At 47.3% G+C, this 122,981-nt stretch overlaps 1 protein-coding gene across 1 annotated transcript; it reads left to right on the top strand.

Annotated features, from left to right (window-relative positions):
• The first annotated feature begins 2,661 nt into the window (after nt 1-2,661).
• Nucleotides 2,662-96,487, top strand: LOC116968242 (collagen and calcium-binding EGF domain-containing protein 1-like). The gene is made up of 11 exons (XM_033014924.1): nt 2,662-2,824; nt 3,894-3,974; nt 51,782-51,834; nt 65,585-65,719; nt 66,898-67,035; nt 70,354-70,460; nt 77,961-78,075; nt 89,529-89,677; nt 91,179-91,214; nt 92,646-92,681; nt 95,838-96,487. Exons 1-11 carry the CDS (start codon nt 2,730-2,732, stop codon nt 96,027-96,029), a joined length of 1,137 nt encoding a protein of 378 aa, XP_032870815.1. The 5' UTR covers nt 2,662-2,729; the 3' UTR covers nt 96,030-96,487.
• Nucleotides 96,488-122,981: the final 26,494 nt, after the last annotated feature.

The following is a 122,981-nucleotide window of genomic DNA, read 5'->3' as shown; positions in this document are numbered from 1 at the left end:
TTTCTGGTTTGGCTCTGGCTTATTTTATGGAACGCAATAAACCCCCCCCCCCGGAGCAATGAGAGAGACGAGACAGATCTGCCTTTGGTTGAAACCATGTGCAAGCAGCCACTGAGAAACCTGCAGCAACAGAACAAGTGCAGACTCAGAAGGAACAGATAACCCCGGCATTCCCTCACTCTCTCTACCCCTCCCCCACCCAAGTCGCACTAGCTTCTCGTTTTCACTCAACAAACAGCTAACAATTAAAGATAGACACAAAATGCTGGAGTAACTCAGCGGGCTAATCTTTTGTGTCTATCTTCGATTTAAACCAGCATCTGTGTCTGAAGAAGGGTTTCGGCCCGAAACGTTGCCTATTTCCTTCGCTCCATAGATGCTGCTGCACCCGCTGAGTTTCCCCAGCATTTTTGTCTACCTTCTGTACTTCTTTCCTACACAAACAGCTAACAATGGCCCGTTTCCTCTATCATCGTTACTTTATTTGCATATCTATCATTCATTGTTCTTTATCTCTCTACATCACCGTCTATATCTCTCGTTTCCCTTTTCCCTAACCAGTCTGAAGAAGGGTCTCGACCCGAAACGTCACCCATTCCTTCTCACCAGAGATGCTGCCTGTCACGCTGAGTCGCTCCAGCTTTTTGCCTTCAGCTAGAACGGAGACGAGGAAACACTTTTTCTCACAGAGAGTGGTGAGTCTGTGGAATTCTCTGCCTCTCAGAGGGCGGTGGAGGACGGTTCTCTGGATGCTTTCAAGAGAGAGCTAGATAGGGCTCTTAAAATTGGCGGAGTCAGGGGATATGGGGAGAAGGCAGGAACGGGGTACTGATTGGGGATGATCAGCCATGATCACATTAAATGGTGGTGCTGGCTTGAAGGGCCGAATAGCTCCTATTGTCTATTGTGCCTATCTTCAGTTTAAACCAGCATCTGCAGTTCCTTCCTACACACATGTAGCATTTACAGTGTGCTTGACAATGGCAAACATATCGTGAAATTTGCAAGCAGCGGAATAAAGTAATTCAAAGTAATTTAACTCAGACGGTAGTTAAAAAGGAAATAAATTAAGAGAGAATCACATTGAGAGTAATTTAATGAGAATTACGTCAAGAGAATCTATAAACTGTGGACTCTCCAGCTCCATGTAAAGAAAAACTCACAGTGTAAAACTGCCTGCATAACATGTGCATATATGTTTTGTTGAAAATATTTTAAAATAAGAATATTATTATGCTTTATATGGAACTCTCACGACCATAGGTCTCCTATGATCGTGAGAGGTCACTCGCGGCATGTCGCCAGGGGGTCGCCTGTATGGTCTTGAGAGGTCTCCTATGGTCCTGAGAGGTCTCCAAAGAGTCGTAGCGTCTTTCTGGTCGTCGCTGAATTTTCAACATGTTGAACATTTTTGGAGACCTATCACGGGTGCCGGCAGTCGCCTGTAAAGGTCACGTGAGTGGGACAGGCCCTTTCGAGTAGGATGTGGGGGGATGGGAGGAGGGGGGTGGATAGGGTACGCTGGTCGGTGTGTGGTGGAAGGGAAGGGATGGGAAGGGGGGAAACTGCTGGGATTGTGTTGGAAGAGTAGTGGGGTGGTAGGGGTCCGCTGGCGGGGATGTGGTGGAATGTGAGGGGGGGGGGGGGGGTGGAAGATAAGTGCTTGGAGGAGTTTGAAGGAGTGTTGTGGTGAGGGGGAGGGGGTATTTTGGAGGAGCTACGCTGGTCCGAGCTTGCTGGATGTTCTGGTTGGTGCGAGGAACATTCAAGATAGACACAAAAAGCTGGAGAAACTCCGCGGGTCAGGGAGAAAGGGAATGGGTGATGTTTTGGGTCGAGACACTTGTCAATTCCAAGGCTCGACAACAACTGTCCCCTGAGGTGGGAGGAGGGAGTGAGGAAAAGAGAGAGGGAGAGGGAGAGAGGGAGGGAGAGGGAGAGAGGAGGGAGAGGGAGAGGGAGAGAGGAGGGAGAGGGGGAGAGAGAGAGGGAGAGGGAGAGTGGAGGGAGAGAGGGTGAGAGAAAGAGAGGGAGAGAGGGAGGAAGAGAGAGGGAGTGAAGGAGAGAAGGAGAGAGGGAGGGTGAGAGAAAGAGGGAGAGAGGCAGGGGGAGAGAGAGGGAGATAGGGAGGGAGAGAGAGAGGGAGGGAGAGAAGGAGAGAGGGAAGGAGAAGAGAGAGAAGAGAAGGAGAGAGGAGAGGAGAGGAGGAGAAGAGAGAGGAGAGGGAGAGGGAGAGAGGAGAGAGGAGGAAGAGGGGGAGAGAGAGAGGAGAGAGGAGAGGGAGGGAGAGAGATGGAGAGAGAGGGAGAGAGGGAGAGAGGGAGGGAGAGAGAGGGAGAGAAGGAGGAAGGAGAAGGAGGAGCGGGAGTGAGAAGAGGGAGGGAGAGAAGAGGGAGAGAGAAACGAGAGAGGGAGGAGAAGGAGAGGAGAGAGAGAGAGAGGAGCTATTGGAGAGGAGAAGGAAGAGAGGAGGATGGGATGACAGAAGGAAGGGAAGAAGGACAGCTAAGTAAGGGCCCGCAGGCCCCGATGGAATCCGCGCTGACACAGCAGTTACACTGACTGAGTAAACACATCGCTGAATTACCACTACCCTACCATCCCTCCCTCCCCTCCTCCCTCCCTCCCTCCCTCCCTCCCTCCCTCCCTCCCTCCCCCTCCGTCTCCCACTCCCTCCCTCCCCAGCCGAAGCAACCCAAGAGGAAATCAGAAATTTCACAACCGGAGACATGACTCGCAGGAACGCGGTGGCGATGGTGTTCGCGTTAACCCTGGTGTCATCCGTTCGCTTGCCTTCGTGTGTGGTGGGGGCAGAGGCGGAGAGGTAAGGGTTAAACGTTATCCCCCCACGACCACTGTTTGTAGTCGGTGCAAGGGGACACACACACACTCACACACACTCACATACGCGCGGCTCTTTAAACTGGGCGCCGCTTGGAGCGCGTAAAAGACCTTGACATACACACACTCACACACACACACACACACACACACACACACACACACACACACACACACACACACACACACACACACTCACACACACTCACACACACACACTCACTCACTCACTCACTCACTCACTCACTCACTCACTCCCCGACCCTTCCCGTTGCTCTGCAACCCGGCTGCTCCCCAACCCATTCCCCCAGTTCAACGGGCGGGTCACTTTACAGCGCGGATCACTTTTACTCCAAGATTTCTCTCCCAAATCGTGTCAAAGACGAGGATGTTACTGGGAAGGGAAAGCTCCCAAAACCATGTGGGGAAAAAAATCTGCGCCGATTTAACGAATTGCTCATCCACTGTTTTTTTTGCATAGGTAGACAAAAATGCTGGAGAAACTCAGCGGGACAGGCAGCATCTCTGGAGAGAAGGAATGGGCGACGTTTCAGGTCACTCGTTCCTTCTCTCCAGAGATACCCCAGTTTGAGGATAAGGGGGAAGTCTTTTAGGACCGAGATGAGAATTTTTTGTTTCACACAGAGAGTGGTGAATCTGTGGAATTCTCTGCCACAGAGGGGAGATTAAGAGGGATATTTAAGAGGGTTAGATGTGGCCCTTGTGGCTAAAGGGATCAGGGGGTATGGAGAGAAGGCAGGTACAGGATACTGAGTTGGATGATCAGCCATGATCATATTGAATGGCGGTGCAGGCTCGAAGGGCCGAATGGCCTACTCCTGCACCTATTGTCTATGTTTCTATGTTTCTATGCTGCCTGTCCTGCTGAGTTACTTCAGCTTTTTGTGGGTTTATTTTATCCTAGTTTAGTAGTCAGTCGCTTCGCCAGAATATCCGGCCACGCCACACATGGACTTGCGTGCGAGTGTATAGTGTTATTTTTTGGTTGACAGTCAATATGTGTCTTAAAGGCTTCACGTTGTTTCAATCAGGGAAGCTTGTTCCGAGAACCACGTCGCCACGCTGAAATATCCCTGTATCAAGGCATCCGGGGAGACCTCCACGTGTTTAAGGTAAGGGTGGTCTTGGCGTTAAGAATGAGTTTCCCCAGCGGGGTTAAGGTGGGGGAGAAACCGAAGATAGACACTGAATATTGGGGTAACTCAGCGGGACAGGCAGCATCTCTGGAGAGAAGGAATGGTTGACGTTTCGGATCGAGACCCTTCTTCAGACCCGACCCCAAAACAGGCTTTTACACAGAGTAAAGGGAAACCAAGAACCAGGGTCTGAAGAAGAGTCTCGACCCGAAACGTCACCAATTCCTTCTCTCCAGAGATGGCGCCTGTCCCTCTGAGTTCCTCCAGCTTTTTTGTGTCTATCTACCGTGAGATTTTGATGACCAATTTGTGAGTTAATATTATCAAAGACTCGACAGCTGACTTTCCCAGTCAACTTCACGATAATGCCACGAGGTCCCCTTCATTGAAGTGAAGATGAAGTCAAGTCTGAAGACGTCTCAACCCAAAACGTCACCCACTCCTTCTCTCCAGCGAAGCTGCCTGACCTGCTGAGTTACTCCAGCATTTTGTGCCTATCTTCGGGTTTAAACCAGCATCTGCACAGTTCCTTGCTACATTTTCGGATTAGGAAGAGGTTGCCTCCAAGAAGATTCACCAGCATTCTTGAAAGGATATTAGATAAAGCGAGTTCTTGAGATGGAAACATTTGAAAGGCCATAGAGATAATTGGGCATCACCTTCGAACAAAGACCAAGGTAACGATGGGTCGAGCCACTTCTCTCTGAGATATTTCCATTCTGAATGATGCTTCAAACCAAAGTACATAGGGTCAATGAGTCACAGAGTGTTACAGCATGGAAACAGGCCCTTCGGCCCAACGTGCCCACACCGGCCAGCATTCCCAGCTACACTATTCCCACCTGCATGCGTTTGGTCCATATCCCTACAAACCTGTCCTATCCATGAACCTGTTTCTTAAACGTTGGGATAGTCCCAGCCTCAATTACCTCCTCTGGCAGAATGTTCCATACACCCACCACCCTTTGTGTGAAGAAGTTACCCCTCAGATTCCTATTAGATCTTTTCTCCTTCACCTTAAGCCTATGTCCTCTGGTCCTCGATTCCCCTGCTCTGGGCAAGAGACTCTGTGCATCTACCCGATCTATTCCTCTCATGATTTTAGACACCTCAATAAGACGTAGACATTTCAAGTATGTAGACATTTCTTCTCGCACAGGGTAGAGAACCTCTGGAATTCTTAGCTCCAGAGGATTATGGAAGTTGGTTGATTGGAAGTATTTATATTGGCGGTAGATACATTTTGAACGATTGGAGAATTGGAGTCTCATAGAACTGACCTCAAAGTGGAATTGGGTCTTGGGGAGATCACCACGATCATATAGAATGGCGGGTTTGGCTTGAGGGGCCGAGTGGCCCACTCCTGCTCCTATAATTCTTGTGTAGGAAGGAACTGCAGATGCTAGATTACACCGAAGATAAACACAAAATGCTGGAGTAACTCAGCGGGGCAGGCAGCATCTCTGGAGAGAAGGAGTGAGTGACATTTCGGGTCGAGACCTTTCTTCAGAGTTCTTCTGATGCGAATATCATTAGGATAATTATTACTGATCTGAACAAACGGATTTCTGTCAGCACAGTAGTTGGACGGTCTGTTGCTGAGAGTTTGTGAAACCAATTTCCTCCACATTGAAACATCTGAATTCTCTAGACATTTCTATCCTGATGATTCCAGACCTTGCATATTGTAAGGATTGTTGCAAACATGCTGGAAGTATTAAATAGTCTTTTAAACAGGTGACTTGGAAACTGAGAGATAGTATTTTTAGAAAGAAGATGCAGAAAAAAGTCACATGTATATGGCTAGAAAGAATAATATGACATTTAAAAATATCAGTATAACAGGATGTACTGTTAGTAAGGAGATGAGGAGGGACTTCTGTAGACAGAAGGTTGTGAATCTGTGGAATTCATTGCCACAGACGGCAGTGGAGGCCAAGTTATTGGGTATTTTTAAAGTGGAGATTGACAGGTTTTTGATTCGTACGGGTGTCAAAGGTTACGGGGAGAAGGCAGGAGAATGGAGTTGAGAGGGGAAGTTAGATCAGCCATGATTGAATGGCGGAGTAGACTCAATGGGCCGAATGGCCTAATTCTGCTCCTATGTCGTATGAACCCAATATGAACTTGTGTGAACTTGTCCACACGCAAGATTAGAAGTTGTATAGCCACTTCTCGGCATCTGCATACAATGGTGTCTGTCTTGTCGCTTCTTGTGCGTGGTGGTGGAAAGACTGGTGGAAACAGGGGCTGCAACGTGAACGCTCTTTTCTCAACCCCAGCTTCAAAGTGAAAGGGGCAATGTTTAAAGGAACAAGTTTTTTTACACAGAGGGTGGTGAGTGTCTGGAATGTGCTGCCAGAGGTGGTGGTGGTGGCAGATACAGTATGACAGTGGCATTTAATAGACTTTTGCACAGACTCATAGAAACATAGAAAATAGGTGCAGGAGGAGGCCATTCGGTCCTTCGAGCCAGCACCGCCATTCACTGTGATCATGGCTGATCGTCCCCTTATCAATAACCCGTGCCTGCCTTCTCCCCATATCCCTTGACTCCACTTGCCCCTAGAGCTCTATCTAACTCTCTCTTAAATCCATCCAGTGATTTGGCCTCCACTGCCCTCTGTGGCAGGGAATTCCATAAATTCACTACTCTCTGGGTGAAAACTTTTTTTTCACCTCAGTCTTAAATGACCTCCCCTTTATTCTAAGACTGTGGCCCCTGGTTCTGGACTCGCCCAACATTGAGAACATTTTTCCACAAATTCACAACTCTCTGGGTCAAATCTTTTTTTTTTTCTTCTCGTGATTAGCAGTGAATGGAGGGAAATCGACTATGTACAGGTAGATAAGAGTTGGTCTTGGCATCGTGTTCAGCAGAGACTTTGTGGGCCGAAGGGCCTCTGCCTGTGCTGTACTGTGGCATTCTAGAGTGCAGTATCCAGCATGAAATCAGCTCTGATGCTGGAACTTTAGGAGTCAACAGTATACTCTGGGTGCTGGGTGTGGGCTGTTGAGGACATGTGCTTCTAATTTCTAAGTCAATGCCGAAGACATCATTAACAGTAAGAATGCTTGCAACAGGCTCTCAAGCCAATAGAAGTAACATTTACCAAGAATATCAAAAGACCACATCTGACTGGAAGCATGTAATGCATCTCATTCCGTGACTAATCACTGCAGCTCAGAAGAATGAGCTCAGAAGAGTGAGGCTTTCAGGGCTATGATCGCTATTAACAGGGAAGATGTCGTGAGACACTCTTCCTTCTGGCTGTGGAGACCAGGATTAGAGGCCATTGTGTCAGAATACAGGTTAACCGAGGCTGGCGATAAAGAGGCAATTCTTTCTGTGTAGGAAGGAACTGCAGATGCTGGTTTACAACAAAGATAGACACAGAATGCTGGAGTAACTCAGCGGGACAGGCAGCAGCATCTCTGGATAGAAGGAATGGGCGGTGATTCTTTATGTAAGGAATGTTGACCTTTGAGATTTTTCACCTCGACAACTTGGATGCCCAGTCACTGAGTACACTCACTGGGATTGGATTATTATCAAATTCCAAGAAACATAGAAACATAGAAATTAGGTGCAGGAGTAGGCCATTCGGCCCTTCGAGCCTGCACCGCCATTCAATATGATCATGGCTGATCATCCAACTCAGTATCCCGTACCTGCCTTCTCTCCATACCCTCTGATCCCCTTAGCCACAAGGGCCACATCTAACTCCCTCTTAAATATAGCCAATGAACTGGCCTCGACTACCCTCTGTGGCAGAGAGTTCCAGAGATTCACCACTCTCTGTGTGAAAAAAGTTCTTCTCATCTCGGTTTTAAAGGATTTCCCCCTTATCCTTAAGCTGTGACCCCTTGTCCTGGACTTCCCCAACATTGGGAGCAATCTTCCTGCATCTAGCCTGTCCAACCCCTTAAGAATTTTGTAAGTTTCTATAAGATCCCCTCTCAATCTCCTAAATTCTAGAGAGTATAAACCAAGTCTATCCAGTCTTTCTTCATAAGACAGTCCTGACATCCCAGGAATCAGTCTGGTGAACCTTCTCTGCACTCCCTCTATGGCAATAATGTCCTTCCTCAGATTTGGAGACCAAAACTGTACGCAATACTCCAGGTGTGGTCTCACCAAGACCCTGTACAACTGCAGTAGAACCTCCCTGCTCCTATACTCAAATCCTTTTGCTATGAAAGCTAACATACCATTCGCTTTCTTCACTGCCTGCTGCACCTGCATGCCTACTTTCAATGACTGGTGTACCATGACACCCAGGTCTCGCTGCATCTCCCCTTTTCCTAGTCGGCCACCATTTAGATAATAGAAAAGAACTCAGAGGATATGGAGATAAGGGTGGAAGAATGGATGAGATGCATTGCATGAGTGAACAGAGGTTTAATTCAAAGGGTCACAAGGATTACTCCTGCTTTTATTTGTTCAAGGTGGATATTTAGATTTTTATGGAGTCATGCCAGAGAATGATGCTGAGGTCAAGGATCAACCTCGGTCTATTGAACGAGAGAGTGGGCTTGTGAGGCCTAATGGTCTACCCTTCTGAAGAAGGGACCTGACCCAAACCATCACCGATCCATAGTCACCAGGGATGCTGCCTGACTCACTGAGTTACTCCAGCACATTATGTCTTTTTTTGTTGTTAACCAGCACCTGCAGTTCCTTGTTTCCACAATTTGTTCGTATGTTCTTCTTCTTGCAACCAACCACTTGCCCAATCTCAATGTTCAATTTGCAGTCATAATCAGTCTGAAATCTGATTATACTGGAACTGATTCTAATGGGATTAATGTACATGGGTGGTCGTCTATCAGCATAGGCCAAGAAGGGGGGAAATGACCCGTTTCTGAACTGCATCTCTCTTTGACAGGCTTCACAGGCCTAGAGGGATATGGGCCAAATGCAGGCAAGTGGGACTAGCATAGATGGGTCATATTGGGCGGTGTGGACAAGGGCCGAAGGGCCTGTTTCCATGCTGCATGACCACATGACTATAACTGGAGGAGTAACTAACTGTTGCTTTATCCACTTCTATACATTTCCACCTTTTGTTTGCATATAGGAGCGAACAAAGAAAGTGTGCTTCACTATTTTGCAAGACATGTCTGAGGCATCCCCCTTCACAAATTTATTTTGTTGATGAAATCAGAGCAATCACGACTTCATCTGCTATGATGCTGAAGATAGATATAGCCTGAAACAGCTTTGCAATAGAAGTCTTAACGGTGGCACAGCGGTAGAGTCACTGCCTTGCAGCACTTACAGCGCCAGAGACCCGGGTTCAATCCCGACTACAGGTGCTGTCTGTACGGAGTTTGTACCTTCTCCCCGTGACCATGTGGGTTTTCTCCGAGATCTTCAGTTTCCTCCCACACTCCAAAGACATACAGGTTTGTAGGTTAATTTGGTATAAATGTAAATTGTCCCTAGGGTGTGTAAGATAATAATAGACAATATTCAATAGACAATGGGTGCAGGAGGAGGCCATTCTGCCCTTCGAGCCAGCACCGCCATTCAATGTGATCATGGCTGATCATCCCCAATCAGTACCCCGTTCCTGCCTTCTCCCCCATATCCCCTGACTCTGCTATTTTTAAGAGCCCTATCTAGCTCTCTCTTGAAAGCATCCAGAGAACCTGCCTCCACCGCCCTCTGAGGCAGAGAATTCCACAGACTCACCACTCTCTGTGAGGAAAAGTGTTTCCTCATCTCCGTTCTAAATGGCTTACTCCTTAAGCCCCTGTCCCACTTAGGAAACCTGAACGGAAACCTCTGGAGACTTTGCGTCCCACCCAAGGTTTCCGTGCGGTTCCCGGAGGTTGCAGGTGGTAGCAGGTAGTGGAAGCAGGTAGGGAGACTGACAAAAACCTCCGGGAACCTCCGGGAACTGCACGGAAACCTTGGGTGGGGTGCAAAGTCTCCAGAGGTTTCAGTTCAGGTTTCCTAAGTGGGACAGGGGCATAATTCTTAAACTGTGGCCCCCGGTTCTGGACTCCCCCAACATCGGGAGCAGGATAGTGTCAATGTGCGGGGATCGGTGGTCGATGCGGACTTGGCGGGGTGAAGGGCTTGTAAATGTGCTGTATCTCTGAACTAAACTAAACTAAACTTAACAATCCACCTCACTGAAGCTCCGGTGAGAATCTCACAGAGCAGAGTTTCATGAGAATTTCAAAGGAATATCTTTAAGCTTTGAGGAAATCCTTGTAACAATGCCGAACGGTGTCACATAATCATCAGATCAAAGAACTAAAGTCCAACGGCACTGGAGCGCAAGGAAATCGCTTTGAATGTAATTCACTCTTTTATATACGATTAAATCCAAACAAATAAGTCGTGGGGAATTTAAGTTATTAAGGGAGTTGGGATGGAGAATCATAAACACCTCAGCTTTTGTGACATATGATATCTTGAAATATTTCTTAAGTGATTTACTGCCCTTTAATTCACTTCTACATGTTCATTGTACTCCACGGAATATAGTGTCTGTCATTCTTCTTTCTAACATAGACGGTGGATATTGGTAATGGGCTCGTTTGAGCCTGTTCTTTTATATATTGGCGGTATGCTTGAGTAGTAGATGCAGTCTGATTAGTTTCAAGATTCAAGATTCAAGAGAGTTTATTGTCATGTGTCCCTGATAGGACAATGAAATTCTTGCTTTGCTTCAGCACAACAGGACATAGTAGGCATTGACTACAAAACAGATCAGTGTGTCCATATACCATTATATAAATATATACACACATGAATAAACAAACTGATAAAGTGAAAATAACAGATAATGGGCTATTAATGCTCAGAGATTTGTCCGAGTCAGGTTTAATAGCCTGATGGCTGTGGGGAAGTAGCTATTCCTGAACCTGGACGTTGCAGTCTTCAGGCTCCTGTACCTACCTGAAGGTAGCGGGGAGTGTGTGGCCAGGATGGTGTGGGTCCTTGATGTTACTGCCAGCCTTTTTGAGGCAGCGACTGCGATAGATAGTTTGAGTGCATTGGGATAATTTGGGGTACAGCCTACCATTGTAGAGAACTAGCAAAACAGCGTTACTGACAAATTAATAACAAATTATATCTGTTTAAGGCTGAGTTTAACAAAGCAACTAAGTTGTTTTGCTAAACTCAGCCTTAAACAGATATAATCCAGGGAATTCCACTCTTGAAGGTGAATGTTGGTGAATCTGTGGAATTCATTGACACAGACGGCAGTGGAGGCCACGTCATTGGGTATTTTAAAGCAGAGATCGATAGGGGCTTGATTAAGGGTGTCAAAGAGAAGAATGGGGTTGAGAGGGAAAAATAGATCAGCCGTGATCGAATGGCGGAGTAGACTGAACGGGCCGAATGGCCTAATTCTGCTCCGATGTCTTATGGACTCTTATTACGAACCTATCTGACGAAACCTTAAATCCCTAACCAAGACTATGAGCTAAGCATGGAACCTATTGGAAAATGTCCTCACGTTGTGCTTGTATTGAGATCCAAGCTTGTTGGTTGCACTTCACAAGTCGGGTTCGGGGCCTGAATTGGAAGCTGTCTCCCATCCCCTGTCCGACGGCTTACAGAACGAGAATGCACAGAGTCTTTTTCTCAGGGTCAGGGAATCAAGAAACCAGAAGGCGCAGGTTGAAGGTGAGAGGGGATTAAGAACCTGAGGGGAACACATTCAGTGGTGGGTGGATGGAACAGGCTGCCAGAGGAGATAGACACAAAAAGCTAGAGTAAAGAGCCTGTCCCACTCACGCGACCTTGGCTCGCAAATCACGCGACCTCGTGGTCGCTTGAGGCGTACGGGCGCTGTATGGCCGTGCGGGGCCGGTCCCACTTAGAAGCGCGGAGTTGTACGGGGCTGGTCCCGACATCACGCGGGGCTCCAAAATTCTTGCAGTGACCGAAATCTTCACACGCCAACGGCCTGTCGGCACGCAGGCGCATTGCGGTCGTACGCAGCGTCTTGACGTCGTATGCAGTGTCTTGACAGCGTATGCCTAGCGCGTGGCGTTGCGTGATGACGTCACTGCCCGGCGTGGCTTTGCGTGATGACATCACTGCCCGACGCCGTGCGACGCCCAAATTCAGTCGGCCCGCCTCCTGCCCAGCTGATTGGTAAGCGTGACGTAAATGACGTCTAGCGCGAACTTCGCGTGAACTCCACTTCCGGTTGGTCGCGCCAAACGCACGCAATCGCACGCAAGTGGGACAGGCCCTTAACTCAGCGGGCCAGGCCAGAGGCGATAGTTGAGACAGGTACAATGACAACATTTAAAATTTATTTGTACAGGTACATGGAAAGGAAAAAGATTTAGAGATATCGGCCAAACGTGGGCAAATGGGATTAGTTTAGATGGGGCATCATGGCCAATCATTTCTGATACCTCAAACATTAATATTTCGTTCTACTCAGTAACTAAAACTGCACAATGATTAAACCGAAGGAAAATTATTTAATGCTGAATAATTGGTTATAAATCATAAAACGCTGCCTCGAATCGTCCGATTGGATTAACTTTGCGTGCAACTGTGATTGTGATGCTTGGTCCTTGTCAACGCTGCTAAAGCCAACAGCTGATGAAAACAGAACCAGACACACTATAAAATTATCAGTGAAGAATGTTAACATAAATAACCTTCATGTTCTATTTAATATCCAGTTCTGCTGAAAGCTTGGCTGCATTATAACAGTAAATGCATTTCTAAAAATACTTCACTGATTCCAGAATAGTTTTGGACAACTTACACCACCAGATATATCCAAGTTTATTTCTTGGTTTGATTTGCCTGTGAGGGATGGGATAATAACATTGTTAATGAAATGTGTAGGAAGGAACTGCAGATGCTGGTTTACACTGAAGATAGACAGAAAGTGCTGGAGTAACTCAACGGGACAGGCAGCATCTCGGGAGAGAATTAATGGGTGACGTTTCGGGTCGAGATCCTTCATCAGACTACATCAGTTACGTCCCGAAACGTTGCCTATTTCCTTCGCTCCATAGATGCTGCTGCACCCGCTGAGTTACTCCAGCACTTTAGTCTTCCTTCGATTTTCCAGCACCTGCAGTTCCTTCTTCAACACTTCTTCAGACTGTGACTGGCAGGCTGTGAAGAATCCCCCAATCAGTCATCAGATACTGTAGATGCAAGAAGGTTCTGCTGAACTAAAGGGGAGTAGCTGGAAGAACCTAACAGGTCAGGCAGCATCTGCGGAGGGAAATGGACAGTCTAGATAGATGAAGGGAATAGGAAGGGACTGCAGATGCTGGTTTAAACCGAAGATAGACACAAAAAGCCCGGAGTATCTCAGCGGGTCAGGCAGCACCTCTGGAGAAACGTCACTTAGTGCGTTACGGTGGCAATGCAGTAGAGTTGCTGCCTTACAGCGCTTGCAGCACTGGAGACCCGGGTTCGATCCTGACCAAGGGTGCTGTCTGTACAGACATGTTCTCCCCGTAACCGCTTACGTTTTCTCCAAGGTCTTCAGTTTCCTCCCGCACTCCAAAGATGTACAGGTTTGTAGGCTAATTGGCTTGGCATGAATGCAAAATTGCCCCTAGTGTGTGTGCAGGATAGTGTTAATGTGTGGGGATCGCTGGTCGGTGCGGACTCGGTGGGCCGGAGGGCCTGTTTCTGCACTGTATCTCTCCACTAAACTAAACTAAACTATTCCCTTTCTCCAGAGATGCTGCCTGGCCCGCTGAGTTACCCCAGCATTTTGTGTCTATCTTCGGTGCAAACCAGCATCTGCAGTTCCTTCCTACACATTATATTAACAATGTTACCCAATTAAAAAATTTAAATTACCAATTAAAAATGTCGACCCTCCATTTCCCCCAACAGATGCTGCCTGACCTGCTGAGTTGCTTTAGCTGCTCTTGTTGTTTTTGCTACGGATGCCAACATCTGCGATCTCTTGTATCCCCAAGGCTCTGTTGGCCTTGGTCGTGAGACAAGAATTCAGAACCCAATGGTTCAATCAGTGTTTTTTTATTGTCACATATGCACTGCCGAGCGAAATTCTTCTTTGCATAACTCACACCTGCACAGTCACCATATTATGTAGGAAAGAGCAGCAGACGCTGGTTTACACAAAAGGTTCAAAGGTTATTTTATTGATCACATACACCTAGGTGTAGTGAAATGCTTCTTGCCGTGCAGCACATAAAGAAAGAATACAGACATAACAGCAATAAAGACATTTAAACATAAAAACATCCCCCCACAATGGTTCCCATTATGAGGGAAGGCACAGAGTCCAGTCCCCATCCCATGTCCACCCATAGTCGGGCCTATTGAGGCCTCCACAGTTGCCTTTAAGGAGGCCCGATGTTCCAGGCCGTTCTCGCCGGATGATTGTACTCCGGCGTCGGGAGAATCCTCTCGGCGGCTTGGGAAACCTGGAACGGCCGCTTCCCTTACCGGAGACCGCGGCTTCCGAAGCCAACAAGGCCGCGCCGGTTGGAGTTCCACCACTGGCGATCTCATCGAGAGATCCCAGGCTCCCGATGTTTAAGTTCAGCGCCGCCACCCGCAGCTGGCCGCTCCTCAGACCCGCAGCTCCGCGATGTTTATCTCGGCGGTCCCAGCATACCGGAGCTCCAGCGCGGCGACCCGGGCAAGGCATCGCCCGCTCCGCTCCACGATAGCGCTCCAGCGCTGTGCCGCCACCGAAGCCGAGGTTCTGGGCGGTCCCCGACAGGAAACACCGCTCCAGGCCCGCTGGTAGGCCGCGAGGACGGGCCGAAACTGCAGCCCGGAGAAAAGCTGCCTCTCCGACCAGGTTTACACCCCAGCGGTATGAATATCCACTTCTCTAACTTCAAGTAACCCTTGCTTTCCCTCTCTCTCTCTCCACTAGTTTAGTTTAGTTTAGAGATACAGCACAAAAAACAGGCTCTTCGGCCCACCGAGTCCGCTCCGACCAGCGATCCCCGCACACTAACACTACCCTGCACACACACACACACAAACTAGGGGCAATTTACAATTATATCAAGGCAATTTGCCTACAAACCTGCACGTCTTTGGAATGTGGGGAGGAAACCGAAGATCTCGGAGAAAACCCACATGGGTCACGGGGAGAACGTACAAACTCCACACAGACAGCACCTGTAATCCGGGTGGAACCTGGGTCTCTGGCGCTGTAAGGCAGCAAGTCTACATCTGCACTAATGTTAAAACATAACTTGGACTGAGAGATAGCAATGCATTTCAGAATATATTCTATTTGCTTGCAGAATATGAAGGGTGCTGGCGAATTCAATATTTACTGTTGGGGACTCATTGCACACACCGGGTCAGTGGGGGAATAGCCTGAAAATAGTCAGCGACTCCTGAAATTACATGGCCTGGGATTTCACTGGCAAAGAGACACACTGGCCACAGCCTTGAAAGACACCTCCATACTCAGCCATGATCATATTGAATGGCTCGAAGGGTTGAATGGCCTACTCTTGCACCTATTGTCTATTGTCTATGAGCAATAAGGTTGCCAAACCAGGCCGTGACGCAACAAGTCTATAAACTCTCCACTGTTTACTGTTTGGTATGTCGATGAATACTCTCCCGAATCTCCTGCGGAGATTCGGGAGAGTATTCAACGACATACCAAATCTTCGAGGAAGTAGAGGCTTGGATGGGCCCCAACCGATCACCTCAATACCAAACCCTAGATGTCAAGCTGTATATCCCTCATGTCTGCATGAAACATAGAAAATAGGTGCAGGAGTAGGCCATTCGGCCCTTCGAGCCTGCACCGCCATTCAATATGATCATGGCTGACCATCCAGCTCAGTATCCTGTACCTGCCTTCCCTCCATACCCCCAGATCCCTTTAGCCACAAGGGCCACATCTAACTCCCTCTTAAATATAGCCAATGAACTGGCCTCAACCTCCACAGATTCTCAACTCTCTGGGTGAAATAGTTTTTCCACATCTCAGTCCTAAATGGCCCAACTCTTATTCTTAAACTGTGACCCCCTGGTTCTGGACTCCCCAAACACCAGGAACATTTTTCTGCATCTAGCCTGTCCAATCCTTTAAGAATTTTAAATGTTTCTGTAAGATCCCCTCACATCTAAATTCCAGTGAATATAAGCCCAGTCGACCCATTCTTTCATCATATGTCAGTCCCGCCATCCCGGGAATTAACCTGGGAGGTTTTTCAAAGGGAGAAGGCAGAGAGGGGTGGGAGGGATGTGAAAACATGGGTGGGTCATTTAAAATTGTGATCCTGCAGAACTGAGTTCGATCCTGACTACAGGTGCTGTCTGTACGGATTTTGTACATTCTCCCTGGGTTTTGTCAGGGTTCCTCCCACACTCCAGAGGCGTACAGGTTAATTGGCTTTGGTAGAAATTGTAATGGTTGTGTGTGGGATAGTGCTAGTGTGCAGGGTCAGCATGGACTCGATGGGCTGAAGGGCCTGTTTCAGCGCTGTATTTCTAAAGTAAAGTCTAAAATACTAGGGAGTTCTTAGTATGAAAAATGTGATTACTCTTCATTACAACACTTGGAAGTAATCAGTGCAGGAAGTGGGAGTTAACAGACATGATCGCATGTGTAGGAAGGATGGTTTAAACCAAAGATAGACACAAAATGCTGGAGTAACATTGGATCTTAGGTCCTGCTGAGGCAGATCAGTCTGAGGGAAGAATGAAAAAACTCCTTGATTTGATTCCTTCATTTGGGAGTTTGCAAAGCAAATGTGAAGAATATTATCATTCAGAAAGTAGGTTTAACCTGGAGAAAATTCATGGCGTCAGGAGGCCACATTGGGGACCATCAGACCAATTTTTGAAGCTAGTCTGAAGTCGGGTCTCGACCCGAAGCGTCGCCCATTCCTTCTCTCCAGAGATGCTGCCTGTCCCGCTGAGTTACTCCAGCATTTTGTGTCTATCTTCGGTTTAAACCAACATCTTGCAGTTCCTTCCTGGACAGGCCAATTAGTGAGGCAGATTCAAGGAGGTCAATTATTCAAGAGGGGATTAGGGAAGAGGATTAAGATTCTGGGAATGAATGCGAGACATGATGACAACTCGAGATTGGAGGTGGTGCCTTTTTCCACCACTCACTACATAATGGTGACTGCAAGTAGTCCCAGACTGTCCCACTCCACTCTGTAAATGTGACAGGGCACCTCTGGTCATGGTTCACCCTTGTCAGCCTTAAAGCACATTTTGTATTCTTGGCTTGGAGTCAGTGAGTCGTAAATTCAAACAATAATCCAGCGTTTGAGTGCGGATAAATTGTTAAACTGAGGTCACTGCACTGATGAGACAGATCATGAGCAAGACTCGAAATTGTGATTTGAAGGGAATTCCTCAATCAACATCACCACAACACTCATAGTTCGCGTGGGCAGCTTACACCCCAGCGGTATGAATATCGACTTCTCTAACTTCAAGTAACCCTTGCTCTCCCTCTCCATCCCTCCCCCTTCCCAGTTCTCTGACCAGTCTGACTGTCCCCTTAATTAAATCTTATGTCTGTATGCTTCATTGTCACCTTCTCCAAGTTAACAAAGAGCTATTCGACATTTTACTTGATCATCATCCCCTTTGATGTCTTGTTCTCACACCTTACACTTCCTTGTCTCTGTGTCTCCCTCTCTCTTGACTCTCAGTCAGACCACGTAGATTTTCTCCGAGATCTTCGGTTTCCTCCCACACTCCAACGACATACGGGTATGTAGGTTTAAGAAGGAACTGCAGATGGTGGAAAATCGACGGTAGACAAAAATGCTGGAGAAACTCAGCGGGTGAGGCAGCATCTATGGAGCGAAGGAAATGGGCAACGTTTCGGGGCAAAACCCTTCTTCAGGTTAATTGGCTTGGTATTAATGTAAAATTGTCCCTAGTGTGTGTGTAGTAGTAAACACTGCCCAGTTCATCATCGGCTCTGACCTCCCCACCATCGAGGAGATCTATCGCAGTCGCTGCCTCAAAAAGGCTGGCAGCATCATCAAGGACCCACACCTTCCTGGCCACACACTCATCTCCCCGCTACCTTCAGGTAGAAGATACAGGAGCCTGAAATCTGCAACATCCAGGTTCAGGAATAGCTACTTCCCCACAGCCATCAGGCTATTAAACTCAACTCAAACAAAACTCTGAACATTAATAGCCCTTTATCTGTTTATTTCCACTTTATCTGTTTTATTTATTCATGTGTGTATATATTTATACAATGGTATATGGACACACTGATCTGTTCTGTATTCATGCCTACTATGTTCTGTTGTGCTGAAGCAAAGCAAGAGTTTCATTGTCCTATCTGGGACGCATGACAATATACTCTCTTGAATCTTAGAAATATAGAAATTAGGTGCAGGAGTAGGCCATTCGGCCCTTCGAGCCTGCACCGCCATTCAATATGATCATGGCTGATCATCCAACTCAGTATCCCGTACCTGCCTTCTCTCCATACCCTCTGATCCCCTTAGCCACAAGGGCCACATCTAACTCCCTCTTAAATATAGCCAATGAACTGGCCTCGACTACCCTCTGTGGCAGAGAGTTCCAGAGATTCACCACTCTCTGTGTGAAAAAAGTTATTCTCATCTCGGTTTTAAAGGATTTCCCCCTAAACCTTAAGCTGTGACCCCTTGTCCTGGACTTCCCCAACATCGGGAGCAATCTTCCTGCATCTAGCCTGTCCAACCCCTTAAGAATGTTGTAAGTTTCTATAAGATCCCCTCTCAATCTCCTAAATTCTAGAGAGTATAAACCAAGTCTATCCAGTCTTTCTTCATAAGACAGTCCTGACATCCCAGGAATCAGTCTGGTGAACCTTCTCTGCACTCCCTCTATGGCAATAATGTCCTTCCTCAGATTTGGAGACCAAAACTGTACGCAATACTCCAGGTGTGGTCTCACCAAGACCCTGTACAACTGCAGTAGAACCTCCCTGCTCCTATACTCAAATCCTTTTGCTATGAAAGCTAACATACCATTCGCTTTCTTCACTGCCTGCTGCACCTGCATGCCCACTTTCAATGACTGGTGTACCATGACACCCAGGTCTCGCTGCATCTCCCCTTTTCCTAGTCGGCCACCATTTAGATATTGGAATTTCCGCGCTGTATCTCTAAACTATACTGAATTAAAATTCATGGAGGAACAGAGGTAGACAGAGTGCATGAGCAAGGACTTGTGAAATGAGATCTAGATGCAAATAGTGATTGCTCTTCATCACTTAGAGGTAATTGTACCAGACGGAACGGTGACAGGTACAATTGCATCTTGAATCTTTTAGTTCTTTAGAGTCGAGATACTGCATGAAAACAGGCCCTTCAGCTCACCGAGTCCACACCGACCATAGATCTCCTGTTCACACTAGTCCAGTGTTGTCCCACTTTCTCATCCACTCCCTACACGCGAGGGGAAATTTACAGAGGACAATTAACCCGCAAACCCGCACGTCTTTGGGATGCCGTAGGAAACCAGGGCACCTGGAGGAAACCCTCGTGGTCGCAGGGAGGACGTGCAAACTCCACAGCGACAGCGCCGGAGGCCAGGATCGAACCTGGGTCTCTGGTGCTGTGAGGCAGCGGATCTACCAGCTGCGCCACCTTGCTACCCTTGCTGGGACAATGTAAAGACGACATTAACATACGAGACCGAGCAAACTGAGCGGGGAATAGGAAAGTACTGTTTAATATTGACGCCAATGTTCGACGGAACGGCATGGGGGCGGAAATCTACTGCTCGGGAATTATGTGGAATTTTTAACATTACACAGATGTCCAAAATGTTGAAATTTTCTGTATCTGATGGAACAAACTTTCAAGGGAAAATACACTATGAACATTTCCTTGGAATAACAATGTGAAATGACCTTGTTCATCTGTAATAGATCATGTTATTTGCCATCTGCGCCGTAATCGGAACCATTGCTTATGGATCTCTCTCAATAGAAAAACTCTGCACAATCTGTTCGGTGTAATCATTGAGATATATAACAGATTTTATTTTGATGTTGTATGACTTTTGCATTGTATGCATCAACTTTGGGATAACATAGGCAAGGGTAGAGAAAGATGCAGAACCAATACCTTTTTTTTTTTGCACTGTTATTGTAGTTATTAATGTATTGAATATTTCTTGTTTATTATATATTATCTCTATGTATTGTGTCTACGGCCCTGCTATGGTGCTTTTAGTTTAGCTTAGAGATCCAGCGATGAAACTGGCCCTTTGGCCCACCGAGTCCGCACCGACCAGCGATCCCTGCACACTAACATTATCTGCACACGCTAGAGGCAAAAGTGCTGGAGAAACTCAGCGGGTGCGGCAGCATCTATGGAGCGAAGGAAATAGGCAACGTTTCGGGACGAAACCCTTCTTCAGACATGTTGCATGTACACAAATGGGTAAAAGGTTGAGAGTTAAGCGGTAAATTAAATAGCAAGGCGTGGTAGGATGAGTAGTTTAGTTTAGTTTAGTTTAGAGATACATTTTGTTTAGAGACATAGGCCCTTCGGCCCATCGAGTCCATACTGGCCAGCGAGCCCCACACACTAACGCTATCACTAACACACTAAATTCTTAAGGGGTTGGACAGGCTAGATGCAGGAAGATTGTTCCCGATGTTGGGGAAGTCCAGAACTAGGGGTCACAGTTTAAGGATAAGGGGGAAATCTTTTAGGACCGAGATGTGAAAAACATTTTTCACACAGAGAGTGGTGAATCTCTGGAATTCTCTGCCACAGAGGGTAGTTGAGGCCACAGTTCATTGGCTGGATTTAAGAGGGAGTTAGATGTGGCCCTTGTGGCTAATGGGGATCAGGGGGTATGGAGAGAAGGCAGGGATGGGATACTGAGTTGGATGATCAGCCATGATCATATTGCTCGAAGGGCTGAATGGCCTACTCCTGCACCTATTTTCTATGTTTCTATGGTTCTATCCTACACTTGTAGGATAATACAATTGTGCCATGTTAATTAACCTACAAACCAGGATGTTTTTGGAGTGTGGGAGGAAACCAGAGATCCCGGAGAAAACTCACGAACAGGTCACGAGGAGAACGAACAAACTCCGTACAGACAGCGCCTGTGGTCAGGATCGAACCTGGGTCGACTGGCGCTTTAAGGCAGCAACTCTACCGTGCCGCCCTTAGTGAATCTAGCCTCATACGCTGTAAGATTCATTGATATGATTCTATGAAGCTATAAAGACAAACGAGGAAATAAGTGATCGAGTGCTGGTTAAAATAGCGCAGGACTCATAAATGCCACTGGATAACTGTTGAATCTTCGGTTCATTTACGAGCTAATCATCCGTGGGATTTAAGAGGTATGGTAGCATTGTGATGGTTTTATTGTGTGATTGTTAGCATCATCGCCAGACAGAGACCCAGGCGATGAATACAGAAACAAGCATTCAACTCCAAGTCCAGCAAGTCTGGGGAATTCAATGAATCTGGAGTTAAAACATTTCCATCAGTAATGGCAACCAAATTAGCACAGTCATAAAAAAGCCAGACCGGTTCGCTGATGTCCTTCCTGCAGGGAAATCTACCGGTGTGGGAAGGAACTGCAGACGCTGGTTTAAACCGAAGATAGACACAAAATGCTGGAGTAACTCGTTCAAGAAGGAACTGCAGATGCTGGATAATCGAAGGAAGACAAAAATGCTGGAGGAACTCAGCGGGTGCGGCAGCATCTATGGAGCGAAGGAAATAGGCAACATTTCGGGTCGAAACCCTTAAGGGTTTCGACCCGAAATGTTTACTATTTCCTTCAGGGTTTCAACCCGAAATATTGCCTATTTCCTTCGCTCCATAGATGCTGCCGCACCCACTGAGTTTCTCCAGCACTTTTATCTATGCTGGAGTAACTCAACGGGACAGGCAGCAGGTTTGTTCAAAAGGGAACTGCAGATGCTGGAATATCGAAGGTACACAAAATTCCTGGGGAAACTCAGCGGGTGCAGCAGCATCTATGGAGCGAAGGAAATAGGCGATGTTTCGGGCCGAAACCCTTCTTCAGACTGAACCCTTCTTCCACTGCAGTAACTCAGTGGGACGGGCAGCATCTCTGGAGAGAAGGAATGGGTGACGTTTTAGTTCGAGACCCTTCTTCTGACTGACACGAAAAGTCACCCATTCCTTCTCTCCAGAGATGCTGCCTGTCCCACTGAGTTACTGCAGTGGAATTCATTGCCTCAGAAGGCTGTGGAGGCCAGGGCAGTGGATTTTTTTTTGAGGCTGAGATTGATAGATTCTTGATTAGTACGGGTGTCTGGGGTTATGGGGAGAAGGCAGGAGAATGTGGTTGAGAGGGAAAGATAGGTCAACCATGATTGAATGGCGGAGTATTCAACTGATGGGCCGAATGGCCTAATTCTACTCCAGAACGTACAAAGTTATGACTCGGTGGGCAAAAGGGCCTGTTTCCATGCTGTTTCTTTGTACAGCCCTGCCAACCATGAAGGCATGGTCTATTGACACCTCTGGAGCAGCCAATAATACTGCAGAAAAAGATAGATACAAAGAGCTGGAGTAACTAATCATGCCCCTGTCCCACTTAGGAAACCTGAACGGAAACCTCTGGAGACTTTGCGCCCCACCCAAGGTTTCCGTGCGGTTCCCGGAGGTTGCAGGTGGTTGCCGGAGGTTGCAGGTGGTGGAAGCAGGTAGGGAGACTGACAAAAACCTCCGGGAACCGCACGGAAACCTTGGGTGGGGGCGCAAAGTCTCCAGAGGTTTCCGCTCAGGTTTCCTAAGTGGGACAGGGGCATTAGCGGGACTGGCAGCATCTCTGGAAAGAAGGAATGGGTGACGTTTCGGGAAGAGCACACTGTTGTTGCTCAGGGCCTGGTTTCCCAATCAGATTACAGGCAAACAAAAGCATCCAGACCAATAATGATTCCCACTGAATGATGACTGGTGTTTTTATGCGTTTGACAATGTAATTTCTTTGGAAAATGATGTTACAGGCCTAATCAGTCCCCGAGACTTAAAAGCATTAACAGAGGATTGTAGCCGTTATCTGATTGTCACGACACAGAGTGCTTCAGGGTGGTCGAGAATAGGACGCTCACAGGCTCGATGATCTGCCTGATAGATCAGATGACAGCAGCGGAGATGTGCTGAAACACAATGATACAATCAAATGTTCCAAGTAGCAGCTGGGTGACTGAACAGCGTAGAGGAGACTGGGGTTAAAATTTAGAAGGAGCATAGAGCGGGGAAGATCTCATTTTTACTTTTAACTCTGCGGGACAGGCGGCATCTCTGGAGAGAAGGAACGGGTGACGTTTAGGGTCGAGACCCTTCTTCAGACTGAGAGTCAGGGGAGCCTTGCAAGGTAAAGCCAGTAGAGAGCAAACAAAGATAGGCCGAGGGTCCCTGATGAGGTAGATGGTTCAGGACTGCTCTCTGGTTGTGGTAGGATGGTTTAGTTGACTGGGAAGAAACTGCCCTTGAATCTGGAGGTGTGTGTTTTCTCTCCCCCTCTCCCCCCCTCCCCTCTCCCTCTCCCTCCTCTCCTCCTCTCCCTCTCGCCCCCCTCCCTCTCCTTCTCCTCCTCCTCTCCCTCTCCCTCTCCCACCTCATCTCCTCTCCCTCTCGCTCTCCCTCTCCCTCTCCCTCTCCCTCTCCCTCTCCCTCTCCCTCTCTCTCTCCCTCTCCCTCTCCCTCTCCCTCTCCCTCTCCCCTCTCCCTCTCCCTCTCCCTCCCTCTCCCTCTCCCTCTCCCTCTCCCTCTCCCTCTCCCTCTCCCTCTCCCTCTCCCTCTCCCTCTCCCTCTCCCTCTCCCTCTCCCTCTCCCTCTCCCTCTCCCTCAACCTCTCCCACTCTCCCTCTCCACCTCACTCTCTCTCACCTTCTCCCTCTCCCTCTCCCTCTCCCTCTCCCTCTCCCTCAACAACCTCTTCAATAAAATCTAGCAGTAGGAAGAACCTTTATCTAAAAGTGAATCTTGAGGGACCAGGGGTTCTAATGCTCTGCAAATGTCCCACACTTTAAATAGGATGAAAAATGTAAGGAAACAACCTTTCCATGTTAGTTTTTGCTTATTGAATCGTTGCATGCTTGTTTAAATATAATATTTGAAAAGTATTATTTTTAACTACATCTGGGACCATGTATCTTAGCTGACTGGGACATTCTTTGTGAGTTCCCAATGGGATTTTTGTTCACTCATTCTCTGCACAGCCACATTTCTGTGGCCACCCAGGCAAAGAGGATGCAAGGACATTGACTCGTAGAGATTTGAGGACTCTTTCGGGGGTCATCTTGCCTTGCTCTTAACAAGAGGTGGGGTGACCCGGCACTGAGCTATAGGCAGAGGTTGAGCAGGTGAGGTCTCTATTCCCCAGAGCACAGGAGGATGAGGGGTGATCTTATAGAGGTGTACAAATCCCTGAGAGGAATAGATCGGGTAGACGCACAAAATCTATTGCCCAGAGTAGGTGAATCGAGAACCAAAGAACATAGGCTTAAAGTGAGGGGGGGGGGGAAGATTGAGGGGGTAACATTTTTACACAAAAGGCGGTGGGGTTATGGAACAAGCTGCCGGAGGAGATAGTTGAGGCAGGGACCATTGGAAACTTTTTGACATGTACATGGATGGGACAAGTTTAGATGGATATGGGTCAAACACAAACAGGTGGGACTAGTGTAGGTTTAGAGTGAAGGGGGAATGATTTAATAGGAACTTGAGGGGTAACCTTTTTACACAAAGCGTGGTGGGTGTATGGAACGAGCTGCCGGAGGAGGGGACTATCGCAAGGTTTAAGAACGTTGATGACAGCAATGAGGAGGTATGAAATCATGGATAGGTTTGAAAGAAGGGTCAAAATCTTACCGTTGATATGATACTTTACCTTGAGGTGGCGGCAGTTTAGGGAATGAAGGATGGGCTATATTTTTCTACTGTAAGTATCTCCCACTAACTCTTGCGACTTGGAAATGACTTCAGGAGCTGAAGCACTAAAATCTGCAAGGCAACAGGGGAGCCATTACTGAACGCCAGCACTGATTTGTTCAATAATAATTCTGAATGTTTATATTCTCATGTGCATAATTAAAGTGTAACCCTGTCGATTGGAATAAATCAGAAATTTAGGTTGTCATCTCTGCTGAATTAGCTTCTGTCTTGCCATACGTTGATAAAATGACTTTACTATAAGAGTCGTGCGTGAATGATTGGATTTTTAATGGACAGGATTTGTTTCAGTAATCGGAATTACTTTCTCAACTCTAGTGAGTGCACGAGGCTACTCTGTTCAACTTCCTGTGGGAAAACCAACTAATGCTCGACACTTCTGAAAAAAAAACCACAAGCTACCCACTGGCAACAAACTCCCTTGCTGGATTTAGAGTTAGATCCACTGTAGCTCTTAGGGCTAAAGGAATCACGGGATAAAGGGCAAATGTAGGAACATAGAAACATAGAAACAAAGAAAATAGGTGCAGGAGGCCATTCGGCCGGCACCGCCATTCATTGTGGTCATGGCTGATCGTCCCCAATCAATAACCCGTGCCTGCCTTCTCCCCATATCCCTTGATTCCACTAGCCCCTAGAGCTCTATCTAACTCTCTCTTAAACCCATCCAGTGATTTGGCCTCCGCTGCCCTCTGTGGCAGGGAATTCCACAAATTCACAACTCTCTGGGTGAAAAAGTTTTTTCTCACCTCAGTCTTAAATGGCCTCCCCTTTACTCTAAGAACGGGGTACTGATTTTATTGATACCACATCAGTCTGAAGAAGGGTTTCGGCTCGAAACATTGCCTATTTCCTTCGCTCCATAGATGCTGCCTCACCCGCTGAGTTTCTCCAGCACTTTTGTCTACCTACTGATTTTAGATGATCAGCCATGATCATATTGAATGGCGGTGCTGGCTCGAAGGGCCGAATGGCCTACTCCTGCACCTATTTTTCTATGTTTCTATGATTAATTCTGACATCTACTTTACATATATACGTGCCCAGATGGGCAGTATGGAGGTGTTAGCATGTTGTAAGCAAATGGATCCAAAGTGCTGGAGTAACTCAGCAGGTTAGGCAGCATCTGTGGAGAACGTGGATAGATGACGTTGTGGGTCCTGACCCGTCTTCAGACTGATTGTCGTGGGGGAGGAGGGTGAGGGAGAAAGAAGAAAGTTTGAGGTGAGAGGCAAGACAAGGCGTGGCAGATATAGAGATATAGAGATACAGCGCGGAAACAGGCCCTTCGGTCCACCGAGTCCGTGCCGACCAGCGTTCCCGTTCACTAGCACTATACAACACACGAGGGCCTATTTACATCTTTCGAGTGTGGAAGAAAACCGGAGCACCCGGGGAAAACCCGTGCAGTCACGGGGAGAACGTACTAAACTCCGTACAGGCGGCACCGGTAATCAGGATCGACCCTGCCTCTCTGGTGCTGTGAGGCAGCAACTCTACCGCTGCGCCACCGTGCCACTCTGATGGTTGGAACAAAGTACAGAGATAAGAGCAGAAGGCGAGAGACAGGTGTGAATAGTTGCAGCCAGAGGGAGGCTTCACAACTTGCAACTCTTCAAAGGTAGACACCAAATGTTGGAGTAACTCAGCGGGACAGGCAGCATCTCCGGATGGAAGGAATAGGTGATGTTTCGCATCGAGACCCTTCTTCAGACTGAAGATCAGGGCAGGGCAGACTTGAAGATAGACACAAGAGCTAGAGTCAAACTCAGCGGGACAGGCAAAGTCAGGGGAGAGGGAGACACAGAGATCATGTCTCACACCTTATGTTTTTATCTCTGGCCTTTGTCCCAACCATTGTGTCTCTGAGTGCCGTGGAAAAGTTGCAAAATATTGGCCCTTGGTTTCAATTCGCATTGAGTTGCAATTTTAACCCCGACCAGCAACTTTTACCAGCTTTGTAACTCTGCTTTCCCTGAATTCAGCAAATTAGGTCTCTTGTTACAGGAAGGAACTGCAGATGCTGGTTTATACCAAAGATTGACGCAAAATGCTGGAGTAACTCAGCTGGGTCAGGGGGCGGCATCTCTGGGGAAAAGGAATGGGTGACGTTTCGGGTTGAGACCCTTCAGAACTCTTGTTTTTCTTGTTTTCTCTTGTTAATGGCAAAGGCAGTGATTCATCTCTGTCTTTACTTTGTGTACTAGTCATGTCTCTACTATTTATTTCATTCCCCTTACATGTTTTTCCTATACATGCTCAATTTTTGTAAGGTGTCCTTGAGACTCTTGAAAGGCGCCCATAAATAAAATGTATTATTATTATTATATCTCCACATCCTTCTACTCATTTATCCGATGGTTTTAACAAATGTGTTGGTGTGGTTAGCAATTTGTGAATTCTGCATAAATTCACTGGAAATGAAAACCCCTTCTAATGGAAAACATGTGGGTGTGGCCTCACAAGAGGTCAGACGGACTTATTTTTTTTAGGAGAAGTAGCTGTTAACTAAAATCATAAATATATAATGGTCGTAATTGTTAAATCCTATAAAGGCATCAGGAGAAATGACGGAAGTCGATGCAAGGAACTGCAGATGAAATGTGTAAGAAGGAACTGCAGATGCTGGTTTAAACCGAAGATAGACAGACAAAGCTGGAGTAACTCAGCGGGACAGGCAGCATCTCTGGAGAGAAGGAATGGGTGACGTTTCGGGTCGAGACCATTGTCTAGGTCTGGGTGTGTCCGCTGCAAGCCAGTTTCTTGTAATGGCCTTTCTGCCAGCGGTGAGTAGGTAGTATGCACACCACACACAAGTCACTGGATGGATTTAAGAGAGAGTTAGATAGAGCTCTAGGGGCTAGTGGAGTCAAGGGATATGGGGAGAAGGCAGGCACGGGTTATTGATAGGGGATGATCAGCCATGATCACAATGAATGGCGGTGCTGACTTGAAGGACCGAATGGCCTCCTCCTGCACCTATTTTCTATGTTTCTATGAATCACTCTATGACTCGAAGTGATAGGAGCAGAATTAGGCCGTTCGGCCCATCAAGTCTACTCCGCCATTCAATCATGGCTGATCTATCTCTCCCTCCTCACGCCATTCTCCTGCCTTCTCCCTATAACCCCTGACACCCGCACTAATCAAGGCTCTCTCAATCTCTGCATTAGGAATATCCATTGACTTGGCCTCCACAGCCTTCTGCGGCAATGAATTCCACAGATTCACCGCCCTCTGACTGGATCGAAACCGGGTCTCCGGCGATGTGAGGCAGCAAAGCTACGGAGCAGGAAGCATGTTTATTCTCTCCAGTTATCCTGGCGTAACTGTCAGCCAAGACTCTCACCCGGGTGGGGGGGTGGGGGGGGGGGGGGGGGGGGGGGGGGGTTGGCAACCCTTAGTGAAGGAATTGCTTTAACAGATTAACTGTTAGTGCAAATATTTACAGATGATACAACTCTCCTGGAGTGGGGCCAAGATTGGGCTTGTATAATTGCAACACCAGCACTCTGATTGGTCTCAACAGAGAATAATGAAAGCCAAACCTATCGTCGGTCTATCTGCAGGCAGGCACGGACGATTTTACACTGAATTCAAAAGGTCGGTGGAGGGCGCGTGGTTTGGACTGGGACCCGTGTCCTCTGTGGGGAACCTGGCAAAGCCGGAGATACAGAGGCCCCTGGGTTTGGTCAACAAATCAGCACATTCCACTCCAACTGGAGAAAGAATTTCGAGGGAGAATTCCACTGCCAAGAATCCGTGGGAATGGATCTCGGACAGCGCTCCGGTTTCTCCCACTGTATTGGCTACTTCCTAGTAGGTGTCTCCCACTCACCAATCTGCAGCCTGCAATTCCTTTGCCTTTCAGCTCATTATTCTGGATTGAGGAGCTGATGATATCATTTGACGATGATGGTGATGATGAAGTTCTCTTCCTAGTAGACAATAGACAATAGACAATAGGTGCAGGAGTAACTCAATAGGTCAAGCAACATCTCTGGAGAATATGGATAGGCGACGTTTCGGGTGGGGACCCTTCTGAACTATAAATGTGGAGCTTTTTCGACCTCTAAATAGTACTTTAGGGTCAATAGACAATAGGTGCAGGAGTAGGCCATTCGGCCCTTCGAGCCAGCACCGCCATTCAATGTGATCATGGCTGATCATCCCCAATCAGTACCCCGTTCCTGCCTTCTCCCCATATCCCCTGACTCCGCTATTTTTAAGAGCCCTATCTAGCTCGCTCTTGAAAGCATCCAGAGAACCTGCCTCCACCGCCCTCTGAGGCAGAGAATTCCACAGACTCACCACTCTCTGTGAGAAAAAGTGTTTCCTCGTCTCCGTTCTAAATGGCTTACTCCTTATTCTTAAACTGTGTGTGGCCCCTGGTTCAGGACTCCCCCAACATCGGGAACATGTTTCCTGCCTCTAGCGTGTCCAAGACTAGTGTGTGTAAAGACAACGTTTGTCTTTAACCAATTCTTTGCCTGAACAGGGCCCGGTGGTGCGACGGGTAGAGCTGCTGCCTCACGGCGCCAGAAACACGGCTTTGCAGTGTTAGTTAACCTCCTCTCGCTGTTCAGTGAAACGTCACTGGGCTCGTGCAAGGAAAACCGCAGACGCAGAAAATCCGAGACAAAAACAGGAAATGCTGAAGAAAGGTCTCGACCTGAAACATCACCCATTCCTTCTATCCTGAGATGCTGCCTGTCCTGCTGAGTTACTCCACCATTTTTTTCCAAAATTTTGATGGTGCAATTCCATGTTTCAATACAATAAGAGAACATCAGTCCACAGGAATGGGGAGATTCATTTACCATTTTACAGCCCTTTGGATTTGGCTTCTGCTAATATATATAAACCCCCCTTTGGAAGTGAAGCAGTGAAGATATATTTAGGGTTTTGGGCCGAAACGTTGCCTATTTCCTTCGCTCCATAGATGCTGCTGCACCCGCTGAGTTTCTCCAGCACTTTTGTCTACCTTCGATTTTCCAGCATCTGCAGTTCCTTCTTAAACACTGTAATTTCATGCTTCATGCATCTTGTGTTTTATGAATGTTGGCAGATCAATTTCCCTCCTGGGATAAATAAAGTTCTATTGTATCGTATCGCATGTAGAAAATGGTATAAAATGAGTGGTTGAGGGTTGGGACATTGGAAAGAAGGACCATCACTGCTGTAGTTCTCTGTAACTCCATGAAATTCCCTAGCGGCTATGGTGAGATCAAACTCAGATCATTAGTTGCCATGGGCAGGTGTATCTCCAACTCAGCAATCTGCAGCCTGGAAATAGAAACATAGAAACATAGAAAATAGGTGCTGGAGTAGGCCATCCAGCCCTTCCAGCCTGCACCACCATTCAATGTGATCATGGCTGATCATCCAACTCAGTATCCCGTACCTGCCTTCTCTCCATACCCCCTGATCCCTTTAGCCACAAGGGCCACATCTAACTCCCTCTTAAATCTAGCCAATGAACTGTGGCCTCAACTACCTTCTGTGGCAGAGAATTCCACAGATTCACCACTCTCTGTGTAAAAACCACCCACTGTGTTAAAAAAATCCTTTGCCTTTCAGCTCATTATTCTGGGTTGAGGAGCTGACGACATCATTTGGTGATGTGTTCCATGGTGGCTCTCTTCCGAGTAGTGGCAGGACTAGTGGCACGGGTTCAAATCCCGCCAGGGTAGCAAGGAGTTTCAACTCGGCTCATTCAATGAATGTGGTATTACAGCTGCAACCAATAACGGCCACCACAATATATCATCTGGTTCACTAATTGATTTCGGGAACAAAATTCTGTTTGTAGCTGATCTTCCCTGCGGCAACATTGGTGATCCTCGACTTGCGTAACAAACAGCTGAAGAAGGGTGGGGACGGCACGGTGGCGCAGCGGTAGAGACCCAGGTTCGATCCTGATGACGGGTGATGTCTGTACGGAGTTTGTACATTTTCTCCCCGTGACCTGCGTGGGTATCTTCGAGATCTCTGGTCTCCTCCCACACTCCAAAGAGGTACAGGCTTGAAGGTTAATTGGCTTGGCATAACTGTCACTGTATGTCATGTTGTTACTTGTGGGCGGAGCACCAAGCCAAATTCCTTGTATGTGAATACTTGGCCAATAATCTTACTTACTTACTTAAATGTAAATTGTCTCTAGTGGGTGTTGGATAGTGTTAATGTGCGGGGATCGCTGTAAGAGAAACAATACCACACATAGTGTAGTGGTGTACAAACGTATCTCACTACCACTTCCTGAAGGCCAGTTAACGTTCTGGTCTTGCCAAGTCAATGAATCAAAAATAAACCCTGCGATCTTTAAACGGGACCCTCCTTCACACTTTTGCGGGGGTCTTATAATTTGACGTGTGGAACACAAAATATTGAAATATCTGGACATAAGGTGGATTATAGAAGGGGGGGGGGGATGTGGAAATGTATTATTTCAACCTCTCTGCAGAGGACCAATTAGTAGATTTGCTGCCTCCCAGGTCCAGTGATCTTGTTTCAGACCTGATCTCCGTGCTGTCTGTGTGGAGTTTGCACGTTATCCCTGTGTCTGTGTACATTTACTCCTGGAGGTCGGGGTGATCTGGTTTCCTCCCAATAATGTGAAGGCTGGGTTGGATGCCCCTGTCCCACTTAGGAAGCCTGAACGGAAACCTCTGGAGACTTTGCGCCCCCACCCAAGGTTTCCGTGCGGTTCCCGGAGGTTGCAGGTGGTTGCCGGAGGTTGCAGGTAGTGGAAGCAGGTAGGGAGACTGACAAAAACCTCCGGGAACCTCTGGGAACCGCACGGAAACATTGGGTGGGGTGCAAAGTCTCCAGAGGTTTCCGTTTAGGTTTCCTAAGTGGGATAGGGGCATTATTTAGTTTAATTTAGTTTAGAGATACAGCGCGGAAACAGGCCCTTCGGCCCACCGGGTCCGTGCCGACCAGCGATCCCCGCACATTAACACTATCCTACACCCACTAGAGCAATTTTTACATTTATCAAGTCAATTAACCTACAAACCTGCACGTCTTTGGAGTGTGGGAGGAAAGCGAAGATCTTGGAGAAAACCCACGCAGGTCACGGGGAGAACGTGCAAACTCCGTACCGACAGCACCCGTAGTCGGGATCGAACCCGGGTCTCCGGCGCTGCAAGCGCTGTAAGGCAGCAACTCTACCGCTGCGCCACCGTGCTGACAAATGGTTGGGAGGTTTGCGGAGGGAACACCATTGCTCAGGGGCACAGCAGCCAAAGGGAACAGCCGCTACTGGCAAAAAAGCCATTGAAATGGATGATCTTCCTGGAGGAACCAAGATGTCAGAGATCTGCCTGTTCTCCCAATCCCCACGGTGAGTTCACTTTAAGAATGATCCCCCCCAGTTAAAAATGGCAACACGCAATAACAAACCAGCCAAGCTTGCCTCGACCAAAAGAATCTCGGAACCTTGTGTAGCACATTAGCTAATGACAAACAGACTGGATGTTGGAGCAGGATAAATGGAGACTTGTCCTGTGGTTTAGTTATGTCGCGATGTTGGTCATAAACGCTGAACCGGCTCAGGAATCTGATTGTTGTTTTCCAGTTGAAGAAACTTCGAAAAGTTGGAGAAAATCTAAACAGTTCCAGAGTTGTCAACGAGTTAAATGTGACTGTTCGCTGTGTCCCTGGGCTGAGTCAGGATTGTGAGAGTAATGGGCCTGTCCCACTTAGGCCTGTCCCACTTAGGTGACTCTTTAGGCGACTGCCAGGGACTAATTTTAATGGAATTCACCTACGACAACCTACGACAACCTATGACAGCAAAAACTGTCGCCACATGTTGAAAAATTTGTGGCAGTCCCCAAAAAAATCGCCTAAGTGGAACAGGCCCATAAGGCCCAACGCAAATTGGAGGAACGGCACTTCATATTTCGCTTGGGCAGCTTACAACCCAGCGGCATGAAAATTGATTTCTCTAACTTCAAGTAATCCTTGCATCCCCTCTTTCTCCGTCCCTCCCCCACCCAAGTCATTGTACTAATTTCACTGTCGTTCTGGTGAGTTTCATTGTCTGTATAACTTGTTTTCACCCAGCCCACAGCTATGAATGGCCCTCTCTCGCCATCCCTCCCCCACCCAGGTCACACCAGTTTACATTCTCACCGAGCTACAGTGGCTTGCTTCATTTATCATTGTTGCTTTTTTGCCTATCCTTTATTCATTTGTTCCATAACTATCTATCTCACCGTTTATATCTCTCGTTTCCCTTTCCCCTGACTCTCAGTCTGAAGAAGGATCTCGACCCGAAACGTCACCCATTCCTTTTCCCCAGAGAAGCTGTCTGTCCCGCTGAGTTACTCCAGCTTTTTCTGTCTATCTTCGGTTTAAACCTGCATTTGCAGTTCCTTCCTGCACAACAGTATCCAAGATGGCGACCAAGGTAGGCGACACTCAGAGTGCTAGTCACAGAAGTAGATCTACAATCATGGATTACTATTGCACCACTCGATTATTCTCTCTATCATGTATCTGTACACTGTGGGAGGCACAATTGTAATCATGTATTGTCCTTCCACTGACTGGAACAAGTACGAATTTTATTGTTCTATCTGGAACATATGACAATAAAACACTCTTGATTCTTGGATAGCACGCAACAAAAGCTTTTCACTGTACCTCGGTACACGTCACAATAAACTAAACTGAACTGAACAACTGGTGGTCGACAAAAATGCTGGAGAAACTCAGCGGGTGAGGCAGCGAAGGAATAGGTGACGTTTCGGGTCGAAACCCATCTTCAGTTCTCTTGACCCGAACCGTCACCCATTCCTTCTCTCCAGAGACGCTGAGTTACTCCAGCATTTTGTGATTTTGGATGCTCATATTGAATGGCGGTGCTGGTTCGAAGGGCCGAATGGCCTCCTCCTGCACCTGTTTTCCAGGTTTTTCTAACAGCAGATTTAATCCTCTTTATTTTGTTGGCTAATAGGTTTACGACCATAAGCACTTTATCAGAGATTGTAGGAATCTTGGCATCAACTTGCAAACATCGCAATGCAACTCTAAGAGTCTATAAAATAGTGCTGCTTAATGAGCTGTTCAAAGAGGGGGAATTCACGCGGATCAGTGCTCCTCAGGGTTCAATGTCGACACGTGCACGCTCATGTATTTGTGAGCTGAACAAATACTAGATTACAACGTGCAAACCTTCCCTCTGCACGCCATGGAAGGGTGAATAAACTACCAGGGATGTTCTGATCTGCTGTGCAACTGATTCCAACACAGGTGGAAGTTAAAGGCCTCACCTATGATCATTGATGGCCCTCTGAAAGGAGATGAGGTGGGATTTCTTCTGTCAGAGGGTGGTGAATCTGTGGGATTCATCGCCACAGATGGTGGTGGAGGCCAACCAATGGGTATTTTTAAGGTGGGGATTGACAGATTCTTGATTGGTACGTGTGTCATGGGGAGAAGGCTGGAGAATGGGGTTGAGAGGTAAAGATAGGTTAGCCATGATTGAATGGTGGAGTAGACTTGATGGGCCGAATGGCCTAATTCTGCTCCAATGACTTAAGGATTTCTGAGCTTCTACTCCACAGCTACAACTTTCACAACACACTAACTCCCTCTGGAGAACAATATGAGCCGCACATTATATTGCTTGCTTAATCAACATCAAATTGGCAGAGAATCTGCTCTTGGTCACATCCTCTGTTGCGGCTTTTATTTTATTTTAGTTTAGAGATACAGCGTGGAAACAGGTCTCTCGAGTCTGTGCCAACCAGCGATCCCCGCACACTAACACCACCCTACAAGCACTGGGGATAATTCATACTTTTACCGAAGCCAATTCGCGTACAAACCTGTAAGTCTTTGGAGCGTGGGAGGAAACCGGAGTTCCCAGTGAAAACCCACGCAGGTCACGGGGAGAGCGTGCAAACTCCGTACAGACAGCGCCCGCAGGCAGGATCGAACCCGGGTCTTCCTCGTTGTAAGGCAGCAACTCTACCGCTGCGCCACTGCGCCACTCTAATACGCAAAGGTTGTGAACCAGATAAACAATGAATGCGCGCTAACCTGGCCCGGCCGACCCTGCAACGTCGCCGTGACAACGGGCCTTCACGGTCAGGCCTAAGATCCCTGCACTTACAACAACTGGGACTTGCAAATGCCGCCAAACTGGCGACTCTGTGCACTGTCTCAGTGTATGACTACCATATCTGAGACTACTGTATCTGAGATGCTTATCTAAGTTGTATATCTTAGATACGCATCTATGATATACCTTAGATAAGTATGTCTAAGATGTATATTATTTGTATAAGTATGTACATTCTTGCCATAGAGGGAGTGCAGAGAAGGTTCACCAGACTGATTCCTGGGATGTCAGGACTGTCTTATGAAGAAAGACTGGATAGACTTGGTTTATACTCTCTAGAATTTAGAAGATTGAGAGGGGATCTTATAGAAACTTACAAAATTCTTAAGGGGTTGGACAGGCTAGATGCAGGAAGATTGCTCCCGATGTTGGGGAAGTCCAGGACAAGGGGTCACAGCTTAAGGATAAGGGGGAAATCCTTTAAAACCGAGATGAGAAGAACTTTTTTCACACAGAGAGTGGTGAATCTCTGGAACTCCCTGCCACAGAGGGTAGTCGAGGCCAGTTCATTGGCTATATTTAAGAGGGAGTTAGATGTGGCCCTTGTGGCTAAGGGGATCAGAGGGTATGGAGAGAAGGCAGGTACGGGATACTGAGTTGGATGATCAGCCATGATCATATTGAATGGCGGTGCAGGCTCAAAGGGCCGAATGGCCTACTCCTGCACCTAATTTCTATGTTTCTATGTTTCTATGTATATCATAGACATACTTTTTTTTTTGTTTTAGTTTCAAAAAAATTTATTCAATTATTAAAAAATAATATTTACACTACAATAAAACAAGCCAGAGTCTATGTATATTGTCTATGTATAGCGATACTTATACTGAACTGTGTACAAAAATGGATTTCACTGTATCTCGATACACATGACAAATGAAGTCCCGTACCATAACATAACATAACGGCAGGCCTGAGGTTGCTGATACTGTGTGTTGAAGTTCTCTGAACCATTATTGCTCTTACCACTGGACTGTTCCAGGCTCCAGTGAGGGCAAAGCACTCCCCCGTAGTCAGTGGATGGCAGTAACCAGTTAGTACTTTGAACCAACACCGAGAGGAATTTAGCTGTTCCACCAATTTACTTGGGGGTCAAGTTCCTCTGCAGTGAACTGTGACCCATTATAGAGTCTGCTTTCCCTACAACTGGTCCCTGGGGTTGCCTGCATGCTCAGGGTGAGGAGAAACAGACAGCACGGAACGCTGTGTAACTGAGGTGGAATACTTCTGTGCGGGGTGGGTGTATTTACATTGAGGAATGCTTGGTTGTAAAGAGCCACACTTCGCACTGTGGACTTTCAACGGCAAGTTGTGTTGTGGGAACGAAGGGGCAAGATAAACACATGTACGGGGGGAAGGGGGACAGAGCGACAGGTTGATTCAGCATTGATGGAGGTCTGTGGCAATGAACACAGTCGCTGCCTCAAAAAGGCTGGCAGCATCATCAAGGACCCACACCATCCAGGCCACACACTCATCTCCCTGGTAGAAGGTACAGGAGCCTGAAGACTGCAACGACCAGGTTCAGGAATAGCTACTTCCCCACAGCCATCAGGCTATTAAACTTGGCTCGGAAAAAACTCTGAACATTAATAGCCCATTATCTCCTATTAGCACTTTATCAGTTTATTTATTCATGTGTGTATATACGTATATAATGGTATATGGACACACTGATCTGTTCTGTTGTCAATGCCTACTATGTTCTGTTGTGCTGAAGCAAAGCAAGAATTTCATTGTCATATCAGGAACACATGACAATAAACTCTCCTGAATCTTGAACGATAAATATCTGAATTGGTATTCTATATATTGCAATATAAATAAGTCATATTGCTTTTACAAGCTCAACATGGGTGGTTGATGGTCAGCGTAGACTTGGTGGGCCGAAGGGCCTGTTTCCATGCTGTATCTCCAAGCTAAAAGATCCCTTAGCAATGCCCTTCACATCTATGGTTAACCATTTCTGATGATATTGGCGTTCTTGTTTAGTTTAGTCTAGTTTAGTTTAGAGATACAGCGCGGAAACAGGCCCTTCGGCCCACCGAGTCTGCACTAACCAGCGATCCCCGCACATTAACACTACCCTACACACACTAGGGAGAATCTTCTTTACATTTACACCAAACCAATTAACCTACAAACCTGCACGTTTTTGGAGTGTGGGAGGAAACCGGCGATCCCGGAGAAACCCCACGCAGGTCACGGGGAGAACGTACAAATTCCGTACAGACAGCACCCGTAGTTGGGATCGAACCTGGGTCTCCGGCGATGTGCCACCGTGCCACACCAATGTAATAAAATAGGGCTGCAAAGTAGCGCAGTGCTAGAGCTACTGCCTCACGACACCAGAGACCCAGTTTCCTTCCAGATCTGTTAGGAAATGGACGGTGAAGCATGGCATCTTGTTCCATACATCCACCACCCTTTGTGTGAAAAAGTTACCCCTCAGATTCCTATTAAATCTGTTCCCCTTCACCTTAAACCTATGTCCTCTGTTCCATGATTCCCCTACTCTGGGCACGAGACTCTGGGCATTTACAGGATCAAATCCTCTCATGATTTTATACACCTCTATGAGTTTGTGGAATTCTCTGCCTCAGAGGGCAGTGGAGGCAGGTTCTCTGGATGCTTTCAAGAGAGAGCTAGATAGGGTCCTTAAAAATAGCAGTCAGGGGATATGGGGAGAAGGCAGGAACTGGGTACTGATTGGGGATGATCAGCCATGATCACATTGAATGGCGGTGCTGGCTCGAAGGGCCGAATGGCCTACTCCTGCACCTATTGTCTATTGTCTATTGTCTATTGAGATCACTCCTCATCCACAAGGTGATAGGATATCGTTCTGAATGAACAGTGCAAGGAAAGGAAAACGTCACCCATCCTTTTTCTCGAAGAAATGCTGCCTGACCCGCTGAGTTACTCCTGTCCTTTAGAAACATAGAAACATAGAAATTAGGTGCAGGAGTAGGCCATTCGGCCCTTCGAGCCTCCACCGCCATTCAATATGATCATGGCTGATCATCTAACTCAGTATCCCATCCCTGCCTTCTCTCCATAGATCCCTTTAGCCACAAGGGCCACATCTAACTCCCTCTTAAATATAGCCAATGAACTGGCCTCAACTACCTTCTGTGGCAGAGAATTCCACAGATTCACCACTCTCTGTGTAAAAAATTATTTTCTCATCTCGGTCCTAAAAGACTTCCCTCTTATCTTTAAACTGTGACCCCTAGTTCTGGACTTCCCCAATCTTCCTGCATCTAGCCTGTCCAACCCCTTAAGAATTTTGTTTAAGAAGGAACTGCAGATGCTGGAAAATCGAAGGTACACAAAAAAGCTGGAGAAACTCAGCGGGTGCGGCAGCATCTATGGAGCGAAGGAAATAGGCAACGTTTCGGGCCGAAACCCTTCTTCAGACCCTTAAGAATTTTGTACGTTTCTATAAAAGTATCTTTGTATCTATCTTCATCCATATGTAAGGCTGTGGATTTATCGACATGTATCGACATCGATGCAGATTCATTCATGTTGCAGAGTTAAGCCTGAGGGCAAAGACCTCTGAAACTAATCATCGTAGCAGCCATGGCATTTTGTAATTTGACATAATCACTTGTAAAGCATAGTGTGTTATTCAATACTTGTCCACCAGTCGATGAATTACCAGTCATAAAGCAGTTATGAAACCTTTCCTCGCATGGGAATTAATTTTGCATTTACGGTATTTTAACGGAGTCACCATTTGATTTGTTGTAGATGTAACAAATAGAAACCTTTGTCAACTGTGAGTAGCTGTTGCATAAGTTTACTCGAAGCTCTGGAGTTTAAAGTTTGCTGCTGAAGCTTTAAGCCCAGAATCCACACTGAAAATTCAGGGGAGTGAATAATAGATCTTCTGGCAATTAATGTGGTAAAAGCAATCAGCGGAACGGGACAGAGGGATAGAATCTAACACTGGTAGCCCAAAAATTGCAATAATAGGATGATAAAACACTCTTGGTCATTCTGAATCTGTGCGTTGGCCATTCTGCCCTTCAATCCGGTTCTGTCATTCACTGAGATCAGGACTGGTCTGGTCTTGGGCTTGGTTCTATGTTTCACGATAATCTTGAGAAACTCTTTAAGTGAGCGGGGCATCGGATTAATGAAGAGGCACATGGTGTGGTCCAAAAAAACTAAAAGTCATTTCTCACAAGAGCCCAGAGAAAAACAGCTGGACATTCAATGCACTCACTTTGACACCCCATCTAAACCAGATGTTCACCTGTTTATTTTATGTGGATTCATGCCTTCACTAGAACTATAAACTAAGGAATGCAATGTAACTTCACTGATCCATTAATATCACTGACAGTACATCCAGTACATCCCCTTCAGGCAGCTGATGTCCAGGTACATTTCCTGACACTTGATTGACCTCACTGAGCCAGGCCAATGGATGTTTTTTAAGGTGGCGATTGATCAGAATCTTGATTGGCATGAGTGTTTGGGGTAATAGGGAGAAGGCAGGAGAATGGGGTTGAGGGAAGGAATGTGTTTGAGCCTCAACCGGGCTGTTCGAGGTCGTCAGGCTAAAGAGTGGACCTTTAGGACAATGAAGATAGACACAAAAAGCTGGAGTAACTCAGCGGGACAGGCAGCATCTCTGGAGAGAAGGAATGGGTGACATTTCGGGTCGAGACTCTCCTTCAGACTAGTTAGGGATAAGGGAAAGGAGAGAATGTGTCGGAAAGAATTGCAGATGCTGGTTTAAATCAAAGGTAGACACAAAATGCTGGAGTAACTCAGCGGAACAGGCAGCATCTCTGGAGAGAAGGAATGGGTGAGGTTTCGGGTCGAGACCCATCTTCAGACTATAGTTCTTCAGGCTTCAGTTTCTAGGGAAACGAGAGATATAGACGGTGATGTGGAGAGATAAAGAACAATGAATGAAAGATATGCAAAAAGGTAACAATGAATAAAGGAATCAGGCCATTGTTAGCTGTTTGTTGGGTGTAAATGAGAAGCTGGTGCGACTTGGGTGGGGGAGGGATAGAGAGAGACTTGAAGTGAGAGAAATTAATATTCACACCACTGGGCTGTAAGCTGCCCAATGGAAATATGAGGTGCTGTTCCTCCAATTTGCGTTTAGCCTCACTCTGACAATGGAGGAGGCCCAGGACAGAAAGGTCAGTGCGGGAATGGGAAGGAGAATTAAAGTGTTTAGCAACCGGGAGATCAGGTAGGTTCAGGCAGAACATTGGATATTGATCGTCTCCCTGTTCCTGTAGCTTAATGGCGGTGAATGTTCAGACTCACTCATGGGGAACAAAGCAAAAATTCATTCGTTCATATGTTCAAGGAGCGGAATTAGATGGGACATCACGGTTGTAAAGGATGCGGCTGACCCAAGAGTCTGTTTCTGCGTTCTATGACACTGGCACTGTTAATGAGCCCACTGTAACTGTGTGTTATCATCAAATGATTCAATCATTCATTTAATGATGCTTTGTCACATGTACATGCTTTGTTTTTGCATACAGCCCAGCAAAATCACACAGCAGACCTCACATGAATTAATGAATGAATAAGTTTATTGGCCAAGTATTCACATACAAGGAATTTGCCTTGGTGCTCCACCCGCAAGTGACAACATGACATACAGTGACAGTTAGGAATGACACATAAAACATTAAACATTAATAATAAAACATTATTGATTAAACATGTGAATTAAATAAAATATCAGAGCAAAATAGGCTACAGATTTTTGGTTATTGAGTAGAGCTACTACTCGTGGATAAAAACAGTTTTTATGTCTGGCTGTGGCAGCTTTGACGGTCCGGAGTCGCCTTCCAGAGGGAAGTGATTCAAAGAAGTGATTGAAAGAGCACTCCACATTGGCAGTACACAAGAATCGTCATGTTTCTGGCACCGAAAAAGTTACAAAAAGATAATCGAACAGTCTTATCTTCTGCCTGCCGCTGTGCATGGCACCAGGCGACCCCCTATCGGGTACCCCTTTGATCTCGGCGACCCACCTTGCCGGGACCCCCCCCCCCCCCCTTCGCTCTCGCTAGTCCACCATGCTCTCAACATCAAATACAGCAAACCTGTAACAGTGTAGGAAGGAACTGCAGATCCTCAGCGTGTGTTCTGTGTTTGATCTGCGCATCTTGTGAGCATCGGTGAGCCCATCTTATGAGCAGCTGTAGCGGTTTTTTTTGGCCACATCTGCTCTCTGTCTCCCTCCATAGTTATGACACCAGTCGCATTTGGTTGGGTGATCTATGTTGCTTACTGAGCTGAGCAAAACCCTGTTGCCAGAGAGCAACTCACACAGTCTGTGTCTTTGTAATCTGTCAATGCTTCTGGGGGGGGGGAGAGAGAGAGAGAGGTTCCCATTCCTGATCACATCCGCTCACAGCCCCAGCTGTCGGGACTCAGGCCAGAGAGAATTGAGCCAGCAAAGTAAGTTCACCCAAAGACAATAGACAATGGGTGCAGGAGTAGGCCATTCGGCCCGTCCAGCCAGCACCGCCATTCAATGTGATCATGGCTGAGCATCCCCAATCAGTACCCCGTTCCTGCCTTCTCCCCATAACCCCTGACTCTGCTATTTTTAAGAGCCCTATCTAGCTCTTCCTTGAAAGCATCCAGAGAACCTGCCTCCACTGCCCTCTGAGGCAGAGAATTCCACACTCATAGAGGTGTGTAAAATCTAAAAGGTACACAAAATTGCTGGGGAAACTCAGCGGGTGCAGCAGCATCTATGGAGCGAAGGAAATAGGCGACGTTTCGGGCCGAAACCCTTCTTCAGACTGATGGGGGGTGGGGAAAGAAGGAAGGAAAAAGGGAGGAGGAGGAGGAGCCCGAGGGCGGGCGGATGGGAGGGTGGGAGGAGACAGCTAGAGGGTGAAGGAAGGGGAGGAGACAGCACGGGCTAGCCAAATTGGGAGAATTCAATGTTGATGCCATAAGGACGCAAGGACCCCAGACGGAATATGAGGTGCTGTTCCTCCAATTTCCGCTGTTGCTCACTTTGGCAATGGAGGAGACCCAGGACAGAGAGGTCGGATTGGGAATGGGAGGGGAAAATCTAAATGGCTTACTCCGTATTCTTAAACTGTGACCCCCTGGTTCTGGACTCCCCCAACATTGGGAACATGTTTCCTGCCTCTAGTGTGTCCAAGGCTAGTGTGTGTAAAGGCAACGTTTGTCTTTAAACAATTCTTCGCCTGAACAGGGCACGGAAGCCTCGACCACACGGAAACCGCTTTTGACCATTAGGGAGAGTGACCAAAACCTCCGGTGACCTCATGGAAACCTTGGGTGGAGGGCAAGGTCACCAGAGGTTGCTGGTTAGCTCTCCTAAGTGGGACAGAGGCTTAAGGCAGCCACTGCCACTGTGCCACCTTGTGTCGATCTTAAGTCAGGAACATCGTAGGGAAGAGAAACGGGGTCGTTGTTTTGGGTCAAGGATTGGAAAAGTTGAGAAGGGAAGCGTGTGTTCAGTTGCAGAGAGCGGGAGGTGGAGGGTTAATTTGAAGACAGTCCGTCTGAACTACCCACCTCTGATGAGCTGCTGAGCGATTCCACCATTGTCTGTTTTTGTTGCACTTGGCAGTAAGTTGGTACCTCTCATTCCTGCTGAGGCATTCCAGCTCAGATGTTATAGAATCAAGTCATGGAGTCATACATCATGGAAACAGGCCCTTCAGCTCAACTTGCCCACGCCGACCAACATGTCCCAACTACAATAGTCCTACCTGCCTGCGTTTGGCCCATATCCCTCTAAACCTGTCCTATCTCCAAATTTGTTTAAACATTGTGATAGTAGAATAGAATAGAATAGAATGGAATGCATTTTATTATCATTCAAACAGACAAGGTTTGAACGAAATGTCATTCCTACAATCATGACATTACAAAAAAAACCAGGACACACACTTAACACAATTTACACAAACATCCAAACTTACACAGTGAATCTCCTCACTGTGATGGAAGGCAAAGTCATATCTCTTCCCTTTGTTCTTCTCCCGCGGTCCAGCAGTCCAACTGCAGCGTCGAGGCGACTGGGGCTCACGATGTTAAAGCCCCCGGCGGGCGATGGTAAATCCCGCGGCCATTTAAGCCGCGCCGGGAGATGTTAGGCCCCGCTCCGAGTCATTTCAACTCTGCGATTCCTGCCTCTACCTGCCTCTACCTGCCTCAACTACCTCCTCTGCCAGTTTGTATCATCCACCCATCAGCCTTTGTGTAAAAAAAGTTGCCCCTCAGATTCCTAATAAACCTTTTCCCCCTGACCTTAAACCTATGTCCTCTGGTCCTTGATTCCCCTTCTCTGGGTAAAAGACCTTGTGCATTTAGCCTATCTTTTCCGCTTGATCTTATACACCGCTATAAGATGACCTCTCATCCTCCTGCACTCCAAGGAACAGACTCCTAGCTGCTCAAACTCTCGCTGTAGCTCAGGGCCTCGAGTCCTGGCAACATCCTCGTAAATTTGAACTCATGGCTCAGGGACGGGACAAGCAGCTCGAAACTCCGACAGAATTCGGAATGGTAGAACACAGAACAGTACAGCATAGGACTAGGGCCCTTCGACCCATAATGTATGTGTTCAAAATGATGCCAAGTTAAAATGATCTCATCTGCCAGCACGTGATGAGATCAATATTCATACCACGACGTTGTAAGCTGCCCAAGCGAAACATGCGGCCCTGTTAATGATTGTGGTTCTTCCCTTTACCCTTGATCTGTGTACTGTGGACAGCTTGATTGTAATAATGTATAGTCTTTTCTTTGACTGGATAGAACACAACAAACAGATTTACACTCGACAGTAAACCGATAGACAATAGACAACAGGTGCAGGAGTAGGCCATTCGGCCCTTCGAGCCAGCACCGCCATTCAATGTGCTCATGGCTGATCATCCCCAATCAGTACCCCGTTCCTGCCTTCTCCCCATATACCCTGACTCCACTATTTTTAAGAGCCCTATCTAGCTCTCTCTTGAAAGCATCCAGAGAACCAGCCTCCACCGCCCTCTGAGGCAGAGAATTCCACAGACTCACCACTCTCTGTGAGAAACAGTGTTTCCTCGTCTCCGTTCTAAATGGCTTACCCCTTATTCTTAAACAGTCATGAGTATAGAGTGAGTACAGCAGGGGGCCGAGCCATAATGGACAAAGGAGGGGGGGGAGGATGGTATCTGTATTGAACCATCCTACCACAACTAGACAGCAGTCCTGAACTACCATCCACCTCATTGGAGACCCCTGGACTATCTTTGACCTGACCTTTGACCTTCTTATGTGCTGTTTCAGGTGTGGATTCCAATATATTGGCGAGACTAAGCGCAGACTCAGTAATCCTTTCGCTGAACACCTCCGCTCAGTCCGTCTAAACCTACCTGATCTCCTGGTTGCTCAACACTTTAACTCTCCCGCCCATTCCTACGCTGACCTTTCTGCCATGACTGTAATTCTCCGAGTTCGAATCAGGGGAAACTCGGGAGAACTCTTGAATTAGCTCGCACAGTGGGACAGGCCCCCATTACTATCCCAACATGGCAGACTTCTAAACGGAACTAATCGAGACTCCTCGCACTCTTGCGAGAGGAATCGGAGCTATCTTTAGGACTATCTTTTTGTTTGCCTTGCAATGGTCCTTGTGTGCTCAAACACTTCCAAATAAATTATTTTCACGGCACCTCTTCTGACCTTGGGAGGCTCCAATGATCTTAGAGCTAATGAACGAGTCCTTGAAGCGAGGTTAGTGTTATCGTGTACAAAACGTTGCTGTTTTAGGTACTTCTGCCGCTGCTAGATTAACATCGCCTGCTTAACCAGAAGAAAGACAATAAAAGTCACCTAAAGGATAGCAGCCTGTCTCTGGTAACAAACAGCTTCTTTTAAAAACATAGAGAATCTTTGTCCCGTATTTCATAAGAATTTCATAAATTCTTTTAAAAACATCCCGTGCGAATCACTTCATACGAGGTGGGGCAGCACACAGACAGAAAAAACTGTCTATTGCACAGCAAGCAAACTGCATTTCATCTGTAAAACTGTCTGTCTATTTACAGATAAAATTAACTAATACATCTTAAACAAGGAAATGCAGATGCTGGTTTACAAAGAAGGACACAAAGTGCTGGAGTAACCCAGCGGGTCAGGCAGCATCTCTGGAGAGAAGGAATGGGTGACGTTTGCGACACCTTGTGGACAGTCCTCATAGGCTCCAAAGCCACACTCAGCAAAATCAATAACCCCACTCTCACCATCGACGGCACCACTGTCTCCCCATCTCCCCAGGCCCGCAACCTTGGCACGATCTTTGATTCCACCCTCTCCCTTGAGCCTCACATCCGCCATGTCATTAAAACCTCTTTCTTTCATCTCCGCAACATCGCCAAACTCAGACCCTCTCTCACACCGCCCGCTGCTGAAAGACTCATCCATGCCTTCATCTCCTCTCGACTGGACTATTGCAACTCACTTCTCCTTGGCATTCATCTGTAAAACTGTCTGTCTATTTACAGATAAAATTAACTAATACATCTTCTCCCAGTAAACAAGGAAATGCAGATGCTGGTTTACAAAGAAAGACACAAAGTGCTGGAGTAACCCAGTGGGACAGGCAGCATCTCTGGAGAGAAGGAATGGGTGACGTTTCGGGTCGAGGCTCTTCTTCAGACTTCGGAGACAATTGATAGGTGACATTGAATCTCAGGAGAACATTGATGGGTGACATGTTCAGGTCGGTACCCTTCTGAGTCGTTTATTTTATTGTCACGTGTACCGTGGAACAGAGAAAAGCTTTTGTTGCGTGCTATCCAGTCAGTAGACAGACAATACATGATTACAATCGAGCCAGACACAGTGTACAGATACATGATAAGGGAATAACGTTTAGTGCAAGGTAATGCCAGTAAAGTCTGATCAAAGATAGTCCGAGGGTCACTAAAGAGGTAGATAGTAGCTCAGGACCGCTCTCTAGTGGTCGGATGGTTCAGTTGCCTGATAACAGCTGGGAAGAAATTGTCCCTGAATCTGGAGGTGTGCGTTTTCACACGTCTATGGGAGACATCAGTCTTTGCCTGATGGGAGAGGGGAGAAGAGGGAGTGGCCGGGGGGTGCAGTGGCTATACAAAGGATCATTCATTTATGTTTTGTCAAGCAAGGTTCGCCATCCTAACGAAGGTAGAGACAAAACGCTGGAGTAACTCAGCAGGTCAGGCAGCATCTCTGGAGAGACGGAAGAGGTGACGTTTCGAGTCGAGGCTCGTCTGGGACGACAGATGGCACAATGGGCTAAGTGTTCGGCTGGCAACCGGAAGGTAGCTGGTTCGAATCCCGCTTGGAGTGCATACTGTCGTTGTGTCCTTGGGCAAGACACTTCACCCACCTTTGCCTGTGTGTGTGGATGTAATTATGTGAAGCACTTTGGGGTCAATGCAAGTTGACTAAAAATGTGCTATATAAATAAAGAAATTTAATTTAATTTAATTTTCTTCAGACTATTTCGGGGATGGGGGGGGGGGGGGTTGAACAATATTGATTTTGTTTAAGTTACTGAACTGTTTTTATTGTTTATTAATTATATATTGAGCACTGGTTTTTCATCTTTCCGTTTCGGTACATATGACAATAAAACACTCTTGACTTGGCCTCACATTGACCATTGAACCTTCCAGCACCATCCGATAACATTCAGTTCCAGCTCTGGAGGAGAGTTGATTCACCCTGCTCAGAGAGCAAAAGGTTTCCACTCTGAGTACGTTCAATTCGCTGTCAAATGTTAGTTTTAACTGCTCCAGTCCCCAGCCTTCTCTCCACTTCCCCCACCGCTCACCCTGGTTAAATGGAGATCGTAACAACTTGTCTGTCAGACGTGGCTGCTTAATGTGAATGGAGAGATGCCATTGTGAACTAACCCAGGTCACAATGCTGGGGGGGCAGAGTGGCGCAGTGGTAGAGTTGCTGCCTCACCGCCAGAGACCCGGGTTCGATCCTCACTAAGGGTGCAGTCAGGCAAGCTCCTCCACTGTCATGCTGTGACAACAGAGAGGATAAGACAGAGTTTCTTCCCACAGGCCACCAGGACTGTAAACTCTCACCAGGAACTAACTTACAGTTGTGTTGTGTCTTTTGAAAAAAAGAATTTCTCTAAAATGTAAATACTGGTACTGCTCTATTCTAAGGTACACAAAATTGCTGGGGAAACTCAGCGGGTGCAGCAGCATCTATGGAGCGAAGGAAATAGGCGACGTTTCGGGCCGAAACCCTTCTTCAGACTGATGGGGGATGGGGGGGGGAGAAAGAAGGAAAAGGGGAGGAGGAGGAGGAGCCTGAGGGCGGGCGGATGGGAGGGTGGGAGGAGACAGCTAGAGAGTTAAGGAAGGGGAGGAGACAGCAAGGACTAGCAAAATTGGGAGAATTCAATGTTAATGCCATCCGGACGCAAGGTCCCCAGACGGAATATGAGGTGCTATACTGCTCTATTCTGTTCTGTTGTTCTGCGGTTTTTGCACAATCTGCAGGCATTGCCACTTTCATTCCACTGCACATCTTGTCTGTGTATGTGACAAATAAACTTGACTTGAGTCTGTACGGAGTTTGTACGTTCTCCCCGTGACCTGGCGTGGGTTTTCTTCGAGATCTTCAGTTAGCTCCCACACTCCAAAGACGTACAGGTTTATAGGTTTTTTAAAAATTGGTTTATGAAAATTGTCAATTGCCCCCTGGTGTGTGTAGATAGTGTTAGTGTACGGGGTGATCGCTGGTCGGCACGGACTCGGTGGACCAAGGGGTCTGTTTCCGCACTGTATCTCTGTATCTCGTTGGAGAATGAAGCTGATGACTGCATGGGTTCAATCCTGACCATGGGTGTCTGTCTGCATGGAGTTTGTACGTTCTCCCCTTGATCTGCATGGGTTATCTCCAGGATGTTCTGGTTTCATAGAAACATAGACAATAGGTGCAGGAGTAGGCCATTCGGCCCTTCGAGCCTGCACCGCCATTCAATATGATCATGGCTGATCATCCAACTCAGTATCCTATACCTGCCTTCTCTCCATACCCCCTGATCCCTTTAGCCACAAGGGCCACATCTAACTCCCTCTTAAATATAGCCAATGAACTGTGGCCTCAACTACCTTCTGTGGCAGAGAATTACACAGATTCACCACTCTCTGTGTGAAAAATGTTTTCCTCATCTCGGTCCTAAAAGATTTCCCCCTTATCCTTAAACTGCGACCCCTTGTCTGGACTTCCCCAACATCGGGAATAATCTTCCTGCATCTAGCCTGTCCAACCCCTTAAGAATTTTGTAAGTTTCTAGAAGATCCCATCTCAATCTTCTAAATTCTAGCGAGTACAAGCCACCCACATTCTAAAGAAGTACAGCTTCATAGGTTAATGGCTTGGTTTCAATGTAAATTGTCCCTAGTTTGTGTAGGATAGTATTAGTGTGCGGGGGATCGGTGCGGATTTGGTGGGCTGAAGGGCCTGTTTCCGCACTGTATCTCTAAACTAAACTAAACTATACATACGGAGCCTGTGCGACACCTTGTGGACAGTCCTCATAGGCTCCAAAGCCACACTCAGCAAAATCAATAATCCCACTCTCACCATCGACGGCACCACTGTCTCCCCATCTCCCCAGGCCCGCAACCTTGGCGTGATCTTTGATTCCACCCTCTCCCTTGAGCCTCACATCCGCCATGTCATTAAAACCTCCTTCTTTCATCTCCGCAACATCGCCAAACTCAGACCCTCTCTCACACCTCCCGCTGCTGAAAGACTCATCCATGCCTTCATCTCCTCCCGACTGGACTATTGCAACTCACTTCTCCTTGTCATCAGCTCCACCTACATCAACCGACTCCAACTGGTCCAGAACGCAGCCGCCCGACTCATCACCCACACCAAATCCTGGCATCACATCACTCCAGTCCTCAAACAACTTCACTGGCTTCCCATCTCCCACCGGATCACCTACAAAATCCTGATCCTCACCTACAAAGCCCTCCACCATCTGGCCCCCCCATATCTCACTGACCTCCTCTCCCCCTACCAACCCTCACGGTCCCTCAGATCCACACCAGCCGGTCTCCTCTCCATCCACAAGTCCAACCTCCGCAGTTTAGGGGACAGAGCCTTCTCCAGGGCAGCTCCCAGGCTCTGGAACTCCCTCCCCCAACTGATCCGCAATTCCGTGTCCCTCACCATCTTCCAGTCCCGCCTCAAGACCCATTCTTCACCTCTGCCTATCCTTAGCCCCACGTCCCCCTCCCTTTTCATCTGTGCATTAATTGCCTTATTATTGTGTTTTGTATTGAATTCTGTCTTTACTTTGTGTACTAGTCATGTCTCTACTATTTATTTCATTCCCCTTACATGTTTTTCCTCTATCTGCAAAATTTTTGTAAGGTGTCCTTGAGACTCTTGAAAGGCGCCCATAAATAAAATGTATTATTATTATTATTAGTCCCCAGCTCTGCAGTCAGCTCCCTCAGTAACCACAAACCAACCATTTACTGCCCGTGTGGGCGGGGACTGCAGATCCTGGTTTACAGCCGTAGACACAAAAAGCTGGAGTAACTCAGCGGGACAGGCAGCATCTCTGGAGAGAAGGAATGGGTGACGCTTCGGGTCGAGGACCTGCTGCCTGACTGCCTTTCAGCTGCAATCAAAGCTAAAAGTGTGGCATTAAGCTATTTTTACAAACAGATCCTTGTAAATGCTAGTATTTTGTACAATGATGAAAAACTCCTTTGAACTCTCTGTTCAATGAAATATAATAACTTATCAGTAATTTTATACGAGGTGCTTTTTGTGTTTAACTTTTAAAAGATTTGCACTTACAGAGTGCCGTTCATATCTTTCATTACATCCCCCAGCACTTTACAAAATAAACTAGGGTATTGTTCGATTCATCTCTGCACCACTGAGAGCATTGGACTTTGCCTATGGAACTGAAGAACTTCAATGTGTAGGAAGGAACTGCAGATGCTGGTTTACACTGAAGATAGACACAAAACGCTGGAGTAACTCAGCGGGACAGGCAGCATCTCTGGAGAGAAGAGGAATGGGTCGATACCCTTCTTCAATAGACAATAGACAATAGGTGCAGGAGTAGGCCCTTCGGCCCTTCGAGCCAGCACCGCCATTCAATGTGATCATGGCTGATCATCCACAATCAGTACCCCGTTCCTGCCTTCTCCACATATCCCCTGACTCCGCTATTTTTAAGAGCCCTATCTAGCTCTCTCTTGAAAGCATCCAGAGAACCTGCCTCCACCGCCCTCTGAGGCAGAGAATTCCACACTCACCACCCTCTGTGAGAAAAAGCGTTTCCTCGTCTCCGTTCTAAATGGCTAACTCCTTATTCTTAAACTGTGTGGCCCCTGGTTCTGGACTCCCCCAACATCGGGAACATGTTTCCTGCCTCTAGCGTGTCCAAACCCTTAATAATCTTATATGTTTCAATGAGATGCCCTCTCATCCTTCTAAACTCCAGAGTGTACAAGCTTGAGAGTCAGGGGAGAGGATAGCTAGAGATTTTGAAGGGTACAATGTGAATGAAAAGTGTGAAAATGACAGATCAAAGCAGACGATGGTCAAGGAAATGGAGCATGGTTCATTGTTGGCTGAGGGGAAGGTGAGAATGATGCATACAAACTAACATTAATCAGGAAGACAGTGAAACTAGCCGGAGACCTGGGATAGGGGAGGGACGCGGAGAGAGGGAAAGCAAGGGTCACTTGAAGTTAGAGAAATCAATATTCGCAACACTGGTATCCCTTGCTTTCCCTCTCCGTACAGATGCTGTCTGTACGGAGTTTGTAGTTCTCCCTGTGACCGCGTGGGTTTTCTCTGGGTGCTCTGGTTTCCTCCCACATCACCAAAACGTGCAGGTTTGTAGGTTACTTGGCCGTCTGTAAATCGCCCTTATTGTGCGGAGAATGGGAAAAGTGGGATAACATAGAACTATTGTGAACAGGTGATAGATGGTCAGCGTGGACTAGGTGGGCCAAAGGGCCTGTTTTCACGCTGTATCTCGAAACTAAACTAATTATAGTGTAACAGCATTACCTTTGCAGAGAAAAGCGCAAGGTCGGGAATGGGGTAGTTTGGAGGATTGAGGCGACACCCTAGCTTATGGGAGAACAATTCCGGATGGCCTGCCAACTCAGTGTAAAATCACACAGTGTGGGAAAAAGCCCTTCGGCCCTTCTAGAGCATACTGTCCATCAAACACCCATTTACACCTGAACCAACAACTTTGAAGGAGAGGGGACTAATCATTGAGACAAATCAATAGAGCCCATCCTATTGAGATAGATGATACAATATTAGATCTTAGGTTGACCCCATAACTCAGTTTAGCTTAGTTTAGAGATACAGTGCGGAAAAAGGCTCTTCAGCCCACCGAGTCTGCACTGACCAGCGATCCCTACACACTAACACTATCCAACGTACACTTGGGGCAATTTAAAATTTCACCGAGGCCAATTAGACTACAAACCTTTGGAGTGTGGGAGGAAGCCAGAGCTCCCGGAGAAAACCCACGCAGGTCACGGGGTAGAACGTACAAACTCCGTACAGACAGCACCCGTAGCCGGGGTTGAAACCGGGTCTCTGGCGCTGCAAGGTGCACCATCGTGCTGCCCAGTTCACAACTCACTGCATCGACATGTACGGATTGTGCTTGCAACAAGGCTAATTCTTCTGTTTCCTTTCTAATCTTCAGGAGGAAATGTTGCAAGGGTTACAGATTTGTGCTTGGCCAGTGTATTCCTGAGGGTAAGTGGTTTATTCACGTTGAGTTACTCCAGCTTTTTGTGTCTATCATTGAGTCTGAAGGGTTTTGACTTGAAATGTCATCAGTCCATGTTGTCCAGAGAGGCTGCCTGGCCCGCTGAGTTACTCCAGTTCCCCTTCCCAGTTCTCCCACCAGTCTAATGCCCCTGTCCCACTTAGGAAACCTGACGGAAACCTCTGGAGACTTTGCGCCCCACCCAAGGTTTCCGTGCGGTTTCCGGAGGTTTTTGTCAGTCTCCCTACCTGCTTCCACTACCTGCAACCTCCGGCAACCACCTGCAACCTCCGGGAACCGCACGGAAACCTTGGGTGGGGCGCAAAGTCTCCAGAGGTTTCCGTTCAGGTTTCCTAAGTGGGACAGGGGCTTTACTGTCTCCACCTACATTCTATCTTTGTCCCGCCCTCTCCCCTGATATCAGTCTGAAGAAGGGTCTCGACCCGAAACGTCACCCATTCCTTCTCCCCAGAGATGCTGCCTGTCCCGCTGAGTTACTCCAGCATTCTGTGTCTAGGGCAGGCAGCATCTCTGGAGAACATGGATAGGTGACATTTTGGGTCAGGACTCATCCTCAGACAGATTGTAGGAGAGGAGAAAAAGTTGGAGTCTATGGATCTGGGGATGGGATAAGGCCCGGCAAATGTTTTGGTGAATACAAGGGAGGGTTTTTTTTTTGCTGGACAGATGGTTGGACAAAGGCCAGAGTTGATCAAAGAAAAAGTGTGAGATGAGGAGATAAAGATAGAAGAGATACGAATATAAGTGGAAGGAATATAGAGGAAGGGACCTTGAGAATTTGATGGGACTGGACATTTACTCGCTGGAGTTTAGAAGGATGAAGGTGGAATCTCATTGAAACCTGCTGAATAATGAATGAAAGGCCTGGATAGAGAACACATGGAGAGGATGTTTCCACTAGTGAGAGAATCTAGGACCAGAGGGCACAGCCAGAGAATAAAAGGATGAACCTATGGTATGGAGATGAGGGGGAATTTCTTTAGCCAGAGGGTAGTGAATCTATATAATTCATTGCCACAGACGGCAGTGGAGGCCAAGTCATTGGATATTTTTAAAGCAGGGATTGATATGTTCTTGTGTTCAAGAAGGAACTGTAGATGCTGGAAAATCGAAGGTAGACAAAAATGCTGGAGAAACTCAGCGGGTGCAGCAGCATCTATGGAGCGAAGGAAATAGGCAACGTTTCGGGTCGAAACCCGAAGGAAATAGGCAACGTTTTGGGTCGAAACCCGAAGGGTTTCGGGACGAAACGTTGCCTATTTCCTTCGCTCCATAGATGCTGCCACACCCGCTGAGTTTCGACCCGAAACGTTGCCTATTTCCTTTGGGTTTCGGCCCTGAAACGTTGCCTATTTCCTTCGCTCCACAGATGCTGCTGCACCCGCTGAGTTTCTCCAGCATTGATATGTTCTTGATTAGTAAAGGTGTCAAAGATTACGGGGAGAAGGCAGGAGAACGGGGTTGACAGGGAATAAAACAGCTCAGCTATCATTGAATGGGGGAGCAGACTTGATGGGCCAATTGGCTAATTTTGTTCCAATTTCTTACAAATGAATGTCATGTTTTAACAGTGCTTAACTTTAACACTGTTCAACTCTAATAACTCTTAATTTCTGTCTTAAATGAACCAAATGTCCCAAGTACAACAAGCTCTTCCACACAGCTGCTGCCAGCTGTGGCTCATCCTTTTTGTAAAGGAGTATTTCCTGACATCCATCTGTAAACTCTCCCTTTATAACCCTGATGTCAATGCACTCCTGCCCTGTTGCAGCAAACCTCCCCAGGTTTATATTGTCAATATTTGGCTGAACCTTAACAAGGCTCTGCGTGTGATATTTGTTTCTGAGTGCCTCTACTCCTCGCTCACATTGCTCTCTGCTCGAATCACCGCTTTGCTCCCTGTGTAGTTAATCTCAGGCTTGGCGGGGGGGGGGCGACAACTCATTAACCTCCCAAGGTACAGTCTGACTAAAATATACGCAGTCACGGGATTGCCGATGAGGAAGTCCACATCAGTCTTCCTGGAGATTTGGAAGGCCACATGGGCGGTACAGCACCAGAGATCCGGGTTCGATCCCGACTACTGCTTCTGTCTGTACGGAGTTTGCACGCCCTCCCCGTGAACTGCGTGGGTTTTCTCCGAGATCTTCCGGTTTCCTCCCACACTCCAAAGACGTACAGGTTCGTAAGCTAATTGGCTTGGTAGGAATGAAAAATTGTCCCGAGTGTGTAAATGTGCGGGGATCGCTGGGAGGATTCGGTGGGCCGAATGGTTTGTTTCCACGCTGTATCTCTAAACTAAACTAAAAAATCCTGGAGTTTCCCACCCAACTGTTAGACCACAGCAATTCAAGGTGGTGGCTTGCAAGATGAGAGGAGAGTCTGAAGAAGGGTTTCGACCCGAAACGTTGCCTATTTCCTTCGCTCCATAGATGCTGCCGCACCCGCTGAGTTTCTCCAGCATTTTTGTCTACCTTCGATTTCCCAGCATCTGCAGTTCTTTCTTAAATAAAAAAATGATGCTTTCTTGACTGTGTTCTCAATGGGCCGATCCACTTTCAAGGGTATACATGCATGCTGACCCAGTTCCCTACCTCCCGAGTCATCTAATCTTGTTGAGTTGAATCTAATCTAATCTAATCTAATCTAATCTGTGGGAAGGAACTGCAGATGCTGGTTTATAGAGGGCAGTGGAGGCCAAATCACTGGATGGATTTAAGAGAGAGTTAGATAGAGCTCTCGGGGCGAGTGGAGTCAAGGGATATGGGGAGAAGGCAGGCACGGGTTATTGATTGGGGACGATCAGCCATGATCACAATAAATGGCGGTGCTGGCTCGAAGGACCGAATGGCCTCCTCCTGCACCTATTTTCTATGTTTCTATGTAACCGAAGATAGGCACAAAATGCTGGAGTAACTCAGCAGGACAGGCAGCATCTCTGGACACAAAATGCTGGATTAAAAAGCAGTCTTGAAGAAGAGTCTCGACCCGATACGTCACCCATTCCTTCTCTCCAGAGATGCTGCCTGTCTCGCTGAGTTACTCCAGCATTTTGTGTCTATCCCAGATCATCTGTGGGAGCCATGATAAAGGGCTACTGTCATTAACATGGATGCTACATACAACAGGCAGCAACCTACTAACCCCAATTAGATCTGAAATTGTACTTCCTCCTGAAGTCTAATATGCAGAGCCAGCACAAGTCGTGGCTGCCGTGGGCATCGGTGAACATCGCACGATTGAAAGGAAAAGAAAAAAAAATTAATATTTGTATAATATTTTTCATCATCTCAAAGTACAGTGAATGAAATATTCTTGTATCTGAGAACTGCAGATGCTGATTTACAAAAAAATGTTAGGGAGACAAAAATGCTGGAGAAACTCAGCGGGTAAGGCAGCATCTATGGAGCGAAGGAAATAGGCAACATTTCGGGCCGAAACCCGGAAGGGTTTCGGCCTGAAACGTTGCCTATTTCCTTCAGTTTCTTCAAAACTGTTACCTGTCCATGTTCTCCACAGATGATGCCTGACCCGCTGAGTTACTCCAGTACTTTGTGCTTTTCCCTGTATCCTCACTCAGTGTGGTGCGTACATGGACAAGCTACTGGAGGAGGTAAGTGTAGGAAGGAACTGCAGATGCTGGTTTACATCGAAGATACTGTACACAAAATGCTGGAGTAACTCAGCAGGACAGGCAGCGTCTCTGGACAGTCGAGGCAGGTACAATAACAACATTTACAAGACACTTGGACAGGTACATGATTTGGAAAAGTTTAGAAGGATATGGACCAAGTGCAGACAAATTGGACTAGTTCAGATGGGACATCTTAGATGACATGGATTGGACTAAAGGGCCTGTTCCTTCGCTGAATTACTATATGATACCAAGTTGCACATTCTTAACACTCAACAGAATAGATTGATGCAGTGTGGAAACAGGCCCTTCGGCCTAACTTGCCCACACCAGCCAACAAGTCCCAGCTACACTCGTCCAACCTGCATCCCTCCAAACCTGTCCTATCCATGTACCCGTTGAACTGTTTCTTAAACGTTGGGATAGTCCCAACCTCAACTACCTGCTCTGGCAGCTTCGAGCCAGCACCGCCATTCAATATGATCATGAATGAATCAATAAGTTTATTGGCCAAGTATTCACATACAAGGAATTTGCCTTGATGCTCTGCCCGCAAGTGACAACATGACATACAGTGACAGACAGTGATCATGGCTGATCATCCAAAAACAGTACCACGATCCTGCTTTCTCCCCATACCCCTTGATTCCGTTAGCCCTAAGAGCTATATCTAACTCTCTTAAATACATCCAGTGAATTGGCCTCCACTGCCTTCTGTGGCAGAGAATTCCACAGATTCTCAACTCTCTGGGTGAAAAAGTTCTCGGTCCTAAATGGCCTCCCCCTTAGTCTTCCACTGTGACCCCCTGGTTCTGGACCGAAATTTGGAACTGGGATCGAAATTTGGTTTGCAGGGTTGTGACTGGAGTTTTGAACTGTTCAGGCCGCTGTTTAATTAAATGCAGAATGTTTTGGAGAAATGCCAGGGCAATGTAACACTTCCCTTTTCAAACATACTGCCCTGTCAAGTCATCCTGGCAATTAGCGAGACATCTTTTACGAGAAAATTGCCCAATTTTCATGTTTGTCCAGTTATAAATCAAGTCCAAGATGGAAGAGAAACATCTGGTGATGCCTGACCTAAAACACTGAGATATTTGTTCTGGCAGACTATAAGGTCTTTGCTTTTGCTGAATTGCTGTGTAGCCTCGACTGGAACATCGGCTTTCATATCCGATGCCTTCCGTAAGTAATATGGTTCGCAAGTGACGAGGTTACATACAAACATGTGATCTGAACTATTAACATTCTCAAGAATCGAGAGTGTTTAAATGTCATGTGTCCCAGATAGAACAATGACATTCTTACTTGCTGCAGCACAACAGAATATGTGAACATAGTACACTGTAAACAATATAATAAACAAGAAAACTCAAGAATCAAGATTCAAGAGAGTTTATTGTCATGTGTCCCAGATAGTCTCCTGCCCAGAGTAGGGGAACCGAGCACTAGAGGGTATAGGTTTAAGGTGAGGAGGGAATAATTTAATCGGAAACTGATGGGGTAATGTTTTCACACAAAGGGTGGCAGGCATATGCAATGAGCTGCCAGAGGAGGTAGTTGAGGAGGTATAATTGCAATATTTAAGAAACATGTAGACATGTATGTGCATAGGACCCACCAGTGGTATAAACATTGACTTCTCCAACTTCATGTAACACTTGCTTTCTCTCTCTCTCCATCCCTCCCCCTTCCCTGTTCTCCGAACAGTCTGACTGTCTCTGACTACATTTTATCGCTGTTTGCTGTGTTATACCTTCTCCCAGCTAACAACGATCTATTCTACATTTTCCTTGATCTCCATCCCCTCTGCCCTGTTTTCACACCTTACGCATCCTTATCCATGTATCTCCCTCTCCCCTGTCATCATCATATCGGGACGACAGATGGCACAATGGGCTATGTGTTCGGCTGGCAACCGGAAGGTAGCAGGTTCGAATCCCGCTTGGAGTGCATACTGTCGTTGTGTCCTTGGGCAAGACACTTCACCCACCTTTGCCTGTGTGTGAATGTGTGTGAGTGATTGGTGGTGGTCGGAGGGGCCGTAGGCGCAGATTGGCAGCCACGCTTCCGTCAGTCTGCCCCAGGGCAACTGTGGCTACAGAAGTAGCTTACCACCACCGAGTGTGACTGAGGAGTGAATGAATAATGTGATGTAAAGCGCCTTGAGTATTAGAAAGGCGCTATATAAATCCCATCCATTATTATTATTATTATTATTATTATCAGTCTGAAGAAGGGTCTCGACCCGAAACGTCGCCCATTCCTTCTCTCCAGAGATGCTGCCTGTCCCGCTGAGCTACTCCAGCATTCTGTGTCTGTCTATGTGCATGGGACAGGTTTAGATGGATATGGGCCAAATGCATCAGGGTTGCCAATGCTTTGGGTCAGAACTCTTCTTAAAAACTAAACCAAAACGTTCTCCAGAGATGCTGTCTGACACCATTGAGCTACTCCAGTATTCTGAGTCTTCTTTTGTAAACCAGCATCTGCAGTTCCCCATTTTAACATTTGTGCCCATCCCTAGTTGGGCTGTGGAGGTGGTCTATTTTAATGGTAGTAAAGCCTAGAGGGGCTGAATGGACTGCTTGAGTTAATCAGGAGGTTTAAATCCATAGGAGCATTGCAATATCCCTGTACACCACTAGGTGGACTGCTCACTGCTCTTGTTTCACAGAAGTAAATGTACTATTTGCAAACTGCATCTGTGTCCCATCTCCATAACGCATTTGGGTCGCACATCAGAGGAAGGATGTGCTGGCATTGGAGAGGGTCCAGAGGAGGTTTACGAGAATGATCCCAGGAATGATTGGGCTAACATATGATAAGCGTTTGACGGTCCTGGGACTGTAATATACGATACAATTTATTTGTCATTTGGACCCCTTGAGGTCCAAACGAAATGTCGTTTCTGCAGCCATACATTACAAACAAATAGACCCAAGACACAACATAATTTACATAAACATCCATCACATTGCTGTGATGGAAGGCCAAAAAAACTTCTCTCTCCACTGCACTCTCCTCCCCGATGTCAGAGTCAAAGTCAAAGCCCCCGGCGGGCGATGGCGATTGTCCCGCGGCCATTAAAGCCACGCCGGGTGATGCAAGGTCGCACACCGGGTTCTTGATGTTAGAGCCCCGGCGTGCCCCAGCAGGGGCGATGATGTAAGGCCCCGCTCCAGGTGCTCTTCAACCCCGCAACTCGGGCGGGAGAAGTCGCCGTTGCGGGAGCCCTGAAAAGCGGTCTCCCTCCAGGGACCCGCGGGCTCCCGGTGCCGCAGTCCGCCAGACCCGCAGTTGCAGCCTCCGAACTCCGGAGGTCGGGCCGCAGCAGCGCTCCACCACCGCTCCACCCGCTCTGGACTCGGCCAGCTCCGTGACGGTGAGGTGAGTAGTCGGCACCAGAGCTCCCGGTCTTCCTGTTGGAGGCCGCTCCTCGTTGCAGCCCCAACGACAACGGAGACCCGACAAAGAAAAGGTCGGGTCTCCCGTGCAGGGAGAGATTTAAAAGTTACCCCCTCCCTCCCACCCCACCCCCACCCCCCCACACACATGCCCCAACAACAAATAACAAAAACTACATAAAAACATAGACATAAAATAATAAAAACGCAGACGGACTGCAGAGGCCTCTGCTGACGAGAGTCGCGCCGCCTACCGTAGTTTAGAAGCATGAGGGGGGGGCAACTTCATTGAAACTTACTGAATAGTGAAAGGCCTGGATAGAATGGATCTTTTTTAGATATAGGGTCATACAGCGTGAAAACAGGGTCTTTCAGCCCAACTTGTTGACCACCGACCAACATGCCCAATCCACACGAGACACATCAGCCTGCATTTGGCCCATATCCCCCGAAGTGGATCTAATCCATGAACCTGTCCAAATGTTTCTTAAATGGTTTTGTAGTAGCCCCCCTCTCGGTCATGACTGACAATAGGTGATGCATCGTGGTCAGATGCAAGCCTGGGCGATCGATGTCATATGGAGGACAGGCTGTTGCCCATGCAGCACGTCCCCCCTCCCCATGTCGCTGATCGATCCAAAGGAACAGCCGGGCCGTTACAGTTTGGCACCAGCGCCGTCGCAGGAGCTGCCAGAGCGAGGTTGTAGACAACGACGAACTGCCTTAGGGGCTCCGACTCCGGATTTCCTTGAGGTTCACTCCTGGAGCCTTTTCCACGACTGCATATGGCCACAAGGCAGTGGAGACTTTAAAACAGGGTTTTCCCTCTCCTAGATGGACTGCCTTCCCAGGCTGACGAGCCCCATTTTAAATGGTACGAAACGTTAAAAGGGTGCGCCTGTCTCCGCCCAGTGCGGGATTTTAGGTTAATTGCCTTCTGTAAATTTCCCCTCGTGTGTGGGATAGAACTAGCATTGGTCAGCCTGGACTCGATGGGCCGAAGGGCCTGTGGATTTCCACGCTACATCTCTAAACTCGGTTTGCTCACCAACCATGCATCTGGGTTAAGTTTATTTGCCTGAATTTCATATTCATGGTATGCAAAGCAATGTTAGTGTTGTGGTACTCCAAGAAAGAGATGGCAAGGTCAACTTCAGTTAAATATAATGCTGATGGCTTCATGGTATGACTAACCTCCGACCACTTTGTCTTTCCCACCAATCTAATATTCACGACACAATGAAATTAAACACACTATTATAATTTTTTCAAAAATCCAACTAATGGCCTCTCAGGAGAATTGTTTGCAGATCCATCCAAAAGATTTTGATTTAATTGCCGGATTTGTTGGGTAAAATTGGAAGAATTATATGGCCTAAGGGTCATTTTTGACTAACAACATCCAAAAAAGCCTTTCAATTCCGCAGTTTATGTTTCGAGGGGTGTTTCTTGTTATTGTAAGTGTGTTCAAATTTGGTACTTTGTTTGGCTCAGTCCAGTTCAGTTTAGTTTATTGTCACGTGTACCGAGGTACAGTGAAAAGCTTTTGTTGCGTGCTAACCAGTCAGCGGAAAGACCATACCTGATTATAATCGAGCTACATACAGTGTATAGATACTTGATAAGGGAATAATGTTTAGTGCAAGGTCAAGCCAGCAAAGTTTGATAGACACACAAAGTGCTGGAGTAACTCAGCGGGACAGGCAGCATCTCTGGAGAGAAGGAATGGGTGACGTTTGGGGCCGAGACCCTTCTTCAGACACTTATGCCCCTGTCCCACTTAGGAAACCTGAACGGAAACCTCTGGAGACTTTGCGCCCCACCCAAGGTTTCCGTGTGGTTCCCGGAGGTTTTTGTCAGTCTCCCTACCTGCTTCCACTACCTGCAACCTCCGGCAACCACCTGCAACCTCCGGGAACCGCACAGAAACCTTGGGCAAAGTCTCCAGAGGTTTCCGTTCGGGTTTCCTAAGTGGGACAGGGGCATAAGAGACTGCGATTTGATCATCACTTGGTGAATCTCCCTGCTCTAGATTTAGATTTTAAACCGACGTAACCAATCTGAACAAACCGAAGATGAATGACTACTTTGAAGGAATACTTTATTGTCATGTAACAATTCACAGTGAAAGTCTTTACTTGCACACACAAGGTAAGCAAATAGTAACCACACAAAGGGCGCGTAGAGTGTATTCCTCGCCAGGTCCTCCTTTGTTCCGTCGACCCAGGGTCCCTTGGCTCATGAGACTGCGACCCGCGAGTGACACACACGACTTAGCCTGACCCACTGAGTTCTTCCAGCACTCTGTGTTTCACATTATTTTACCCATGTGTAATATCTTATGGGCCTGTCGCACTTACGCGACTTTTTCGGCGACTACCAGCACAGGTCGATACACAGCGTCGAAATTTTTTAACATGTTGAAAATCCAGTGGGGACCAGAACAAGGTACGACTCTTTGGGCGACTACTCACGACCGTACAGGCTTCACCCCGCGACATGTCGCCTGTATGGCCGTGAGTCGTCTCCTCAGTCGCCCAAAGAGTCGTAGCGTCTTTCTGGCCCGCCGCTGGATTTTCAACTTGTTGAATATTTTCGCCGGCCAAATGCCTCAAGTACTTCAGAGCCAATGAAATAGTGTTTGAAATTAAGTCATAGTTGTAATGTGGGCTGGAGACTTTGCGCCCCACCCAAAGTTTCCGTGCGGTTCCCGGTGGTGCAGCGGTAGAGTTGCTGCCTTGCAGCACTATTCAGCGCCAGGGTTGCGGGTTCGATCCCGACTACTGGCGCTGTCTGTACGGAGTTTGTACGTTCTCCCCGTGTCCTGTGTGTGTCTTGTCCGAGTTCTTCGGTTTCCTCCCACACTACAAAGAGGTGCAGGTTTGCAGGTTAATTGGCTTGGTATAAATATAAAATTGCCCCTGGTGTGTATAGGATAGTGTTAGTGTGCGGGGATCGCTGGTCGGTGCGGACTCGGTGGGCCGAAGGGCCTGTTTCCGCGCTGTATCTCTAAACTAAACTGATCCAAATGCGGCAATGATTGACACACACACACAAGGCATACTTCCATAAATAGCTGGGTTTCGATCGTGTTGAGTGAGGGCTGTACATTGGGTGGAACAACAAACAAAACTGCCTGCTCCTCACTACAGATCCTTCACATTCAAGTGAGATGGCACCTGGCACTTCAGTCGAACTCTGCTGCGAAAAATGCAGCACCTCCCTCTGTGGATAATTGAGATGTCAATCTGTCCGCTGATCGTTAGAAAGAAACTTTCTCGTGTTATATATTTCCGCACGACACAGAAGAGGGCCATTCAGCCCATCTAATCTATGATGGCCCCCTCCCAGAACAACCTCACCGATCCCATTCCCCCACCTAAACTTGAACTACTATCTACCCCCTCGGACTTTGCTGGCTTTACATTTAACAAAACGTTATTCCCTTATCATGTATCTCCAGACTGATTCCTGGGATGGCAGGACTTTCATATGAAGAAAGACTGGATAGACTCGGCTTGTACTCGCTAGAATTTAGAAGATTGAGGGGGGATCTTATAGAAACTTACAAAATTCTTAAGGGGTTGGACAGGCTAGATGCAGGAAGATTATTCCCGATGTTGGGGAAGTCCAGAACTAGGGGTCACAGTTTAAGGATAAGGGGGAAGTCTTTTAGGACCGAGATGAGAAAAACATTTTTTACGCAGAGAGTGGTGAATCTGTGGAATTCTCTGCCACAGAAGGTAGTTGAGGCCAGTTCATTGGCTATATTTAAGAGGGAGTTAGATGTGGCTCTTGTGGCTAAAGGGATCAGGGGGTATGGAGAGAAGGCAGGTACAGGATACTGAGTTGGATGATCAGCCATGATCATATCGAATGGCGGTGCAGGCTCGAAGGGCCGAATGGCCTACTCCTGCACCTATTTTCTATGTTTCTATGTTTCTATCTGTACGCTGTGAATGGCTCGATTGTAATGACATATAGTCTTTCCACCGGCTGGATAGCACGCAACAAAAGCTTTTCACTGTACCTCGGTACACGTGACAATAAACTAAACTGCCCTGTTCCTACTCTGTAATTCCTCCCTGATTCTTCTGCCACCTACTTACAGTCCAGGTGCAATTAACGGCCACCAATTAACCTACTAACCACCGTGTCTTTGCAACTTGGGGGGGAAACCAGAGCAGCTGTAGGAAACCCGCAAGGTCCTAAGCGGAACATGCAAATCCACGCAGTCAGCACCAGAGGTCACGATCTTTTTCAGGTATTGCATTTCAAATTTTTGTGCATTAAATGTATCCTCGTTCCTTTTACTGTTATAATCGACTATCAGGCTTTAAAAAAAATCACACACAGAGTGCTGGAGTAACTCAGCAGGTCAGGCAGCATCTCTGGAGAACACGGATAGGCGACTTTTTTTGGTCGGCACCCATCTTCAGACGTCAGGCTTTATGAACTTATGGCTGAAAAGCTTGATGGAGGCACAAGGAGCTGCAGATTCTCATTTACAAAAAAAGGCTCAAAGTGCTGGAGTAACTCAGCTGGGCCAGGCAGCATCTCTGGAGGGTGTGGAGAGGTGACGTTCCAGGCCTGGCCTGCTGTCTGACGAAGGCCGATGACCCAAAATGTCGCCTGTCCTTGTCCTCCAGAGATGCTGCCTGAACTGCTGAGTTACTCCAGCACTCTGTTGGGGGAATACGGAGAGGTGATGCTTTGGAATGGACTGAAAGGAAGAAAGGGGTGGGTTGCGGACAGGATGCGGGCGGAGGGGGGGAGGATAGTGGAAACTGTGCAAACATAACCCGACTTTGACAGATTATGGATGAAAAATGATGCGTGGGAGACTGGATGTCCTCTTCAACAGCCACGCCAGATTTGTGCCATGCCAGAGGCACTTTCACATATGAAACATCTCCGGCTTCCTAGTCCTGTCACGCAATTACAGGCCTGTATAACACGTGAGTTTGTGCCTGCAATAGGTAAAGGCAAGTATTTGTCAGCATTAACTCGTTAGGAACTCCGTCAAAACTAATGATCCCTTCTGCATTTCCACGAAACATAATTCCACTCAGTTGTCCCATTGCCAGCTCTAAACTTTATCTTAGTAAATCTTAACAACCTGGCAGATTTATTTGCGTGAGGACTTGCTTCGCACCTTGATGGCTGCATATTTAAGCAGTGGGAGCGGTCGAAACTGCTACCAGCTACTACACGATACATTCCATCCATTCTCGGCTGAGCTGCTATGCCTGGGTGCCACTATAATAGGATGGATGACTGACTTACTTTCTCCAAAGCAAAACTATTTGCGTTTGCCAATGTTTAAACCAGTCTGGTGATGCGCAAAGGCACTGCCGCATTCCGGAGAGGATTGCTACAGTGGTGCAGGTGGTCCCCGATCGTGACCTCGGGTGCTGCCTGTGTGGAGTTTGCACGTTCTCCCAGTGACCGCGTGGGTTTCCTCTGGGTGCTCCGGTTTCCACCCACATCTCGAAGACACGTGGGTTTGTAGGTTAAATGTACTCTGTAATTTGGCCCGAATGGATGAGAATGTTGGATAACAAAGAACTTGTGTGGACGAGTGTTCGATGGCCAGTCTGATGCTCGGTGGGCTGAAGTAACTATTACAATGCCAGTGACATCGATCCTGACTACGGGTGCTGTCGGCATGGAGTTTGTATGTTCTCCGTGTGACCGCATGGGTTTTCTCCGGGTGCTCTGGTTTCCACCCACATGGCAAGACGTGCAGGCTTGTACGTCACGAAGCTTTCAAAAATATTCCGTTCACTGAATTTAAACCTCTCAGCTACCAAGGTGAGATTTGAACTCTTGGCTTTAACTTGAGCTCAGGATTGCTAATGGCCTTGTCCCACGGTACGAGTTCATTCCAAGAGCTCTCCCGAGTTTAAAAAAAAATCAAACTCGTGGTAAGCACAGAGAATGAACGTAGCGGGTACGTCGGAGCTCGGGGACGTCTCTTAGCGGCTCGTAACGCTAACGGCAGGTACTCGGGAAGACTCGCTAACGGCAGGTAAGCACGGGAAGACTCGTGAAGATTTTTCAACATGTTGAAAAATGTCCACGAGAGCCCCGAGTACCGACGAGCGGCCATTACCGTAAATCTCCGAGTTCGAATCAGGGGAAACTCGGGAGAACTCTTGGAATGAACTCATACTGTGGGACAGGGCCATGATTCTCTACATTAGTGACTGTACCACCATCAATGATCGCTTGAATCTTCATTGCGATGCAATTGAATGTTTAGTATGGTTTAGTTTAGAGATACAGCGTGGAAACAGGCCCTTCGGCCCACTGAGTCCGTGCCGACCAGCAATCCCCGCACACTAACGCCATCCTACACACACTAGGGACAATTTACACTTATACCAAGCCAATTAACCTACACACCTGCACGTCTTTGGAGTGTGGGAGGAAACCGAAGATCTCGGTGAAAAACCCACGCAGGTCACGGGGAGAACGTGCAAACTCCGTACAGACAGCACCCGTGGTCAGGATCGAACCCGGGTCCCTGGCGCTGTGAGGCGGTAGTGCTCCGCTACACCGCTGTGCCGCCCATGCAGATACGATGCCGAAACAATCAGATCAATGAAACCGTGTTATGGACAACCTCATGGTGAGCTCCCAGTACTAACCTGATGTCTTCCTCATCTGCAGATACGGATGTTTGTGCCGGCTCACCCTGTGAACAGCAGTGCACCGACAGTTTTGGGCATGTTGTCTGCACCTGTTACCCTGGATATCGTTTTGACCGAGAGCGACAAAGGAATCATCGTACGCCCTACTGCCTGGGTGAGATCTATAACCTCGTAATAGCCCTGTCCCACTGTACGAGTTCATCCAAGAGCTCTCCCGAGTTAAATAAAAAAAATCAAACTCGTGGTAAGCACGGAGAAAGTACGTCGCGGGTACGTGGGAGCTCGGGGACGTCTCTTAGCGGCTCGTAACGCTAACGGCAGGTACTTGATAAACGCGGTAAGCTCGTGAAGCTTTTTTCAACATGACGAGAGCCCCGAGTACCCACGAGCGGCCATTACCGTAAATCTCCGAGTTCAAATCAGGGCAAACTCGGGAGAACTCTTGAATGAACTCGTACAGTGGGACAGGGCTTTTAAGAAGATACTCCTGCTGCAGCCCTACATGCCGATTTTCACTGTAAATGCTGCTTACTGATGTGGAAACTTGTGCTGATGCTCATCCAATCTAGTGCAGGGTGTACCATCATGGACTGGACAAGCTAGATGCAGGAAAAATGTTCCCAATGTTGGGCGAGTCCAGAACCAGGGGCCACAGTCTTAGAATAAAGCGGTGGACATTTAAGACTGAGGTGAGAAAAAACTTTTTCACCCAGAGAGTTGTGAATTTATGGAATTCCCTGCCCACAGAGGGCAGTGGAGGCCAAGTCACTGGATGGATTTAAGAGAGAGTTAGATAGAGCTCTAGGGGCTAGTGGAGTCAAGGGATATGGGGAGAAGGCAGGCACGGGTTATTGATTGGGGACGATCAGCAATGATCACAATGAATGGCGGTGCTGGCTTGAAGGAATGGGTGGGAGACCCTTCCATTTCTCTCATTTCCCTCTCCCCCAACTCTCAGTCTGAAGAAGGGTCTCGACCCGAAACGTCACCCATTCCTTGTATCCAGAGATGCCGCCTGTCCCGCTGAGTTACTCCAGCATTTTGTGTCTATCTGCAGGATCTCCGAGGGTTTGGCAGCATCTGTGGAAGGACATGATCAAGATCAGCCATGATCACAATGAATTGGCGGTGCTGGCTCGAAGGGCCAAATGGCCTCCTCCTGCACCTATTTTCCATGTTTCTATGTTTCTATGGCTGATCATCCAAAATCAGTACCCCGTTCCGGCTTTTTCCCCCATATCCCTTGATACCATTTGCCCTCTCTCGCTCACTAAGAATAACAGATAGCTTTCGCCATGAAGACTAACACATGTCTAGTTCTGTCCTCTGTAGACATTGATGAGTGCTTAGTGCACAATGGCACACTTTGTCATCACAAGTGTGTGAACACACAAGGAAGCTACAGCTGTGAATGTCGAGAAGGATTCTACTTGCAACTCGATGGCAAGTCCTGTCTCGGAGCTTTCAATGGTAAGACTGAACTTTCCTTCTATAGAACAAACATTCGTAAGGTTTTGCCCAGTTTAAAAGTCTAGTCTAGTTTAGTGCAGTTTAGTTTAGTTTAGAGACACAGCGCGGAAACAGGCCCTTCGAACCACCGACCAGCGATCCCCGCACACTTACACTATCCCACCCACACTAGGGACAATTTACATTTACACCAAGCCAATTAACCTACAAACCTGTATGTCTTTGTTTAGTTTAGTTTAGTTTAGAGATACAGCGTGACAATAAACAGGCCCTTCGGCCCACGGAGTCCGTGCCGACCAACTAACACTATCCTGCACACACTAGGGACAATTTACATTTACACCAAGCCAATTAACCTGCAAACCTGTACGTCTTTGGAGTGTGGGAGGAAACCGAAGATCTCGGAGAAAACCCACGCGGGTCACGGGGAGAACGTGCAAACTCCGTACAGACAGCACCCGTAGTTGGGGATCGAACCCGGGTCTGAAAACACTGAAAACTCTACCGCTGCTATGACTCCTACAATTCTCCACGTTGCCCCCTTGGCCTGCACGGTGGCACAGCGGTAGAGTTCCTGCCTTACAGCGCCAGGTTTGATCCTGTCTACGGGCGCTGTCTGTACGGAGTTTGTACATTCTCCACGTGACCTGCGCGTGGGGTTTACTCTGGGATCTTCGGTTTCCTTCCACACTACAAAGACGTACAGGTTTGTAGGCTAATTGGCTTTGGTGTCTTTGTAAATTGTCCCTAGTGTGTGTAGGATAGTGTTAGTTGGTCGGCACGGACTCGGTGGGCCGAAGGGCCTGTTTATTGTCACGCTGTATCTCTAAACTAAACTAAACTAAACTCAACTTTCTTTGACCTCCAACGCATGCGTGTTTGATGATGTGGCCGGTCCCTGTGACTTTGACAGCGCTTGTGTTTATTTTGCTACTTGAGATTTGTTTGCGACCTCTAAAAGCCACAAGTACAAGCTGACAAAAGAGCTGTCTCAAATATCAGCCAATGACAGAACGATAGACTCAGTCTCAGAATCATAGATTCATAGAGTGATACAGTGTGGAAACAGGCCCTTCGGCCCAACTTGTCCCAGCTACACTAGTCCCACCTGGCCCATATCCCTCCAAACCTGCCCTATCCATGTACCTGTCTAACTGTTTCTTAAATTGGGATAATCCATGTCTCAACTGCCCGAAACATCACCAATTCCTTCTCTCTATAGATGCTGCCTCATCCACTGAGTTTCTCCAGCATTTTGTGTCTACTTTCGATTTTACCAGCATCTGCAGTTCTTCCTCAAACAAAAGATAGTTGGGACTTTGTGTTGTGACTTGTGGAGGTGACAATGGAGTACAAGTGGATTGTGTGTTGGCAAAGATCTGACAAATGGAGTATAGTGAGGGAGAATTTGAGATTGGCCCAATTTGGCAGCAATATGCATGTTATCTAAATGGAGCGAGATTGCATCAGCTATGAATCGCAGAGAGACCTGCGTGCCCTGGTACACATTTCATAAGCGGTTAGAATGCACGTACATCAGTTAATGAGGAAAGCAAACAAAAATGTTACCATTTGTCTAAAGGGAGGTTCATCAGGAAAGCAAGGATGTAGAGACGAAGAACTGCAGATGCTGGTTTACACCAAAGATAGACACAAAGTGCTGGAGTAACTCGGTGGGTCAGGCAGCATCTTTGGAGAGAAGGATAGATGACGTTAATGGTCCAGACCCGGTGCGTTACTCCAGCACTCTGTGTCTACCTTTGGAAAGCAGGGATGTTTTTGCTTCAGTTATATATTATGAGATGATGGCTGGACTACGAGGGCGGCACGATGGCGCAGGAGTAGAGTTGCGTTCTCTCAGCGCCAGAGACCCGGGTTCGATCCTGACTGCGGGTGCTGTCCGCGCGGAGTTTCTATGTTCTCCCCGTGACTGCGTGGATTTCCTCCCACACTCCACAGACGTACAGATTCGTAGGTTAATTGGCTTCGGTAAAAGATTATCCTTGGCATGTAGGATAGTGTTAGTGGATGGAGATGGCTGGCCAGCATGGACTAGGTGGGCCGAAGGGCCTGTTTCCCTGCTGTATCTCTAAACTATACAGTATTGGTTGCCTGATTTAAGGAAGGATGTTAATATGTTGGAAGCAGTTCAGAGAAAGTTTACTCGAGAGGTACCTAGTGTGGGTGTGTTCTCTTGACGAAAGGTTAGACAGGTTAGGCTTGTATCTACTGGAATTTATAACATTGAGAAACTTGAATGAAACTGGTAAGATCCCGGGGCGTCTCGACAAGGTGGATGTGGAGATAATGTTTCCTCTTGTGGGAGAATCTAGAATGAGGAATCACTGTTTAAAACTAAAGGGTTGCTAGCTTACGGGATAAGACATATTAGTGCATGGCACGTTGGCGCAGCGGTAGAGTTGCTGCCTTACGCCGAGCCCTGGTCCGATCCCTTGTACGTTCTCCCCGTGACCGCGTGGGTTTTCTCCGAGATCTTCTGTTTCCTCCCACACTCCAAAGACGTACAGCTATAGACAATAGACAATAGGTGCAGGAGTAGACCATTTGGCCCTTCGAGCCAGCACCGCCATTCAATGTGATCATGGCTGATCATCCCCAATCAGTACCCCGTTCCTGCCTTCTCCCCATATCCCCTGACTCCGCTATCTTTAAGAGGCCTATCTAGCTCTCTCTTGAAAGCATTCAGATGACCTGCCTCCACCGCCCTCTGAGGCAGAGAATTCCACAGATTCACCACGCTCTGTGAGAAAAAGTGTCTATCTTTGGTGTAAACCAGCAACTGTAGTTCCTACCAAAGATCCTACAGCGAGCAAGATGGTCCACTCGATGAAAAAGACGTAGTACGGTCATGGGCAGATTCGTGGGTAATTTTCGGACTTTGGCAAAGATCCCGTAGTGGAGCAAAGATAACTAGTGCGGAGACGGAAGCCGGTTACGAAACATCCTCGTAAAAATAAAAAGTTATTTGGTATAAAATCTTCTCCTCGTTTTCAGAATTTTAATTTATTAACACAAACTGTTCCCCCGCAACGTTGATTACACTGCGAGTCGGGTCGGGTCGGGTCGGGTTACTAAAATGGATGAAAAAAAGGCCCACGTTCCGCTCCGTTGCGTACTACACGTCAGCCCATTGCGTTTAGTAGGAGTGGTCTGTAGTATCTTTGGCTCCTACTTGCGCACTAAACCTGTGTCCTCAGGTCCTCGAGTCCCCGATCCTGGCCTAAAGGTGCGTTTACCCGACTTATTCCTCTCATGAAGGTCTCTGAAGAAGGTGGTAATTGTTGTTCCCTCTTCCAGACAGCAGTGCAATTAAATCTGAACACCTGATGAGTGCTGGCACTTGTTCTATGACGTGTGAGGAGTTTCGACAGATGAAGCAGACTTTAACGCAACTCAAGCAGAGGGTAATGTGTGATAATTTTCTCCGCTACATCTCTATAGACGGCCATTCATGTGGACAAAGCACGCCCCACTCTGTAGTCCATGTGTTGTCTTTGATGGTGCTGCCAACTTTTATACAAAGGAAGTGGAACCAAGGTAGACAAAAGTGCTGGAGAAACTCAGCGGGTGCGGCAGCATCTATGGAGCGAAGGAAATAGGCAACGTTTCGGGCCGAAACCCTTCCGGGTTTCGGCCTGAAACGTTGCCTATTTCCTTCACGGTTTCGGCCTGAAACGTTGCCTATTTCCTTCGCTCCATAGATGCTGCCGCACCCGCTTGAGTTTCTCCAGCAATTTTGTCTACCTTCAAATCTCCAGCATTTGCAGTTCCTTCTTGAACAAGTAGAAACAAGGAACTGCAGATTCTGGGGGTAACAAAATCATGAGAGGAATAGGTCGGGTAGATGCACAGAGTCTCTTACCCAGAGTTGGGGAATCGAGGACCAGAGGACATAGGTTCAAGGTGAAGGGGGAAAAGATTTAATTGGAATCTGAGGGGTAACTTTTTCACACAGACAGGTGGTGGGTGAATGGAACGAGCTGCCAGAGGAGGTAGTTGAGGCTGGGACTATCCCATCGTTTAAGAAACGGTCGGACAGGTACATGCATAGGACAGGTTTGGAGGGTTATGGACCAAGAGCAGGTGGGACTAGGATAGAGGGGACATTGTTGGCTGGTGTGGGCAAGTTGGGCCAAAGGGCCTGTTTCCACACTGTATCACTCTATGACTCTTGGTGACATTACAGGTTGGGACCCTTCATCGGGCTACTAATGAAACATAGAAACATAGAAAATAGGTGCAGGAGTAGGCCATTCGGCCCTTCGAGCCTGCACCGCCATTCAATGTGATCATGGCTGATCTTGATCATGTCCTTCCACAGATGCTGCCAAACCCTCGGAGATCCTGCAGATAGACACAAAATGCTGGAGTAACTCAGCGGGACAGGCGGCATCTCTGGATACAAGGAATGGGTGACGTTTCGGGTCGAGACCCTTCTTCAGACTGAGAGTTGGGGGAGAGAGAAATGAGAGAAATGGAAGGGTCTCTCACCCCATTCCTTCTATCCAGAGATGCTGCCTGCCCGGCTGAGTTACTCAAGCATTTTGTGTCTATCTTCGGTTTAAACAAGGGGTCACAGTTTAAGGATAAGGGGGAATCTTTTAGGACCGAGATGAGGAAACATTTTTCACACAGAGAGTGGTGAATCTGTGGAATTCTCTGCCACAGAAGGTAGTTGAGGCCACAGTTCATTGGCTATATTTAAGAGGGAGTTAGATGTGGCCCTTGTGGCTAAAGGGATCAGGGGGTATGGAGAGAAGGCAGGTATAGGATACTGAGTTGGATGATCAGCCATGATCATATTGAATGGCGGTGCAGGTTCGAAGGGCTGAATGACCTACTCCTGCACCTATTGTCTATGTTTCTATCATCTGCAGTCCCTTCCTACTCCAGTTTGTTTCCTCGATATTCCAGCATCTGCAGTCTCTTGAGTGGTGATACATCTTCAACCCTATTTACTGGCGGTGCAACAATTCTCACAACAAGAATATGGCTACACTTCAGACTGTGAGGTATTGGCCTGGTTCCTGGTCTTTCTTAGAAATTCCAGAGAAAAATGTTCACATCCACACTTCAGGGCATAGTGACTCATCTGGGAGATGGCAACACTCAGTGTTACACTGGAGCGGGGTTTGAAGACCTTGGAGTGGGACTTCAACACGCAACATTTTGGGCTGAATTGAGAGCACAGCAAGGAAACTGCAGGGAAAGATTATAGTTCCGAGCTCTTTGCTGGGATCTGCTACGTTGACACCTTGTCCATGTGACAAGTTTCCATCACACAGAGAGTTATTGGACAGTTGGACTATTGATAGATCGATAACTGGTGCCGTAAAATCATTAGGTCAAAAGTTAGGGTGTTAGATGTGGGCCTTGTGGCTAAAGGGATCAGGGGGTATGGAGAGAAGGCAGGTACGGGATATTGATTTGGATGATCAGCCATGATCATATTGAATGGCGGTGCATGTGAGGTTATCAATAAATGTGAGGTTATCCATTTTGGTGGCAAAAACAGGAAAGCAGACTATTATCTAAATGGTGGCCGACTAGGAAAAGGGGAGATGCAGCGAGACCTGGGTGTCATGGTGCACCAGTCATTGAAAGTGGGCATGCAGGTGCAGCAGGCAGTGAAGAAAGCGAATGGTATGTTAGCTTTCATAGCAAAAGGATTTGAGTATAGGAGCAGGGAGGTTCTACTGCAGTTGTACAGGGTCTTGGTGAGACCACACCTGGAGTATTGCGTACAGTTTTGGTCTCCAAATCTGAGGAAGGACATTATTGCCATAGAGGGAGTGCAGAGAAGGTTCACCAGACTGATTCCTGGGATGTCAGGACTGTCTTATGAAGAAAGACTGGATAGACTTGGTTTATACTCTCTAGAATTTAGGAGATTGAGAGGGGATCTTATAGAAACTTACAAAATTCTTAAGGGGTTGGACAGGCTAGATGCAGGAAGATTGCTCCCGATGTTGGGGAAGTCCAGGACAAGGGGTCACAGCTTAAGGATAAGGGGGAAATCCTTTAAAACCGAGATGAGAAGCCCTCCCTCCCTTCGCAAGAAGTAAGGAATCGGAAAGGCCTCCCTAAAGCGAAAGTAAGAGCGCCGCCGAAAAGGAAAATAGAAGAAAAAGTCCCCCTATACACGAAAGGAGCACAGCGAACCCGCCGCGACGCCATAGTCACACCGCTATCCACGACCTACTACAATCAGCATATCTCGCCCTCTCCAATCCCCAATCTCCACCCACTCCCCACCTCTCCCTCCGTCTACTCTCTAGCTCTCACATCTCCATCTGGCTACCCCTTTCCCTCTTCTCCCCTCCTCTCCCTCTCTCTCCAAGAATCTGGGTCACATAGTTTAGAACGTACATGACGTCAATGTGGGAAGTTGCCTTGCAGCTAAATTATTAAAAATAACTTGGTATGGTTTTTTATTATGATACAGAACGATATTTTTACATTTGGATTAGTCAGCAACCTATTATTAGATTCTGAATGAGTTTTAAAACGCATTTATGCTCAAGGCACTCACCTTGAATTTGAATGGTTTCTTGTTAGTTTTGCGATTTTGTGTTTTAATATCTTATTACATGAGATTTTGTGATATTGGTGACCCAAAATGGAATAACTAGAAAACCAAAAACGTAGAAATATTTGGAGCCTCCAACGTTGGCGAGGCCACATTGGGAGTAATCTGTTCAGTGTTTGTCACCCTGCGGATAGGAAGGAAGTTATTAAGTTGGGAAGTGTGCATAGATTTCTGAGCATGTTGCCAGGACTTGAGGGACTCTGCCACAGGGAGCAGTTGGGAGTCTAGGATTTTATTGTGTGGAGAACAGGAATCTGTGGGGTGACAATAGACAATAGACAATAGGTGCAGGAGTAGGCCATTCGGCCCTTCGAGCCAGCACCGCCATTCAATGTGATCATGGCTGATCATCCCCAATCAGTACCCCGTTCCTGCCTTTTCCCCATACCCCCTGACTTCCGCTATTTTTAAGAGCCCTATCTAGCTCTCTCTTGAAAGTATCCAGAGAACCGGCCTCACCCTCTGAGGCAGAGAATTCCACAGACTCACCACTCTCTGTGAGAAAAAGTGTTTCCTCGTCTCCGTTCTAAATGGCTTACTCCTTATTCTTAAACTGTGTGGCCCCTGGTTCTGGACTCCCCCAACATCGGGAACATGTTTCCTGCCTCTAGCGTGTCCAAGCCCTTAACAATCTTGGCCTAATTCTACTCCCAGAATGTACAACGTTCTTAAACTGTGGCCCCTGGTTCTGGGTGCTCTTGTAGAAGGGTAACAAATCAAGAGGGGAACAGATACAGAGTAGGGGAATCAAAAACCAGAGGACAAAGGTTTAGGGTGAAAGGGGCAATATTGAATAGGAACCTAAGGGGCAACCTTTTCACACAGACAATGGTGGATATATGGAACGAGCAGCCTGAGGAGATAGTTTGAGGCTGGTACTATAACAGCATTTAAAACACACTTGGACAGATACATAGATAGAAAATGTTGAGCAGGATATGGCCAAATGTGGGCATATAGGACAAGCTTAGATGAGGCATCTTGGTTGGCCCGGACAAGTGGAGCCAAAGGGCTTGTTTCCATGCTACTCTCTGACCAACTTTTAAAGAGTTGAATTCAATTAATTCCAATTACATTAGTTATATGGGTTAGACAACAACAGAGGGGATATTATGAATGAGTTCACTATATTTAGTATGTGTCATTGACAGAGCACCAAAATATTGTAATTTACAACCAGATGACCTCATAGATTTGTAACTTATTTGCAAAATCATTCTTAAGGGGTTGGACAGGCTAGATGCAGGAAGATTGTTCCCGATGTCTTTCTGGGTTGGGCCTCCTCCATTGTCAGAGTGAGGCCCAGCGCAAATTGGAGGAAGAGCACCTCATATTTCGCTTGGGCAGTTTTCACCCCAGTGGTATGAACATTGACTTCTCTAACTTCAAGTAGCCCTTGCTTTCCCTCTCTCTCCATCCCTGCCCCTTCCCAGTTCTCCACCTTAAAAATACCCACTGACTTGGCCTCCACAGCCTTCTGCGGCAAATAATTCCACACATTTACCAGCCTCTGACTAAAGACATTTCTCCTCATCTCCGTCCTAAAAGAACGTCCTTTAATTCTGAGGCTATGACCTCTAGTTTAAGGATAAGGGGGAAATCTTTTAGGACCGAGATGAGAAAATCATTTTTCACACAGAGAGTGGTGAATCTGTGGAATTCTCTGCCACAGAAAGTAGTTGAGGCCACAATTCCTTGGCTATATTTAAGAGGGAGTAGATGTTGGCCCTTGTGGCTAAAGGGATCAGGGGTATGGAGAGAAGGCAGGTACAGGATAGGATCGTGTTAATGTAGGGGGCGCCGTCCTGTATGGTATGGCAGCCCAGCCTGCAGCTGTCCGTTTTTTCTCTCTTTTTTTAGTTAGTTGAGTTTTTTGTTCTGGAGTTCTAGCCTTTTTTATGTGGGGGGGGGGGAGGGGGAAACTACTTTTCAGGGTCCCTACCTGGTCGGAGAGGCAGCTTTTCTCCGGGCTGCACCGTCGACCCGTCCTTGCGGTCTACCAGCGGGCCTGGAGCGGCGTTTCCTGTCGGGGACCGCCCAGAACCTCGGCTTCGGCGGCGGCACAGCGCTGGAGCGCTATCGCGGAGCGGAGCGGGCGATGCCTTGCCCGGGTCGCCGCGCTGGAGCTCCGGTATGCTGGGACCGCCGATAAAAATCATCGCGGAGCTGCGGGTCTGTGGAGCGGCCAGCTGCGGGTGGCGGCGCTGAACTTAAACATCGGGAGCCTGGGATCTCTCGATGTGATCGCCAGTGGTGGAGCTCCAACCGGCGCGGCCTTGTTGGCTTCGGAAGCCGCGGCCTCCAGTACGGAAGCGGCCGTTCCAGGTGTCCCATGCCGCCGTGAGGATTCTCCCGACGCCGGAGCACCATCACCCGGCGAGAACGGCCTGGAACATCGGGGCCTCCGTGGAGGCAACTGTGGAGGCCTCAATAGGCCCGACTATGGGTGAACTGGGGATGGGGACTGGACTTTGTGCCTTCTCTCATAATGGGAACCATTGTGGGGGGATGTTTTTATGTTTAAATTTCTTTATTGCTGTTATGTCTGTATTCTTTCTTTATGTGCTGCATTGGCAAGAAGCATTTCTCTACACCTAGGTGTATGTGATCAATAAAATAACCTTTAACCTTTGACCTTTGATATTGAATGGCGGTGCAGGCTCGAAGGGCCGAATGGCCTACTCCTGCACCTATTTTCTATGTTTCTCTGTTTCAATTCTGTTATCAGTTTAAGAAGGAACTGCAGATGCTGGAAAATCGAAGGTAGACAAAAGTGCTGGAGAAACTCAGCGGGTGCAGCAGCATCTATGGAGCGAAGGAAATGGGCAACGTTTCGGGACGAAACCCAAAGGAAATAGGCAACGTTTCGGGTCGAAACCCAAAGGGTTTCGGGACGAAACGTTGCCTATTTCCTTCGCTCCATAGATGCTGCCGCACCCGCTGAGTTTCTCCAGCACTTTTGTCTACCTTATTATCAGTTTAAAGTTGGCTATAATTACAGAGTGGTACGGAACAATGCACGAACCATCTAGCCTTCATTTCCGGTACAAAGCTAAAAATAGTTATTCAGAAATGTTTATGGAACTATATATAGCGCACCTTTATAACAAGAACATTTCCAGTGACGCCAAACATTCACTTTACCCACTTGACTCAACAAGTCCAATTCCATGTGTAGGAAGGAACTGCAGATGCTGGTTTACACCGAAGATAGACACAAAATGCTGGAGTAATTCAGCGGGTCAGGCAGCATCCCCGGGTGATATTTTGGGTCAGGAGAGAGGGAAACTAGAGGTATGAAATACCTTCTCTCCAGTGATGCTGCCTGACCCGCTGAGTTACCCCAGCATTTTGTGTCTATCTTCAACCCCAATTCCATCCTGGCCATTCTCCCACTTAAGTAAGTTTAAGTTAAGGGCCTGTCCCACCAGCATGCACCTGCATGCGGCGAGCACGGCCAAACCGGAAGCGGGGGCCGCGCGGAGGTCGAGTGAGTGACGTGAAGTTTGAGCGAAGTCCGCGGGAAGTTCGCGCATGACGTACGGCGTCGAGACGCTGCGTACGGCCTCAATGTGGCTGCGGGGAATTTTTGAACACGGTCAGTTTTTCGTAGCCCCGCCCGCGCGATGTCGGGACCAGCTCCGCACAACTCCCTACGGCTCCGACGGTCGAAGTGGGACTGGCCCCGCGAGGCCGTACGGCTCAAGCGACCACGTTAGGTCGCGCTTGCCGCATGGAGTCGCATGCTCGTGGGACAGGCCCTTAAGTTTATTGGCCAAGTATTCACATACAAGGAATTTGCCTTGGTGCTCCACCCACAAGTAACAACATGACATACAGTGACAGTTACGAATGGCTCGGAAAACACTAAACATTAATAATAATAAAACATTAATGATAAAACACCATTGATCAAGCATGTGAACCAACAAAATACCAGATCAAAGGGAGGCTACAGACTTTGGACCCGATGTAATGATGAGATTATCAAAAACGCCCCCAAGTTTTGTTCTATCCGGCTAGACTATCTCCCAGCTACTCCATCCGTCTAAAGAAGAGTCTCAACCCCAAACGCTATCCAGCATTTGCAGTTCCTTCCTACCCAAATGCCATCTGCCCATTTACTTCCACAGATGCTGCCAGGCCCGCTGAGTTTCTCCAGCATTTTTGTCTACCTTCGATTTTCGTCCCGAAACGTTGCCTATTTCCTTCGCTCCATAGATGCTGCTGCACCGCTGAGTTTCTCCAGCATTTTTGTGTACCTATTTTCCATGTTTCTAATATTATTGCCGTGACCAAACCTTCTTCTCCCCAGCTGCTGCTGACAAACCTGGACAACTCCAGCGAAAAGATACAGTCAAGGAAATGCGCAGAAAGACTGCAGTGTGCACCACACATAATGGATCATCGTGGGGTGCCCGGACCTCCTGGTAAGGATTCCTGCGAGGCCACTGAGATTCTGAAAAGGTTTCGTGTGAATAATCCATATCCAGCAACTCCTCCCTCCCTTGTTTTGAGAGTGCTGAGGTGTGGGCAACATTGATAGTATTGAACCATAACAAGGGGCAGTGATACGTCACGCCTTGCTCCTTGCAGTCTGAAGAAGGGCGTGAACCCGAAATGTCACCTCTCCATGATCTCCAGAGACGCTGCCTTAAGGGCCTGTCCCACTTACGTGTCCTTGGCACGCAAATTAAGCGACCTCGTGGTCGCATTGAGGCACACGTGCATCGTATGGCGTGCGGGGCCGGTCCCACTTAGAAGCACGGAGGGGTATGTAGTTGTGCGCGACATCGCGCGGGGCTCCGAAATTTTGTAGTGAATGAAATCTTCGCGCGCCAACGGCCTGTCGCGGAACTAACGGCCAAAGTGGGACAGGCCCAAGACCCTGGCGCGACGCAACGTGTCACCTTCAACAGCAGCAGAAGCAGGCAAACGATCGCCGAACTCGGCCTAGGGCTCACGGCTGTTGCGGTCCGGATCCGCCCCCACTTCTACTCCCAGAGCGGGGCCAAGAAAATTGAAGATAGACACAAATGCTGGAGTAACTCAGCGGGACCGGCAGCATCTCTGGAGAGAAGGAATGGGTGACGTTTCGGGTCGAGACCCTTCTTTGCAGACTGAAGAAGAGTCTCGACACATTGCTTCTCTCCAGAGATGCTGCCGGTCCCGCTGAGTTACTCCAGCTTTGTGTCCATCTTCAAATGACGTCACGTGCTTCAGACGGCTGTGCGTACGCATGTAATCGCGCTGACCTTCGCGGAACCGTCGTTGCTCAACGCGGCCACGAGGTCGCGTAATTTGCGTGCCAAGGACACGTAAGTGGGACAGGCCCTTTACCTGCTGAATTGCTCTAAAGAGACTGGGTATCTTTTCTGTCTCCCAGTAAAAGCATACACAAATCACAAGTGGAGTTCACTGTAAATTGCCCTGAGAGCACCACAGTGGCGCAGCGGTAGGCTAGGTTTAGATAGGCACATGGATATGCGGGGAATGGAGGGATATGGATTACGTGCAGGCAGAGGAGATATGTTTAACTTGGCATCAAAGATCCTATAGCGGAGCAAGATAGACCACTCCTGCTAAATGCACTGGGCTGACGTGTAGTACGTAACAGAGCGCAACGTGGGCCTTTTTTTCATCCATTTCAGTAACCGGACCCGACCCGACCCGCAGTGTAATCAACGTTGCGGGGGAACAGTTTGTGTTAATAAATTAAAATTCCGAAAACGTGGAGAGGATTTTCACCAAATAACTTTGATTTTTACGAGGGATGTTTCCGTAACCGGCTTCCGTCTCCGCACTAGTATCTTTGCTCCGCTACGGCGGGATCTTTGGCGCGGAGACGGGAGCCGGTTACGGAAATGGGGCCGAAAATCACCCACGAATCTGCCCGTGGCCGTACTACGTCTTTTTCGTCGAGTGGTCCATCTTGCTCGCTGTAGGATATTTTCTTGGCATCATGTTCGGCACAGACATTGTGGGCCAAAGGATCTGTACCTATGACGTACTGTTCTACGTTCTATGATCTAGATGGATGAGTTACAGCCGACACCATTGCGTGAACTGTTACATGCCTGCTGACACATTTTGTTTCACACACAAAGCGCTGCCAAAGACAATATGATGTGGCCACAAATGTCATCGATAATCATATCCCTTGAGCAAATAAGCCTTTTGAAAAAACTTGCGATAAAATGCCAGGAAGATTTCATCATTGAAATACCACGATTATTAATACACAATGTTGCACAATAATCCTGTTGGTATTGCATCAACAATATTTGTGCTGTAATGTGGCAGGTGATGGTTCGACTGATGGTTTGTTCCAGCCAACATTATCTTGGACTGTTTCGCAAGGGTGTAATACAGTGTCATTGTGAACCAATTATCCCAAACCACAAGCACAATGTACAAAGTTTTGATGCAAGAGTTACCTGCTCAACGGAACTGCATGTGAACCACTAATTATTATTGTTTTGTTTCACGTATATTCATTGCGAGACTTGGCAACATGGTTAATGACGCCTCGATGCTGTCAGTGAGTCGTTATTTATCGTCAATTACCTTCTCCTTAGGCTTTCTGTGGGATCGAGGTGCGTTCAGCTCCCATTCCAGTTTACACTCAGTTCAGTTTATTATTGTCACAGCGAATAACTTATTGTTGCGTGCTATCCAGTCAGTGAGAAGACTATACATGATTACAATCATTGTGGATACTGTATGGCTGTATGCAAAAACAAATTTCAGACCTCGGTCTGACAAGAAATCAAGTATCAAGTCAAGTATATTCGTCACATACGCATACGAGATGTGCAGTGAAATGAAAAGTGGCGATGCTCACGGACTTTGTGCAAAAAGACAAACAAACAAACAACCAAACTACAACCAGAATGTAACAGAATCATATGTTCTTTTGGCCAGTTCATTGGCTATATTTAAGAGGGAGTTAGATGTGGCCCTTGTGGCTAAAGGGATCAGAGGGTATGGAGAGATGGCAGGTACAGGATACTGAGTTGGATGATCAGCCATGATCATATTGAATGGCAGCGCAGGCTCGAAGGGCCGAATGGCCTACTCCTGCACCTATTTTCTATGTTTCTAGTCCCAGACTCGCTCACTAATGGAAACATCCTCTCAACATCCACTCTAGAGCCTTTCACTATCCTGTATGTTTCAAAGAGTTCCCCCCTCATTCTTCCAAACTCCAAGTATTTCAGAACATGCAGAGTCCAAGCAGTGTGCTAGATAAATACGATTCCATTACCCTGGCAAATAAACCAACATTCAGTTCCAGCTTCCCCTGTCTTAATTCGTTTTTTTGACAAGCAGATCAAAGAGTAGTTTTGGAATAATTAAATTGCAGTGTAAATAACAGAGTAATTAGACCCATTAATAAGATTTACAAGTTGGAGATTGGGAACGCAAATCAAGTACGGGCAAGATTGAGGGGAAAAAAAACTGCTTCACTCATTTTGTTTTGAACTTCTGCCTGTGTTTTTAAAGCAATGTATGTTTAACACGATATTTCAAAATGCAGCCCTGAGGACATTTCAAGAGCATGCCCCAACTACAATGAGATCAAATGTTGTTTCCTAGAATCAGATGTGTTTGCAGCAGAAAAGGACACTTGCATTGTTCAGCTCCAAGTCAGTGGGTTAGACATTGAAGATTATTGGCAGCAGTAGCAGGGACAATCATTTTCTCTGCTTTAAAACCATGAGCTCTTCCACCAACAACATGTAAAATATATTTGGACAGGAACATGGACAGCATCAGGTACTGGTGAGGCCAGATTTGGAATATTGTGAGCAGTTTGGGGCCCCTTATCTGAGAAAGGATAGAAACATAGAAATATAGAAAATAGGTGCAGGAGTAGAGGCCATTCGGCCCTTCGAGCCTGCACTGCCATTCGATATGATCATGGCTGATCATCCAACTCAGTATCCCATCCCTGCCTTCTCTCCATACCCCCTGATCCCTTTAGCCACAAGGGCCACATCTAACTCCCTCTTAAATATAGCCAATGAACTGTGGCCTCAACTACCTTCTGTGGCAGAGAATTCCACAGATTCACCACTCTCTGTGTGAAAAATGATTTTCTCATCTCGGTCCTAAAAGACTTCCCTCCTATCCTTAAACTGTGACCCCTAGTTCTGGACTTCCCCAACATCGGGAATAATCTTCCTGCATCCAGCCTGTCCAACCCCTTAAGAATTTGCTAGCATTGGAGAGGGTCTGGAGGAGGTTACTTGGATAAGAACGGTTTAGAGTGATGTGTCGGAAGCAACTGCAGATGCTGGTTTACACCATGCTGGAGTAACTCAGTGCGGGGGGGGGGGGGGCAGCATCTCTGGATAGACGGAATGGGTGACGTTTCGGGACGAGACCCTACTTCAGACTTTTTCACTTGATCCTGCTTCAGTTCAATGAAGAAATGACTGGTGGTTTGGTGGAAGAGAGAGAGGCTTCACGGGACGGGACATGCTGCCGGTTCGGAGGGATATGGGCCAGGCACAGGCTAGTGATCATCCAACTCAGTATCCTGTACCTGATTAATGAATGAAAGATATGCAGAATGCAAAGATGATCAAAGAAAGATGGAGCCCACAATGGTCCATTGTTGGCTGTGGGGTAGGTGAAACTCAACAGGCCGACACCGAAACTAGTATGACGCCTAGGGTGAGGGAAGGACGGAGAGAGAGGGGATGCAAGGGTGTACTTGAAGCTAGCCCTAATTGCCTGTATTTGGTGAGGCGGCGAGTTCTCGACCACTACGACACTCCGGAGGTAAATAATCCCTGCTCACCTTCCTTCCACCACTTAGTTTAAATTAGTGCCCCGGGATATTGATTTCTGAGCACATGGAAACAGGTATCACACTCTCTCTGTGTGGGAAGGAACTGCAGACGCTGCTTTAAACCGAAGATAGACACAAAAAGCTGGAGTAACTCAGCGGGTCAGACAGCATCTTCAGAAGTCTCGACCCGAAACGTGACCTATTCCTTTTCTCCAGAGATGCTGTCTGACCCGCTGAGTTAGCCCAGCTTTTTGTGTCTATTGCTCTCTAAAGCTGGACCTCTTAGAATTTTATGCACTTCACTTCAATGTCTTTGGAGTTGAGAGTTTCACAACGAAATTTGAAGAAAAAAACAGGACTGTGAATTAGAATGTGTTTATTGCGTTCATGTAGGAAGCTGGACACACTGTTGATTATTTACAACTCACATGATATACCGTCAAAGCGTTGTGCCTTTGACATGTCGTTGAAAAATGCTTTCATGGCTAAAATCTCTTGGGCTGCCGTGGCTGAAATCCAAGGCAAACCTAAAGCAGTCAAGAATATGTTGCCAACTTGTTGTTAGCCATCTCTGGTTGCCGACTGCATTGTGAGTGATTGTATGGAACGCTATGTCCTAAAGACAACACTCGTGCCGGTGAAAGGAATGTGTGTTGTTAAGGAGCAGATGACTTTAGCGGTTTCACTAGTTCAAACGAGAAGAATGCCAGGAACAATTTATTACATGATCATTCTGACGCTCAGATTTCTGAGGGAAGTTAATACTTCATCGCACGAAACCAGACGCCAAGTGAAGGATCAATCCTGGTGCAGGGTAGCTCAATATGAATTGGTAACAATTCCTTCTGGGGCTGTCCCACTTGGGCGACCTAATTGGCAGGTTTAGAAGAGTTTAGGGGAGTTTGAAAAAAATGTCATGTTGAAGACCTCCTTCAACTATGTTGAAGACTAGCTACAACTAACTTCGGGAAAATTGGACACTGAATAGTGGAGAGTGAAGATGACCCCCTTCGATCTCCTTCGACCTCCCTTCGACTATGATGAAGACTATCTACAACTACCTTAGACTACCCTCGATTACTTACGACTAACATGCCGACCTACCACGACCTACAATGACTAAACCTACGAGTAAAAAAAGTATCGATTTTTTTCCAAGGCGACCTTTTTTTACTCGCGGGCATTTTTCAACATGTTGAACCTAGCTGAGGCCTCGAGCACACGGGGACCACTCTCGAGCATGAAGGAGAGTTACAAAGACCTCCTACGACCTCGCTGCGAGTATGAGTCGAGGGCAAACTCGCCAGAACTCGCGGATTAGGTCGCCCAAGTGGGAGAGGCCCTTTACCCTCCGCAGATGCTGCTTGACCTGCTGAGTTTCTTCAGCAAAATAGTTTTTTGCTCAACATGACAACATCAGGAACAGTTTCTTCTCCTGTGTTATCGGGTATCTGAACCATCCTCCCATGAGCTAGGGTGCGGTCTGATTCTCCTTGGTATCATTGCGGGCATTGGACTTTGTCTCTGGACCTGTTATGCTAAGCGCTGAGAACTATATTCTGCACTCTGTATCTTTCCCTGCGCTCCACCTCAGTTTAGTTTAGTTTAGTTTGGAGATACAACGTGGACAGAGGCGCTTGGGCCCACCGAGTCTGTTCCAACCACCCATCACTCATTCTACACGAAGGACAATTTACAGAAGCCAATTATTCTACAAACATGCACGTCTTTAGAATGTGGGAGGAACTTGGAGCACCCGGAAAAAACCCTCACGGTCACAGGGAGAACGTACAAACTCTGTACAGACAGGATCGAACCCGAGTGTCTGCCGCTGTTGCGCTTGAGTTTGGCTCAATTGTATTTATGAGTAGTATTATCTGATTTGACTGGATAGCATGGAGAATAAAGCTTTTCACTTGACAACAATAAATCTAGACTGTAACAAAACAACCTGCAGTATTTTGTTTATGTCAAAGGAGAACGCTCTCGACCAACTATTGTTCATTCAACATTCCCTTTGCTCACGGACAACAGTTTGCCAGTTCTGGTCAGGATTTGAAAATTCACCTCGTTGTTTACAAATTCATCCTGGCTCTCACTTTATCCTGTCTCTGTAACTTTCCCTCCCATTGAAGTTCAATAACTTTTTTTCAGTTTCTTACCTTGCCGGAGATGCGATTATTTTCTGGATCGCATCTCCGGTCGCTCTGCGGCCTACCATCGATGGAGATGGAGGTCTCCTTGGACTGGCTTTGTGCTCCACCGCGGTGCGTGGACTTAACATCGGAGCCGGTCCCTTGCCTGGGATCGCTCCAACCATCGAGAGCTCGCAGTCTCGGGAGAGGCTAGTCGGGAGCTCCAGCGGCGCAGAGGCTCGTCCAGCCCCGACACGGGGTCCGATTGCTGGCGCGGGGGAGCTGACATCCCCCCGATGCGGGAGCTGATCGCCCCGACGCAGAGGGCTCGACCGCTGGCTACGGGAGTCAACATCGTCCCGTCAACGGAAGGCTTGAGACCCCCGACCACTGGAGAGTGTAGAAGGGAAGGGATTTGAACTTTTTTTCGCTTTCCATCACAGTGATGAATGTGGAGGAGTCACTGTGGTGGATGTTTATGTTAAAATGTGTTTTGTGTGTTTTGTTGCTTTTTATTTGTATGACTGACTTGGCAAATGAAATTCCTCGTGTGTTGCAAAACATACTCGGCTAATAAAGTATTATTATTGCGATTGTGATTGATGGTGATTGTTTATATGTATAAAAATTACACAATTAAAAACATAAATGGAAGTTGTTGCTGTCTCTTAGCCAGGAATATCTTTGGAATTAACTCTGCCTGCAGAATTATGTTGCATTAAAAACAAAACGTTCAACTTTTGTCACATTTTGCTGTTTACATAAAATATTAGATATGGGAGAGGCCGTTCGAGGGGGTTGTATGTTTGACTGGGGAGGTTGGAAGTGGTAGAGGTCACGAGATGAAGCCTCAAGGAATAAGTTCATTCATTGTTGGCAACCTCGCTACTCAAAGCTGATTTAACAGCCCGAGTGCCAGAAGCCAGCTTGGAGCTGGCCAACTCCAGGAATTCAGATTCAAAGAATAAAAAAACCAATTAGGAGCTGGTGAGGAGATACTCTGCAGTTATGCTGGCCTGTCGCGTGCTGGAACTCTCAGAGCCATATTGTACAAAAAAGGGTTCAGATATGGGTCAAATGCGAGGAAACTGGACTAGCTTCGATGGCCGGCATAAACCGGAGCACCCGGAGAAAATAAAAGCTGGGCATGGGGAGAACGTGCAAACTCCGTACAGACAGCAGGGTCGAACCCGGGCCTCTGGCGCTGTGAGGCAGCAACTCTACCGCTGCGCCACTGTACGTGTATGGTCGTGAGTAGTCGCCCAAAGCATCGTACCTTTTTCTGGTCGCCGCTGGATTTTCAACATTTTGAACATTTTCGGCCACTATGACGAAATGTCGCCGAAGCAAATCGCGTAAGTGGGACAGGCCCTTAAGAGAGTGTTGGTGTATGAGTTGATCATTGGTGCGGACTCGGTGGGCCAAAGGGTCTCAAGAAGGGTTTTCGGCCCGAAACGTTGCCTATTTCCTTCGCTCCATAGATGCTGCCGCACCTGCTGAGTGCACTTTTGTCTACCTTCGATTTTCCAGCATCTGCAGTTCATTCTTGGGCATGTTTCCACGCTGTATTTCTAAAGTCAAATTTGGAGACTGGTAGTTGGAATGGAGGGATATGGATCACATGTAGGCAGAGGAGATCAGAGAGATCAACTTGTTTGGCACAGACACGGTGGACTGAAGGGCCTGTTCCTACCCAGAACTGTTTTCTGTTCTAAGTAATCCTGGGTCATTGACAGATTTTTGTTGCTCGAAGCATTGATGGACACAGATCAAAGGTAGGCACTGAGTTTGAGCCACAGATCAGCTTTGATGTAACAAATTGGATAAAAAGACCATCTCCCGTTTTTTATGCCCAATGCCAGGTCCTGATGATAGAGTAGCAAAAGCTGGTGATCTGGATATGCTCAGATGATGATTGGAATACTTGGCTTCCTCTACAAAGGATTGGAAAGGGAGAGTTTTGCTTAGCTGCACAGACATTGGCGTTTAACCTTGCAGAAACATGGATGAGTTACAGTATCTTCAAACGGCCAGAGAACGTTGATCTTCCCTCTCCGTCACTAAACACCTCGAAGCCTGTGCCCTTCAACTTCTGCTCTCCAGTCCATCTGTCTTTAGTTCAGTTTAGAGATACAACATGGAAACAGGCTCTTCACTACACACCGACCAGCGATCAACTGCTCACAGTAGTTCTCTATGAGGTGGGAGATTGCAACCTTCACCCTGCTTCAACGAATGCAACCAACCCGACGTGCACAAACAATAATAATAATAATAATAACTTTATTTATAAAGCACTTTAAACAACTGCAGTTGCCACAAAGTGCTGTACATGAGAACTCATGGACAAAAAGCTATTACAAACCATTAAAAACCATTAAAAACCGTAAAACGAAGGACTATAAAAAACACACTAAAAATTAAAAGACATTAAAAGCACTAAGAACAGGAGCAATGCCTCAGCCAGTGTCGAAAGCCAAAGAATAAAAATGTGTTTTTAGGGAGGATTTGAAGATGGACAGTGAGGGGGCCTGTCTGATGTGCAACGGCAAGGTGTTCCAGAGTGCTGGAGCAGCAACAGAAAAGGCTCTATCCCCTCTGAGCTTCCGCTTAGACCTTGGTACCTCAAGGAGCAGCTGATCAGCTGACCTGAGGCATCGGGCAGGAGCATATAGGTGGAGCAGCTCAGAGAGGTAAGGCGGGGCGAGCCCATTCAATGATTTAAAAACAAATAAAAGAATTTTGAAATGAACTCGAAAGTGCACTGGGAGCCAGTGAAGGGAGGCCAACATTGGCCTAATGTGCTCCCTCTTTCGAGTTCCGGTCAAAACTCTAACAAGTTGACCAACAACTTTAGGCTGTGCACGCCATACATACGCAAGAAGAAGAAGAATAGTTCTATGTTATCCCACTTTCGCCGCCACTCTCCACACACCAGGGGCAATTTTACAGAGGGGCCAATTGACCTACGAAACCCGTACGTCTTTGGGATGTGGGAGGAAACCGGAGCACCCGGAGGAAACCCACGCGGTCACAGGGAGAGTGTGCGAACTCCACACAGACAGCATCTGAGGTTGGGATTGAACCCAGGTCTCTGGGGGGGGGGGGGGGGGGGGGGGGGGGGTGACAGTGGCTCCACCGGCGGTTACCTGTACATTCATGGTTAAGGCACCTCCTTTTTTAGATTAGATTAGATTAGATTAGATTAGATTAGATTAGATTATACCTTTAATAATCCTTTTTCAGGAAATTACAGTGCCACGACAGCTTCAAGACAAACATAACACCACACATTTCCTCAAATGGCTTCCATACTTAACAAGTTAAAATACGTTAGAAGGAACCGCAGATGCTGGAAAATTGAAGGTAGACAAAAGTGCTGGAGAAACTCAGCGGGTGAGGCAGCATCTATGGAGTGAAGGAATAGGTGACGTTTATGGAGCGAAGGAATAGGTTTCGGGTCGAGACCTGGAAGCATCTATGGAGTGAAGGAATAGGTGACGTTTCGGGTCGAGACCCTTCCGGGTCTCGTCCCGAAACGTCGCCTATTTCCTTCGCTCCATAGATGCTGCCTCACCCGCTGAGTTTCTCCAGCATTTTTGTCTACCTTCCTTTTCTACTGTGTGCGTATACATTGTTTCCGCATTGGGAGGGCTGAGAGGAAGAGGGAAACATAGAAACTAGGCGCAGGAGTAGGCCATTCGGCCCTTCGAGCCAGCACCGCCTTTCAACATGATCACGTCTGATCATCCAAAATCAGGACCCCGTTCCTGATGTCTCCCCAGATCCCTTGATTCCATTAGCCCTAAGAGCTATATCTAACTCTCTTGAAAACATCTAGTGAATTGGCCTCCACTGCCTTCCGTGGCAAAGGATTCCACAGATTCACAACTCTCTGGGTGAAAACATTTTTCCTCATCTCAGTCCTAAATGGCCTCCCCTTATTCTAGGGGGGGAGAGAGAGGGAGAGAGGGAGAGAGGAAGAGAGGGAGAGAGGGAGAGAGGGAGAGAGGGAGAGAGGGAGAGAGAGAGCAAGCGAGAGAGAGAGTTAGAGGGAGAGAGGGAGAGGGGGAGAGGGGGAGAGGGGGAGAGGGGGAGAGTGGGCGAGAGAGAGAGAGAGAGAGGGAGAGAGGGAGAGAGAGAGAGGGAGAGAGAGAGAGGGAGAGGGGGAGAGGGAGAGAGAGGGGGGAGAGAGAGAGAGAGCGGAGAGGGGAGAGAGGGAGAGAGGAAGAGAGGGAGAGAGGAAGAGAGGGAGAGAGGGAGAGGAAGAGAGGGGGAGAGGGGGAGAGAGAGGGAGAGGGAGGGGGGAAGTGATAGAGGGGGAGAGAGGGAGAGAGGGAGAGGGAGAGAGGGGAAGGGGGAGAGGGGGAGAGAGGGAGAGAGAGAGGGAGAGAGGGAGAGGGGGAGAGAGGGAGAGCGGGAGAGATAGGGAGAGAGGGAGAGGGAGAGAGAGAGAGGGAGAGAGAGGGAGTGAGAGAGAGGGAGAGGGAGGGAGAGGGGGAGAGGGAGAGAGGGAGAGAGGGAGGGAGGAAGAGAAGGAGAGAGGGAGAGAGGGAGAGAGGGCGAGGGGGAGAGAGGAAGAGAGGGAGAGAGGGAGAGGGGGAGAGGGGAAGAGAGGAAGAGAGGAAGAGAGGAAGAGAGGGAGAGGGGGAGAGGGGGAGATACCCAGTTACTCCAGCATTTTGTGTCTAACTCCTATTTTCCTCTTCTTCTTCTTGCGTATGGCGTGCACAGCATAAAGTTGTAAGACGACTTGTTCTATTTGATCTTATTTGATTGTGCACGCCGGGTTGATTGCATTCGTCGAAACAGGGCGGACCACGTGAAGGTTGCAATCTCCCCCCCCCTATTTTCCTCTGGTCTTGTATAATAGGTTCTCAGTGTAAACACGATGATAGGTTGAGCTCAACAACCATTCCTTGCCTTTCCCCCTTGTCTCTCACTCCAGGTTCACCTGGACGCCCAGGAGATCGAGGAACGGTGGGGCCAGGGGGTGCACCGGGAGCCCCTGGCCCACGGGGTCCCAGGGGCCACATGGGTCCAATGGGCCCCACCGCTGATCTGCTCTCCGTGAAGCGAGGGAGGCGAGGTCCAGTGGTGAGTGTTGCAGTGCCTCGCGACAACGGGTGCGAATCTCGGCCGTGGGTTCAAAACTAACACTTGGGCTTCCAGTGCAACTTCCACAATGAACCTAATTCACCAAGTTCATTTGGGACTGACATATGATGAAAGAATGGGTCGACTGGGCTAGTACTCACTGGAATTAATCCTGTACATTGGCAAGACCAAGCGGTTTTTTTTAACTCATGGTGTTGCCAGCTTAGTTTTGGAACAGCTCCATCCAAGACAGCAAGAAATTGTAGCGAATTATGGATGCAGCCCAGACCATCGCACAAACCAACCTCCCTTCCATTGAATCCATCTACACCTCACGCTGCCCCGGCAAGGCCAGCAGCATCATCAAGGACCAGTCGCACCCCGGCCACTCCCTCTTCTCCCCTCTCCCATCGGGCAAAAAGAAGTGTGAAAAGGTACACCTCCAGATTCTGGAACAGTTTCTTCCCAGAGCTGTTATCAGGCAACTGAACCATCCTACCACAACCAGACAGCAGTGCTGAACTACTAACTACCTCATTGGTGACCCAGGGACTATCCTTGATCGGATCTTGCTGTCTTTAGCTTTCATAGCAAAAGGATTTGAGTATAGGAGCAGGGAGGTTCTACTGCAGTTGTACAGGGTCTTGGTGAGACCACACCTGGAGTATTGCGTACAGTTTTCGTCTCCAAATCTGAGGAAGGACATTATTGCCCTAGAGGGAGTGCAGAGAAGGTTCACCAGACTGATTCCTGGGATGTCAGGACTGTCTTATGAAGAAAGACTGGATAGACTTGGTTTATACTCTCTAGAATTTAGGAGATTGAGAGGGGATCTTATAGAAACTTACAAAATTCTTAAGGGGTTGGACAGGCTAGATGCAGGAAGATTGCTCCCGATGTTGGGGAAGTCCAGGACAAGGGGTCACAGCTTAAGGATAAGGGGGAAATCCTTTAAAACCGTGATGAGAAAAACATTTTTCACACAGAGAGTGGTGAATCTCTGGAACTCTCTGCCACAGAAGGTAGTCGAGGCCAGTTCATTGGCTATATTTAAGAGGGAGCTAGATGTGGCCCTTGGGATCAGAGGGTATGGAGAGAAGGCAGGTACGGGATACTGAGTTGGATGATCAGCCATGATCATATTGAATGGCGGTGCAGGCTCGAAGGGCCGAATGGCCTACTCCTGCACCTAATTTCTATGTTTCTATGTTTACCTTGCACTGAACGTTATTCCCTTATCATGTATCTGTACACTGTAAATGGCTCGATTGTAATCATATGTTGTCTTTCTGCTGACTGGTTAGCCCGCAACAAAAGCTTTTCACTGTACCTCGGTACACGTGACAATAAACTAACCTGAACTGAACTGAAATAAGCTCCTCTGATCCCTGGGGAGATTTGCACAGGCTTCCCTTACCCATCAATAGAGTAACTTGCCATTGAAAGTTGTGCACTCAGATGTAAATATTATACACTTTAAACATATCTATTTCATTTCTAGGGCGCAACTGGGACTCCGGGGAAGAATGGAATGAAGGTACGGTAATATTTAACTCCTCTCCTGAGCAACCTTTTTTTGTTAAGAAACCACTTTAGAGCCTGTTTCAAGATTTAGACTCTAGACTTTAGAGATTGCAGCATGGAAACGGGACCTTCGACCTACTGAGTCCACATCGACCAGCGATCACCCCTGTACACTAGCACTATCCCTACCCACTAGGGATAACTTACAATTTTGCTGAAGCCAATTTACCGACAAACCTTTGGAGATACACATCAAGATAGTCATCGAAATGCTGCCAAGTTGAATATACCCGGTTATTTTACATACTAGACAAAAATGCTGGAGAAACTCAGCGGGTGCAGCAGCATCTATGGAGCGAAGGAAATAGGCAACGTTTCGTCCCGAAACCCTTCGGGTTTCGACCCGAAACGTTGCCTATTTCCTTTGGGTTTCGGCCCTGAAACGTTGCCTATTTCCTTTGGGTTTCGGCCCTGAAACGTTGCCTATTTCCTTTGGGTTTCGGCCCTGAACGTTGCCTATTTCCTTCGCTCCATAGATGCTGCTGCACCCGCTGAGTTTCTCCAGCATTTTTGTCTGCCTTCCATTTTCCAGCATCTGCAGTTCCTTCTTAAATATTTTACGTACTAAATGACACCGATTCGTGATGGTTTGGAACAGCAAAGTGGCTCGCTTGGGTATTGGAGAGGGCAGTGGAACGAGGAACTAGATGCTGGAATCTTGAGCAAGAGCCAAAGTGCTGGAGTAACTGAGCAGGTCAGGCAGCATCTCTGGAGGACATGGATAGGCAATGTTTCAGAAGAACGGTCCCAAGAAAGGTTTCAGAAGAATGCTGTGGAGGACATATTTAAGACCGAGATAGATGTATTCTTTATTAGTGCAGGTGTCAGGGGTTATGGGGAGACGGCAGGAGAATGGGGATGGGAGGGAGAGATAGATCAGCCATGATTGAATGGGGGAGTAGACTGGATGGGCCGAATGGCCTAAATCTGCTCCTATCACTTATTAACATATGCCATACACCTTCTTCGCTACACTGTCCACTTGATGCCCCTGTCCCACTTAGGAAACCTGAACGGAAACCTCTGGAGACTTTACGCCCCCACCCAAGGTTTCCGTGCGGTTCCCGGAGGTTGCAGGTGGTTGCCGGAGGTTGCAGGTAGTGGAAGCAGGTAGGAAGACTGACAAAAACCTCCGGGAACCGCACGGAAACCTTGGGGAAGACTAATTCTGCTCAAGTCACTTATGAGCTGAAGACCTTATGTTTTTTTTATAATTTAGTTAGGACATGCAAATGCTGCTGCAGGAGGAGTATCTACTATTCAGAGTGAGTGATAAGGCACGTCTGTTCTCAAAGGCCATGAAACAAAACTGGGAAAGATGACTTTGTTTACATATGGTTTAAGTGACAACTATTAACTTGTAAACCTTGCTGTTGCTTTCTAGGGTGACCGGGGACTTCCTGGCCCAAGGGGACTAGCGGTAAGAGAACCGAGTGTGGCTTAATGTAAGGTGGACAAACATGCTGGAGAAACTCAGCGGGTGCAGCAGCATCTATGAAGCGAAGGAAATAGGCAACGTTTCGGGTCGAGACCCTTCTTCAGACTGATGTGGGGGTGGGGGGCGGGAAGAGGCGGAGACAGTGGGCTGTGGGGATGCTGGGAAGAGGAGGGGAAAGAGGGACTACCTGAAATTGGAGAATTCAATGTTCATACCGCTGGGGTGTAAAATGAACGTAATGTGCGTTTCAGTCAGAATCATTTTTCCGTGGGTGGTCATATGAAAGGCTAGAGGGCATGGCCTTAAAATGAGTGGCAACGTTTTAAGAGAACCCTTACCTAACCATCTCACGTTCGGTGTTTTCAATTGACACATTCCTCACTGCCTGTATATGTGTGAAGATGTGTTTCCTTACATCGGGACGGAAGGAAGGGGAAATATTGAGGGTCTGGCTGGGAATTAGAGAGCTGAGAGGAACATCCAGTGAAACAAGTGCGTAGGAAGGAACTGCAGATGCTGGTTTGAAACCGAAGATGGGCACAAAAAGCTGGAGTAAAGGGCCTATCCCACTTTCACGACCTAATTTACCACCTCTGCCGAGTTTGCCCTTGACTCATACTCGCAGCATGGTCGTCACGAGGTCGTAGCTAAGTCGTAGCAGGCCGTGATGCTAGTCGTAGGTACTCGTGGCATCAAGTAGGTCGGGGCGTTTTTCTAACCTGATGAAAAATGCCCACGAGTAAAAAAGGTTGTGAATTGGGTCATGAAAGTGGGACCCTTAACTCAGCGGGACAGGCAGCATCTCTTCAGAGAAGAAACAGATGATATTTCAGATCGAGACTCTTCTTCAGGTTGGAGGCTGAAGTCTGAAGAGTGGTCTCGTCCCGAAACATCACCTGTTCCTTTTTCTCCAGAGATGCTGTCTGTCCGGCGAAACAAACCGAAGTTGGAACGTTGCAGGGAGCGAAGGTTACAGGTAAGATATGGTGGGTGGTTTCTGGGTTGAATGTAAATGCTCCATAGATTTCCAAAGAGGCTTGACAGACTAAAAAGAGCAAAATAGGCATAACCAGCCATGTCACAATAAATATCAAGACTTGGCTCCTCTAATCCTCAAGCGCACACATGCCTTCACCCACACCTCGAGCTACCAAGCATGGCAACACTCTGAGACTGATCCAAGTGCTGGCCTTTATAAATCAGAGCATTGAGTATAGAAGTTGGGATGTAATGTTAAAATTGTACAAGGCATTGGTGAGGCCAATTCTGGAGTATGGGGTACAATTTTGGTTGCCTAATTATAGGAAGGATGTCAACAAAATAGAGAAAGTACAGAGGAGATTTACTAGAATGTTGCCTGGGTTTCAGCAACTAAGTTACAGAGAAAGGTTAGGTCTTTATTCTTTGGAGCGCAGAAGGTTAAGGGGGGACTTGATAGAGGTCTTTAAAATGATGAGAGGGATAGACAGAGTTGACATGGATAAACTTTTCCCACTGAGAGTAGGGAAGATTCAAACAAGGGGACATGACTTGAGAATTAAGGGACAGAAGTTTAGGGGTGACATGAGGGGGAACTTCTTTACTCAGAGAGTGGTAGCTGTGTGGAATGAGCTTCCAGAGGAAGTGGTGGAGGCAGGTTCGATTTTATCATTTAAAAATAAACTGGATAGTTATATGGACGGGAAAGGAATGGAGGGTTATGGTCTGAGTGCAGGTAGATGGGACTAGGTGAGAGTAAGTGTTCAGCACGGACTAGAAGGGCCGAGATGGCCTGTTTCCGTGCTGTAATTGTTATATGGTTATATGGTTATAAATCATTTGCAACCTTGGTGTGGGATTTCATAGTCAGATCAGTTGCAGGGCATGTCTCCACACCATCCCCACCTCTGCCTCTATCTATCTCTGCCTCAACTCGTCAGCTACAGAAACCCTCATCCACGTTTCGTTAACTCACTATAAACATCGATTCGTGGCTAGCCTCCCATGGATTATTCTCTATGCAAACTAAAACTCAAAGGGTCTCGACCCCGAAACGTCACCCATTCCTTCCCTCCAGAGATGCTGCCTGTCCCGCTGAGTTACTCCAGCAGGGTTTGTGTCCATCTTCGGTGTAAACCAGCATCTGCAGTTCCTTGCCCCCCATGCACGGAACTGCATGATTCTGCACTGTAGGTGGGAGACCTTCCTGCACCCTCGGCAACACTTGCACAAAAGCAACAGCTGCTGCACCTGGAAACACTTTGTGCTCTCTCCAGTTTAATGGGACTTTGATGTTACACATCATAGATTGCTGACGTGCACAGGTGCCTTTAACTTCAGCTCAGGAAGTCTAAGAAAGCATTAAAGATGAAACAACAACAGGAATGGAATTTGCAGCAGGTAGGGGAAAGAAAAGGTCAGGTTTTTTTCTGTGCCTGAACATTGTGCAAATGTGAGTGTAGGGAGGAACTGCAGATGCGGGTTTAAACCGATTATAGGCACAAAAAGCTGGAGTAACTCAGCGGGACAGACGGCATCCACTCACTATCCTACGCACACTAGGGGCAATTTTCAATTTTACCTAAGCCAATTAACCTACAAACCTGTACGTCTCTGGAGTGTGGGAGGAAGCCGAAGATCCCGGAGAAAACCCACGCAGGTCACGGGGAGAACGTACAAACTCCGTACAGACTCCACCCGTAGTCAGGATCGAACCCGGGTCTCTGGCGCTGTAAGGCAGCAACTCTACCGCTGTGCCACCATGAAGCCCCGGGTATATGCAGACATTATTCAGAGGTTAGAATGATTTGACTAAAGACATAAAGGGAAAGGGATCGGGTGAAAAGAGGTAGCATTTCGGTTGATTGGAGAGTCTCGGGCAGCCCCTAATTCATAGGAGCGAAGGAAATAGGCAACGTTTTGAGCCGAAACATTTCTTCAGACTGAAGAAGGGTTTCGGCCCGAAACGTTGCCTATTTCCTTCCCTCCATAGATGCTGCTGCACCCGCTGTGTTTCTCCAGCACCTTTGTCTACCCTAATTCATAGGGTGGTGTTGTGATGTGTTCAACAGTCTGATGGTTGTTGGGAAGAAGCTATTCCTGAACCTGAATATTCTTGGATCGATGCGTTATTGGATTTTGGATCTTTTCATTGTGCAGGGTCCACCTGGGTCATTTGATTTCCTGCTGCTGGTGATGGCGGACTTCAGACACGATATCATCGAACTGCAGGAGCGGGTGTTTGGGGAACGGCGGGGCATAACTCTCGACACGCTGCCCTGGGACTCACAAGACATGGGGTCTGGCCACGAGGAGACGATTCCCACAGAGTCTTCCAGTCGCAACAGGTGACCACATCTCCTCTGCTCCACCCTGTGAGGAGCCATGGCCTCATTGTATTCTTCTGAGAGTTAGTCAGATCAATCAATGTCCATGGATCGATCGTGCCACAAACTACTTGTCGGAACAGAGTGAATGTACCATGCTTTGCTGCCACTTGTTTCAAAGAGGGAATGTAACCTGCGTTGATCCCACTGACAGACCAGTTTTTTATCACTCTATCCTCTAATGCATACCTCAAACATTAACAACATCACGCTTCTTTACAAAGATTCACTGTGTATCTTCATAAGTTTGTGAGTCATAGGAGCAGAATTAGACCATTCGGGCTATCGTGGTTGATCAATTTCCCCCCATTTTCCTGCCTTCTCCCCATAAAGGGCCTGTCCCACCAGCATGCAATAGCGTGGTCGCTTGAGGCGTACGGCCGTGCGTTCCCACTGCGAACCGCGGAGGCGTATGGAGTTGTGTGGGGCTGGTCCCAACATCGCACGGGGCTCCGAAAATCCCACACTGTCCGCACGCCAACGGCCTGTCGGCCCACAGGCGCATTGAGGGCGTACGCAGCTTCTTGACGGCGTACGCATAGCGAGTGGCGTTGCGCGATGACGTCACCGCCCGGCGTGCCGTTGCGCGATGACGTCACAGCCCGACGCCGTGCGACGACCAAATTCAGTCGGCTCGCCTCCTGCCCAGCTGATTGGTGTGTATGACGTAAATTACGTCCCGCGCGTACTTACCGCGAACTTAGCGCGAACTCCGCTTCCGTTTGGTCGTGCCAAACGCATACAGTCGCATGCTGGTGGAACAGGCCCTTAACCTTGAATCCAGTTCCTCACCGACCCTGTATCTCACCTGTTGACGTCTCATCCGACAGTCTGGATCTGATCCTGACCCAGAGCCTTCTCGCTACACCCTCTTTCAGACCACGTCTGTGGCCACTTCGACCAATAAATCCTGTACGAATGAAGCACTTGGAATGTCTTATTTTGCTGAAAGTTTGTTGTAAATAGCTGCTAGCTCCTGATGGTTGGTTAATATCAATCTTAGCTCAACGGTTAGCACTCACTAAGTTAAGAGACTTAACTCACGGCTATCAATCCCATTGCTAACATGTCAATGTAGATTGCTACAGGCTGATATATTAACGCAGAATATGCCCTCAATTACATGTGTTACTGAGGAACTGCATTTCACACTATGCTTTACGGAGGTTTTTTACTGTGGACTTGGAACACGCAGGCAGTTTCCCAAAACTTGTGTATAAATATTTCTTTGTAAAGTGTATGTAGAATTTTAGATTGTCACAGCCCCAAAGGATGTCTTTCACCCAAAGTAGACTCAAAGTTCTGGAGCAACTCAATGGGTCAGGCAGCATCTCTGTATAGGTGACATTTCGGGTTGGGACCCTTCTTCAGACTGATCCTATCAAAATATCTCCTCCACGTGTTCTCCAGAGGTACTGCCTGCCGCACAGAGTTACTCCTGCACTTTGTGTCTGATTTTGTAAACCAGCATCTGCAGTTGCTTGTTTCCAAAGGGTCTGTCCCACTTAGGTGATTTTTTTGGCGACTGCTGGCGACTCTCATAGTCGTAACAGGTCGCCGAAAAAACAGCGACTGGACCCCCGCTACGACAATGTCTACGACAACCTACCTCCTAGTCGACGGCAAGCTACAGCAAGCTACCGACAACCGGCGACCGATTAGGACGACCACCTTCGATAACCTACGTTAAGTTAGGACAATTCAGTCGCCGGTACCTGTTGGCGGTTGACGTAGGTTGATGTACGCAGTCGCTAATGGAATTCATCGAAGTTAGCACCGTCGACAATCTACGTCACCCTGGTGACAGCACCTACGTCAGGCTACAGGCGTTGGCGTCAAGCCCACAGGCTGTGACTGTCGCCAAAAAGCTTTGAACATTTCAAAACCCAGCGGCAAGTTTCTTCTGCAGTTGTATAGGGCTCTGGTGAGACCACATCTGGAGTACTGCGTCCAGTTTTGGTCTCCTAATTTGAGGAAGGACATCCTTGCGATTGAGGCAGTGCAGCGTAGGTTCGTGAGATTGATCCCTTTTGATGGCGGGACTGTCATATGAGGAAAGATTGAAAAGACTGGGCTTGTATTCACTGGAGTTTAGAAGGCTGAGGGGGGATTTTATAGAAACATATAAAATTATAAAAGGGCTGGACAAGCTAGATGCAGGAAAAATGTTCCCAATGTGGGGCGTGTCCAGAACCAGGGGCCACAGTCTTAGAATAAAGGGGAGGTCATTTAAGACTGAGGTGAGAAAAAACTTTTTCACCCAGAGTTGTGAATTTATGGAATTCCCTGCCACAGAGGGCAGTGGAGGCCAAATCACTGGATGGATTTAAGAGAGAGTTTTAAGATAGAGCTCTAGGGGCTAGTGGAGTCAATGGATATGAGGAGAAGGCAGGCACGGGTTATTGATAGGGGACGATCAGCCATGATCACAATGAATGGCGGTGCTGGCTCGAAGGGCCGAATGGCCTCCTCCGCAACCTATTTTCTATGTTTCTATGTTTCTATGACCAGAAAAAAGGTACGACTCTTTAGGCGACTCAGGAGACCATACAGGCGACACCCTGGCGACCATGTGGCGATTGCCTAAAAAATTGCGTGGGACAGGGTCATAAGTGGTGCATGAACTTCAGTCTTCTTCTTTGGAGTTTTTGTTTCACGTCTGTTTCAACATTGGCAATTGCTACCCCACTTCAAATGTGATTAGTTGTATATTCATGTTGTGACATTTTAAGGAGCATTGTAAATGCGGAGGATTTATATGGAAAAGATCTGCACAATTTACATCATGGCATCTGATACAGTGTTCAAATGCTGATTGATTTTTAGCATTCAAATGACTGCACAACCCTCTGTTATTTTTTAACAAAAAGGGCTAGCCCATTTAATAAAGTTGACAAAAAAAAGTTACTTTGTGTGTGTTCATTAAACTCTCAGCTCCACAGTGTGGAAAGAGGCCCTTCGACCCACCGAGCCCATGTTGACCATCAATCACACAGACACTACTGGGGACAATTTACAGCAGCCAATTTACCTACATGTTGTTGGGAAGCGGGAGAAAACCGGAGCGCCTGGAGGAAACCCACGCGGTCACAGGGAGTACGCACAAACTCCCCCTCAGTCAGGATCGAACCTGGGTCTCTGGCGCTGTGATGCAGCAGTGCTCACAACATAAGCATGTCACACAATGGGTGGTGGGTGTATGGAACAAGCAGCCAGAGGAGGTAGCTGAGGCAGGGACTATCGCAACGTTTAAGAAACAGGTACATGGATAGAAACATAGAAACATAGAAAATAGGTGCAGGAGTAGGCCATTCGGCCCTTCGAGCCTGCACCGCCATTCGATATGATCATGGCTGATCATCCAACTCAGTATCCCATCCCTGCCTTCTCTCCATACCCCCTGATCCCTTTAGCCACAAGGGCCACATCTAACTCCCTCTTAAATATAGCCAATGAACTGTGGCCTCAACTACTTTCTGTGGCAGAGAATTCCACAGATTCACCACTCTCTGTGTGAAAAATGTTTCCCTCATCTCGGTCCTAAAAGACTTCCCTCTTATCCTTAAACTGTGTGACCCCTTGTTCTGGACTTCCCCAACGTCGGGAATAATCTTCCTGCATCTAGCCTGTCCAACCCCTTAAGAATTTTGGATAGGACAGGTTTGGAGGGATGTAGGTCAAACGGGGGCAGGTGGGACTAGCGTAGCTGGGACATGTTGGCCAGTGTGGGCAAGTTGGGCCAAAGGGCCTGTTTCCACACTGTATCACTCTATAAGCTACTGTATCTGCAAGAACCACATCTCACTAATGCACAGGGCTTTCTTAGACAGCAGAGGAACACACACACACACGCACCCTAGTCTCTAATTATAGATAACATCCAGTCTTAATTCCTGCTGTCACGATTTCTGATGTCAACACTTAACTTAGTAAATTGCTATGTCAACAATTCCCTTTGTCAGTGTGCAATTTCAGATTCTGGTATGGAGGTGAACCTGCCCTTCATCCAACCACACCTCGTACATGAAGAGTATCTCATAGTTATCACACAAATGCAGGGAACGTCACTGGCTGTGTACCATATCTATTAAAGATATTTCAAAAAAGGTTATGTTCATGACACCACCTTGCAACTTATTTCAGTCCAGTTTAAATTTGAGATGCGGCATGGTTTCAGTCTGGTTTGTGGTCACAAATAACAAGGTACAGCGAAAAGCTTTTGTGGTGTGCTAACCAGTCAGCAGAAAGGATATACAAGACTTAGATGCCTTATCAAAGTAACATTTACTGTTAGTTCTTTCACAGGAAGAAAAAGAATAAAGTTTTTTTTTAAATTATAGACTTAACAATTAAAATAAATAGTTTTACCTATTTCCTTCGCTCCATAGATGCTGCCGCACCCGCTGAGTTTCTCCAGCACTTTTGTGTACCTTCGATTTTCCAGCATCTGCAGTTCCTTCTTAAACACAATGATCCATTTACAGTGTATAGATACATGGAACTAGGCCACCGGGCCCATCGATCACCCCATTTACACTAGTTCTATGTTATCCCACTTTCTCATCCGCTTCCTACGCACTAAAGGGCAATTGACCGACAAACCTGCACGTCTTTGGGATGTGGGAGGAAACCGGAGAACCCAGAGGAAAGCTATGCGGTCACAGGGAGAACATGCAAACTCCACGCAGACAGTAGTACACAGTAGACACTATGCCACGCTGTTTTCTTGTAAAATGTACAATGATGTTCCTTGCACTTCATGATGTTGCCATCATGTCCCTGCTTCACTGCCACACACTGCTTGTCCAGGGCACATTCACAACAATAGACAATAGACAATAGGTGCAGGAGTAGGCCATTCGGCCCTTCGAGTCAGCACCGCCATTCATTGTGATCATGGCTGATCATCCCCAATCAGGACCCCGTTCCTGCCTTCTCCCCACATCCCCTGACTCCGCTATCTTTAAGAGCCCTATCTAGTTCTTTCTTGAAAGCATCCAGAGAACCTGCCTCCATCGCCCTCTGAGAATTCCACAGACTCACCACTCTCTGTGAGAAAAAGTGTTTCCTCGTCTCCGTTCTAAATGGCTTACCCCTTATTCTTAAACTGTGTCCCCTGGTTCTGGACTCCCCTAACATCGGGAACATGTTTCCTGCGTACCATTCTTCATTCTCACATAAATCAAGAGGTGTTGCAATATTAATTCGTAAAGGTATACCCTTTAAACATATATCAACGATAGAAGACATTGAAGGCAGATATATTATAATAATAGGGGAGTTATACTTAAAAAAGGTGACTCTCCTCAATGTGTATGGACCAAATTTTGATAGCCCTCTGTTTTTTAAGAGAATTCTTAACAATATCCCGGAAGGTACACAACAAAACTTAATAATCGGTGGAGATTTAAATTGTACATTGGATGCTTGTTTGGATAGATCATCAACTCAAAGAAAACTAAAATCTCGATCTAGTGAATTTTTAAATTCATACATTAATACCACTAATATTAAGGACGTTTGGAGAATTGAAAATCCATCGGGCCGAGAATATTCATTTTACTCACCAGTACATAAAACTTACTCAAGGATATCCTCGTCTCCGTTCTAAATGGCTTACCCCTTATTCTTAAACTGTGTCCCCTGGTTCTGGACTCCCCCAACATCGGGAACATGTTTCCTGCCTCTAGCGTGTCCAAACCCTAACAATTAAAAAGAACACAACACACAATAGAATCTAACATAAACATCCACCACAGCATTCTTCACTGTGATGGAAGTCAATAAAGTCCAGTCAGTCTTCCTCCTTTGTTCACCTTGGTGCAGTGAAAAGGTTTGTTTTGCATGCTATCCAAACAGATCAGATAATAAATACAATCAAATACAAGTCAAACTCAAGTACCATAGTCAGAGCAAAGGGTGCAGAACGTTACACAGGGCACAGAATATAGGATTGTAGAGTATAGTAGTCTGGAGATAGGTCACAACCCGAAACATCACATATTCCTTTTCTCCAGAGATGCTGCCTGACCCGCTGAGTTACTCCAGCATTTTGTGTCTATCTTCGGTGTAAACCAGCATCTGTTATTCCATCCAACATATTTTGGTGATGATATTGATAAACATGTAGTTATGGGATTTAGACCCAGTGACAATCAAAGATCCTATAGCGGAGCAAGATAGACCACTCCTTCTAAATGCAACGGGCTGACGTGTAGTACGCAACGGAGCTGAACATGGGCCTATTTTACATCCATTTCAGTAACCCGACCCGCAGTGTAATCAACGTTGCGGGGGAACAGTTTGTGTTAATAAATTATAATTCTGAAAATGAGGAGAAGATTTTTACCAAATAACTTTGATTTTTACGAGGATGTTTCCGTAACCGGCTTCCGTCCCCGCTCTAGTATCTTTGCTCCGCTACGGGATCTTTGGCGCGGAGACGGAAGCCGGTTACGGAAATGGGGGCCGAAAATTACCCACGAATCTGCCCGTGGCCGTACTACGTCTTTTTCGTCGAGTGGGCCATCTTGCTCGCCGTAGGATCTTTGGTGACAATGAAGTCATGACCATACGTACACAAAATTGCTGGGGAAACTCAGCGGGTGCAGCAGCATCTATGGAGCGAAGGAAATAGGCGACGTTTCGGGCCGAAACCCTTCTTCAGACTCTGTCCAGTCATGACCATATATTGCCAGGTTGGTACATTGTGATTTGACGGAGGAATTACCTATCCACCTGCCAATGTAGTCATTCTCGGTGTTAGAGGTTGGCATCATCGGCGGTCTATTGAAACGAGTATGACTGTCCTCTCCATACTCCTTAGAGGTTGTAGGTTTGGAAGATAAAGAGGTGAATTTTGCTCACGTTCACCATTTAAACACTAGATAGTCCCTGACACTGTAGTTTAGTTTCTTGGACAAAATTGCTGGAGAAACTCAGCGGGTGCGGCAGCATCTATGGAGCGAAGGAAATAGGCAACGTTTCGGGACGAAACCCAAAGGAAATAGGCAACGTTTCGGGTCGAAACGTTGCCTATTTCCTTCACTCCATAGATGCTGCTGCACCCGCTGAGTTTCTCCAGCACTTTTGTCTACCTTCAATTTTCCAACATCTGCAGTTCCTTCTTGAATAATTTAGTTTCTTAGTTTAGAAATACAGCGCAGAAACCTGATTCCACGCTGTATCTCTAAACTAAAAACTAAGCCTGTCCCAGTTTCACGAACTAATTCACGACCTATTTTACTCGTGGACATTTTTCATCAGGCTAGAAAAAACCGCCCCGACCTACTTGATGCCACGAGTACCTACGACTAGCATCACGACCTACCTACGACCTCGTGACGACCATGCTGCGAGTATGAGTCAAGGGCAAACTGGGCAGAGGTCGTGAATTGGGTCGTGAAAGTGGGACAGGCCCTTAACATAGAAACATAGAAAATAGGTGCAGGAGTAGGTCATTCGGCCATTCGAGTCTGCACCGCCATTCAATATGATCATGGCTGATCATCCAACTCAGTATCCTGCACCTGCATATATATGGTCTATGTTATATAGACACACTGAACGGTTCTGTATTTATGCTTACAATATTCTGTTGTGCTGCAGCAAGCAAGAATTTCATTGTCCTTTCAGAGTAGGCCATTCGGCCCTTCGAGCCTGCACCACCATTCAATATGATCATGGCTGATCATCCAACTCAGTATCCTGTACCTGCCTTCTCTCCATATCCCCTGATCCCTTTAGCCACAAGGGCCACATCTAACTCCCTCTTAAATATAGACAATGAACTGTGGCCTCAACTACCTTCTGTGGCAGAGAATTCCAGAGATTCACCACTCTCTGTGTGAAAAATGCTTTCCTCATCTCGGTCCTAAAAGATTTCCCCCTTATCCTTAAACTGCGACCCCTTGTTCTGGACTTCCCCAACATCGGGAACAAACTAATGTGACAGGAGGAGAAAAAGGAAACTCTGTCACAAAGTGAGAAAGACCATATGGCCCTAAATCTCCTCCTCCCGACAGACCTACCCACTGAAATGAAGCCTCTTCAATTCGTTCAATGAGTTGAGGGAGCTTTAATAAAACAGGCCAATCTTGTAGGCAGGAGATACAGAACTTTGTTAGTCTGCAATCAAACCAAAGCACAACAGATCAATCTCCATTGCAATCTGTGCTATTCAGCACAGTCACGTTACATTCCATGGGTGACATATTTTGGAAATGGAACAACATGTTTCAAAATAACTTAATCTACCTTGTAGCATCTGCTTGCAACTGCCGAACCTATTCTTCCCCGGAAAGCAGTCAGCCTTTTTCTTAAAGTTATTAATGGATGTAACTCATTGAAACATATAAGATTGTTAAGGGCTTGGACACGCTAGAGGCAGGAAACATGTTCCCGATGTTGGGGGAGTCCAGAACCAGGGGCCACACACAGTTTGAGAATAAGGAGTAAGCCATTTAGAACGGAGACGAGGAAACACTTTTTCTCACACAGAGAGTGGTGAGTCTGTGGAATTCTCTGCCTCAGAGGGTGGTGGAGGCAGGTTCTCTGGATGCTTTCTAGAGAGAGCTAGATAGGGCTCTTAAAGATAGCGGAGTCAGGGGATATGGGGAGAAGGCAGGAACGGGGTACTGATTGGGGATGATCAGCCATGATCACATTGAATGGCGGTGCTGGCTCGAAGGGCCAAATGGCCTACTCCTGCACCTATTGTCTATTGTCTATTGTCACCCCACAGATTCCTGTTCTCCACACAATAAAATCCTAGACTCCCAACTGCTCCCTGTGGCTAAGTCCCTCAAGTCCTGGCAACATGCTCAGAAATCTATTGTAACTAATTACCATAACTAATTACTTTTCATAAATCTTCATCTTTGTATCTGCCCTGTGCGGAGAAGGGAGGATAGACACAAAATGTCAGAGTAACTGAGGGGGTCAGGCAGCATCTCTGGAGTGAAGACCCCCCTCACCTACTCTAACCTCGCCCCCTCTGAACGCACAGCCCTCCACTCATTCTGCAGCAACGCCAACATTATCATCAAACCCGCCGCCAAGCGAGGTGCTGTGGTAGCTTGGCGTGCTGGTCGTTGCAGTCTTCAGGCTCCTGTACCTTCTACCTGGAGGTAGCAGGGAGATGAGTGTGCGGCCAGGATGGTGTGGGTCCTTGGTGATGCTGCCAGCCTTTTTGAGGCAGCGACTGCGACCTCTACTGCACCGAGGCCAGGCGACAACTCTCGGACACCTCCTCCCACTCACCTGGCAGATGAGCACCAGGCCATTATCTCACAGGGACTGCTCCACTGAGAACAGGGGCTTGGTTCCCATTGCGTGTTGCTGCTTTAAAACTGCTCGAGCATCCACGAGAATTTGAAATTAGTTACTATTTTAAATGTTCCACACCTTGCCTCTTGGTACCTTTGTCAACATGCATCACCCACACTTGGCCAAGTGGTCCAGAGTGAATTTATAGACAATGGACAATAGACAATAGGTGCAGGAGTAGGCCATTTGGCCCTTCGAGCCAGCACCGCCATTCAATGTGATCATGGCTGATCATCCCCAATCAGTACCCCGTTCCTGCCTTCTCCCCATATCCCCTGACTCTGCTATTTTTAAGAGCCCTATCTAACTCTCTCTTGAAAGCATCCAGAGAACCGGCCTCCACCGCCCTCTGAGGCAGAGAATTCCACAGACTCACCACTCTCTGTGAGAAAAAGTGTTTCCCCGTCTCCGTTCTAAATGGCTTACTCCTTATTCTTAAACTGTGTGTGGCCCCTGGTTCTGGTCTCCCCCGACATCGGGAACATGTTTCCTGCCTCTAGCGTGTCCAAGCCCTTAACAATGTGTACTTGGCTCACTGGTTGGCATGGGCCCAGTGGGCTGAAGGACCTGTTTCCGTGCTGTATCTCTAAAATTAAAACTAAAAACTGAAAAACTGAAACAGCATTCAATGGGAATGGCACGAGGGATTTGTTTGGTATGTCAATCTCGCTGTTATCCTCCATCACAGGAATTCAAATTGATAATCTCCGCAAGGGCACACGAAGGGCAATAAAAGTTCCCTCGCATGGATGGTTACGATGCTTGATTTTTTAAATCGTAATCAGCAGTAAGAATGCAAGATAATGAAGCACAACAACGGCTTACACACAGACAGTGAGAGAGACACCACATCGCGTCAAGTATTATATCAAAGATAGACCCAAAATGCTGGAGTATAATGCCCCTGTCCCACTTAGGAAACCTGAACGGAAACCTCTGGAGACTTTGCGCCCCACCCAAGGTTTCCGTGCGGTTCCTGGAGGTTTTTGTCAGTCTCCCTACCTGCTTCCACTACCTGCAACCTCCGGCAACCACCTGCAACCTCCGGGAACCGCACGGAAACCTTGGGTGGGGCGCAAAGTCTCCAGAGGTTTCCGTTCAGGTTTCCTAAGTGGGACAGGGGCATTACTCAGCGGGCCAGGCAGCATCTCTGGAGAGAAGGAATGGGTGATGTTTCAGGTCGAGACCCTTCTTCAGACTGAGAGTCAGGGGGAAAAGGAAATGAGAGATATGGAAGGGTAAGGTGTGAAAATGAGACATCAAAGTACTCCAGCATTTTGTGTCTATCTTCGGTTTAAACCAGCATCTGCAGTTCCTTCCCGCACAAGTATTATTGTCATATGTACTACAAGCATCATGAGGTCAAGGGACATTGAAAATCTTACTGAGGCAGCATCACGGGACGTGAACTCAATCAAACACTCAACAAAATAAATCATCCATAAATTACACAATAAATTCTGCTGGACAGTAAAAAGAAACAAAATAACTGTGTAAAGGAACACAAGACACAAGACACTTTGTGACAGTGTTTCCTTTTTCTCCTCCTGTCACATTAGTTTGTTCCCGATGTTGGGGAAGTCCAGAACAAGGGGTCGCAGTTTAAGGACAAGGGGGAAATCTTTTAGGACCGAGATGAGGAAAGCATTTTTTCACACAGAGAGTGGTGAATCTGTGGAATTCTCTGCCACAGAAGGTAGTTGAGGCCACAGTTCATTGGCTATATTTAAGAGGGAGTTAGATGTGGCCCTTGTGGCTAAAGGGATCAGGGGGTATGGAGAGAAGGCAGGTACAGGATACTAAGTCGGATGATCAGCCATGATCATATTGAATGGTGGTGCAGGCTCGAAGGGCCGAATGGCCTACTCTGAAAGGACAATGAAATTCTTGCTTGCTGCAGCACAACAGAATATTGTAAGCATAAATACAGAACCGTTCAGTGTGTCTATATAACATAGACCATATATATGCAGGTACAGGATACTGAGTTGGATGATCAGCCATGATCATATTGAATGGCGGTGCAGGCTCGAATGGCCGAATGGCCTACTCCTGCACCTATTTTCAAAACTCCGTGGAGTGTAAGTGATGGCCATTGTTCATTCATAGAGTGATACAGTGTGGAAACAGCTCTGTCTTTGTGGTTCAGAAGGGTCCCCACCCGAAACATCACCTATCCATATTCTCCAGAGATGTTGCTTGACATACTGAGTTACTCCAGCACTTTGCGGCCTCTTGTGCAGAACAAAGCATCTGCATTTCCATGTTTCTAGTTTTCTAGTTACCAACTTCGTGAAAATATATCAACCAAAACCTATCATGGGGAAAAACTGAATGATGATTTCAGTTCAGTAACTTTTCATCAGAATCTTGATGGACATAGTTATTGACCTGGAATGTTCCCCCTGATTCTCTCTCCACAGATGCAGCGGGACCTCCTGAACCTTTCAAGCACCTGCACGTCTTTGGAGTGTGGGAGGAAACCGGCACACCCGGACAAAACCCACGCGGTCAGGGGGAGAGAGTGCAAACTCTGCACAGACAGCGCCCGTAGTCAGGATCGAACCCGAATCTCTGGCGCAGTAAAAGACCTGTCCCACTGTACGAGTTCATTCCAAGAGCTCTCCCAAGTTTTAAAAAAATCAAACTCGTGGTAAGCACGGAGAATGAACGTAGCAGATTCGTCAGAACTCGGGGACGACTCTTAGAGCTCGTAACGCTAATGTCAGGTACTCGGGAAGACTCACTAACAGCAGGTAAGCACGGGAAAACTCGTGAAGATTCTTCAACATGTTGAAAAATGTCCACGAGAGCCCCGAGTACCGACGAGTGGCCATTGCCGTAAATCTCCGAGTTCGAATCAGGGAAAATTCGGGAGAACTCTTGGAATGAACTCGTGCCGTGGGACAGGGCCATAAGGTGGCAACTCTACCGCTGCGCCAGAGAAAAGTTTCTCATGAATTTCTTACCAGTTTATTAAAAGGTGGTGGATTTAACTTCCAGGTTATTTCATCAACGTCCTTCAGCGACTGTGGTGAGACTTGTGCCTTGGGCCTGTCTCATGTGGCCCAGTAAACTGTACCACCACCCCACTCTTTGAGTGTAAATCAAAAATCTCTAATTAGTTGTGGAGCACAGTTTTTGCTGTCTTAACGGCACGGACAGGCAGCCCATCACCAGGAAGGACATGTGGCACAACCAATGATGGGAGGTAAGGAAATGGTTTAGGTAGAGGTGAGAGATCATATGATGAAACTACCAATTCAACTATAGTTGGCAATCCTAAGTCGCAAGCAGAAAATAAAATAAAATGAACAAGACTTTTAGTGTCTGGTTTACACGCTCGACAATGGAAAGAACCAGACTGTCTGATCTTAAAATGGTTAAGTGGCAACCTGGTTCTATAATAGAATATACACACAAGATTGTTATCAAATTTCAGTACCTAATATACGTGGGAAGCAGAGGTTAGGAACAAAGGTTGGTAGTATGTGAGCGCTCTCCCACAAACAGCAGTGGAGACGGATTCAATTAATTACTCCAAAACACAGATTGAAACTCTGTGCTGCCAAGAGTACGTCACGGTAAAACTGCCTCGACTGAAAGTCATAGAGTGATACAGTGTGGAAACAGGCCCTTCAGCCCAGCTTGCCCACACCGGCCAACATGTCCCAGCTACACTAGTCCCACATGCCTGCGTTTGCTCCATGTCCTTCCAAATCTGTCCTATCCATGTACCTGTCTAACTGTTTCTTAAACGTTGGGATAGCCCCTGCCTCAACCACCTCCTAGTTAAGGGGTTGGACAGGCTAGATGCAGGAAGATTGCTCCCGATGTTGGGGAAGTCCAGGACAAGGGGTCACAGCTTAAAGATAAGGGGGAAATCCTTTAAAACCGAGATGAGAAGAACTTTTTTCACACAGAGAGTGGTGAATCTCTGGAACTCTCTGCCACAGAGAGTAGTCGAGGCCAGTTCATTGGCTATATTTAAGAGGGAGTTAGATGTGGCCCTTGTGGCTAAGGGCATCAGAGGGTATGGCGAGAAGGCAGGTACGGGATACTGAGTTGGATGATCAGCCATGATCATATTGAATGGCGGTGCAGGCTCGAAGGGCCGAATGGCCTACTCCTGCACCTAATTTCTATGTTTCTATGTTTAAGTGAATCAGTCCCCAACTTGTTCCATACACACGCCACCATTTGTGTGAAAAAGTTATGCCCCTGTCCCACTTAGGAAACCTGAACAGAAACCTCTGGAGACTTTGCGCCCCACCCAAGGTTTCCGTGCAGTTCCCGGAGGTTTTTGTCAGTCTCCCTACCTGCTTCCACTACCTGCAACCTCCGGCAACCACCTGCAACCTCCGGGAACCGCACGGAAACCTTGGGTGGGGCGCAAAGTCTCCAGAGGTTTCCGTTCAGGTTTCCTAAGTGGGACAGGGGCTTAACCACTCCTCAGATTCCTGTCAAATCTTTTCCCCTTCACTATGTCCTCTGGTCCTTGATTCACCTACTCTGGGCAAGAGACTCTGTGCATCACCGACCAGTATTATTCACAAAATTCTTCTTCCCAGCTCATCTGCTGGTGATGGCTTTATCCATTCTACCAAACCTGACTTTTCCAAAGTTCTTCTCCAGTGTTGATGAAGGGTCTTCAACTTGAAACAATTACTAGTTTCTCTTTCTACAGATGCTGCCTGACCTTCAGTGATTCCCACATATTTTGTCTTTATATCAGACTTCCAGCACCTGGAGTTCTGTTGTTTTTCTTTTCCAGATGCAGTGATGGTTGAAAACTTCAAATTCCTCGGAGTCAATATCACCAACAACTTCTCCTGGACCACCCACATTGAAGCAACAACCAAGAACGCATACCAATGCCTCTACTTCCCTAGAAGGCTGAGGAAGTCCCCTACAACTCTCACCAACTTCCTCCGGTGCTCCAGAGAAAACATTTTTATTGGGATGCATCACAGCTTGGTTTGGGAACAGCTCCATCCAAGACCGCAAGAAATTGCAGCAAATTGTGGACACAGCCCAGACCATCACACAAACCAACCTCCCGTCCATTGACTCCATTTTATACCTCATGCTGCCTCAGCAAGGCCAGCAGCATAATCAAGGACCAGTCGCACCCCGGCCACTCCCTCCTCTCCCCTCTCCCATCAGGCAAAAGGTATAGAAGTTTGAAAACACACACCTCCAGATTCAGGGACAGTTTCTTCCCAGCTGTTATCAGGCAACTGAACCATCCTACCACAACCAGAGAGCAGTCCTGAACTACTATCTACCTCATTGGTGACCCTCGGACTATCCTTGATCGGACTTTACTGGCTTTACCTTGCACTAAACGTTATTCCCTTATCATGTATCTATACACTGTATATGGCCCGATTGTAATCATGTATTGTCTTTCCACTGACTGGATAGAACGCAACAAAAGCTTTTCACTGTACCTCAGTACACGTGACAGTAAACTAAACAGTAAGCTGGTTAATGGATGTTTAATAGAGGAAGGGAAGTCCAGATATTATTTTTCTCACTGCAGAGGACAAGAAATTCAGGTACGTGGGTTTTATCCACATCCATGCCAGGAGGGGTCACTACAGTGCAACCAGAAGCCGGCAGCCCGGTTGATTTATTTCGTCATTACTCAAGAGTCATGTCAAGTCAACAGAGATTTATTGTCATGTGTCCCAGAGAGGAGAATGAGATTCTTACTTGTTGCAGCACAACAGAACATGTAAACCCTCGTTAGACCTCATTTAGACCACGCAGTTGCAGCATGGGACCCATACACAAATAAAAACATTTCTTCCATCCAACGTGTCCAAAGACAGGCAGCTCGATTTGTTACTAACACCTATGAGAGAAAAGCGAATGTTACCAAACTTCTGAATTCACCGGGGTGGAATCCTCTCCAAGACACACGTGAAGCTCACCGTTTTACCTGTTTTTACAAAATGTTAAATGGTCAGCTCGACATAGATTACAAGACCTACACCAAACCCAAACCAATTAGGAGCAGACGAGGGCATTCGATCCAATTTGAGATTCCAGCTACCAAGACAGATGTGTACAGCAATTCGTTCTTCCCCCGCACAATTAAAGCATGGAATAATCTCCACCCAACTATAGTTACCCAACCAGATGCAACTAAATTTAAAGTAGCTCTTTCTTCCCAATAACCCTTTCTGGCTTAATCCCTCCCTTCACCACCTCCAGTTTAAATTCCATTTGGAATATTTTGGAGGACCAAGAAACCAAGAACCAAGAAACATAATACAGAATGGGAGATAAAAGTTCAGTGTGCTTAGACCGTAGACCATATATACACAATAATAATAAGAATAATAAGAATAATAAGAATAATAATAATAATATATTTTATTGTCATTGCACATAGGTGCAACGAAATTTGAGTTTGCAACTTCCATCCGATGTCATAACTTAAATAACTAATAAAATTTAGATTTAGATACCCCGAGAAATTTAGATTCCAGGACATTTAGATTTAGATACCCCAATAAATAAACAGATAAAGTGCAATAATAATAATAATAGACTGTTATTGTTCAGAGCTTGTTTGATCAAGTCAAGTCAACTCAAGTTTATTCGTCACATACGCATACGAGATGTGCAGTGAAATGAAAAGTGGCAATACTTGTGCAAAAAAACTACAAAATAGAATGGAACAGAATCAGTAATTACATATTTGTGGGAGAAAAAAAAGAAAAAAAGAGAAACAGCAATTTAAAAAAGACACCACACAATTGGTGCAGTAAGTTAGTCGCTGGTGAGATAGGAGTTTACAGTCCTAATGGCCTCTTGGAAGAAACTCATTCTCATCCTCTCTGTTTTCACAGCATGGCAACGGAGGCGTTTGCCTGACCGTAGCAGCTGGAACAGTCTGTTGCTGGGGGGGAAGGGGTCCCCCTATGATGGTGTCGAATAGCCTGATGGCTGTGGGGTAGGAGCTGTTCCTGAACCTGTGGTCGTGGTCTCTCGTGGTACTTTGCAGCGACACAGAGCAGAGCATGTCGGGCCTCAGGTGCAAAACCAGCTTCATTAGCTATCAAAGAAGCAAGAGTCCAGATGAGAACCAGAATGCAAATCTGCTGCTGAGGGGGAAATGAATTCCTTCAACCATTTCTGAACAGCATCAATTACATTCTTAACACAACAGTCCGCTTGTGAATAAGGTCAAAGTTTCCTGGTGAATTACACGCCATGGTAGATAATGGCTTGTAATTAAAAGCAATTCAGTGAGCAATCAAACAGTAGTTTGCATTGTTCAATCAAGGCTTAATTAGCCCGGAAATGTTAAGTCTATTTTTTCCTCCACAGATGTTTGTCGCCCTTGGAATGCGTCCATGGAATTTGCACTGTCATCCAAGGAACCAGTCCCACATTTCGCCAACTTTGCACTTTCAGAAGCCTCAGTGTAACTTTTCTGAGGGTTAATGCAACAACAAAAAAAAAGGTGCTGGAGGAACTCAGAGGGTCAAGGAGGGAAATGGGCAATGTTTTGTATCCGGACGCTTCTTCAGGCAGAGTCTTCAGGCATCAAGTCCCAATTTTTGTACTAGATGCAGGAAATTTTTTCCCAATGTTGGGCCGAGTCCAGAACCAGGGGCCACACAGTCTTAGAATAAAGGGGAGGCCATTTAAGACTGAGGTGAGAAAAAACTTTTTCACCCAGTGTGAATTTATGGAATTCCCTGCCCACAGAGGGCAGTGGAGGCCAAGTCACTGGATGGATTTAAGAGAGAGTTAGATCGAGCTCTACGGGCTAGTGGAGTCAAGGGATATGGGGAGAAGGCAGGCACGGGTTATTGATAGCCATGATCACAATGAATGGCGGTGCTGGCTCGAAGGGCCGAATGGCCTCCTGCTGCACCTATTTATATGTCTATATCTACGTCAATACCCTTCCCAATGAAAGAGAATAAGGGTTGGTGAATCTGCGGGAGCATTGTCACGGAAGGCTGTGGAGGACAGGTCAATTGATATTTTTAAGGCAGAGATAGATTTAGGATGAAGGGTCTTGACCTGAAACGTCACCCATTCCTTCTCTCCAGAGATGCTGCCTGTCCTGCTGAGTTACTCCAGCATTTTGTGTCTATCTTCAGTGTAAACCAGTATCTGCAGTTCTATCAGATAGCCATTCCTTTCTCTCTCCTTCCCTTCCCCTTCCCAGTTCTCTGCGGTGCTGGCCCGAAGGGCCGAATGGCCTCCTCCTGCACCTATTTTCTATGTTTCTCCCACTAGTCTTACTGTCTCCACCTACATTCTATCTTTGTCCCGCCCCCTCCCCTGACATCAGTCTGAAGAAGGGTCTCGATCGGAAACGCCGCCCAGAGATGCTGCCTTCTCTCCAGTGATGCTGCCTCACCCGCTGAGTTACTCCAGCATTTCCTGTCTATCTGCAGTTCCTTCCTACATAGATAGATTCATGATTGATACGGGTGTCAGGGGTTATGGGGAGAAGGCAGGAGAATGGGCTTGAGAGGGAGAGATAGATCAGCCATGATTGAATGGGGGACTAGACTGGATGGGCCGAATGGTCTAAATCTGCTCCTATCACTTATCAACTTATATGCTAAATGCCTTCTTCGCTACACTGTCCATCTGATGCCCCTGTCCCACTTAGGAAACCTGAACGAAAACCTCTGGAGAATTTGCGCCCCACCCAAGGTTTCCGTGCGGTTCCCGGAGGTTGCAGGTGGTTGCCGGAGGTTGCAGGGAGTGGAAGCAGGTAAGGAGACTGACAAAAACCTCCGGGAACCGCACGGAAACCTTGGGTGGGGCGCAAAGTCTCCAGAGGTTTCCGTTCAGGTTTCCTAAGTGGGACTGGGGCATGACTCTCTACTTTTAGGGAACTTTACACCGAGAGTGATAGTTTTCTCTGTTTGCACTCACTGGCCTCTCTGTTTCAATAGGATCAAGGCTAATCTTCCCCCCTTTTTGCACTAATGCTAAATTCCTTCAATCCCATAGGGAGATGATTGTGAGTTTTAGTTTAGTTTAGTTTATTATTGTCACGTGTACCGAGGTTATTCGCTGAATATTTCAAAATATTGCCCCCGCAAGTACAACAAATGCTGGAGTCATAACATCACAGATGTGCTTGGAATGATATTGTCTGGCATATTCCATAGAACTCATAAATCCTAATTTAGAGAATTGTGGAATAGGAGATGATATTTTCAAATATGCAACAGACTATTTCTTCAGGCTGAGTCTTCAGATATGATGTCCAACTTTTTGTACTCAATACATAGAAACATAGAAAATAGGTGCAGGAGTAGGCCATTCGGCCCTTCGAGCCTGCACCGCCATTCAATATGATCATGGCTGATCATCCAACTCAGTATCCTGTACCTGCCTTCTCTCCATACCCCCTGATTCCTTTAGCCACAAGGACCACATCTAACTCCCTCTTAAAAATACGCTTCCCAATGAAGGAGAATAATGCCCCTGTCCCACTTAGGAAACCTGAACGGAAACCTCTGGGGACTTTGCGCCCCCACCCAAGGTTTCCGTGTGGTTCCCGGAGGTTGCAGGTGGTTGCCGGAGGTTGCAGGTAGTGGAAGCAGGTAGGGAGACTGACAAAAACCTCCGGGAACCGCACGGAAACCTTGGGTGGGGCGCAAAGTCTCCAGAGGTGTCCGTTCAGGTTTCCTAAGTGGGACAGGGGCATAAGGGTGATGAATATGTGGAATTCAAACTGGAAAGGGTACAGAGGAGATTTACGAGGATGTTGCCAGGATTGGAGGGTCTGAGCTATCGGCAGAGGTTGAGTAGGCTGGGGCTCTAATCTTTGGATCGCAGGAGGATGAGGGGCTGATCTGATAGAGGTATATAAGATCATGAGAGGAATAGATTGGGTAGATGCACAGAGTCTCTTGCCCAGAGTCGGTGAAACGTCGCCCATTCCTTCTCTCCAGAGATGCTGCCTGTCCCGCTGAGTTACACCAGCATTTTGTGTCTATCAATAGTGTAACTAGTTGGATCAGAGGTCTATCTAAGGAACAGGATAGACATGACAGGCTGAGTGTCCAGGTTACTCCAGCACAGTGTTTTTTATGCAAGATTCCAGCATCTGCAGTTCCTTGTGTGTTCTCAGCCACTCTCTGGGTCTATACTTGCTGGGTGCACCCATGAGATGATAAGAATGATCATTACTGAAGGAAAAAAGAGAGGCAGTGGCACTGTGGTAGAGTTGCTGCCTTACATAACCAGAGACCCTGGTTCAATCCTGACTACGGGTGCTGTCTGTACGGAGTTTGTACGTTCTACCTGTCACTGCGTGGGTTTTCTCCGGATGCTCCGGTTTCCTCTCCTCTCGGTTTCTAGGTTAAATTGCTTATGTAAATTGTAAACTGTCCCTAGCGTGTGTAGGATAGTGTTAGTGTACGGGGTGATCGGTGTCAACTCGGTGGGCCAAAGGGCCTGTTTCCACGCTGCATCTATAACTTTCAAAAATATAAGTCTGAAGAAGGATCTGGACCCGAAACGTCGCCTATTTCCCTCGCTCCATAGATGCTGCCTCACCCGCTGAGTTTCTCCAGCATTTTTGTCTACCTTCAAAAATAATAGCGTTTCTGCGATTTAAGGAGTTTCCCACCAGAAGTGAATAATCCACATTCGCACTAAATTGCCTGCAACCCAGTCATAATTGTTTTGCAGTTCATCTGAAAGTTGATGTGAGGCCTATCAAATAATGCCTCTACCTTGAGCAATGCCAAGCTGCAGCCATAGGGGGCAGCAAGGAACAATTCACAAGTATAAAAGAAAATAAGTTTCAGTGCTGCAAATAGATCAAACTCCAGGAAAGGCGAGGATGAGCAGCATTTGGCATCATGCAAGGACACGGACCAAGTGGTGGCATGGGGAAGCACGGTGGCACAGCGGTAGAGCTACTCCTTGCAGTGCCGGAGACCCTGGTTCGATCCTGACTATGGGTGCTTGTCTTGTATGGAGTTTGTACATTCTCCCCGTGACTGCGATGGATTTCTCCGGTTTTAAAAAGACCTACCAGTTTGTCGGTTAATTGGCTTGGGTAAAATTGTAAATTGTCGAGTCAAGTCACTTTTAGTCAAGTCACTTTTATTTGTGTAGCACATTTAAAAAACAACTCTCGTTGACCAAAGTGCTTTACATTGGTGGAGGTACTAACGTTACACAACAGTGGTTCATAGATTCAAGTACATACATTGTCCCTCATGTGTGTAGGATAGCACGAATGTGCGGGGACCGCTGGTCGGCGTGACAACGTGCGTTTCCTCCGGGTGCTCCAGTTTCCTCCATCATCCCAAAAGACGTGCGCGTTTGTCGGTTAAATTCAGATTCAGATTCAGATTCAATCTTCATTGTCATTGTGCAGTGTATTGTACAGAGACAACGAAATGCAGTTAGCATCTCCCTAGAAGAGCGACATAGAATTGCCCCAACTGTGCAGGGAATGGAAAAGCTTTTTTCAACTTTTTTTTATTTTTTAGTATGTTTTAAAGTATGTGTTTGATGTTTCTCTGTGTGTTTTGAGTGGGGGGGGGGGGGTGGTGTGGGGGGGTAAGGGGGAAACCGCTTCGGTCGCCTCATCCATGGAGAGGCGACTTTTTCCAGGTCGCCTCCCCCGTGGCCTAACATCAAGGATTGGCACGGCCTTTCCACGGAGACGCGCCCGGGACTTCAGCGGCGGGCGCAGCGTGGACTCTCGGCGTGGAGCGGGTGAACCCTCGCTGGGGCTCGCCGGAGGGGAGCGCTCGGTTTAGCAAGCCCGCGGCAGCCGGCAGCCTGTAGTCGCGGTCTGCAGAGTTCCAGCTGGCGCGGCGTCTACAGCCCGGGATCCCTCGTGGGGGACCCGTGGGGGGAAGAAGAAGCCATCACTGCCGGCCCGCGGCCAACTTCTACCGCGGGCCCGGCGTGAACTTACCATCACCCCTGGAGGGGAGCTTCGACCGCCGGCCCTGCAGTCTACGGTGCTTCTGGCTGCGGCGGGGACTTTAAATCTCGACCGCCGGCCTGCGGCCTACACCAACTTAAAGCCGCGGTCTCCGGTGAGGAAGAGCCGATCCTGGACTGACTCTGGACTCTGGTCCTGTACACGGGGGGGAAATGGAGGAGGACTGGCCAAATTTTGTGCCTTCCACCACAGTGATGAATGCTGTGGTGGATGTTTGTGTTACATTTTTATTGTGGCTGTGTGTTCTTTATTATTGCACTGCTGCTGACAACCCAAATTCCACCGACCCTGGTTGTGTGGCAATAAATTCTATCTATTCTATTCTATGAAAAAGTAGGGGAGCGTAGAACTAGTGTGAACGGATAATTGATGGTCGACTAGGACTCTGCGGGCTGAAGGGTCTGTTTCCATGCTGTGTCTCTGAAGTCAAGACCATACAACATTAAAGAGGCAGGCACTTGAATAGCCAAGCCATGGGAGGCTATGGAACTAAGGCAGAATTTTGTGATCAGCATTTATAGGTATGATACGGAGAACTTTATTTATCTCAGGAGGGAAATTGATCGGCCAACAGTCATAAAACACATGAAACATGAAATTAAAGTGACGAGTGGAAAGGATTGTGGATGTGCGAAGATTGGGGGGGGGGGGGGGGGGGGGGGGAGTCAGTCTCAGTCTACCCCACGACAGAAGGGGGGGGAGTTGTACAGTGTATAGTCACAGGGAAGAAGGATCTCCTGTGGCGTTCTGTGCTGCATCTTGGTGGAACCAGTCTGTTGCTGAAGGTGCTCCTCAGGTTGACCAGTGTGTCATGGAGCGGCAGTCAAGGGTTAGCCTGATCTTAATGGGCTGAAGGGCCTGTTTCTCTGCTGGATGACTCTATCTGGAGTCTGTATTTTAACCACCCTTTACATCCATCTGCGTTTAGATGCGTCATGGCAAAAGTGATCAAAGATTTAATGGTACCACCTTCAAGAGAATTGTTTTAGTTCTCTCTTGCTTACAACCAGGTAATTATCCCATAAATGTATCAACCCTTTCGGCAGTTTCAGACAAAAAGATAAATAGTTGCTCCTTTTGAAGACTTTCATGCTAAAATATTACCTGCAGACATGGGAGTGATTCACTTCCTGTGAAGGCTCAATATTGAGCATAAACCATTATATGTTAGCTCACTTTTAACTTCTTGGAGTCATTGCATTGCAAAATATTACCAATAAATTCAGACGGGACATTTTAATGCATCGTTCGATAGTCATACAGTGTGGAAACAGACCCTTCAGCCCAACTTGCCCACGCCGACCAACATGTCCCACCTACACTAGTCCCACCTGCCTGCATTTGGTCCATATCCCTCAGAACCTCAGTTCCCTTATCTAATGCCCCGTACATCACTTATAAGTTCATGTTCATAAGTTATAGGATCAGATCATTACAGTGCTAAATATTATCAATAAATGCAGAGGGGCGCTGTAAATACATCATTCCCTTCTCCAATGCCTAGTACATCATTTATAAGTGCATACGTTATGAGAGCAGAATTAGACTATCCAGTCTACTCTGCCATTCAATCATGGCTGATCTATCTTTCCAGCTCAACCCCATTCTCCTGCCTTCTTCCCGCAAACCCCTGACACCCGTACTAATCAAGAATCTATCAATCTTCACTTACAAAATATCCATTGAATCCTTAACAAGATCCATGATGGGAGACTTTGTGCAAATAAAATGTTGGGGGGTGGGGGGGAGAGGGAGACGGTCAAAGAAGGGCCCTTACCCAAAGCATCACCTATCCATAAGATATAGACAATAGGCAATAGACAATAGACATATACACAATGTGCTGGGCAGGTTAGACAACGTCTCTGGAGGAAAAGGATACGTGACCAGCGTGGCACGATGGTGCAGCGGTAGAGCTGCTGTCTTACAGCGCCAGAGACCCAGGTTCGATCCTGACTGCGGGTCAAACCCGTATCTTTGGCGCTGTTAGGCAGCAACTCCACTGCTGCACCATCGTACCAGCCTCCTGCTACTTACATCTGTGGACCCAGCAGGTCGAGCAGCATCTGCGGATAGGAAACTGCCAAGTTCACGGGGTGGCCCATGCTGAGAGACAAATTATATCGGTGAAGAAATTGGGGTGAATCTGGATGTACTGGAGGACAGGACAGCAAGGATTCAGCTCCGAAGCACCACTAGTCAGATAGAGGATATGAATGAGTTGATGCTCGGCTGAGCTCCAGCACTGACCTATTGTCCAGGGTCACATGCCAAGGTCAGAGTCAATCACACGGCATGGAAGCAGACCGTTCAGCCCACTGAGTCTGTGCGGGGATCACTGGTCAGTTTGTGCGGACTTGGTGGCCCGAAGGGCTTGTTTCCGCACTGTATCTCCAAACTGAACTAAATGAATGGTAGACAAAAGTGCTGGAGAAACTCAGCGGGTGCAGCAGCATCTGTGGAGCGAAGGAATAGGCGACGTTTTGGGCCAAAACCCTTGGTGAAACGTCACCTATTCCTTCACGCCATAGATGCTTCCTGGTCTCGACCCAAAACCTATTCCTTCGTTCCATAAACGTCACATATTTCCTTCGCTCCATAGATGCTGCTGCACCCGCTGAGTTTCTCCAACACTTTTGTCTACCTTCAATTTTCCAGCATCTGCAGTTCCTTCTTGAACTAAATTAATCTTGGGATCTTGTCAAATGTATATAGACACAAGGAAGTGCAGATAGACACAAAGTGCAGGTGTGACTCAGCAGGTCAGGCAGCATCTCCGGAGAAAAAGGATGGGTGACTTTTCCGGTCGGGACTCTACTTCAGACTGACCCAGCACTTTGTTTCAATCTTTGGTATAAACCTGTATCTGCAGTTCCTTGTTTCTGCAAGGAATTGCAGATGCTGGTTTACAAAAAAAGGGCACAAAGTCCTTAAAGCACTTTGCATATTGGATAGTAGAAACAAGGAACTGCAGGTGCTGGTTTACAAAAGATGATACCAAGTGCTGGAGTAACTCAGCGGGTCAGACAGCATCCCTTGAGAAAATGGATAGTTGACATTTTGGGTTGAGGTTGAGGGCCCTATTTAAGTTAGGGTTAGGGTTAGGGTTAGGGCTAGGGTTAGGGTTAGGGTTAGGGTTAGGGTTAGCATTAGGGTGGGGTGGGGTGGAAGAATGCAACCTGCGTGGTCCGCCCTGTTTCGACTAATGCAATCAACTCGACGTGCACAAACGGAAGATCAAATAGAACAAGTTGTCCAACAACTTTAGGCTGTGCACTCCACACGAAAGAAGGAGAGGGTTAGGGTTTGGGTTAGGGTTAGGATTAGGGGTAGGGTTAGGGCTAAGGTTAGGGTTAGGGTTAGGGTTAGGGCTAGGGTTAGGGTTAGGGTTAGGGTTAGGGGTAGGGTTAGGGTTAGGGTTAGGGGTAGGATTAGGGTTAGGGTTAGGGCTAAGGTTAGGGTTAGGGTTAGGGTTAGGGTTAGGGCTAGGGTTAGGGTTAGGGTTAGGGTTAGGATTAGGGTTAGGGTTAGGGTTAGGGCTAGGGTTAGGGGTAGGGTTAGGGTTAGGGTTAGGGTTAGGGGTACAGTGAAAAGCTTTTTTGTTGCGTGCTAACCAGTCAGCAGAAAGACAATACATGATTACAATCGAGCCATTTACAGTGTACAGATACATGATAAAGGGAATAGTGTGAATAATGTTTCGTGCAAGATAAAGCCAGCAATGTGCGAAAATGACAGATAAAAGCAGCTGTGATCAAGGAAATGTGGAATGTTCATGTGTGGGACGGAACTGCAGATGCTGGTATAAACCAAAGATAGACACAAAAAGCTGGAGTAACTCAGCGGGTCGAGACCGTTCTTCAGACTGAGAATCAGGGGAAAGGGAAACGAGAGACGTAGACGATGATACAGAGAGATATAGAACAAATGAATGAAAGATATGCAAAAAAAGTAACTATGATAAAGGAAACAGGCCATTGTTAGCTGTCTGAAGAAGGGTCTCGACCCGAAACGTCACCCATTCCTTCTCTCCAGAGATGCTGCCTGTCCCGCTGAGTTACTCCAGCTTTGTGTGTATATCTTCGGTTTAAACCAGCATCTGCAGTTCCTTCCTACTCATTGTTAGACAATTGACAATAGGTGTAGGAGTAGGCCATTCGGCCCTTCGAGCCAGCACCGCCATTCAATGTGATCATGGCTGATCATCCACAATCAGTACCCCGTTCCTGCCTTCTCCCCATATCCCCTGACTCCGATATTTTTAAGAGCCCTATCTAGCTCTCTCTTAAAAGCATGTGTTAGCTGTTTGTTGGGTGAAAAGGAGAAGCTGCTTCGATTTGGGTGGGAGACGGAGGGGGAATGCAGGGGTTACTTGAAGTTGGAGAAATCAATATATTGGAGCCTGTTTAAGAAAGAACTGCAGATGCTGGAAAAATCGAAGGTAGACAAAAAAAGCTGGAGAAACTCAGCGGGTGAGGCAGCATCTGTGGAGACGCTTCGGGTGGAGACCCTTTGAAGGGACCCATTCCTTCTCCCCATAGATGCTGCCTCAGCCACTGAGTGTATCCAACATATTGGAGCCCGTTGGTTGAAGGTGGAGCGCTGGTGCCCTCGGGGAACAGCAGCAGCCTGCGGCGAGTAAAGGGTGCAGGCAGCAGGCGTGATCTGCTTGCTTCTGGACGGTTGCGTGACTGAGTGCACATAATTCAAGTTGCTGTACCTGCCATGAGATTCCTGGCATCTCACGTCCCCTCAAGTCACGTTCGCACGCAACCCCGCTTTTTGTCTCCTTTGCACGACAGCCGATTGTTCAGACCGGACAATTACTCCTTTTTTTTGCTGGAAGATCCGGTTACACGCGAGCTCTGCGTTTTTATAAACCCATTGTATCTCGCTACACGACTGCTCATAGCGCAGGCAGCAATTGAAAAAAAAAATCACCCCTCTACAGTGTGTGTGTAAAACGCTTGGAAATATTCCAGCACCGATTCCTCTGCGAACGCATAAAAGTATGAACAGAATGTGCAAAAAAAAGTTGGGAAGGTCCATTTTACAACGAAACAGGTTCAGAGTGGAAAGGTTTGTTGGTGGGACGTGTAATCCCACCAGTTCCATGAAAAGTCTCTTGTAAAAATCAAAAAAAAAATTTCTTCTTCTGTGAAATGTGCAAATCAGCATTTTTTTAAAATAACATTTAATACATTTGGGGTAGGGGGGGGGGGGGGGCCTGACGAGAGTCAGGGGAGAGGGACGTAGAGATATGGAAGGGTAAGGTGTGAAAACACACAGATCAAAGGGGACAAAGCTCAAGGACATGTAGAATGGTTCAATGTTGACTGAGGGGAAGTTGACAACGAGGCGTGCAATCAGTAATGTTTAATCAGGAGGACAGTGAAACTAATTGGAGAACTCGGGTAGGGGAGGGATGGAGCGAGAAAGGGAAAGCAAGGGTTGCTTAAAGTTATCGAAACCAATATTCATACTGCTGGGTTGGCAGATGCCCAAGTGAAATATGAGGTGCTGTTCCTCCAATCCGATTGACTTTAAACCACTGGTTCACAATCTATCATTTGACATTACAATATCTGGCAAATTGTAATCCAAGGATGTGTAGGAAGGAACTGC

This window comes from Amblyraja radiata, chromosome X, assembly GCF_010909765.2.
Source record: "Amblyraja radiata isolate CabotCenter1 chromosome X, sAmbRad1.1.pri, whole genome shotgun sequence".
Classification (NCBI taxonomy): domain Eukaryota; kingdom Metazoa; phylum Chordata; class Chondrichthyes; order Rajiformes; family Rajidae; genus Amblyraja; species Amblyraja radiata.
Note: the sequence above shows the minus strand (reverse complement) of the source record. Positions and strands in the feature narration are given on the sequence as shown.

Excerpts from the sequence above, each read along its gene's own strand:
- LOC116968242 (XM_033014924.1), top strand. The coding sequence starts at position 2,730 with ATGACTCGCAGGAACGCGGTGGCGATGGTGTTCGCGTTAACCCTGGTG. Across the intron at positions 65,720-66,897 it reads TCGTACGCCCTACTGCCTGG|ACATTGATGAGTGCTTAGTG; the intron begins GTGAGATCTATA and ends TGTCCTCTGTAG. Across the intron at positions 70,461-77,960 it reads TAACGCAACTCAAGCAGAGG|CTGCTGCTGACAAACCTGGA; the intron begins GTAATGTGTGAT and ends TCTTCTCCCCAG.